We start from the raw sequence: 131625 nt of genomic DNA on the forward strand, positions 1-131625 counted from the left end.
ATATATGTACTAGGCTTGGTTCTGGTGTTGTATATATGTACTGAGCTTGGTTCTGGTGCTGTATATATGTAGTGAGCTTGGTTCTGTTGTATTTATTTACTGAGCTTGGTTATGGTGCTGTATTTATTTACTGAGCTTGGTTCTGGTGTTGTATATATGTACTAAACTTTGTTCTGGTGTTGTATATATGTACTGAGCTTGGTTCTGGTGCTATATATATGCATTGAGCTTGGTTCTGGTACTATATATATGTATGTATTGAGCTTGGCTCTGGTACTGTATATATGTCAAAGATTGATCCCGGTGTTGTAATTATATAGGATATATTAATAATAAAAAAATTGCAGAGCAGATCGAATTGTTTTAAATTCATTGTATATTTAATGGTAACCTGTCTGGCAGTTCTACCCTCTTGAACTGCCATCATGCAGTAATACATGACCTGACAATATTTCCAAACATTCCCTTGTATGTTTTTTTCAGGTGCAGCAAAATCTATCAAATCAACTTGGCGCGCACTATATGCTAATAACTCATTGAAGGTTCATGGGGCGTTTCTGCTATCCTAAAGAGTCACATAGTCCTGCCTCCAAACCCACATTTCCAGGCTTGATTGATATCCCCCTGGCTATTATACATCACTAGCGGCCTCCTCCAACTTTCTCGGATGCGCCGTTGCCTTGTACTACTTGGGCACGCACCGTGCAGCGAGGTGTACTCTGGCCTGCTTCATCTCTGCACCACGCATGCGAGGGGAGTACAAGGCAAGGGCGCATCCGCAAGAGTTGGAGGAGGCTGGAAGTGATGTAGAACAGCCAAGGGGATGTCAATCAAAATCTGCGGGGCGCCATTTCAATTTTCGCCACAGGCAGCAGAAAAGCTTGAATCGGCCCTGCCTCAGAGGTCTCACCAATCACAAGAACAATTGGTGGGGGTACAAGTGGTTAGACCCCTACCAATCTGCAAGTGACAGTATACCCTAGCTAATGCTGTGGTTTGCTTACAGGTGAGATAACCATTTTAATGTGTAGTATGTTGAGTACTTATATACCATATCATAGAAGTTACAACACTAAGATTAGTGCTTACTGTGCATTGCATTTCTTATGTCAACTCTTATTTAGAAAAGTCAGGCATAACTTGTAGTTCCTGGGCCCAAATGCAAAATCTGTAACAGGGCCCCCCCCCTTCCTTTTTTTATTAATAACACGTGGTGTCTTCTTATGGGGCAGTGGGGCCTTTGGGCGCCTTCAGGCTCCATAGCCTGGGTGTGACTGCTACCACTGCATCCGCTATAAAGTCACAGAGCCTGTAGAGTCAACAGATGATGATATGGACCCACTGTGCTCACAACGGATTTGACGTGGGGCTTAACTGGGGAGTGTATTCTAAGGCCCCATGCACACGAACGTGCTTTTGCGGCCGCAATTCCCCCGAAAATCCACGGGAGAATTGCGGCCCCATTCTTTTCTATGGGGCCATGCACACGACCATAGTTTTTACAGTCCGTGCATGGCCCGGGAACCCGCACCGCAGAAAGAACGGGCATGTCCTATTATGGACATCTTCTGCGGTCCGGGCTCATTAAAAACAATGACGGCATGTCGTACGATTTGCGGGCGGCCCGCGGCTGACAGTCCTGAAAATCACGGCCGTGCACACGGCTACGGTCGTGTGCATGAGGCCTAAGGGATACCATACGAAGCTGTGGACTTTGATACAAGTATACCCAGGTCACTACCGCCAAAAATAGTCTCCATTGGCAACGGAAGATGTCAACAGGCAAGGTACAATAATAGCAAGCAAGATGCGAGGTCTAGAATAGCGTAGGTCAGGGCAAATGGCAGATGTTCACTCATGGCTAGCAAGGCCAGAGGTCAGAGCAGGAGGCAGACGGTCCTCTTGGTAAATAGGCAAATGGTCAGGGAAAACAGCAGGCGAAGTCATGTTCAGCCAGTGTTGGTATAAAATAATCTAAATACAAGTCTCAGGAAAATACTAATAGCAAGCTAGAGTATGGAACCTAATTGCTCCGGCATGGAGCAATGTAGGTGGTACCTTTTATGCAAGGAAAGCCAGCAACAAGTGTATCAGGAGGTGAGCGTTGGCGGAGAAGGAGAAGAGCGGCGCCGACCAGGAGACCGGTAAGTATATGGCAGGAGTGGGAGGCAGAGGCGGCCAATATATAAAGCTACACCCCTGAACAAATGATTTAATCAAGATCCATCCCGGCTATTCAGTTCTCTGTGTAGCAGTGAACCCTATGAGAAAGAATAGAGCCATGTGAGTGAGTTCTAATGCTGATATCAAGCGGTGAAAATATAATAAGAAACATAATTATATTTAGTGCAAACAGAAAGTAGTGTTGCCCTTGGCAACTTATTAGGTCACTTTTGTTATCTAACATACACTAAAAATGTTTAGTTAGTTACTATGGAAACACCTTGTTTTAAAGTATTAGGGTATGTGCACACACACTAATTACGTCCGTAATTGACGGACGTATTTCGGCCGCAAGTACCGGACCGAACACAGTGCAGGGAGACGGGCTCCTAGCATCATACTTATGTACGATGCTAGGAGTCCCTGCCTCTCTGCAGGACAACTGTCCTGTACTGTAATCGTGTTTTCAGTACGGGACAGTAGTTCCACGGAGAGGCAGGGACTCCTAGCATCGTACATAAGTATGATCCTAGGAGCCCGGCTCCCTGCACTGAGTTCGGTCCACTACTTGCGGCCGAAATACGGACGTAATTAGTGTGTGTGCATATACCCTTACCAGTAGAAAACGGTACACATTAAATACAACATGTCATTCACCCGAATTAAAGCAGATTTCTTATAGAGATGTGCCTCAGGGTGCTCAATTAAAACATTAGATTTTTTCATATAAATATTACATGTTGCATGAAAATATTGCACATAGGTCTCTTGCCTGATAGTTCCTTTCCTTGAAATTAATGAAATTTGCTAGCTCCCGGCATGCAAGTGGTTTCTACTACAGTTTAGGACAGGTGGGCAAATTGTTATCAACTTTAGAAGCCAATTAGACCACTTTGAGAACCGGTTTTCCTCTCTCCGTGGCCAGGCAATGAGAACTTTCACAGACATCAATAAAAGATGAGACGAAGGGAGCCCAGCAGCAGATTTTAGGCACACTGGCTACCTGGCTCCTGGTGTAGAATTGAGCACTAATCTAAGGATGACATGACTATGGGGAATCTATATACAAAACAGGAGGGCCTGGGGGGAAGGGCAGAATCTGTGTATACTATTATGCAGGCTGGGTCACTATAGTTTTCAAAATGTCTGACTTTAATTGCACCTTCCTGTCTCCAGTTACAGTAGGAAGAGCAGCTCTGAAGCAAAAACTGATTCTCAAGTAGCAAACTGCAGACTAAGGCCCTGTTCACATGGCGTGTATTTGCCGTGATTTGAATACACATTACGCGGCGAAAAATGCATCAAAAACACATTATTTAAGCTTCACATTGACATCAATGGGAAAGTGCATTGTTTGTGCGCACAACACGTTTCTTTAAGGCGTGCGTGTTTAAAAAAAGCGCAGTGGTTTCAGACGTAATTCGGGCCGTTTACCCCTCGAATTACGCTTGAAAAAAATGGCACCATTATGCCTCCAAACATCTGCCCATTGCTTGTAATGGGATTTACGGTGTTCTGTTCCCACGAGGCTTAATTTTATGCGTCGCTGTCAAAATACGGCACGTAAAAAGACGCCCGAGAAAAAGAAGTGCAGGACACTTCTTGGGACTTTTTGGAGCTGTTTTTCATTGACTCCATTGAAAAACAGCTCCAATAACGGCCATAAAATACGCCGCGAAAAACGCGAGTTGTTACAAAAACGTCTGAAAATCAGGAGCTGTTTTCGCTTGAAAACAGCTCCGTATTTTCAGACGTATTATGCTAAGCGTGTGAACATACTCTTAGGGTTTTTCTTTCTTACGCGGCCATTTTTCAAAAAAAAAAATGGCTTGTCGGAGCAGAACGTCGTTTTTCCATTGAAATCATTGAGCAGATGTTTGGAGGCGTTCTGCTTCCAGTTTTTTGGCCATATTTCGGGTCATTCTGGCCCAAAAAACTGCCGAAAATAGGCCGTGTGAACATACCCTTAGCTCCATCAGTAAAGAAACAACTAGACACCAGCCCCTGGTCTGATTCCTGTTAAATGATTACATCTTAAAAATTAAGCCATTTCTTATGACAGATTAATTTACTTATTAAAATCCCTACTACATGCATAATCTATATTTGTAAACAGCAGGCATAAGCCATATGGGCTTGCCCTGAAGGATGTACAATTTCTGTGTAACCATGCAATACGCATAATAAGTTAATACAATTTTTATACTGAACCAGCCTGACAGAACAAAGGAAATAATTTTGGAAAACTGACTGCCCTCCTTTTAAACATCCAAGTCATAGATCTTACATTACTTGATTAGATGCAGCACGTCTTATAAGAATCTAGTCAATTAGGACATGTTATTCCCAAAAGATGTGAAATGTATCAATGAAAGGGAGTTCAAAAAGTAACGCTTGTCTATCTATTTTAGGAATTTCCATTTTACTTAAAACAAGTTTTAATCTACCAGTACATGTGCATTTATAACACTTACAGTTTATATGTTTTTTTTATGGCCTCAAGCAATTTGACAGTGGAACTCCTTTAGTATTGCAGACATATGGTGTTCTAACACTTTGAAGTGGAAATTGTAACAAGCCAACATGCTGGAAAGGATCCAGAGAAAAAAATATCACATTTACACAGCAAATGTACAAGTAAAATAGATATGAAGCATTTCTATACAGCGCGGGTAGTACGGCACATGTTCTGACTTGAAAGCTTGCACAGTTCACATCAATACATGGAATTACTGTAGTATTCAGTTCTAAATAATAAAAACAAACATTTCAACATTTTATTAAGTGCCCTGTGCACCATCAGATGGGGGTTCCTTGGGCCCACAAGGTGAAATTTATTCTGCAGGTATGTAGAACATGTAAAAAGTTTATAGATATTTTGCCTTGTTTCCACCGATGTGAACCACTCCTTAGTCAACCGGTTCGCCTGCTCTCCTGACTGTGTCTTCTTTTATCAGTATTAATCTTCTGTTGAGGGACGTGTGTTTGAGATTGTTCTTTAATAATCACAGATTATTTTTGCAGTTTCAACAAAATATATTAGAAGACAAGTGGCAAGACCAAACAGGAGTTCCCACCAAGTCAGGCTGTACCAAAGTGACTGCTACCATGTCACTATGGGTCTTTCAAAGGCTCCCCTATGCCACAGCCTTCCCCGTCAATATGCATCACTCACTTTGAGCTCCATGGGTCACCTAGGCTGCTACGCCACTACCTTTCACAGATCCACGACCTGCCTTTGCCGCGTTTTCCCTCGCTACTCTCAAAGCAGCAATAAAAAGAACTGTCCCCAGGTCCAGTCCAAGTCCTCACAGATTTGGGTACCGTCTCTTAAGCACCGCTAAATACAACCTATAGCAACAGTAATAGTATAAATTTAAACACAGGATGCTTGATATTTTCATAAATACAGTATAGCTCTTGATTATCCACTCTGGCATGCAGGAGGAGGAATAACTCAGTGAAACTTGAGGGTCAGGCTTTATAGTAGGCTGTTGGGCAGCCACAACGCTGTCTACTGTGCAGCCTAACTTAGGCAGGCACACTCACAGCCCACGTTACTGAAGCACTGTCTCACAATGTCCTTCAGTTTTACACAGGCCAGCTGCTCAACACCAAACGCAGCAGGTCCCTTTGGCACTACACGCGGTCACTGCCACATTAATCAAGGCCTCCTGTCTCTGCACTTTATTTATTTTTTGTGGCTAAGCCACACGGGCAACGATCTTTCTACTCTATACCTCCTGCTCGCATGTTGGTCTGGCTGCTAGGCAGCTCAAGGTTCAGCGGCAGACGGAGTCCAACCTGCAGGGGCTAAACTACACACCAGTAGCTCTTTTTCTCCCCAGGATCCTATTCCTAAGATGCTTCTCGGTAGTGATCTTGAATTAGGGAATGCTTGATTTCCCAGGCTTAACTCACATTCAGGCCAGATGCAGGCTTCCATGGCATCTAAGGAGGAGCATGGCACACACTGCCCGCTCCTCCCAACTCTCCTCCCTAAAAGTCCTTCCCTACATCTCCCTACTCTCCTCCCCTCCCTCAAATGCAATGACATTGTCCAGCACCACTCCATCTTTTACCAACCCTCCCTGCATGCCAGGGGGCTTCCCTCCTACCTCGGTGTGGAGCGCTGCTGCCATCTTCTAGACAGTGGAGCTATGGTAACAATGACACTACCCCTGGCTAATTTCCCAATTTGCTATAGGTATTATCTACACACAAAAATCTAGCAACATTGTAAATACTTTGCGTTATTTATTTTGCAGTGAACACAAGTTACACACTGTATTATAGTCCTCTGTTGTATTAAAGGTGTTGTACCAGAATCAAAAATGATCACCTATCCATAGGATAGGTGATAATTGCCTAATTGCTAAGCGCCCCACTGCTGGGAACACAACCGTACACTAGAATGGGGTCTCGATCCCCCCGTTCTTCCTCCCTGCTTGATTGTGGTGTCGAGCAGGACAAGCAGGATCCGCAGACACTGAACCCGTCAGGTCCGCGGGAATGACGGATTCAGTGTAAAACGAGCGATACAGCTGTTCTGTATCTCCAAAATTAAAATTATTTCTTAATAAAGATTAATTTCAAAATTACACTAAACACACTGACTAATCTATTAGTGGGTTTAAACTCATGACCTGACCGTCAGTCGAAATTTGCAGAACTAACTAGCACTTACGTGCTTTCTAAAAACTGCAAGATCTTATGGGGCGTTATTAGGGGAAAACCGATGGTATGTGGGGTAAAGAAAAAAAAAAACACATCCATACTGTAACCATTTTGAGTTCAGCTACAACTTGTGTGGCGTGTAGATAGTTGATTTACAGTTGCTGTTCCTGACATAAGGATTCCCCAGGAAGAAAATGAAATAAATCTTATCTAAGTAATTTCTGTATGTTATGCTGACTTTATTGTCTATATTGTTGAGTTATTGCATTTGTTTTATTGTTAACTTAATCAGAAGTGTGTGTGTGTGTGTGCATTATTTTGTTCCTCACAATCCAAAAATAATTTTATGTTGCTACACATAGTTCCCCAAAACAATATAATGCCCCATAGTGCCCCACACAGTATAATGCCCCCATAGTGCCCCCACGCAGTATAATGCCCCCATATCTGCCCTTACGCAGTATAATTTCCCATAGCTGCCCCAATACACTATAATGCCCCCATAGCTGCCCCCCACACAGTTTAATCCCCCATAGCTGCCCCCACAGAGTATAATTCCCCCACAGCCAGTATAATGCCCCTAAAGTACCTAATAAAAATAATAAAATAACCCCGTTCATCCCACGACAAGTGGAGGAAATCCCTTTGCTCCTTTGGTCTGTGCTCTGTGTGGCTCAGCGCAGACAGGTGTAATGACGTCACTGCATCGCACCTGTCTCTGGCTCACGGTCAGCATTACACAGTGAATATTGGAGTAGGGAGCTGACAGCTCCCTGCTCCAGCATTGGATTCAACTGTATCTATGTCCAGAGGGTGCAGATACAGCGGAAACAGAGACACGCCACCACTGGGGGACCGTCCCACCCCACCGCTGAGCCACACCACTTCAGTGTGCCCGGGGTCACTGCCCCCCCCTGTCCCCTACTATCTATACCTCTGGCTCCTACCAAGCAAAGCTAGGTTTGACAATGTTTGATATATAAAGCAGATAAATAATAAAGAAAATCATTATATTTGCACTGCAATCCTCCTTGCTGATGCTTTGGCCTAAGCAATGTGTTACTTCAACCTTAAAATGAATGCCCAATGTTTAACATGTCATTTTGGTACAGGACCCAACTAGAGGGAGGGCCATTTTGGACTTAATAATAACCAATAGACCTTTCCTAGGTGCCCCGCAAGGTGGGTTTGTGGGGCACCTAGGAAATAGTGACCATAATATAATTAACTTCCACTTGTCCTTCAATAGGATGTGTTGTCAAGGAGCCATTGAAACACTGAACTTCAGGAAGGCAAACTTTGATCAGCTTCGAGATGCCCTTAACCTTGGTTGACTGGGATAATGACCTCAGCAATAGGAGTACAGATATTACTCTGCTTTAAAAACATCTTAAATGTTTATTGTGAGAGGTACATACCTTATGGGAATAAAAGGCTTAGGAACAGGAGAAAACCAATGTGAATAAATAAAAATGTAAAGCGGGCAAAAAATGATAGAGACAACATTTAAACTACTAAAATAGAAAGGCAGTGAAGTAGAGCTAAAAAGCTACAGGAGAAAAATAAATATGTAAAAAACAGATAAAGACAGAAAAACTTGAAATAGACTGACTCGTAGCCAAAGAGAGTAAAACTACCCCTAAAATGTTCTTCAATTACATATATAATAAAAAGGCTAAAACTGAAACTGTTGGTACATTAAAAAGTAATGAGGGAGAAATTGGGGAGGGTTATGAGGAAAAAGCTGCTTTATTAGACATTTTTTTCTCCACTGTGTTCACAGAGGACAATGAAATGTCAGGTGAAATGAAGACGAATAAAGTAAATTTGTTATTTAATGTCCCCTGTCTTTCCCAGGAAGAAGTGCAAAGCCGCCCTAAAAAGATTAAAATAGACAAATTGCCAGGTCCTGATGTTCTAAGGGAATTAAGTACAGTGATTAACAGACCATTATTTTTGATATTTAAAGAAGCACTCCGGAAATTATTATTTTTCTTTTGCACATAGCATGCTAACTCACTGCAGTGTTCTTGCAGTGTCATTTGTTTCTTCCAAGCTCCGTTGCAGTTATAAATTTTGAACCCTTTCATTATGAGTAGCTGTGTCATGTGATCTCAGTCTGAACCCCAGAATGGACTATGCTCTCAAGAGGTCATTCTCCCCTGTGTAGACGACTGAACTGCAGGATTACATCATCACCAATCAAAGTCCTCTTGACAGCACTGAGACCCATCCCAGCTTCACTTTCCTTGTTCCTCTCTATGTCACCCCATGCATGCATTGCTGCTGAAAAGAGCAGGAGTGCAGTGATAAAATAAGTGAGTCCATACAATGATCAGCTGCAGAGTTATAAAACTCCCCTGACTCACACTGACTGTCTATACTATCTATGTGTGCTGTCTCCAGAGTCTAGTGTATTTCTATGAGATGCCGCTTTTCACTGCCTCCTTTGTAAAAACTGACAAGGGCAGGAGACATCACATAAATTACACTAAGACTCTGCAGTGTGCTAACAGAAGTTCTATGTCACTCATCTATCACTTACTGCACTTACACAGATAGGAGCAGAGTAAGTGCAGTGTGATGAGACTCTGCCGCCTCTGCCTTTCCAAAGTCAGAAGCATCATGGGAAATGTAGTCTGCATTAGGGAACCAAATCAGAGCTGAAGAAGGAAATAAGATGGCAGACAACCTATAAATGGCACATCAACTAAAACAGGTTTACGCAAGGCATACACAAAAGCCTCTACATTATTCTTTTCTTTAATAATAGCCTTTGCTGCGCTATATAGGCAAAAAAACTAAAATTGCAGAAGTCAGGTATGTAACTTGGTAAACTCACTGTTAACTTTACTGGAGGCAGCAAAATCCAAACAGAATCACAGTTCTGGTTGCAGCCACGTGTGCCAGATTCTCTAAAGAGGGAGTCGCCGGCATTAAGAAAGTGTCGTGCGGTCGCGGCTGCCGTTAAGTAGGACCAGCCGGCGGTCAGCGTCCATGGCACAACAGTACCCCCTTTACGCCCCCTCTTCTTAGGTCAAGAGTGTAAGAGGAACTTCTTGATGTGAGCTGCGGCTTTGATGTTCTCTTCTGGCTCCCAAGACCACTCCCCTGGACCAAACCCATTCCAGTCCACCAGATAAAAAGTCTTTCCTCATGCCGTTATTCAGTCCAGGATTTCCTTCACCTAGAAGATGTCAGAAGAACCGCTGTAAGCTGCAGAACCAGGAGATTTGCTGTAGCGGTTTAGAACCACAGGCTGTAAGAGGGACGCATGGAACGAGTTGGGAATTTTGAGAGTAGGTGGCAGCCTAAGCTTATAGGACACAGGGTTTATTTGCTGTAACACCTCAAAAGGGCCGAGGAACCTGAGAGCGAAGTTGTGGGAAGGGATCTTCAGACCAATGTTCCTTGAAGAAAGCCAGACCTTGACTCCAGGGAGAAACTGAGGAGGAACCCTTCTCTTCTTCTCTTCTTATCAGCAAATGCTTTTATGCGATCCACTGCCTGAATAATCGCCGACTTGGTTTGCTGCCAGATATGAAGAAAATTTCCGAATGAAAAATTGGCTACAGTCACTTGAGACATAGTTGATACTGGGAGAGGAACTCATGGTGGCTGACTGTATACAGTGGAAGCAGTATGGTTAGCTTGTATGGTTATTGTAAGAGAATTCTGCCCAAGGCAGAAGCTGTACCCAATTTTCATGTTGGACAGAGAGATAATGACAGAGATAATTCTCTAGTATCTGGTTGGTCCTTTCCACTTGACCATTAGACTGTGGGTGATTGCAGAACATAAGTCCAACTTCACATCAAAAATATTACACAGGGCTCTCCGGAATTTAGACATGAACTGTACACCTCGGTCAGAAACAATATGAAGAGATAGTCCATGTAGGCGAAAGATGTGTTGGATGAACAGATCCGCCAGACGATGAGCTAAGGGAAGGCCCATTAAAGGAATAAAGTGTGCCATTTTAGAGAAATGGTCCACTACTACCCAGATCATAGTACATCCAGCAGAAGGGGAAGGTCAGTCATAAAGTCCATAGCAATGCGTTACCAGGGAGCATCAGGCATCAGCAGAGGTTGGAGCAGACCAGCAAGTTTAGAATAAGAGGACATGTTTTGGACACAATTAGCACAGGAGGAAACAATGTCCAAGATATCTCTAGGTAGCGAGGGCCACCAATAATGATGAGCAATAAAGTATGGAGCCTTGCGGGCACCAGAATGCACAGCCAGTTTGAAATTATGCCCGCAGCGGACAAATATCTTTCCAGGAGTAATGTTCTTGATCTGCAGAAGATTTACAGCAATAATCCTAGAAGGATTAATAATATGTTGAGGTTTCTCTTCTGAGTCGTCAGTTTCAAATGACCGAGACAGGGCATCGACCTTTATGTTTTTGTCTGCAGGGCGGAGAAGAAATCGAAATCTGGTGAAAAATAGTGACCAACTAGCTTGATGAGGGTTCAGTTGCTGTGCAGACTGCAGATATATAAGATTATTGTGATAGGTTTAGATAATGATGGGGTGGGCAGACTCTTCTAGCAGGTGTCTCCATTCTTCCAAGGCCAACTTGACAGTAACCAATACTCGATCCCCAACGGAGTAGTTGCGCTCAGCAGGAGAGAAGAGTTTGGAAAAGAATTTGCAAAATACCTTACTCTTAGAATTATTTTGGAACAGCAGTGCTCCAGCACCAATGGAAGAGGAATTAACGTCCACGGAAAACTGTTGCGTAACATCAGGATGATGAAGAACAGATGTAGACATGAAGGCGCTCTTGAGGACGCTGATTCTGCCTCAGGGGTCCAGTCCTTAGTGTTCACTCCCTTTCTGGTAAGAGCTGAGATAGGAACGGTAAGGGACGAGAAATTTGGTATGAACTGACGGTAAAAATTTGCAAAGAAACCTCTGTATAGCTCAGAGACCCTGAGGTCATGGCCACTCCAACATGGATTTAATCTTTTCTGTATCCATTTGAAGACCAGGATCGGAGACAATATAGTCCAGGAATGGCAAGGACCTCTTTTCAAATACACACTTTTCCAGTTTCGCGTATAATTTATTACCCCTTAGCCGCAACAAGACTTGGCATACATGTTTCCGATGCGTTGTTAGATCGGGTGAGTAGATCAAGTTGTCATCCAGATACAGCACCACACAGACATACAGAATATCACAGAAGATGTCGTTCACTAATTCTTGGAATACTGCTGGGGCATTACACAGTCCAAAGTGCATAACAAGATACTCAAGTGACCGTCCCGGGTTTTAAATGCGGTTATCCATACGTCACCCTTGCATATACGATTTAGTTTATAGGTCCTGGTAGATCCAGCTTAGTAAAAACCTTGGCTCCACGAATCATGTTGAGGAGCTCTGAGATAAGCGGCAAGGGGTATTTGTTTTTTACCGTAACTTGATTTAACCCATGGTAATCAATGCACAGTCAGAGTGACCTTTTTCTCCACGAAGAAGAATCCAGCTCCAGCTGGTGAGGAAGGCTTCCTGATGAACCCTCTCACCAGGTTTTCATTGACATACTCCGACATGGCCTGGGTTTCAGACAAGGAAAGCAGGTAGACCCGTCCACGATGGAGTGAGGCTCCAGAGAGCAACTCTATAGGGCAGTCATATGGACAATGAGGAGGAAGAACCTCTGCCTCCTTCTTGCTGAAGACATCAGCGTAGCTGTCATACTATGGAGGCAATCCTGAAAGTGACTGAGACAAGTGAGGTGCAGACAGCAAGGTCCCCACTGGAGGACCTCTCCAAAATTCCAATCAAGGACTGGGGAATGCTGGTGGAGTCATGGAAATCATAGCAGGAGTGGGTTAATAGTTTTAGTTAAAACATAGAAGGCAATTAGCGCCGAATGAAGAACTCCTATCTGTAGTCTTAGTGGCTCAGTAATAGACAGAATAGGGTTCGGCAGGGGCTGTCCATCAACTAAAGCGACTGCCAGATGTTTCTCCCGAAGGACAGTGGCCAAATGAAGACGGTCTACCTGGTCCTGCTGGATAAAATTTGCAGCCGCTCCAGAATCCAAGTAAGCGGGCAGACTGTGCGATCCTTCACTGGTGACAATTGGCACAGGCATAGACAGTTTGGGAGGGAAATTAGTGGTTGAGGGAGACTCACCTAGGATTGTCTCCCCAATCAAGCCCAGGTGCTGGAGTTTCGTGGCTTTTGAGGGCCAGACATAATCCAGTTGATCATCTGCTTTGCCATTCCTGGAAGGACTTCAGGGTCCACCCAACTGCAAAGGCTTCTCCAGAGGTGCAGCAGGACAGGGCAGTAGCGGCCTTCAAAATATTGGTGTAACAGATAGTGGAACAGCAGAAGCAGCCAGAGGAGATGCAGTGGATGATCCAAACGGGTGATTGTCGAATTTAGTGCCTGTAGGAGCTGATCCAGGCAAGCCCGGATGCCACGCATGTCCGTTTGCATCAACTGGACCGCCGCCTTTGGTTGACCAGCGGGATCCAAGGACTGAGCATACTATCACGACTGGGGTTATATGGAGCCACTACGGGATACAGGAAACAGGATACAGGAACACTGGGAACAGGATACAACGAAGGGACCATTTGCTATGAATTTGGGTAGACACAACAGCGCTCAGGCAAGTAGAGAAAGGGCAGAGCTGTTAATATTAGACCAATTGAAACCCCTTTGGTCTCTGGACTACACTAAATTCTCTCATCACTAGGTAAACATCCCATTAAAAATTACTTATAAGCCATGTTATTTTTCCAAAAGCAATTTCACCACAATCTGCTTAACCCGGTTACACAAGTTTGGAAAGTTACTTCCATTAAAGAGGCTCTGTCACCAGTTTATAACTTGCCTATCTCCTACCTAATCTAATAGGCGCCTTGATGTACGTCCTTCACCGGAGCGGCAGAAGAGTAAACAGACATCGCCTCCAGCCGTGCCAGGACATTTATCCAAATCTTCAGCAGCTGGAGGCGATGTATGTTCTGTCTTCCATCACTCCAGTGAAGGATCCGCAGGATGAAGTAACGTCACAATGTGATCTCGCGAGATCACGCTGTGCTGTTGATCAAGCCGGGCTAGAATGAAGAGTAGATGTATGATGCTGATTGGTCAGCGTCATACACTTTTCTATAGAACGCCCACTTGGTGAAAAGAAAAAAACCTCCCAGTTGGGCATTTAGAAGAAATTAGCATAACTAGAAAAAATATCATAACTATGTCAATAAATAAATGTAAGGCCACACTGGATTTCAATCTTCAAAACTTTCAATAGCAAAATGCACACTTTCGATACCATCCACAACTCTTAGTTTGTCAACAGGCAAAAGGAGAAGGGGGGGAGAGCAAAGCAAAAGACAACACTGGACATGGGGGAGAATATTAACAGTAGCTTAACTACCTTGTAAAGAATGAGAAATGTGAACAAGCATACAGGTTTACTAGAAACAAGTCCTTATGTACATCAAAGCGCCTATTAGATTTGGTAGGAGATAGGCAAGTTATAAACTGGTGACAGAGCCTCTTTAATATGAATCTATGTAATCTCTATTTATATGACTCACAATTGGATATTTTAGAGGTGACTATTGCGGACTTATCAGTATATTCCTGGAAAGATAAGGGACTTGTATCTATAGGACTATTGTGGCAAAATAGTTCCTTTGTGAACATTTTGGTTTACAAAGAGACTTATTTAAATATATTCAAATCAGGCACCTACTGTTAAATTATCCTGCTCCCACTAATCCACTATGTCCCCCTAGACTAGATAAGTGGTTACTCTCCACACAGTTGAATACTAGAGGAATCTCTAAATCTGGATGAGGAACCTTTTTTCTGCCAAAAGCCATTTGGATATTTATAACATAATTCACGGCCCATACAAAATTATAAACTTAAAAATTAGCTTGCTACATTTGGTCAAACATTTAGTTAACTCACCCCTAATGTGATGGCTGGAACTGCTTCTCTTTGGTGAGACGTGTCTGAGTAGGTCACGGCTCGCGGCAAATTCATTTCGGTCCTAACTTTACATGAGGCCTCAGCTAAATTTTTTAATTTTAGGCTCAGGGGGAGGGTGGACGGAGCCAAGTAGTGTCATTCACTACTAATGAATGACGCGGCGGTCTGAGTAAGGTCGGTGCGTGCTGGCCTGGGAGTGGACCAGTCCAGTCACCTGACCTGAGTCACTTGACCTCACATCAATAGTAGTGAATGGCACTACTTGGCTCTGTCCGCTCTCCTCCTGCTCTTAAATGTAGTGACCTCACTCACATTTAGGAGGAGGAGGAGAGCAGACAGAGACAAGTAGTGAATGATGCGACGGCGTTCTGAGTGAGGTCGGTGCGTGCCGGAGGGCCAGAGCTGGTCATTTGGTGGGCCTTGAGAAATGCTGTAGTGGATGGAGCTGAAACGTTGCACTGAGGGTAATAAAGTACCCCTGATTTTTTTTACTTGAATCTACGAAGTGGTGCCTATTTTTTGCTTTCTATATACACGGGGCGTTGACCTGTTCCCCAGGGCTTGCACCCACATACTGCATTTGCTGCTGGATTTTGGATTGTCTGCAGTGGCGGATTAAGTAGACCATGGGCCCTGGGCTGTTACCCAAACTTGGGCCCCCCTTCCTCACCGCCGCCCTGCCGCGCCGTAACTATTTTTGACACTACTTTTTTGGGCAAGCATTAACAGTGTTACGATTTCCCTTGTCACAGGGCTGTGTCCCTACATACTGAGAGTATCAAACTGTGCAGGGACACAACCTCCTGACAAGGGGAATTGTCTATCAGTCCTGGACTGCAGAAAGACTTTTTGTGAAATACAAGGATTCCTATAATAAACATGTCAGGAGAGGTGACAGATTCTCTATAAATCTAGTGACTCACAGGTGACGACGTCTCAGATTCTAGTAGTTTTTTTCCTCTTTTCTTCTCCATCCGGTCCAGCGCTCATGACGACTTCTCCCGGCCATGGCTCATTTCTGCAGAATTTGCCACTCAGACGTCTCCTCACTTTTCCAACATTTCCACACCTATAAACGAAAATAAAGTTATCATGGTGCCACATACTGTACCCCTAAATATAATAGCACCAAACACTGCGTGCCTGAATATAATAATACCACACACACTGTAAAACACCACATACGCACAGCCCCCTGTACATAGTGCCACACACAGCCCCTGTAGATATTACACCCCCCCATAGATATCGCCATACACAGCCCCCTCTATATATCACACATCCTCCCCGTAGAGAGCGTTACACACAGCCCCATATAGATAGTGCCATACAGCCCCCTGTAGAGAGCGCCACACAGCCCTCCCCCTCTTGTAAATAGCACCAAAAAGCCCCCCTATAAAGAGCGCCACACACATACCACTGTGGATAGCACTACACAGCCCCCCCTTGTATATAGTGCCACACAGCGCTCCCCCTTGTATATAGTGCCACACAGCGCTCCCCCTTGTATATAGTGCCACACAGCGCTCCCCTTGTATATAGTGCCACACAGCGCTCCCCCTTGTATATAGTGGCACACAGCGCTCCCCCTTGTATATAGTGCTACACAGCGCTCCCCCTTGTATATAGTGCCACACAGCGCTCCCCCTTGTATATAGTGGCACACAGCGCTCCCCCTTGTATATAGTGGCACACAGCGCTCCCCCTTGTATATAGTGGCACAAGGTTATGTACACATTTAAAAACTTTATATCATAATTTTATATATATATATTACCCAATTACCCTAATATAGACATGTAATATATTAACATTTACGGTAAACAATGACGATTACAAATAAAAGGTCTATTTTAGGGTAAAACTATGTTATTACCAAAAAAAATAGCTGAAACATAAAAAAGCTTATTTTTTTACTATTATTTTCAAACTTTATGAATAAAAATTGTAAAATAGCAAAAAAGGTGTGTATAAAAACGATAAAAAACGAAACCTGCATTGTCTACGGAAAAAACGTCGCAAAAATCACGTCGTTTTTATTTATTTTTTATAAAAATGTGTGTTTGGTGCAACTTTGTAATTACGTTTTATTAAAAAATATTTTCACTTTTTGAGATACAGCTGCTTTGTATCCTGTATCCGTCAGGTCAGCAGGACTGACGGGATCAGTGACACGCAGGATCCACCTCAAATCTATCACATCTAAGATTATAATTTAGCGCAGGGCCCGTTTCACTGATCCCGTCAGTCCTGCTGACCTGACGGATACAGGATACAAAGCAGCTGTATCTCAAAAAGTGAAAATATTTTTTAATAAAACGTAATTACAAAGTTGCACCAAACACACATTTTTATAAAAAATAAATAAAAACGACGTGATTTTTGCGACGTTTTTTCCGTAGACAATGCAGGTTTCTTTTTTTTTATCGTTTTTATACACACCTTTTTTGCTATTTTAGAATTTTTATTCATAAAGTTTGACAATAATAGTAAAAAAATAAGCTTTTTTACGTTTCAGCTATTTTTTTTGGTAATAACATAGTTTTACCCTAAAATAGACCTTTTATTTGTAATCGTCATTGTTTACCGTAAATGTTAATATATTACATGTCTATATTAGGGTAATTGGGTCAGCGCTAGCGTTACAACAATGATTGGCGGGGGGGAACGGTTTTTATTGGGGGTGGGTATTTTATGTGTATTTATTATTTCATTTTTTTTTTGCACTTTACTTTCCTATTTTTTTATTACTGTGGTCTGTTCCTCAAAGGTCAAAAAAGACCTTTGGGGAACTTTATATATTTTTTTTCTTTCTTTTACACCATGTTTTTCCACTGTAACTGGAGCTGCACAGCAGCCCCAGTTACAGGGGAAATCAGCCCCCTCATAGTGACGATTGTCACTAATAGGGCTGTTCTGGGTCTAGTAAGACCCAGCAGCAGCCTGTCAGTAACGGCACCCGGTGATCATGTGACCAGTCACATGATCACCGGGAGGAATAGAGACAGCGCCGCTGCTGCTGTCTCTATTCCTATACACAGCGTTCATTGAACGCTGTGTAAAAAGACATCGGAGAAGGCAGAAGCAGCGAAAGCTGCTTCTGTATTCTCCTCAGGGTCCCCGGCAGTCACTGACAGCCGGAGACCCGACATTCAGCTGCCCGATCGCGCGGGCAGCAAGTTAAAACCCGAGCCGTAGAAAGTCTATGGCTCGGGTTTTAAGGACCCGTCCCTGACCGCTGGCCGTAAAAATACAGCCAGCGGTCGGGAACCAGTTGGGCAGGAGGATAAGCCTGCTGTACTGACCTCAGCGCCGGTGACCGACCGCCCGGCTCTTGTCTTGCAGATTCGGAGTAACAGAACAGCCGTCCGTCGCTGTTCTGTTACTCAATGGCGGCGGCCCGCACTTGTCAGGGAGGCGTGTCCTACCCCTTTACCCGGCCAATTCCCTGCTCCTCCCCTCCTCATCTTCGTTAGTTAGCAAGATGATGTGCGGTTCGGGCTGCCATGGGCCCCCTGGGAGCCTCGGGCCCCGGGCGGCCGCCCGAATCGCCCATGTGATAATCCGCCACTGATTGTCTGTATATATAGTAATTAATCAGAAAAATATGGACCTATTTAGATTTAAAAAATAAGAAAAAACTAAATGGTGTTTAAGGCCTCATGCACACGACCGTAAAAACACCCGTTATTGCGGGTCGTAATTACGACCCGCAATAACGGGCCCATAGACTTCTGTTGGCAACAGATACCTTCCCGTTTTCTCACGGGAAGGTGCCCGTGCCGTTAAAAAAATAGAGCATGTTCTATTTTTTTATTTTACGGGCCGTGCTGCTATACTTTATAATGGGAGCACGGCTCGGAAAAGCGGCCGGCTGCCCGTGGCCGGCCGTGCTCGTAATTACGAGTCGTAATTACGAGCACGGTCGTGTGCATGAGGCCTAAGGGTGGGCATTGACTGTGAGCTGGTTACTGTAACCATTTAACCCACTTAAAAAGGCAATCATTTTTGGAATCAAATTTTCCTAAAAATGTTTTAGATGGAAAGCCTTCTATATTGGTAGACTTGATTGCTGTGTTTCTATGTTTTATCCCAGAATTTATAATTATTCTGCTCTCAGAGTATAGTATACAATATTTTGGCTTACTGTGCTGTGGGGATGTCTAATGTTGCTCCTTTGTTGAAGTGGGTGGTCTGGGAGATAATACCATCCTCTATGTTACACAGATATCTTTGCCACCATATAAGAAGGCAAATGTAGAGAATTCATTTTTAGAATGGTTTTCCTATTATTCCTCGATGATCAATGTCTTACTGATTTTGTTGCCTACAGCACTATATATCTTGTGGAGGCATTGTATGCACTGCACACCATATGAGTCTTTCTTGACATATGACAGATGAAGTTGCCGTGTATGTGTCCAATGGAATGATATTCTCTCATGAAATAGCCGAACTTCATGGTATTCTATAGCTCTGATGAATGGTGAACTCTGAAATACTTTATCTCACTGAGTAATGCACCAGCCTTAGAGAAATACACAGCACAAGTTGATATTAGATAGGAGATAATATCACGCCTGAATAATGCCCTCATTTGTATGTAGTCTTACATCATATCTGACACATGGCATCATGCATGGTATTGCATATATACCAATGCATTTAATTCCATAAATATTTTAATTAGGTGTAAGCAGGGCATATATCTGGGACTGCGTGGAGTAGACTTTATATACAATATAAACCTATTTTTCGCTGCATTTCCACATACTGTATTCTAGTCATAGTTATTGATTTCTCTCTAAACATAGAACACCACCCATACTCACCACATAAACTTTATCTTTCTTATTGTATGTTATCGATATGATGTAATATAATGTGTATACTACAAATGTTGGGCATTTGGATGAAGTAGGTATTCAACATACTCTACTGTATAGGAAGGAACTAGTCCTAAAGCTCATCCCCCCTTTGTTTAGTATATACAACCAGTAGCGAACTGAGGGTTATCTGGGCCGCAATGCATTAATGTGGATAGGTGATAAATGTTTTCCGTGGGCCAACCCCTTTAAATATTAATGTGTCTGACTCTGGAGCTTCTGGTTAATTGCCCCTGGGCACAGTCAAATGGTCAGTCCACCCCTGTTTCTAACCCAAGTTACACAAGCTCTTTTGTCATTTGACATTTTGCGAAGGGACTTTCATTACTGGCATCTAGTTGGATGGTCTGCTCTCTGTAAGTAATAGGAAGGCTGCATAACCTGTAATGATATGCAGTACCATTCAATGGCATATGCTGTGTTGGGAACTGAAGATATTTGATGAAAAAGCTATGATAACAAACAGGATAGATAGATAGATAGATAGATAGATAGATAGATAGATAGATAGATAGATAGATAGATAGATAGATAGATAGATAGATAGATAGATAGATAGATAGATAGATAGATAGATAGATAGATAGATAGATAGATGTTTTTCCATCAGAGACATATCTTAAATGTCAGATAGATGCGGGTCCAACCTCTGGGACCCGCACCTATCTCTAGAACGGGGTCCCCTAGACACCATTCTAGCTTTTTGTGCTCATGCTGCATCCCAGCCACTTACTGTTTACATGGTCGGGAGTTACGGAAACAGCGTAGCTCCCATGCTACGCTGCTTCCGTAACTGCCATTCACTACTATGGGAGTTACGGCGTTTCACACAGTGTAGCTCAGCGAATTACAATGTTTCTGTAACTCCCGACCATGTAATCAGGAAGTGGCCGGGATGCTGCGTGAGCACAAAAAGCTAGAACGGGGCTTAGGGGACCCCATTCTAGAGATAGGCGCGGGTCCCAGAGGTGGGTCCCGCATCTATCTGACATATATGACATAGCATGTGGATATGTTATAAATGTCCCTCATGGGAAAACCCCTTTAAGGAGACACTCCTTTGACTAGTGCCATATCTCCTATACAGTTGTGTGGAGAAGCAGCGCGCACACTCAGCCCATACGCCATACATCTTTTCACCACAGTCTTCTTTGTGAGTAGGGACTATAGCCCCATCTTTAGCAATCGGTGGGGTTTACAGTGGTCAGACCCTCAACAATAAAACATTTATCTCAGAAAATGCCTTATTTGACCTGCTAAAAGATTGGCACAGACAGGTAGCTTGTTATATACTTGCTGAATTAAGTGATTGTGTTTTACTTTCTGAATATTTAAAAAAAATAAAGTGCCAAAAGATTTGATGAGAGCAAAGATATCAAGAGAAAGTTTATGACGTTGTCTTCATAGTTGATCACTGACTTGGAAAAATACATTTGAGTTATTCCAAGTGAAGCTGTGAATGTCAATTTGGGCTGATTAAGACATTAATACAATACTGTTAGCACAACAATTTATTGGGTTGTTTTATTAAATAGATCACCAAATCTCGGCCACAATGTACAACTTTGTTTAATATTTTAATGTCATAGTCAGCAGAAAAGATGCTGACAGCCGGAATTTAGAACAAAGCAAAACTACAATTGTCAGGAATTTGAAAGGTATAAATTAATTCAACAGTCTCGTTCTTCATTTGAAAACTTTACAGGAAATATTCGTGCGAGGAAGAGATGACAGAGGCATATTGAAATTCTAAAGTTAGCTTAATGAAGTTCTATTAGCATGTATTATCTTGTCATTCGCCAAGTGTCAAACCTTTGGGAAAAACAGTAAATAATAAGGGTAGTCTTGTATAATGCACCAGAAAGCCTTGGATCATTTTTAGACATCCCAAAGTTATTAGAGATATCACTGACACAAGAGTTTCTATAAGGAGCACACGTATATAGTATACAGTATCAGCTATTGGATGCTTATTTTACTGCTATTTACTTCAGATTCATGATCCCTTATGAGTCAAGGGCCAAAATGCATCAAGGGCCTATGTTCTCATTTTCCCCAACCCCAGGGCTGGTTATAGGGATGGCAAACAAAGCAATTGCAAAGACGGGCACCCCAGAAGCTAACTAGAACAATACAGTAGTATTTTGTTGTGTACGGTATTATTATGTAGTATTATATGGGAACTATATGGTAGTATTATGTGGGCCCTTTAAAGGGAGTATTATTTGTATACTGCATATTATTTAGGCACTATATGGCAGCATTATTTTGTCACTATATTGCATTATTGTGTGACCTGAAATTGAGTACTGAAAAAAACTGTCTAAAATTACAAGTGGGGGTCCCTAAGTTGCCCAGGGGATCCATTTTCTATGAAACCAGCCCTGCCAACCCTAAAGCTTTGACTAAAACATAGGTGCTCCTTAGCACTGGCAAGCACCATTTACGGTAACTTCTGTACGTGATTAAAACATGTTTTAAGGGCTACATATGTATTTAGCTTTTGTTTATGGTGACCCTCTCGCCCGCATACACTTTTGTAAAGCGTCTCTGTCAGACCCCTAATGCTGCCCTATCTGATGGCAGAATAGGATAGAATTGATTCGATTTCGTATTGTCATGTAAAATTTGTTTCAATTCTTCTAGGAAAAAGCCTGTGAGTCCTACCACACTCGCCCACACATTGTGATTGACAGCTTTTCCTGGATGAGTTTGTATACAGATAGAGCTGTCAATTACTCTGTGTGAGCGGAGAAAGCAGGACTCACATGCTTTCTCATTGTGTCCTGGCTGTATTTTAACAGCTTTTTACCTGCAAATACTGAATGAAATCCTACAAAAATAGATATATCTGAGCAGGGGCGTAGCTAGAGGGGGGCAGGCGGGGCATGTGCCCCGGGCGCAGTTCAGAGGGGGGTGCCAGCGCCCCCTCCTCCTGCACTATAATTGTACCTGTGTCGCAAGGACACAGGTACAATTAGAAGCAATGAATGACCGGGTACGTTCCGTGCCCGGCCATTCAGCGCCTTTCCCCGAATGAAGCGACTGGTACCTTTTGTACCAGTGACGCTTCCGTCGATGAAAGGCGCTGACTGACTGACAGGGAAAGTCATCCTGCCCAGCCAATCAGCGCCTTTCATGGACGCCGTGTTAAACCCCCAGGAGACCTGCGCAGAAGAGAGCAGGTCTCCATGGCTGCCGGACGGCGTGGGAGCGGGAATAAGGTGAGTTTGAATAGTTTAATTTTTTTATTTTTTTTATTGTAATAAAAGTGTGGCTGTATCTGCGGGGGGGACTTTGTCTACGGTGGGGGGGACTTTGTCTACGGTGGGGGGGACTTTGTCTACACGCGGAGGGCTTTATCTATGGGGGGGTGTCTATCTACAGGGGGTGGGCTATATACAGGGGGGCTATATCTACAGGGGGTGGGCTATATACAGGGGGACTATATCTACAGGGGGTGGGCTATATACAGGGGGACTATATCTACAGGGGGTGGGCTATCTACAGGGGGGCTATATACAGGGGGACTATATCTACAGGGGGGCTATATCTACAGGGGGGCTATATACTGGGGGGGGGCTATATACAGGGGTACTATATACAGGGCTGGGCTATATACAGGGGGACTATATACAGGGGGGCTATATCTACAGGGGGGGCTATCTATGGAGCACCATATACAGGGGTGGGCTATAGCTACAGGGGGGCTATATAGTATATAGCCCCCTGTAGATATAGCCCACCCCTGTATATGGTGCTCCATAGATAGCACCCCTGTAGATATAGCCCCCCTGTATATAGTCCCCCTGTATATAGTCCCCCTGTATATAGCCCAGCCCTGTATATAGCCCCCCTGTAGATAGCCCACCCCCTGTAGATATAGTCGCCCTGTATATAGCCAAGCCCTGTATATAGCCCAGCCCTGTATATAGCCCACCCCTGTAGATATGGTCCCCCTGTAGATATGGTCCCCCTGTAGATATAGCCCACCCCCTGTATATAGCCCACCCCCTGTAGATATAGTCCCCCTGTAGATATAACCCACTCCCTGTAGATATGGTCCCCCCTGTAGATATAGCCCACCCCTGTATATAGTCCCCCTGTAGATATAGCCCACCCCTGTATATAGTATCCCACAAATAGCTCCCCCTATAGTGCTCCACAGAAAGCCCACCCCTGTATATAGCCCCCTTGTAAATATAGTCCACCCCTGTATATAGTGCTCCACAGATAGCCCACCCTTGTATATAGTATATACAGGGGTGGGCTATCTGTGGAGCACTATATACAGGGGTGGACTATCTAGTGGAGCACTATATACAGGGGTGGACTATATGTACAAGGGGGGCCTATATACAGGGGTGGGCTATCTGTGAAACACTATATACAGGGGTGGACTATATGTGGAGCACTATATACAGGGGTGGGCTATATCTACAGGGGGCTACATACATGGTTGGGCTATCTTTGGAGCACTATATACAGGGTGGACTATATGTGGAGCACTATATACAGGGCTAGGCTATATCTATAGGGGGGCTATATACAGGGGTGGGCTATCTGTAGAGCACTATATACAGGGGTGGGCTATCTGTAGAGCACTATAGGGGGAGTTATTTGTGGGACACTATATACAGGGGTGGGCTATATGGGGGCACTATCTACAGGGGGCTCTATGGCAGGCACTATCTACAGGGGGCACAGTGTGTGTGTGTGGGACACGGTGTATGGTGCTATTATAATTAGAGGTGCAGTGTATGGCGCTATTATATTTAGGGGTGTAGTGTGTGGTATAATGATAACTTTATATTTATTTATAGATGCAGAAATATTGGAAAAGTGAGAAGCTGAAGACATGTGAGCGGAAAACTGCAGAAATGGTCTGTGACCGGGAGAAGTCATCATAGAGGTCTGGACCGGATGGAGAAAAAGAACTAGAATCTGAGACGTAACCGGTGAGTCACTCAATGTAAATGTTTATTCTGCCTCTAATCAGTAATGTAGTCACTGAACGATCTGCAGTGAGATGATGGGTGGTGTGATTATAATATGATTTATTTTTTGTGAAAATACATCTCCCAGCATATCCTTACCATTGTTCGTGCCATGCTGGGAGCTGTAGTTTTACGCCGTACATACCTATACGGCAGGGGTTGCACTAAATTGAGCTGTATTTGTTCTGGGGCTGTATATATGTACCGAGCTTGGTTCTGGTGTTGTGTATAGAACCATATTGCTTGTAAAATGTACAAATGTTTTTATGCTCGCGTTACATAAAAAGAAATGACACGTCGATTGGTAGAGAAAACAAACACGGCGAGGGGGAATGAGATGTCGGGAAAGAGGTTGGGGGGGCGCCATACTGAATCTTTGCCCCGGGAAGATAAGGAATACAGGAAAGTTGGGTTTCTGAGCAAAACAGAGTTTGCTGATGCTTTATGTTAAACAGGCTCTGTCACCAGATTATAACTGCCCTATCTCCTACATAATGTGATCGGCGCTGTAATGCAGATAACAGCAGTGGTTTTTATTTTGAAAAACGATAATTTTTGAGCAAGTTATGAGCAATTTTAGATTTAGTTTCTTAATGCCCAACTGGGCGTGTTTTTACTTTTGACCAAGTGGGTGTTGTAAAGAAGTGTATGAGGCTGACCAATCAGTGACATACACTTCTCATTGTTCCAGCCCAGCTTCTTTCACTGCAGAATGACACTGTGCTGTGGATCATGCTGGGCTGGAACAATGAGAAGTGTATGTCACTGATTGGTCAGCCTCATACACTTCTTTACAACACCCACTTGGTCAAAAGTAAAAACACGCCCAGTTGGACATTAAGGCCTCATGCACACGACCGTGTTTTTGCGTCCGCAATTCCCCCGCAAATCCACGGGAGAATTGCGGACCCATTCATTTCTATGGGCCCATACACACTATCCGTGTTTTCACGGGTCTCCGCATGTCCGCACATCCGTGCCGCAGAAACTCAGGACATGTCTTATTACAGGTCGCAAATTCGATGCGGACATGCCAATAGAAGTCAATGGGCCCGTGGAAATTGCGGATACACCTCCGTATGTCATCCGCAGTTTGCGGATTTGCGGAAGTGTTGCTAGGCGACGAGCGGGAATGAGTTCTGTCGTCATCCTGTTTTACCTAGGCTTTTTTTTTTTCATCCGCATTTTGCGGATTACATACGGATGAACTGCGGATTACATACGGATGAACTGCGGATGACATTTCACGGAACACGGTCCTGTAATTTGCGGACCAGAAAAACACTACGGTCGTGTGCATGAGGCCTAAGAAACTAAATCTAAAATTGCTCATAACTTGCTCAAAAATGATCGTTTTTCAAAATAAAAACCACTGCTGTTATCTACATTCCAGCGCCGATCAGATTATGTAGGAGATAGAGCACTTATAATGTGGTGACAGAGCCTCTTTAAGTCCGTTTTCCTGGCCTGGATTTTTATGGAATAGCAGGAGGGATTGGTAGAGGAACTTGCCATTCCCTCCCCACTCCTGGGTTTATCTTTGGCACAAATCAGTACAAGTGTGCTCACTGGGCAATATAGGGCTGCAGTGAATGTAGTCCAGTATTAGAGCCTGTGAATCAAGACAAGGATAGTGTGAAAAGCCTGCTCCAAGGAACACTGTACTCACGGTTTATCATAGTTGAGGAAACCTGCTGTTTAATTTATGCTCAGATAGGCAAGGTGTTTCTTTGTTTATATGCTGCAAGTCTTGTATGCTAGATAAGTACTGGTTTATTTTTGGACCACAATAAAGCCAAGTTTGAACTTTTAGCCCTTCACATCAGCCATATGGCTACATAAGTTCCAACTGCCAATGCCCCGTGCACTTGTCACGTATCTAAACTTTGGCCACGTGGAACGGGCTTTAATGTGTGCAGCACTGCACTTTCTGACTGCTTGCTCTCTCCCCAATGGAGTCCCTGGCCAGAGCATTACAAGTGCTCTGTCTTGGGAAAGACCCTGACGTCACTGTCTATATCTGGACAGTAACATTAGGGGCTTTGAGATGCCTGAATACAACCTCCCTGTAGATAGATAGCACCACACACCCCCTGTAGATAGTGGCACTCTCCCCCCTGTAGATAGCGCCAATGAAGCTCCCTCTAGGAGCAGAATCCCCGGGCAGAGTGTTGTCATACGTCATTGTCCATATATTCTCTTTTAAAGAAGTCTATATCAGAAATGGAAAATTTGACCTGGACACAGGTGCATCACTGAGCCTTGGTCATGAAAGGGTTAAACTTGAACGGTACCTATAATTTCATTGCCAACTGCAACCCCCCCATATGCACAGATCCCAACAATATATAAAAAATATATATATATTTAAAGATAACATAGCTATAAGACAATTTTCTGTGTATGATAATATGCCTCTAAATAATACAGTCATAAAGTTACCCATTAATACCACTATCCATTATACAAATGTTACCATAATGTTACTGAACAAATTTCAGTATACCAAGGACCATAATTACCAATAAAACCACAATACAAAAGTTAAATAATACCGCCACACCATGAACACATATTACCACCACATAGTGACTGAATAATACCACCATACTGTTACTAAATAAAAGCCGCTATACTTAGACCAATCTTACCACCATACAGTGACCATACCAGTTCTACACAGGTGCTCTAAAGGCCATATAAGTGAATACCGCACAGTTAAATCCAGTGACAGGTGACATCTTCTCTGATTTGAGTGGTTCACTTTCCCTTTTCTTTTTCATCCGGCCCAGACTGCCATGATGACTTCTTCCAGCCTTAACTTTGAAGCACAAACATTCTTTTCGCTTTTTCAGCATCCACCTCAACTTTTCACCACTCTCTACACAAACTCACCCTACATAGTGCCCTAGATGGTAATAATGCCCACCTAGGTGTTCCCCACAGTAATAGTACCCCTCTTTTGTGCTCCACACAATAATAGTGCCCCACAAACAGTAATAAGGCCCCATTAGGCTTTGCGCAGTATTAGTGCTCCTTTAGGTGCCTCACACAATAATAGTGCCCCCAAATAGTAATAGTGCCCCCACATAGTAATAGTGTGTCGCTTAGTGCCTGATAAAGTGCCTCCCAAAAAATAATACTGCCCCCTCTGTGCTCCCTACACAGTAAAACCTCCCTATGTGCCGCTACAGAGTAGTACTGCCCTCTTTTGTGCCCCCACACAGTCTTCATTTGTGCCCCCATATATTAGTTAGGTGCCCTCATTTACTAGTTGCCCTCTTTTGTTCCCCATATAGAAGTTGTCCTCTTCTGTGCCCCTATACTGTAGTAAGGTCTCCCTATATTTTAGTTAGGTGCCATCGTGTAATATTTAGGTCCCGGTATAGTAGTTAGATCCCCCCATATAGTAGGTAGGTCCCTTCATATAGTAGTAAGGTCCCCCCATATAGTAGTTAGGTGCCCCATGTGGAAATTAGGTCCCCCATTTAGTAGTTACTGTAGGTGATCTCATATACAGATGTAGCCGTCTTTATCTTGACTTTGAAGGCATTAAATACACAGTGGAATGATCCTTTATCTTTACTTTTTCAATGACTTTTCAATGGCTTTTGTTGTGTGCTATCACGCTGCAGCAAGTTTTCAGAAATGTGCCTTCCATATAATAGTTAGGTGCTCCCATATAGTGGTTAACTTCCCATCACCCATTAATAGAGTCCCCTTAGCTCCAATAAAAAAAATAAAATAAAAAAAACCCACCTTACCCCATGACAAACGGCTGGGTCATCTGCCTGCTGTTCAACATAGGCCACACAATACAGTGACGTCACCGTTTTGCATGCTCCAGGATATCAGGCTGACGTCCTTCCAATCTGTAGTAGGCCACAGGCCTAAAGCAACCTTTGACTTACAAGTGTAAGTGGTGGGGCAGGGAGCCAATGGCTTTCATCTCCACCATTTTCCTGCCCCTCCCGGCACCAGTAAGTGCAGGCTTGATGTGGAAGTGGTACCTAAGGACCCCCTAAGCTTTGGGGCCTGGTTGCAACTATTGTGACCCCTATTGCTGCTCCACTGCAAATAAAAGACACAGAAAATCAAAATCCACTGGCCACTGAGCTCTCACAATTGTGGTCACTTTTCAGCTTGTAATGTGTACACTGGAGGTCAGCAGTTATTACTTTATAATCGGAGGGCAGGATGACAGGTAACACCTCTATTTCACAACTCGAGGAAGATAACAAAAGAGCACAACATTAACAATAGGTGATGGGGTCAACTCAGCTCTTCCACCGTTCTGCTCGTCCCTGCACCTTTGTACATGAAACAGAGCATGCCCACAACACTATCCAACGTCACTCAGGTAAATGAGTGAATTTATTATGTTCTAATGCAAATCCCAGCAGCTACTTTTGAAGCAAGTCAGGCAAGATGGCTGCCCCATAATCATGTAAAAAAAATAATAGAAATATACAATCAGAAAATAAAAACACATTAGAAAAAAATATATAATGTATAATATGCAATTAGTAAAAATATAATATTGTAATTGCTTGAGAAAGGCCCCATTGAGCAGGGCTGAAACGTTGCATGTGGTAAATAAAAAGATCCTTTTTTCACTTAAACCTGGAGTGCCGACCTGTCTATTAGATTTTGCTGTGGATTTGGGACACTGGTCGTGTGTCTGAATAGGGACTTGTGCACCCTACACTGGAAGAACGGTGCTGCTTTTGCTTTGCTTTTTTTTATATTGTAATAGATTTCTTTTAAAGGGAGTCTGTCACCAGATTTTTCACTCCCAAGCTTCTTATACCGCTCGTACGTTATTGTCAAAAGTATAGCCCAAAGTACCTTTATAAAATGTCTTGGTTTTATTAAAATGCTAAAAACATTAATGCCTCTATATGCCATATGCTATTAGCCATAAAGAGCCCTCCGTAGCAGGAGGAGTTCGGCACTTTACCTAACACCACCCTGTTCACGTCTCTAGCAAGCTGATGCTTAAGGCATCGCTTAATCCAAATATTGCATCTGCACCGTGCAGTCCCGATCTGTCAGAGATATCAAAGAGGGGAGGGAACAGGGAGGTGTTAGGAGGAAAAGTGCAGGACTCTTCCTGTTATGGAGGTCTCTTTATGGTTAGTTAGCATACGCATGTGGAGGTATTAAAGTTTATTTTTAGTGTTTTGTTAGAATCAAGTCATCTTATAAAAGAATATGGTCAATGCTTTCACAATACCATACCAGCAGTGTAAGCAGTTTGGGATTGAAAGATCTGGTGACAGGCTCCCCCGTGTCTACTTCAAAATAAACCTCCAAATAAAACAAATGTAGAGATGAGCAAATTGATTTTACACAAACTTTACGATTTGTAGAATTTCCAAACTTTTGGGGTTCATGGCACACAAACCGTTGTAAAATGGCAGCTATCGGCAAGCACCGGACGTTATTTTACAGAGTTCAAAAAGCATGACATGACCTCAGGAGGGCTTCCCCATAATGGCAGCCTTCTCACTACTGTTATCACTCACTCTAGTTATTTTTTATTTATTTATTAACCCCTTAAGGACACTGCCAATTTTAGCCTTGAGGAATGAGCAATTTTTTTTACATTTCCCTCTTTGCATCCCGGCGCTCATAACTCTTTTATGTTTTGTACGACGTAGTTGTATGAGACTTTGTTTTTTGCGGGACGAGTTGTACTTTATGTAGGTACCATTTTTTGGTACAAATACATTATCGTTTAATTTTTAATTTTAATTTTTACACCATACACCGATCATCATAAATAATGTTATACATTTGTTATACAGGTTGTTATGGTAGTGGCGATACCAAATATGTCTATATTATTTCATGTTTTGGGACTTATATTTTAAAAAGTTTATTTATTATAAAAAATGTGTGTTTCTGTGTATTTTTTTAACTTTTTATTTATTTATTTATCATAAAAAAAATGTTTACATTCATTTAACTATTTTTTTTTAATCGCATAAAGGGATTTATCATTTTTATTTTTATTTTGTAACTGTAATGTACTGGCATAGATCTATATGCCAGTACATTTGCCTGTTACTGATCGTACACAGGCAGTTGTTAGGGCATACCTCAGTATGCCCTAACAACAGGAAATATGTTCAGACAGCCCCGCTCTCGATTGCGTGCACAGACGCGCACAGACGGCTGTCACACAGGACGAGTATTCTCGTCCTAATGCGCGAAGTGCTCGCCGCTCAGGACGAGCATACTCGTCCTGTGTCGGCAACCAGTTAAATTGTTTTTTTATTATTATTGCAATAGAAAACAACAAAGTAACAACATATTGTCGTCGGAAGCAACCCAGTGCATTTGAAAAGCATATACTGACATGCAAGTCAGGCAAGTAGATACATTCAAATAATACACTCTCTTTTCTATAAACAGAACGAGTACTTATACATGACCTGAAGATGGAGTATTCACAAAGCACACTCTAGTTATTTATGTTGCTGTCACTTTTACATTATGTGCTTGCTTGGTGTTAAAGAGCTTTAAGGCTATGTTCACACTGAGTATTTTGCCGAGTTTTTTGACGCGGAAACCGCGTCGCAAAACTCGGCAAAAACGGCCCGAAAACGCCTCCCATTGATTTCAATGGGAGGCGTCGGCGTCTTTTTCCCGCGAGCAGTAAAACTGCCTCGCGGGAAAAAGAAGCGACATGCCCTATCTTCAGGCGCTTCCGCCTCTGACCTCCCATTGACTTCAATGGGAGGCAGAGAAAGCGTATTTCGCGCTGTTTTATGCCCGCGGCGCTCCATGGCCGCGGGCGAAAAATGGCGCGAAAATCGGCGTGCAGGGAGAGGAATATCTGCCTCAAACTTCCAAACTGAATTTTGAGGCAGATATTCCTCCTGCAAAATACCCCGTGTGAACATAGCCTAAAGGGGATGAATTTAAACTGTATACAGTTCTAGAAGACATCAGAGTGTCGGAAGTGTTTTCAGGGAAATTGGGGAATTTTCTTTTCGTGACTTTTTTATTTGGACCGAATAAGATGGCCAATACGACCGAATCAGACCCAAAACGTAATTTTGGAAATTCGCTCATCTTTAAATAAATTAATATAGAAATAATGATAAAAGAAAATAAATATAATTTCCTTCTCCACTGTTTTTTTTTTTGTTTTTTTTGTTATGTTTTTTTCTTCAAAATCTGTGGTTAGGCACCATTCTTAATATATTTGGGCAATGCCTAGCAAATCACATTAAAATGTAGATTTTTTTTAACCATTTAACCAACCATAATTTAACTAACCATAATTACAATGACTTGTAAATAATTAATTTATTACTGAAAAGTCATTATTGTCTACACACTTACAGTATGATTGACGATACATCTCTGCCGAGAAGAGAACAGGATTTTGCGTAAATGCAAGATTTACTTACCTGTTGGATAATTAATTTGTATGATATTAAGCCTTTCTGATCTTTAGCCTCTCACAAAAATAAATTAATAAAATCAAAACCAGTGAGTATGTGATATGTACTAACTTGTTCTTCTTATTTAAAGCTTCGTCCTCCTGGTCAATTTGTCTTTGGATGCTCGTTTTTTTTCATTCAGATTTTGCAAGTTCTGGTTTTGCTAAGGAGGTTTTGCAATATTTAATGATTGTCTAACCTTTGGGTAGGTCATCAGTGTGCTATTTGTCCCACCTACAGAACCCTCAGCGAGCAGTATAATGAAGGGTCCATAGTGCTTGCTTTACTTGAATAGGGCTGAGATGCAGAACAGGGGAAAGCCATATGTACGGATGCGCTGCTGTGTCTGGAACATTATTCAAGAGGTGATTGCCTGAACGACATGGCAACAACATAAATCCCAACGATAGGACATCAAGGAATATTCCCCTTCAAGTTGTTATAATATTGAAAATGTGTTGCTATATGAGACATTACTAAACGGGCCGTTTTTCATGGCTATGACTGTCCGTGTTACATCAGTGTGGATTACGTGTGTGAAACAGCACGCACACGGATGTTAACCATGTGCTGTCCGTGATTTTCACACACCCATAGACTAGAATGGGCAAGTCTAATCTGCAAAAAAGGACCAGAATAAGACATGCGGTAAATTTCACGAGCTCTGTGAAAAAACATGCATGTGGGAATAGCCCCATTGAATTGCATTGGACATTGTGCTGTCATTTTTTTAAACGGACAGCACACGGATGTAAAATACATTTGTGTGAACAAGGCCTTAGTTTTATCTTTATATTTAAAAAATTCAAGAAACAACTAAAAGTAAAACACAAAATACAAAACCAAAAAAATCCACAAAAAATGAGTTATATATTAGTCTTATAGCTATTGTTAGACAAAAATTAACACACAGCTGTTCACTGTCGAAGCGGCGTACGCTTTATTGTGGACAGCGGAGATGAGGTGCTATTTTTGCATCTCATCTTCCTCAAGTGACCCCCTCATCTAGTAATGACACCACCCTGTAGGCGTTCTAGGGGTAGTACGTAAGCCCAACCCAGTTCAAGGGACCTTCACAAATAAATATGTATCCTGGGTGCCTGAATTTACTGCCACACCAGGCACCAATGTAGACACCACAGGTTCACAGAAAAAAAAAATTCTAGCTGTTTTTCTCTAATGAATATGATGGTAGCACAGACAAATATTTACGCCAGGCCCCAAAAATGGACCCCTACTGGCACAGCCAAATGCTCATTTTGAGATACTGTTAAAGTTTCTTCATTATAATAATAATGAAATGTGCCAATCCCCAGATGACTCCAGTTTTTACAGACTGTTTAAAATCAGGCCAGCGGTAAACCACTACAATTTAAAGAAATGCTTAGAAGTGTATAAATCCCTGACGCATTTTAAATGCAGGCTACACTTCTGCCAGTAACTACCCATCAAAATGTCTAGGAATGGAGTGAATCTGTACAAAGTGTGCGAAAGCACACCCGGATACACTTTCAGGTTCCGGATATATGAGGGAAAAGATTTGTAGACGAAACCCCAAGACTGTCCCCACATCCTGGGAATAAGTGGGAGGATAGTATGGGATTTTCTGTTCCTCATACTGGACCACAGATACCATTTATATTTGGACAACTTTTACAACATTGTTCCAATTTTGAAGTGCCTTGCTGCCAGAGCCACAGAAGCTTGTGGCACAATTAGGAGAAACCGAAAAAGTTCTCCCTATGTCCTTCATAGACCAGACTATGTGCCATGGTCAGAGTAGCGCTGTTAGCAGCGAGAATTTGCTCCTGATGAAATACAAGGACAAGCGTGATGTCTTTGCATTGACCACTCTTCACGTAGAAGAACCAGCACAGTCCAAGAAACCACAGAGCAGACCTCCAAGTCTATGTCTATCAAGGAGTAAAATCAGTTCATGGGAGAGGTGTATTTTTCGGATCACATACTGCAGCCCTACAGTGCCTTACGATAGTCGAGAGTCATGTACCTAACACAAGTGTCACCCTATAACTCTATTGTCCCCTATAAAAGTGCTGACCGTAGAAGAACTTTCCTAGACTTTCAGGAAAAAAATATAAAAGCACTTAATTTTGGAGACAGGTTATGTGTCATCAGAAAATTACATTATTGGTACTCTTAATGGAGACTGTAATAGTCTATGGACTCTTTTCTGATAAAGAACTCCTATTCAATAAAGCACGCACACCCCGCTGCACCGTCTATTGAGACAATACAAGAATGAAGTGTGTGTCTGAAATATGGCTGCACCCAGGAATTTCTTTATAAATAAGTAAAAAATAAAAAAATTGCTGCAAGATTAACAAAAGAACAAGCACATTATTTCTCTTCATACAGACTTACATCTTACATCTGATTAATGAAACTAAAATGAAATACTTGATACATCCCTTTAAGGAATTGTTGTGTGCATTTTATGTAAAGTACCTCCTAACAAATGACTTTTGCAGTGATGAGTGATCCCTATGAATTACTCCATAGTTTTCGAGTTACCCTAATTTTAGGGTAGTTCAAAAGCAGTATCTCTTTGCAAATGATGTGCAACAAAACAATCCATGTACACTGACTATAGCCAGTTCTATTAGACCTTGTTTACACAGTGCAGATTTAGTGCAGATTCTGCATGCATTTTTTAAGCCAAAGCCAGAATTGGATCCATGAGAGGAGACCTATAAGACCTTTTATATTTCTACTGTTTACGTTCTGTTCCTGGTTATGGCTTAAAAAATACAGTAAATATCTGCACTGTGTTAACATGGCATTACTAATTGGGCTTCATTATCAATTATCGTAAGAAACAACCTTTACCACATTCATTAATACTAGCAGACTGTGCAAGCGGTGCTTGAGCGTCTCTCCTCCGTGCAGTGAGCACCACATTTATCACCAGGACACACACGCTGCTGATGAATTTAGTGCAGGTTGGACCTCGCTTTGGTTTTTCACTAATAGTAAATGAGCGGCATTAGTAAATGAGACTTGTTATTACTGATTCAGACATGTCGAAAAAAGTGGCGCAAATTTAGTGATGTAAATAAATTGATAAATCTGCCCTTATGTATTTTATACATTGTGTGAGTAATTGGTATCTCCTTTACACTGTCTTTTTAGTTATTACTTGTATTTCCCATAAATTAACAATGCTGGAGAATGTTTTCTTAGAAATCTGTATTGTGCCGTTCCTCTATGGAAGCGTATAAATAAATTGACAACTGGTGTTACCATTTCCCTTGTCAATAGGATGTATCCATTCACAATTTGTTATTAGTATAACTGGTACCAGAGATTTATCACTGTGTTTGCCGGAAAGTGATGCTCTCCCTTATTCTTGTTGAAAAAGACATGGGCAAAACGTACCTCGAGAGTGCTGCCAAACTACAAGGTACCATGCCTTGAATAGCCTCTTATTGCACATTATTACGCTCACAGATCATGTTAGATATTGCTGTTATACCACTTGGTGTGCATGTTCTTTACTAATCATGCTGTTTTATTGGTTTTTAATATATGAAATGTTTAATAAAGATTAATAAATGTATTATAATATATTAACAATATCTTTTAGTGGTCAAAATTAACTGGAGTTCTTTGAAAATCTAGAAGAAGTACGTAGCCGCATTAGACCCTTAGACTTGTATGTATCCCTTCTGTACCTCCATATGCCTCAGATTTCCATATGAATAAGACAGAAGAAAACATGATGGCATGCTCCATCGGATAACGTATAACAGAGCTATTCCCCCTAGTAGTATTGCTTTGATTTTAATAAATGCTTAGTACTAATTGGTTAATATGGAATACAAGGCCAGGTTTCCAGTTAGAAGGTTTTGAGAAATGAGTCCTAATGTAAGTGAATGAAAGGTGTCAATGGCAGCTTCTCTATTTAGGGATGATGTTTCTAGACTAGTTTAACATAAGTTAGCCATAGATGTTACAATAAAAGTTATCAACCAAGCCATAAAAGATAATTACTAACAAATACTCCTAGATTTCTTAACTAAAATGTTCCAATTAATCAGAATTTGTCACATCCGTGTAGCTGGTTTAGCCATTGTTCTACAATTTTGTAGGACATTATTAATTAAACTTTAATTATAATAGAAGCATTTAATCAGATATCGTACAAGAAAATACACATGCATTATATTTTCAATGATAAAAATCATTTTTCCAATTATATTAATTGTTAAAAAGAAAAAATCTTGCAGCGTAAACGCCTTTAACAACCATTATCAAAATGGAGAACATTTTTATTATAAGATTCTGTAATAATTTTTCCAAAGGCATAGCAAAACTGTGTTTTGATGATTCTTTAAGGGGAGGCTGTTTAATAAAAAAATCTTCCCATTACTTTACATGTCTGTCGTATTAGCCTTTCTTTCTTCATAGCTGACCTAAAAATGAGTGTGTGATATAAAAAGAATGTATATTGCATATAGCTGTAGAAAGGAAAATAGAAATACTTCGTTTTGTGAAAAGATCTTGGTTTCTCCCTTAGGCCAAGTTCATACGGGGCGGACACACTGCGTAAAAGCACGCAGTGTATCCGCCCTGTGTGCCGCAGGGAATTCTGTGTGAAAAAACGCACCAAATTGTGGTGCAGTTTTTCGCCCGAAATGTCCGCTGCGGAAAACTGCAGCACTACGTTGATGACGTTTCATCCCACAGATCGCTGCAGCCTGTGACTGGCTGCAGTGGCAGTCACATGGGATGAAGCATCATCCCAGGAGGCCGCCCTCTGACATCATCCAGGCCGGCCTCCTGGGATGATGTTTCATCCCGTGTGACCACCGTTACAACCTGTGATTGGCTGCAGCGGTCACATGGGATGAAACGTCATCCCAGGAGGCCACGCTGGAGGGAGGAACACAGACTTCTGGGTAAGTATGTTTTGTTTCGTTTTTTTCTGAGTTGCGTTCTGTGCGGCAGGATCGCTGTGAACCCACCGCAAAAAAAACAGAACAACTGCTATTTGTTGTTCGTTTTACCATTGAACTCAATGGGGAAAACCCGCAACAAATAAGCAGAGTTTACACAAATACAATTGACATGCTGCGGAATAAATAAAAAAATCTGCTCACTATTTACGCAGCGTGTAGATGAGATTTGTCTTATCTCCTCCACTCTGCTGCTAATGTATTTGTTGAAGATTTTCCGCAACAATTTCCGTTGCAAAAAAACAGCAGTATTTACGCAACATGTGAACTGACACTTACAGCATCATCTAGATCAGGGACCATCAACCTGACATCCTTGAATAATAAAGCCTTTGGCTGTCAGAGCATGCTGGGAGTTGTAGTTTCTCAACAGCTGGAGTGCCGAAGGTTACTGACCCCTGATCTAGGTCATCAACCACAGTAAAATAAATTCCTGTATAGTTTTTTACCATCAAAACATTATTCCCTGCAGTCAGGGTTGCCAACTGTCCGCAGTTTTCTGTCCGCAGATTCTGCGGAATCTGAAACTAGGCAGGCCGGTCGTTGCCAAGTGAGGTCGGTGCCGGGAGTGGACCAATCCAGTCACCAGGTCAGGTGACTGGACTGGTCCAGTCCTGTGCCGTCACCGACCCCAGTCAAAAGTGATCCTCCACCGCTTGGATTCGCCGCATGACTACCTCCTCCTCCTGACGGGGAGTTGTGTCAGGCAAAGCGGAGAGTTGAAGGGGGGCGCTATCTAGAAGGGGGGTTGTGTGTGGCTATCTAGAAGGGTCTACTAGCTAGAAGGGGGGCTGTGTGTGGTTATCTGCAAGGGGGAGCTGTGTGTGGCTATCTACAAGGGGGGCTGTTAGTGGCTATCTACAAGGGGGCTGTGTGGCTATCTACAAGGGGGGACTGTGTGGCGCTATCTACATGGGGGGCTGTGTGTGGCTTTCTACAAAGGGGGACTGTGTGGCGCTATCTACATGGGGGGCTGTGTGTGGCTATCTACAACCAGGCGGTGTGGCTGTCTACAACGGAGAGCTGTGTGGTGCTATCTACAAGGGGAGCTGTGTGGCTATCTACAAGGGGGGCTGTGTGGTGCTACCTACAAGGGGGGCTGTGTGGCACTATCTACTAGGGGGGCTGTGTGGTGCTATCTACAAGGGGTAGCTGTGTGGCGCTATATACAAGGTGGGACTGTGTGGCTACCTACAAGGTGGAGCTGTGTGGTGCTACATACAAGGGGGGCTGTGTGGCTGTCTACAAGGGGGAGCTGTGTGTGGTGTTATCTACAGGCGGCACGGTTACTGATGGGGCACTTTTTTTGTGTCAGCACCGAGGGATTATTATTACCATCTGAGGCACTGTGGATTACGAGTTTGTTTAGAGGATGGGATATACATGAGAAGGATGCTGGAAAAGTGAGAAACCAACATGTCTGTGTGTCAAATTCTGCAGAGACGAGTCGTGGCTGGAAAGTTGTCACAGTGGTCTGGGCCGGATAGAGAAAAAAGGGAAAGTGAACGACTCTAATCAGAGAAAACATCACCTAAGTTAGCGGGGGAAAGCTATAAGCGGAGCTGTGATTGGTCAGTCACTCCTAGCACCCTGCACAGCAATGATTTTGTAATGTTTCCGTAAAAAAAAATTTGCCCGTGAATTTTAGCTCAGTTGTCCAGAAATTTCTGAAGTGGAGGTTGGCAACCCTGCCTGTAGTCCAGTGAGACTTATGTATCTCCAGATATTGTTCAATGTGTTTTTGTTATTGTCACAATGCCTGTCAGCTCAAAGTGGCAGCCCCTGTGTGGGGACAGACTATGTTACCTGTGACAGGCTGATGGAGCCAAAGGGAACGATGTTGGATATATGGTGTTGACACTACCCTGTCATTATTATTCTAGCTTTAAAAGGCTTTTTCTGAGTTATTCCAAAAAGTGTCAGAGGTAGGAAGGATGCATTATAAAAAAGAATCATTACTTACCTCGTAGATCCTCACTCCGGTCCTCCCTGCCGCTGTTTATTGACATAGCTGCAGCGATGACGTGCCCGTATACCCATGTGATCTCTGCAGCCAATCACTGGCCTCAGCGATCCTGTGCCGTATAACCACAGTGACCAGTGATTGGCTGCAGCCATGTCAATAAACAGTGGTGGAGAGGACCGGAGGGGCGGCCCTGGAACACTGGGAATCTGTAATGTAAGTAATAGCGCTTTTTTTAATGCATCCCTACTACCTCTGCCACTTTTTGGCATAACTCGGAAAACCTCTTCAAAAGGTAATTCATATAAAATAGTCCTTAAAGTGAATGTCCACCCTTGAATACCTATTTCATTTTTTTTTAAATCTAAATAGGTTCTAAATCCTGTGCCTATTATGTTCTTAATATTTCTGTATAGTGGTCAGAGCTCCTGTTCATACCCATTGGTGGCTGAAGGTAGTCAGAATGCTATGTGTGGGCATGAGATTTGGAAAAAAAAAAACAGAGCTCCAACTATAAAAATAGATTAAGAAATTCATCAGCACTGAATTTTGAACCTAAAAATGACATAATTAAAGATGGAAAAGATGGAAATGCACTTTAATATAATATGAAAAAAAAATGGCTCCGAAGAGAAGCTTCACTGCAATAAACTGAACACTATTCCATTCAGAGCAAGGGTAGCTTTGAGAGATGTATTAACATTATTGACAGTCACACTTCACATTATAAGAAAGTGTTTAAAACCTGAACATTTTTTAGCTTTTAAAAAACCGATTAAAACCGTGAAATGATTTCAGATGACAAAATGTCTGGGCACAAAATATCACATGTATTTAACTGTCCAATTACTGTGCTGACCTTTTTTTATTTCAATTTAATTTCAGTTCTTGGCTTTACCATCTCCCAGGAGATAAGCTTTGTATTAAAAATACTCTTTTTTGCATAATAATATAAACCACCAAAGTGAGTCCAGCACTCTTTAATACAACTGGTAGTTGAAAAATAGCATATACATATATTTACAAGTATTTTGTCTTCCATATATAGTGACGATGAATGTATTCCGCTGATTAGACCCTATAGGATGATATGACTTCAACACACATCCTTCCATTTGTTCAACGCACGCAAGCATACCGGTCCAGCAAAAATGTATATATCTACTGTGTACATTCACATATTAACAATGAAAGACAGAACTGTCACTAAATGGAAATCGCCAAAGGCTGAAACTCAAAATGACATTTCAGAAAGGATGTCCTCTTATTCGCTCCAGTCCTCAAGGAAGTCTTTCGCTTGACTGCAGATAGAGAAAATTGCTTTTTACACACAAGTGACTTTCATTCTCACCCACATTGAATCTGTTTTACCAAATGAAATTGCATCCTGTCCATTTACTCAACACACAGCTTCACTGTCATTTATTTTCATTGTCTTTGTGTACGTATATTTTGCGCCTTCATTACCTCTCCGAGTGCACTTTCATTTCAAGTGTTACAGATTAATTTTTAGATCTCCTTGTCCCGTTGCACTTTATCGATCGGGACCTGTCACAAATTGTGTTTCCAGAATTATCACACACAAACAGACGTCAGGTAGGTGAGCTGAGACAGTGTTCTTTACATAGTAATGACACCGTTTTTTAACTGTTGAGGTTCCAGTCTGCTCAGACGTGGCTTTGGTCCTCTGTCTTTTGTAGTACATGTCTATTCGCTAGATCCTTGTTCATTTTAGGTCATTGTTAATGATCATATCATCATGTACATCACAACAAGATGTCATTTTCCTCTTCTTTCCAAAAGTGGAAAAACTGTTTTTCTCCTCATGCTCTATATAGTGCCCTTGTTTGTTGGCCAATAGTGTGGGTGTCCCTGGAATATACACGTTATGTTGATAGTCCAGCGCTGGCACATTTTGCGGAAATGGTACACCATACTTAGGGCTCCATACGCCATTTGATGATGGAGGTGTCTTCTTTATATCTGGAAAACAAATAAAATATTTGAGGTTAGACAGCCTTAAAATGTCACGTTTTGGGAATGAGGTGACAATTCATGTGTCGTCCCTCTTTTAATGCTGAATTTTGCATATTACATTACACATTTATTATGTAACTATGGGACTGTATTGGATTTATACAAGGAGTTTTCTGGTTTGAGAAAATAACGTTTATTTAATATAGAATATAGAAGTTTGCAATTTTAGAATATATTTTGTGTATCAACTCCCTATAATTTTCTAAATCTTTGCCTACAGTCAGTGAATAGGAAGCTCGACTGGTTTCTTCCAGAGCATTAGAATCTGTCCTGGTCATGTAATAGGGCTCCTTGGTGAATTTACACGTTGCATAAGTGCTGCGGATTTTCAGTGCAAAATCCACATTGAAAGTCTGCAGCAATTTACAGTACAATACACATGTAACGAAAAAAATCAGCGTGGAATTCACGTCATGCTGCAAATTTTCTAATTCGCAGCATGTCATGCAGATTTTATTTGCTGTGAAATCTGTGGTGGAAAGTGTCTGCAGCATGTGGCCTTACAGGACAGTTATCAGAGCTCTCTATTGTAAATGGCGGTGTACCTGTGTCATCATCACATGACCAGGACTGATTTTTCTCCACTAGAATTAAACAACGAAGGCTCCTAATAACTGACTTCAAGCAGAGGTCTTGAATACCAAAAGGAATTAAAACTCAGATATATTTAAAAAAAATTGCATACATTTTAATTATACAATAAATAAGTTGTAGCTTCTAAAACCGGATTACCCTTTAAGTTATCTTAAACCCTTTGCTATAACTGGGCAATATTTTGAGAGAAATTGAAATACGTGATGGACAGAGTCAGATATGAAGTGATAAGAGAGAAGGTGACCTTTTTTGTACCTCTTCACATTTCTCTGCCTCTCATAAGATTACTAGACAAACCTCTATTTCCATAAGTTATCTCCCTAGTCACAGTCCAGGGATACAGGACAGTATCTGCCTGCCCAACGTAATTAATAATGCTGCAAACTAATTAAAATAAATAATATGCTAAGTAACATTAGTTTAAAATATATCTGTATAAGATTTAAATACTTTAATTTATACTATATGGACAAAAGTATTGGGACACACCTCTTAAACATTGAATTCTGGTGTTTCATTCAGTCCCATTGCTACAGGTGTATAAATTTAAGCTCCTGGACATGCAGTCGCCTTTACCAATATTTGTGAAATAATGGGTCGCTCTAAAGAGCTCACTGAATTAGAGTGTGGTACTGTAATAGGATGCCACCGTTTGAGCAAGTCAATTCGTGAAATTTTTTCCCTTCTAGATATTCCACGAACAGCTGTGAGTGTTGTTATTATTACAAATTTTAAGTGTTTAGGAATGACAGCAACTCTGCCAGGAAGTGGCAGACCACATAAAGTTACATAGCAGGGTCCCGGAGTTCTGAGGCCCGTAGTGCATAAAAGTTGTCAACGCTCTGCTGACTCAATAACTACAAAGCTCTAAACTTCCTCTGGCATCAACATCTGCACAAAAACTGTGCACCGGGACCTTCATGGCATGGGTTTCTATGTTCGAGCAACTGCATGAAAGCCTTACATCACCAAGCGCAATACCAAGTGTTGGCTGGGGTGGTGTAAAGATCGTGGCCACTGGACTATGGATCACTGGAAATATGTTCTGTGGAGTGATGTATCACGCTTCTCTATCTGGCAGTCTGATGGACGAGTCTGAGTTTGCCAAATGCCAGGAGAACGTTACCTGCCTGGCTGCATTGTGCCAACTGTAAAGTTTCGTGGAGGAGGGATAATGTTATAGGGTTGTTTTTCAGGGGTTGGCCCCTTAGTTCCAGTGAAGTGAAATCTTAGGACTTCTTCATACTAAGACATTATGGACAATTGTATGCTTCCAACTTTGTGTGAACAGTTTGGGGAAAGTAATTTTTTTGTTCCAGAATGACTGTGCCCAGTGCACAAAACAAGATCCATAAAGGCATGGATGGGTGAGTTTGGTGTGAGAGAACTGGCCCGCATAGAGCCTTGATAGCAACCCCATCTACTATCTTTAGGATGAACTAGAATAAAGATTGTGAGACAGGTCCTTCCATCCAACATCAGCCTCAGACCTCAAAATGCTCTTCTGGATGAATGGGCAAAAATTCCCACAGACCAAATTCTTGTACTTTACCACAAGAGTGGAAGCGGTTTTAGCTGCAAAGGGGGGACCAACTTCATTTTAATGTCTATGGCTTTATAGTGAAATGACATAAAATCTCCTGTGGGTGTAATGTGTAGATGTTCCAATACTTTTGTCCATATAGTATATACATATATATATATATATATATATATATATATATATATATATATATATATATATATATATATAAATACACATGGCCGGCCTGAGATACGTTCGACAGGGCGCCAGCCGCCACACTGCAAGAGGGGTGCCAGCAGGTGTGTGTATCCCCGCACCGTTGCAACTACCAGTGGGTCAGGTGCCACTCGCTAACTGCACCCAGGTCCGGCCTTAGGCCATCTCCTTTCTGCGCGGGCGCTTCTTCACTTAGTGTCTGTCGCTACCGCTGTGGCAGCCATAGCAGCTGTTTGCGGCGACACCAGTCAGGAGGGCGGTGGCGCCGCTAGCAGCTGCTGCAGCTGCTGTAGCGGTAGCGACGGCACTATAGCAGAGCAGGGAGGTATCTCCCTGCTCTGCTATCTACTAGCGCCACTGTAGCTCTCTGAAGGAGTGGAATCCCCATGTGGCCAGGGATTCCGCTCCTGGAGCGCTGCTTGATGTTTCTGTCCATATATGGACAGTGACATCAGGGGAAACTCCTGAAGTGGAATCCCCGGTCACAGTGTTGCAGATGCTATGACCGTGGATTCCACTCCAGTAGAAGCCAATGACATCATGGACACAGACGACAGGAGCTTCTCCTGGAGTGGAATCGTTGTTCACAGCTTCGGCAACGCTGTGGACGGGGATTCCGCTTCAGGAGTTTCCCCTGATGTCACTGTCCATATATGGACAAAGACATCAAGGAGCACTCCAGGAGCGGAATCCCCGGCCACACAGGGATTCCGCTCCTTCAGGGAGCTACAGTGGCGCTATCTATACTGGAAGGGGGTGTTTGCTATCTACTAGGGGGCTGTGGGCTGTGTGGCACTACCTACAAAAAAGGACATCTGTGCAGGAGCACACAAAATACCCAGCTTTCGCTGCTATCAAATAAATGTGTGGAAATAAACTAAGATATAACTTTTATTTAATCTAGGTAAAAGGATTAATCCTTTAGCTAAACTAAATAAAAGTTATATCTTAGTTTATTTCCACACATTTATTTGGTAGCTGGGAAAGCTGGGTATTTCATGTGCTCCTGCACAGTTGTCTTTTTTGGATGTCTATTTCCCGCCAGCTATCAGGGTCATTTCGTAGTCCTTGCACTACCTACAATGGGGCTGTGGGCAGTGTGGCACTACCGACCAGGGGGCTGTGGGTTGCGTGGCACTACCAACCAGGGGGCTGTGAGCTGTGTGGCACTACCAACCAGGAGGCTGTGGGCTGTGTGGCACTACCAACCAGGGGGCTGTGGGGCACTACCAACCAGGGGGCTGTGGGCTGTGGGTCACTACCAACCAGGGGGCTGTGTGGCACTCCCTACCAGGGGGCTGTGGGCTGTGTGGCACTCCCTACCAGGGGTCTGTGCAGCACTCCCTACCAGGGGTCTGTGCGGCACTCCATAGCAGGGGCTGTGCGGCACTCCCTAACAGAGGGCTGTGTGGCACTCCATACAGGGGGCTGTGTGGCGCACTCTACAGGGGGCTGTGTGGCGCTCTTAACAGGGTGCTGTGTGGCGCTATCTACAAGGGGGCTGTGTGGCGCTATCTACAAGGGGGCTGTGTGGCACTATCTACAAGGGGGATGTCTGGCGCTACCTACAAGGGGGCTGTCTGGCGCTACCTTCAAGGGGGTCTGTCTGGCACTACCTACAAGGGGGCTTTGTGGTGCTACCTACAAGGGGCTGAGTGGTGCTACCCACAAGGGGGCTGTGTGGCGCTACCCACAAGGGGCTGTGTGCTGCTACCTACAAGGGGCTGTGTGGCGCTATCTACAGGGGGAATCTGTGAGTGGTAGGCTAATGGTCATTTTACTGTGAGTGGGGGGCTGATGGTCATTTTACTGTGAGTGGGGGCCTGATGGTCTTCAAGTGGTTTCCACCTCTGACCTCCAATTGAAATTAATAGGAGGCAGAAAATACCTGCGGCGCTCGTTTTCAGCTTTTTTTGCCTGCGTCTTTTGCATTCGCTTCAACAGCTTAAGAAAAAACACAAAAAAAAGTCTCACAACGCTGTCAGTTGCTGAAGGAATTTTGAGGCAGATTTTTTTTGCCATGTATGAACATATCCTGGGAGTGGAGTGCTTGTTCTTAGCCGTTTTCTGTCTTTCTCGAAACAATTTTTGGTAGGGGGGCCCTGAGGAAATTTTATTTTTCCAGTGCTGCCTCGAGTCCGAAAAGGTTGGGAAACTCTGTACTAGGCTACAGGATCCCGTCATGGAGCAGCTCAGTTAGTCATGGGAACGGGGCCTAGGTGAGTAAAGTTTTTGTTTGGGGGCACTGTCTACAAGGGGGAGGTGGGGGACTGTATGGCACTGTCTACAAGGGGGAGGTGGGGGGGCTGTATGGCACGCTCTACAAAAAGGAGGTGGGGGATTATGGCACTGTCTACAGGGAGGCTATATGGCAAAATTTACAGGGGGCACTATACTGTGTGGGGGCCACTAAGCGGACATTAAACTGTGTAGGGGTACTACAGGTGGCATAATACTGTGGGCACAATTAGAGGACAAAATACTGTGTCCTTTATGGGGCTGTAATATATTATTAAATATTATTATTATTATTATTATTATTATTATTATTATTATTATACTGTATGGGGGCATTATAATTTTTTTATGGGGCATTTTTTCTTAATGATGGGGTGGGGCACCGAAAGATCATTTCGCACAGGGCGCCATTTATCCTAGGGCCGGCCATATATATATATATATATATATATATATATATATATATATATATATAAACATCTACTCATATTCTAAAGGGTTGTTCACTTTGAGCAATGGCACCTTATACTACAGATCTCAAAGTCAAATTGATCATATTGAGATCACACTGCTAGGAGCCCCCGCGATTCATTTATATCTGCTGGGAAGGCATAGACTAAATGAGCTTTTAATATTACAGGATGTCCATTAAATGAATGAACATTCGTTGACTTTAGTAAATACTCCAGAGCAGATTAGGCGATGCAATTAAGGGGGGAAGGGCGACCTTCTAAAGCAGACAACCTGTTTAATATACACAACCATAATTAAAAAATAATAATATTATGATGTTGTTGATATTATTGTTATTATTATTATTATTATTATTATTATTATTATAATTATTATTTGCTTGGGGTAAATTTGCATTGTTGTGACTAATCCGAGCTTTACAGTTATTGTCTTGCACTATATCACATGTATTTTCAAAATAAAAATAAATAAACTATAATAAAGTGTTCAAATCATATATTTTGTACAAGTATATCCGCGATTATTATCAACATAAAACATAGGATATTCGTAATGTACAATTTAGTGCAGAGCCCCATCTCTACAGTAACAGGCAATCTGTAAATGGAAAACTACAGCTGGAGTGATCATTTTCCCCAAGGCGAGAGCTGTGGGATTAGCACCATGGAGGGCTCCGTATTTTCTTTATAAAGAACAAGGCACATTCTGATTCTCTGTATGTAATTCTGAATTCTACAAATAGCTTTAAATGAGCAACTGGCAATTTACAGTCACAGGGTGGTAGGACAGGGAATACAGTTTGATCAGTCAATAATTGCAGAAGTCTCGGAACTGATGGGAACAAAACCTGAAAAGAACAGTTTACATTAGCTACTTTGTATATTGCAAATGCTATAAACGGTATAAATGAAAGTGTGACCAGCGCTAGACCAGCTTTTAGGTGATCAAACAGGGGCTCCCTTTTGCCTTATTCAGCTAAAGGAGTCTTGCAATGAATCCCACCTAAAGCTGTCGGTGGTGCAGACTGCTTTCTGTAACATTATAACACCAACTAATGCAATGGGGCCAAAATAAACACATATGGAGTAACCCTCCCTGTTCTGTGTGAAAACAAATAATAACTACCTACAAAAAATAAAAAACACACATGAACTTTTGCTAGCAACAAATAACAGTTCTTTATTAATGATCAATTTATATAAAAACATGTAATAAAAGATACACATTACCCAAGAAAAATGTATCCCATCATTGACCCGTGCAAATAGTGCAATAAGAGGCGGATAAGCCACGGTAATAAAAGTGAACAGTGGATAGTACCTTCTACATAAATATTTTAACATAAGTGGTCAGGAAAAACCAAGTAAGGTAAATGAGGTAGACAGACCTGAACAATGAAGAGATCCAACTCCAACACGTGTTTCGCATATAGCTTCTTCCAGTACCACTTATGTTAACATATGTATGTAGAAAGTGCTATTCACTATTCACTTTTATTACCGTGGCTTATCAGCCTCCTATTGCACTATTTGCACTTTATGTCATTATGGGGTTCTGAGGACGGGTCAATGAGGGGATTTTTCCTGGGTAATGTGTATATTTTATTACATGTTTTTATTTGAATTGATTATTAATAAAGAATTGTTATTTCATGTGTTCATGTGTCTTTTTTTTTTCTTTTCTCTGACATTAGCTCAGCATGTACAATAATGTTACCAGTTCTAGCACTGACCTTGGTGTCTTAACCTCAAGTAATACCTAAGTAGCGTATATAGAAGTGAGAAGATCCCAAAGCAAAGGTCAAACTAGGCACCCATTATGCCCCAAGGACAAAAGGGTATGGTGTTTGTTTCCTCCTCAACCCTCTTTCAATGACCCTTGGGCTGATTTTCCTACCACCCTGTTGGCTTACAAGGCAGATCCTTTGCAGAGGGGAGTCCTGCAAAAGTTTCACCCACATTAGGCATAATGTACATGACCGTTTCCGTTTTGTAGACTTCAAAACACTGATCTTAGTGGCTTCCATGTGCTGTGCATGTTTTTTTGCAGACACATGAAATACAATGAGTGGGACGTATCATCAAGATTGGGACATGTTCTATAATTTTTTGAACGGACACACAGATGTGCATGGTCCCATAGAAATAAATGGTTCAGTATGCAAAGAAAAAGCATAGGACTGATGAAAACAATGGCCCTTATGGAAAAGGGGATGAGACCAATAAGGAGTGTGCCCACGCTCACCAAGTGTCCTATAGCAGCGGCGCAGTCTGCCTCGATAGAATCAGATATCATTAAACCTAAAATAAATTTGCAGTTGCTTTATATTTTTTATATACATGTATATATATATATATATATATATATATATATATATATATATATATATATATATATATATATATTGTCTATTACTGATTTATAATGAGAACACTTTTAAATTTTAAGTTTTCAAATCTTCTCTAAATCAAGCTACTTATTATTCCTAGCTGAAAGGTTGTTTGTAAGTCACAGAAAGGGAATTGCAAATTTACATGTGTTAGTTAAGCAATTATGAGGCAATTATTACAAGATATGATTAGAAATACAGAAAGCCCAGTGATAATACAATCATTAATTATCCGCAGGAATGTAATAGGTAACATGTTTACTCTGAGGCTGATTTAATTTTCTAAAGGAAGCCGGTCTAAATTAAGAAAGGCTATCCAAATTAAAATTGTTTACTTTAGAAAAAGGAAGAAGGGAGGGAATATAATTACTAATTGCTAATATAGTACATGCAAGTCTAATTTCATGGACTTTCACTAGAACATGCGTAATAATATTGAATATGTGAGGGTCAGTTCTTGGGATTAAATAAAGAATATTTATGCAACTGCAAAATAAATGGTTCTGTGCCCAGTAGAAGCAGTCAGCTGTGAAATGTACTCTTTGTATATGCAGCGATCACAGGTTCAGCAGATAAGATCATCTATTTTTTAAAAGGTACAATTATACAGCTCTGAGCAAAAGAAGATGCAGGCAAGTGGAACGGCACAGAAAATTTGCAACATCGAAAAGGTATTACAACATTTATCACAGAAATAATTTAAAACAATATTTTACTTAAAGGGATTGTCCAGAGATATAATATATAGGCTCAAAATAAGTAAAAATGAAAAATGGAAAGAAATGAAACTTGGTCTATTTTGTGTGTGTTCCCTACATGCTAACCAATTTTCATAGTAACAGCACAGGACAATATACAAAGTGTGGTTACTTCTCCCAACATTTCCTCCAGGCTTCATATATTTCCAATTTACAGATCAGAGAACCTTGCCAATGCCAAATTTTACTTAAAGAGGACTTGTCAGCTTTCCTGACAAGTCCATTTTACTAAATACATGTTTTCCCCATTAAATAACAATTCTGTAGTATCTTTTCTTAGAATTGTGTGTAGTTCGGTTCCTCTGTTATTCCTCTTTAAAATGTATGAATAGAAAACTGTTTCCCATTGTCAAAGTGTCATGTCCCTAAACAATTTGACACTGTCCAATCAGTACCGACAGAGTGAGACTGTATAGGGACACATCCCTTTGACAGGGGAATGGTAACACCCCGGCGTCAATTTAATCATATAGTTCCAGGAGGAATTACAGAGGAACAACAAAATGTTGACTTCTAAAGAAAGAAGCTCCAGAATTGTTATTTCATAGGGAACGCAAGTATTTACTACAACAGACATGTTAGAGCTAGTTTAATGGAGAATAAGGCAGTACTCAGCATAAACTATCCTTTATTCACCTTATCTAGATGAATACAGGGCCATTTATACCAAGTGCTGCCTTTGTCTCCATTATGCTAGTATTAAGGGACTGTAAATCAGGTTCTTTAAAGACATATTTACCAATTCCCCAATGCATCATGGAAAAAACATAGAAGGATCTTGGTCTGTGAAGGCCCCAATGGCAAATAGATTGTGTAGGAAACTACATCAGAAAGAGCAAAGTACAGGAGGATGAAAATGATACTACCATGCAATATCACTATTCAATGCACACATCAATGCCACCACAATGTTTATAGAACAGAATTCTGTAGTACCTAAAATGCCATACAGTGTCATACTAATACTGCCATACACTGCTTAACAGTACCATACAATGCCCAGATAACTGTGCCCATGGGCCAGGTTTTTAAGCCAAGCATAATGGACTTGTAGTTGCTGTGAATCATTCCGAGAATGATGTTAGACACCACTAGGTGATGGAGGCCCCGGTGCTTTTGTCCTTTTTGCACTGCTGGGCAAGGCCTGTGTACTTAGAACTCTCTGCATGCAAACCTTATCTAAACAGACAGTGATAACCCAGAAATCTCTTTGACAGATGTGTCACAGAAAAAAAAATTATTTGGCGATACTCTGCCACGAGATATCTATGCTATTCGTGTCTATGTGTGGCCACCCAGTGGCTGTCATTAGAATTGCAGCCTAGGGTCAAGGGTTTTCAAGCATGTCGCGATATTGTATTAAATTTATTTAATGGGAAATTGGGATTATTAACCAAATTAAAGCAAAGGTGAGGGTGGACACATCTGTACAGTGCTCATTATATCATAGTTGCTAAAAAAAAATAAAATATTATATTTATCCCGTTTTCCGCAATCAGTAGTGGCTTTTCATTGACATATAAATCATTTGGAGATTGCACATCCTTTACATGGTTAACACAAATGTATACTGGACACAAACTATTTGATGAATTTTTAAGGATGGAAAACCTTTTTTGAAGACCCCTATTTACACGGACATGCACAGACTTATTTGCCTTTCTATTCTCATTGGAAACACTATTGTTGGACACTGTTTTATTGTTTGGTACCACCAGACTGTTTTTGCTCCTGTACAAATTGTATCACAAATTTTTTTTTTATATTTAAACTTAGTATGAATTCATGTAAAATGAGAAAAATAAATGTATCTGTAAGCCTTGCCATGTAGCCCAGAGGCTACTAATACCATCTTATAGACATCCAGACTGCTGTGCAGCAACCATTTGATTCTTTTATTTCAGTTCTGAGCAGGAGAAGACTCTGCAGGAGGTAAAAAAAAAAACTCAAACGCTAATGGAAGTACGTAAAAAATGTATATTTTAGGTTTATCAGCTATTTATTAGTCAGCCTTAAAAGGAAGATAAATTTAAATGGTTGAGCACGATTTTTACTGCCTCAGACTGTTCTCACATGCCATGCTGAGACGTATTAAACTGCGTTGTTCAGTCTTATGTAAATATAGTATGACCATCATAGAAAGAAAAGCTATGCAACTTTTTTAATATTCTATATTTGTAAATTTCTCACCATTTTCAAAACATTTGCTTCCCGGGAACATTCACAGGCTGAAAGGAAAATCCCATACATGCCTCATACTTCCAACAGTTGTTGGTGGGCTATAATGTATAGGCTGATAAATATTACCTTCATTGATACATTGTAGCAAACCCCCAGGACAGGAGAGATTTGCTTCTGGCTATTTCTGACACAATGATTAGACCTTGTATACACATATGACTGAACAGTTTGGGCGCAATCTGTAGACGCTACTACCTGTTACAGGGTAATAGGGGAGTGACATAGAGACAGAAAAATGACCCTTCAACCTGAGTATGGTTGACAACTATAGATATTGAATCCCCTTGCAATAGATGTCTGCACTTCCCACCCTACTTCCCCAACCACCGGATACCAGGGAATATAACCTACCCACTGGATACCAGGGAATATAACCTACCCACTGGATACCAGGGAATATAACCTACCCACTGGATACCATGGAATATAACCTACCCATTGGATACCAGGGAATATAACCTACCCACTGGATATCAGGGAATATAAACTAGCCTCCCACCGACTGAACACCAGGGAATATCACCTAACAACTAGCCACCAGTGAATATAATCTCAATCTACCCACTGGATACCAAGGAATATAAACTGCCCTCCCACCGACTGAGCACCAGGGAATATAACCAACCCCCTGGACACCCGCGAGTATAATCTACCCTTCCCTGTTTTATATGGAGGATGAACTAAACACTAGGGAATATAATCTACCCTCCCAACCACTAGACACCAGTGAATAAAATCTACCCTCCCACCTACTGAACACCAGTGAATAAAATCTACCCTCCCAACTACTGGACACGTGAATATAAACTATCCTACCACCCAATGAACACCAGTGAATATAACCTACCCTCTCACCCGCTGAACACCAGGGAATATAACCTACCCACTGGACACCCGTGAGTATAATCTACCCTTCCCTGTTTTATATGGAGGATGAACTAAACGCCAGGGAATATAACCTACCTTCCCAACTACTGGACATCATTGAATATAATCTGCCCTCCCAACTACTGGACACCAGTGAATATAATTTACCCTCCCAACTACTGGACACACGTGAATATAATCTCCCCTCCCACCTATTGAATACCAGTGAATATAAACTACCCTCCCACCCGATGAACACCAGTGAATATAAACCACCCTCCTACCCGCTGAAGACCAGGGACTTTAACCTACCCTCCCACCTACTGAACATCAGTTAATATAATCTACCCTTCCACCCACTGGACACCAGTGAATATAATCTACCCTCCCACCTACTGAACACCAGTGAATATAAACCACCCTCCTACCCGCTGAACACCAGGGACTTTAACCTACCTCTCTGTTGTGTTGTGCAAATACATCAAGGAAAAAGGCCACATTTTTTACAAAATCGGGTTTGGTTGAATAGCGTTCAAAAAATAATCTGATGTCCATTCTGAAGCTATGGGCACCACTAGACAACTGTAGAAAACCATAATCAGATAGCAGCCTGCTAGTTGTACACATCTGAATATTATGGGTAGAACTCCAGTAACTTTGCTGCGTTCTGTTTTTCTCTGTTATGTTACTGTTTTGTTATGTATTTTTTACAGTTACTGATCAGACAACATTCTAAAATGGCAGCATTAACCCTACACTAACAGAAACCCCCGAAGCGCTCTGCCATTGCACTGTTGTAGCAATGATGAGGCTAACCAACAAGAGCAGCCAAATGAAGTGTGAAGCATATCCCTTAAAGCAATACAGGGATCACTCAAAGTCACATTTCTATGTGACAAAATATAGGAAATTGGTAATGCTTACAAGGGGTACATTTAATTATAAATGCAACTTTGACAGAGATATGCACTTCAAGCAATATAAAAGAGCAATCTCATATTTCAAATGTCAACAATGGAGAATACATGTTGTTCAATTTGCAGCCATATATACATAAAGGCTATATATGTAATATGTGCCATTTCTATATAATAGTTTCATCTTCAAACATCCCATTAATGAATATGTCTACTCAAGTAATATCCATCACTAAATGGTGTTTTGCATTACGATAAAGTTTAAGGGGAGCCTTCCTTGGTAATGACACTCTTGGCTCTATCTTTAATCCCATAGCCAGCTATGAAAATAAGCTATTTGTCTGAAAACGAAAAAGGAATAGTGAGGGAAAATCCAACAATATCTACAAGAGATTCCATGTTCCTTCAGATACAATCACTGTTTAGCAGAGTAAAACTTCCGTACCCTGGATCCAGGCCACCTATGAGAGCGAGCAGGAGGTTGAGGAGCAGTCCACTATGTCTGAGGGAATACGAAAGGAAATAGAAAAAAACAAATAATCGCACCAAGAAGACAGACGTCAGGGTAGAGGATTTATTGGTGTCAATAAATTACACGTTTTCAGAGCTACTTTCCCATTACTCAGATAAATGAGATAACATCCCACTATGTGATCATAGAAGCTAAACGGCACCAAGTCCCAATTATGCAAAGTGATCGACAGGAAGCGATCACTTACTAGAGCCATGAAGCTGTAGATGAGTATGTCCTGAACATTACATCCAGAAAGTTCTTTTCTATACATAGCACCTATTCTATCACCTTAGTGCATCTGGTGTACTAATTTATTAAAATCTCAAACTCATCTAAGAGTAACCAAATGTTTTACAGCTAAATATAAGGCTATGTTCATGGGCGTAACTACCAATATAAAAGTTATAGATCTAGCCATCTTTATCTTGACTTAACGCATAAAATACACTGTGGCAATAAACTTTAACTTGACTTTTTCAATGACTTGTCAATGGCTTTTATCGTGTGATATCACGCTGCAGCAAGTTATCAGAGTCAAGTTAAAATGTGCAACATCTGTATAGCAGCTGCTATGGGGACCAACAACTATCCCTGTACAGAAGAGGTTCAGTTAGTAATGATTGTGAACTATGGAAGGAAGCAGAAGAAATTGAATGGGACTTAATTCTAAGTTTGGCAGTCAATGGCTACTTGTTTCACATCTGTTACTTGAGTTTATTATGCTACTGTGGCACCACTTGTTTGCATTATCCCTGTACTGTGACAGTATGAGTTTTGTTTTGTCCTGTGTTGTGATGCCACCATGCTTTATGACATTACATTTATTGTGTGCATTATTCCTGCACTATCTTATTATAGTGTGAATTATACCTCTATTGTGACGTTACTATGTGCAATTTCCTTGCACTGTGACATCCCTTGATGTGTACTATGACATCACTGTGTGCACGACTCTTGTGGTGTAACCTCATTGAGCTGATATTCCCTTTACCATGTGCATTATATCTATTCTGTGCCATCTTTCTACATTAATCCTGTGCATTAACCCAAGAAACAAAGTGGAGACCAAAAAAAGATGTCCTACACTCGCTGCTGAAAGCAATGGCATACATAAATGAGATGGTGCCCCATAGCAAATATCAAAATAGGCTCCCCAAAATAGGCCAACCAGACAGAAGAACCTGGTGTTTGTTTTCCATCTCCACGCCCTTTCCATGACCCTTAACCCATTATCCCTTTGTTTGCTAACAATAGAGTTAATTTGTAGAGGAAAAGGCTGCGCAGGCTCTTATCACCCAGAAAGGGAATGGGGCCAACCTGGGCTAGATCCTTAGGTTATTCACATCTTAGACATTTATGGCATATCTACAGGATATGCCATAAATGTCTGATAGGTGTGGCTCCCACCTCTAGGACCCGCACCTTTATCGAGAACGGAGGTCTGCTTGGCTGTTTCCGTAACTCCCGAAGAACAGAGTGGAGAGAGCCACACGCATGCGTGGCCACCTTTCCACTTATTTGCCATCTGTCATTGGCGTGGGGCAACCTAGTAAGTTGCCTCGATATAGGAGCTATCAGACATCAGACATTTATGGCATATCCTATGGATATGCCATAAATGTATGAGATTGGAATAACCCTTTAAGACATTCCCATAGCAGCAACATGGTTTTCCTCTATGGTGTGTGCACTCTTGACTCAGGTGATCATGGTGGAATGGTGCCCCATTTGACACTGGGCCCCATAATTACTTGTTGCATCCCTGACTATGTTAAAAATCTGCAATTACAGTACTTGCACAATACTTTGGAGTGGTTAGATCTGGGACTTTAGGCTCCATATCCTCTGCCGTTTTAATTTTGTTATATACTTAACTCAACAAATTACAATTTCTGTTTTACATCCAAGTCTTAGTCCAAGGGAAAACACATTAAATCAAAAGTTATGTGTTGCCTAGTCCTTTTAATGGGAAACTTTAGCACCTCAATTAATAATTTAGTTTACCGTGAAAGTCATTGTATTAAATTTACTTCTGATATTTTTGTGAAAATTCCTTCCTCATGACAGCACTGAACTGCTTTTCTAGCTAATAACTAATTCAGAAAATTGGTGTTTGTGGAAGGTGCGTTTATACCCCTTCAGGGTTTTATTGCTATTGGATCGTTGTAAGTGTGACAGAGTCATTTTGCAGTGAAATTAATGGAGTTAATGGCCATGGCAATACAAATGCGGGATGGGTCAGGGTGTCACAGCACAGCAAGTGCCTGATCAATATAATATGCAACTGGAAATTAGTTACAAAGGAAATCGGAACATCCAACTACACAACAAAATGCTGCTTTAATAACAAGAAAACTGTTTCCATACATTCAGCTATTGAATCAGCAGAAACTGCACATCAACCCGTCTTTCTCCTGAATTGTGATATATTCCTTGAAATCTAAAGTAAGGAAATGTCTTGATAAATAGCATCTTGCTTCTTGCATTTGTTTTGTTCAAGTTATAAAACACTGGGCAGAGCTGATATTCCCTGTATTCAGCAGCTGTCACATATCTTTGACGACTTAGAGAATACTGACTATAAATCTCATTTGCATTCAAGCAGCCAAAGGAAAAACAAATAGTTTGACAGCACGTATAGAAAATGAAAGTTGCGTTCACCGGTTCTTGTGCACGGTTATTACAACAAACCAAAGTTTGTTTTGGATAGCAGATTTCTTTTAAAGGGAATATGTTTTCCTTAAGAGGCTTATTTATCAAGTGCTGATGTGGTTATGGCAGAGCAATTTGCCTATTTAGGAAACAAGAACAGAGTCCATTTTCCACCAATGGCCTCTACCCTTCCTCCATATCAAAAGGAAAAATTGCAATAATATGCAAATGATATCTCCAGGCTGTGTTATGTCAATCCAAAAATGTCTATCCACCAATGATCATGGAAACCTGGTAATTCATTCAAGCAAATTATAACATTCTCAAACCTCTATAATAGCTCACAGTGGTGAGTTTTCCTGTCACATCAAAGGAGATAACATTGCTGGAGATCATAATTGATGGTGATGTAATCACTTGCCATGTTTGTATCAGTATCTTCTGCTTATTATTATACAAATAAACTAATGATATTAGGCTAGCCCTTACCTACAATATGACAGAAATCAAAGGAAATGTATATCATCATCAGAAAATTACATACCATTTAAGTCAGCTTATTTTTATTTTTTATATTGTGTCTATCCATTTAAAACTCCTGAACTATTTCCAGTTTTCACAATAGTTGGTGCAGCACACATAATAGGCTGACATTTCCTGTTTTCTGCATCTTACTTTTAAGCTTTGCTGTGTGACTGGGGAAGAGTTAGAAGAGTCATCTCATTATTAATAGAGGGAACGCTATTTAATGAAAGATGGCAACTGCATTGTACAGTACTTCCCTACTACTTCATGTACACTGGGGGAAGGACAGTGCTCCTTTACCTACTGGAGACTGTATTAGTCTATTGATAGTTTTCCCAGCCATAAACTCCCAATTATTGCAGCTGCCATAAAGCACAAGCACCTTGCTGCACTGTGTAAATAAAAGATAAATAGATACAACACTAAAAAACATGCTAAAATATTATTCCTCTCTTACACACATCTAATTAATGAAACTAAAACGAAATACATGAGACATTACCTTTAAAGTGTAACTAAACTTTTAAAAAACTTTTGACATATCATATTGACATGTCAGAAGTTTTAAACAGTGGGGGTCCGAGCGCTGAAACTAAGTGGCAGAAGCGCTCGGGTCAGCCCTGTGTCGCTTTGATTCTTATTGGGTTTCCTTGGATAGCAGAGCGAGCTGTGTATGGGCTTATAGACTTTCTACTCAGCCTGTATTAAGAGAGTTCTATACTTTCTCCTGCTTGTCATTTTGTCCAAGCAAATTTTGAGTCTCACTGAGATTCTCCGAATGCCATTTCAAATTCTGTAAATTGTTTATCAGTATCTCAGTAGCAACAGACTACTAACTTTTGAAGACTGCTCTTAGGGCTGCATTGACATGTAAGTTGTATGGCAAAAAGAGTGGTCTTACAGTTAAGAGGATTTCCACCCAATACAGAAAAATTGTTCCCGTCAAATCTGACGGAATCTGCAACATACACCGTGTTCCAAATTATTATGCACATTGGATTTAAGTGTCATAAACATTTAATTATTAGTTTTTCAATTAAACTCATGGATGGTATTGTGTCTTAGGGCACTTTGGATCATTGTAATCAATCTCAGACACCTGTGATAATTAGTTTGCCAGGGGTGCCCAATCAAAGGAAAACTACTTAAGAAGGACGTTCCACATTATTAAGCAGGCCACAGGTTTCAAGCAATACGGGAAAGAGAAAGGATCTCTCTGCTGCCGAAAAGCGTGAAATAGTGCAATACCTTGGACAAGGTATGAAAACATTGGATATTTCAAGAAAAATTAGGCGTGATCATCGTACTGTGAAAAGATTTGTGGCTGATTCAGAGCACAGACAGGTTCGTTCAGATAAAGGCATAATGAGGAAGGTTTCTGCCAGACAAATTAATAGGATTAGGAGAGCAGCTGCTAAAATGCCATTGCAAAGCAGCAAACAGGTATTTGAAGCCGCTGGTGCCTCTGCAGTCCCGTGAACCTCAAGGTGTAGGATCCTCCAGAGGTTTGCAAGTGTGCATAAAGTTATTATTCAGCCACCCCTAAACAATGCTCACAAGCAGAAACGGTTGCAGTGGGCTCAGAAATACATGAATACTAATTTTCAAACCGTGTTGTTTACTGATGAGTGCCGTGCAACCCTGGATGGTACAGATGGATGGAGTAGTGGATGGTTGGTGAATGGCCACCATGTCCCAACAAGGCAGAGATGTCAGCAAGGAGGTGGCGGAGTCATGTTTTGGGCTGGAATCATGGGGAGAGAGCTTGTAGGCCCCTTTAGGGTCCCAGACGGTGTGAAAATGACCTCTGAAAAGTACGTAGAGTTTATGACTGACCACTTTCTTTCGTGGTACAAAAAGAACTGTGCCTTCCGTAGCAAAATTATCTTCATGCATGAGAATGCACCATCTCATGCTGCAAAAAATACCTCTGAGTCATTGGCTGCTATGGGAATAAAAGGAGAGAAACTCATGGTGTGGCTCCCATGTTCCCCTGACCTCAACCCCATTTGAGAACCTTTGGAGCATCCTCAAGCAAAATATCTATGAGGGTGGGAGGCAGTTCACATCAAAACAGAAGCTCTGGGAGGCTATTCTGACATCCTGCAAAGATATTCAAGCAGAAACTGTACAAATACTCACAAATTCAATGGATGCAAGAATTGTGAAGGTGATATCAAAGAAGGGGTCCTATGTTAACATGTAACTTGGCCTGTTAAGTTTTTTTTGATTGAAAGAGCTTTTGATTTCTGTAAATATGACCTCCTGATGCTGCAAATTCAACAAATTACCATTTTAGTTCTCTTTACAACCTTTAAAATGTTTTGATCTCTGTTGTGCATAATAATGTGAAAAAGTGCATTTTGAGTTTTTTACTTCTAAAAAAAAATCTGTTATCATTAGGAGATTTGTTCAATAAAATTTGCATTATACTCCAATGGTTGATGGCTTGAAGATTATACTGACTGTCATTTGCATCGACTATTTAGGAAAATCAGCGAAAAATAACATTTGCATAATAATTTGGAACGCGGTGTAGACTCTGAAAGGAGCCTCCAACAAGAGTTAGACACATCCTGCAAAAGCACATGTGTAACTTAAAGAGGCTCTGTCACCATATTATAAGTGCCCTATCTCCTATATAAGGAGATGGGCGCTGTAATGTAGGCGACAGTAATGCTTTTTATTTTAAAAAACGATCTATTTTCACAACGTTAGGAGCGATTTTGCTTTATGTAAATGAGTTTCTTAATGCCCAAGTGGGCGTATTTTTACTTTTGACCAAGTGGCCGTTGTACAGAGGAGTGCATGACGCTGACCAATCGGCATCATGCACTCCTCTCCATTCATTTAGACAGCAGAATCGCGTTCTTACTAGAACAACATAGCAGCCACATACAGCCACATACACAGCGATTCTGCTTGATTAACATTAATCCAGTGTCCTGATAATGAATACACATGACCATCCAGCCTGGACGTCATGTGTATTCAGAATCCTGACACTTCTGAATCTTTTCTGTGAAATTCCAGCAACGGATACGAAATCTTGCGAGATTACGGAGGTAAACGAGATTTCGTATCCGTTGCTGGAATCTCACAGAAAAGATTCAGAAGTGTCAGGATTCTGAATACACATGACGTCCAGGCTGGATGGTCATGTGTATTCATTATCAGGACACTGGATTAATGTTAATCAAGCAGAATCGCTGTGTATGTGGCTGCAGATCTTGTTCTAGTAAGAACGCGATTCTGCTGTCTAAATGAATGGAGAGGAGTGCATGATGCCGATTGGTCAGCGTCATACACTCCTCTGTACAACGCCCACTTGGTCGAAAGTAAAAATACGCCCACTTGGGCATTAAGAAACTCATTTACATAAACCAAAATCGCTCCTAACGTTGTGAAAATAGATAGTTTTTTTAAATAAAAAGCATCACTGTCATCTACATTATAGCGCCGATATCCTTATGTAGGAGATAGGACACTTATAATGTGGTGACATAGTCTCTTTAACAGGTTATATCACATTGCAGCAACGTGGTAGTAACACCATGTTCTCCATGGAAGTTCAGATGTATCACTACAGAGCACATCCAAGAAAGACCAGATTGTTTTACTTGCAAGAGTGCTCAAAGTGTAGAAAATCTTCACAAATACAAGCTTAGGGTTTTGAGATGGGATGAAACCACTTAAAAGTGGCAATGTGTATATACAGACCAGTCACTGGGGAAACTAGTGAACGTAGTCTGTCGTGATCTGTTTTCACACCTTTTCGAGTTCCAAGGTCTTCAAGACTCTGCGAGCTGGAAAAAAAAATACATTCATGATCAGTTTATAATTGTTATATACATTTACTATCTCATGAAATCTCAAGAAATCTGACATAAGTATCCATATATTTATTTCTTTAGCAAGGCTGGGGTATTGACTGAATCACAGCAGTCAATAAATTGCTTGCCTTTGTTATCTGATGCATGCAGGGGTGTAGCTATAGGACATAGAGAGGTAGCAGTTATACCCGGGACCTGATGCCTGATGCCTGAAGCCCCTATGCCACATAAAAAGACACCACGATTATAAATGGCACATGGTAGGTGGGAGCTCTGTTACAGATTTTGCATTAGGGCCCAAGAGTTTCAAGCTACGACCCTCATGTCTAACTGTTCATGGAGTAGGAAAAATGACAAATACAAAAACGAATCCAAATATATAAAAAAGTACACGATAAATTAAAAAGAAACTACAATCTGTATTTACTGTACTTAAGTATATAGTAACGCTTAGCCATGTGTGATCATAACATTATATTATAGTGTCAGATTTTATTTCAAGTCTACCTTTACTTAAAGGGCTTGTCTGTTTTAGAAATACCCTATTAGTGCATTCCTAATTAATAGAGGAGGTCCTCCATTATTTGCTGAAGTTGGGAGAGCTACAAAAAGAATCTCACACTTCGGAGCACCTGGCACGTGCATGAGTTATACAGACAGCCTAATTAATTCCAATGGTTACCATGTAATGCTTAATTTCTCCTGTGGTGGCACTGTAGCAAAATAAAAACACTAACTGCCAGGGTTCCCTGCCGATTACAGATGGTCACAACTTAAATGTGTTTTGTTTATCTATCAATTGCTTTTGGCCTGATTCATGGAGGTAATTGTGACCAGCTATAGCGGGTTTGACAAGAAGAGAGCACCCCATCTACGCTCTCAGCACAATAGCTATTAAGAGGTTATAGCACTAGTGCTATTACAGCTGGAAAAATGCTGATGTCAGAAATGTTTAAGTGCCATTAAAGGGGTTGACTGAAATTAGAAAAAAAAAGAATCTACTTTTCTTTTTTTTTAAGAAAATGTGCATGGATTATGTCTAGTTTTGCAGCTCAAACCCAACCCCCCCCCCCCCCCCCCACCCCCCAAAAAAAACAGATACAGCTCATGGACAACAATGGCAGTGTTTCATCAAGCGAAAAAATCAGTCCTTTATTTTTTATCTTAGACAATCCCTTTAATCCCGTGAGTGTTTATCATGTTAGAGCTCCACATCTTTTAAGCTTCATATAGCAAAACTGTTCTTTGGACCACAACTAAGCATATGAAAGCTGTAGAAATATGTTGTCTTCATCCCAATGCACATAGCACTCGTTCACTTTACAATATATAATGTACAATATAATATTACCAACATTTACTGAAGCAACATAAATAATGTATTTGAGTAACAGCTGATACACTTACAGCATAAATAGTTTTAGAAATGTAACTAGGCCACTTACTACTGTGAGAATTCTACTGGGAAACCTAAGACTAGTTATGCCTTTTTCTAAATAGTTTTTTATTGTATTCCCTTATGAGACATTAAAGAGCATTTCTACCTAGCATATAAAAAAAATCCCCAGTAAATATAAGTCTTCCAGTCATTCCATCTGTCAACTTGTTCAGAATTCTATTCGATAATTATATCAGTTATATCGACAGTTATATCTATATCTGGGAAACAGTCTGACATGAAATATAACCGCCAATATAGACTCCAAAAAAGTTGTCACATAGTTTTCCCGGACATCTGAATAGTAAATATACATAGCTGTGCAATGACACATCCTATGCAGATTTGTCTTTCAGAAATTGAGAAAGCAGGGTGACAAGCCGTATAGGAGATGTATTGTCAGCCTTATAAATTATTTAAATGCTTTCCCAGAAACAGATATTCTAAAAAACAAAAAAATAGAAATAATAGAAATGAACAACTTAACTGACGGGAGTGAGTCATAGACATTAGACTCTAATCATTCCCGGGCAGGGCTCTCTCGTCTGCTGTATTTGTTACTGTTATGGAAGAGCTTTATCTAGTTACCTTGTTTTTTCAAGTTAAAAATTATTAAGATGCAACATTCTATGCTGATTAATCTCATACAATATTTTTATAGGGGTCAGAGCTCTGTTATGCTGATACAAAGCTCCAAATCAAAGGCATAGACTGAATTAGAATTAAAAAATAAATTATTTTAGCCACCAATAGGGGGAGCTTAGGAGCTTACTGCATACAGTTTTATTATTGAGTTCAATGTATAAAAATGTTTGTAGTAAGCTCCTCTAAGTGTTGACTGAATTGGTCAGAATTTTAGCTTTCATCACTATGTGGAGAATTTATTGAGACTGGTGTTTTATATGCCAGTCTTAGTAGGAAACAAGCAGTAGCACGGTGTGACAAATTTATTAAGAGGCACACATCCCTTAATAAATGTGACCCTTCATCGGTTGTCTGTGTGCGGCTGAGTTAAATTTACACCAGCAAGGAGCTGGAGTAGATTACAGCTATAATTTGTGCCAGATTCTGGTGTAAATTACAATAAATGCACCCGCCCCTCCTGCTGAGCTCCTCCCACCATTTAGAAAAGAAGCGGCTCAAAAATCAAAAATGTTTTGCGACTTTTGAGTCATTTGCATCTTTTCTACAGTGAAATTCCCTCCTATGTCTATATGCAGGGAGATTTGGAGCATATTATCCGTGGAGCTCCGATCCCTACTATGAAGATATAGTAAGAAATTAAGGACCTATTTTGATTTTAAAAAAAAAACCGCTATCTAAGGATGAACATTGGCTTTAAATAATGTTATAGTTTCATTTCTGAAGAAGTTTTTCCATTAATTACACAATCATTAAGAATGATGTCATTTTCTATGTAATCACCATTCATTATCTAAACTCCATCACACATATTACCCATTGTTTTATACTATATTGTAAGTAGCATTTGATGAGATTGAGGGGCGTACCTTTTAAGGCCTGGCTTCTGTGTCTTCTGAGGTGACCAGTCAGTGTTTGGAAGCTTTATCTATAAAACAATAAAAAGGGGAATAATGAAATCATACACGTTACCCGTTTGTTCTTGCCTGATAAATGTGCAATGTGTTTTTGCTTAGAAGAGTATTTTCCCAGCTCCAATCTCATTGTGACCCCCAACTGGCAAGATTTTTAGCATATCGCTGCATGAGACCAATTTGCATACACTCATCCTTAATTACATTTAAATGGAGATGATTTGCAGGTGACTTGGTTATAATGAAAATCTGATATGTTACAGGAAGGATTTGCATTGTGGATAACAAGAAACTAAAAATTTAAATTTTTTAAAGCAGTCATCACATTTTAAGTAACAGAAGTCATCATTTGTTTGCAAATATTTTATCCTCTACACTGGGATTTTCAAATTGGTTGACTGCTTAAAAGTCCAGGTTCACAACATCGCATAAATATTATGTTGGAAACCGGTCTACACATCTGGACTGAAATCCACAATGAAATCCGAATGTGTTTATACGGATTCCGATGCGGATTTTGGTGCAGCTACAGCCACGGATTTCACTTACTGCATTGCACTAAATGAAATCCGCGGTGAAAATTTGCAGCATTTACGCAACATATAGGGCATGCCGTAGACGTTAAAATCCACGGCATGTCTAGAATTTTTTTCAGCTATAAGTTAATGGGTTTTGTTGAAACCCCAAATAACTTACATCCCACTGTACTTTGTTGCAGAATTCGTTGCAGCACCTACGCAATGTGTAATTCTATTCCTTGAGTAAACCAATTGGCTATATCAATGATTGATCAAAACAAAAGGCTTTATGTAAAGGGAACCTGTAACTATACAGATCAAATCCTATGTACAATTTTACCCCATAAATAGTTTTCCAAATTTCCAATCAGAGGGCGAGGTATAATGGGGTTTTTACACTGGGCGATTATCGGGCAAACGAGCGTTCATATAACGCTCGTTGCTGATAATTGCCCTGTGTAAACAGGGCAGCGATCAGCAGGTGAACGAGCAAACGCCTGTTCATCTGCTGATCGTATTGTTTTAAAAAAAAAGTAAAATGTTATCGTTGTCAGCAGCACATCTCACTGTATAAACAGGGAGACGCGCTGCGACATGATAATAATGGATGGGGACGAGCGATCGGAGTAACGACCGCTCGTCCCCATCCAAAGCTCCTTGTGACAGGAGCAAACGAGCGCCGATCAACGATGTCTCGATGATCGGCGCTCGCTGCACTGGCGAAAATCGGCCGGTGTTATACGGCCTTTAGTCTTCATCCATTAAGGAGCGGGGCCACATGACATATTTCCCTGCTCCTCAGAGGTGGGGCTTGCTTGTATTTGCTACTGTTTCGCATTTTAGGGGACCGTTTAATGGGTGCACCATTTTTGCTTTAATTGCATTGTATAAAAGCTTGAGTCCTGGTGACAGGTTCACCGTTAGGAGAATCTTCATAGCAGATATAACTTTTGTCGCAGCTATTTTGGTGCTGAATATGCAAATTAGCCAACACCTTTATTTCTCTCACTAATTCTGCCTACAGAGTTAAAAAAAAATAATCATTGGGCAGGTAACGCAATGGCATCTGCAAAATCATGCTACAGTCCATGATTTCCAATCTTATGTTGTCAGACTGTTTAGGGGTTATAAACCATAAAGTAATAATATGCAATTAGGGTACATAAGCCCGTTGGCAGTCCATCAAGGTTAAAACATTCAGGTGATGTACCCTGTAATAGAAAGTTGGAAATCCTGCCATCTGTCTATCAAAATATAGCTTCTGGCATGCAAGTGTGTTGGGATGATAAGGAGCCTATAGAGACGAGGCAGCTCATTGGCTAAATGTAATTCAGCGTCAGATTGTGCTGGGATTTTCTGCTCTACGACAGAGAAAAAGCTGCTTAATTCAGTGTATGGAAACAGCGTTGTCCCCATGGCTGCAACAGAGAATTATTAATAAAAAGAACCTGGTAAATAAATAAGGCTGAATACTTGTCATGCAAATTACATGTAACGATGTTTACTTTTTTGGGGGGAGGGTAATATGCTTCTGCATTTGCAATATTTTAAAGGAGAAATCCACTTAAAATATATTTTCTCGCCGGACATCTCTGGCACACATCCTTTACTACTTCTTTAAGACTTTCATCAATCTATGCGATATTAAATCATCTCCACATAATCTAATTAACAATTTAGAACATCCATTTCAAAACTGTTAAATATATTAACAGATTATTTACTGTCATTCATATGGGGATCATATGCTTATATCCTCCATCCTTTTGACAGCTTCCCCATTGATTTGACATGTCAGACAATGGATTTAAGGAAGATTTTTTTCCCTGGAGAAGAATAAGATACATGGAGCAGAAAAGGCGAATGTCTTCATAACATGACATTATACCATGACTGCCGTATTTGGAGATGAGGTTTCTGAAGAACACGTTCTCTTTTGATTATACTATCATTGATTATATTCCCATTTCGCATGATTATAAGCATTCTGTGTTTCCCAATTACATTGGAAGTCTGCTCACTGTATCCACAATACTCTTGCTGTAATTGCATTTACTTTCTACTCTAAATGATGAGTCAAGGAAGTAACATGGTGTTCTAAATTGTCTTTTACGGCAAATAATGCATTTGTAAATGAATGCAAGTATTTCTTTCAGGGTGCTGAAAAAAATGGATGATTTTCCATGTTACTTGACAACCATTAATTCTGATTCATGGGGTTTTATATCTGCACAAAAAAATAAACAGGATAATGAAAGATACCCTTCCATAAATAATACAATGCTGCCATCTGGTGGACACATAACACATGCATTCAGTATTCTGCTTCAGTAGAACTTAAAAAAAGGTCAGTGAAATTGATATGGAGCTATATCATATTAAAATAAATGAATTATATCCACACAATCCAATTAACAAATTCAGCACTTCTACTTCAAAAATAACCCTGCTAATTATGTTAACAGTTAATTTGCTGTCACCCATATGGGAACCATATGCTTATAAAGTACAATATAAGCTTATCTGAACATCTGCCAAAATTCTATATCTAGACATCCACACTTTTATAGTCATATTTTTATGTAACCTGCTGATGTGTAATTCAGAACATAAATAAGGGCCTGTTCATATCAGCGTCAGGTTCCGTTTGGGGTTTCCGTTCATCTTTTCCGTCAGAGGAACAGATAAATGGAAAGCCGAACGGAAACCATAGCCACCGTTTGCACTACCATTGATTTCAAGGACTTCAGTTTGAGTTGGTTTCCGTTTGTTTCCGTTCTGTAAAGTTTCCATTCTTTTTCCATGGAAACAATAGCGTAGTCGACTTTATTGAACCGAAACAAATGGAAAGCAACTGAAACAGAAGCATTACCATGGAAATCAATGATAGTGCAAATGAAAGCTATAGTTTCCCCAAACTGAACCTGACGCTGATGTGAACAGGCCCTAAGTGATTGACTTATAGTATAATATTCAACAAGGTCTGTGCAATTAGCAAAACATTGCAACAATAACTTACAATGTCTGCAATCACAAGATCAAACCTCGCCATAGACCAGATAATTTATGTCAAATAATAATTTAAAAAAAGATAAATAATGTGCTACTTTTAGGCTCTGTTCACACTAGCGTCATGGCTTCCATTTATACCAGAGGCATGTTTCAAGGGATCCTGACAGACTCTATTGACCTGAATGGTGTCTGTCAGTGTTCTAGTATATTTCATGGCAACAATAGTCAACAGTAAATGGACTGTTGGAAACGGACAGCGCATGTATGTCCTTGCCTTCCGGCCAGTGTGGGCTTAAGAGGTTATATCCCCCCCTCCTCTTTACAATCAATAAGAGTAAAAAACTGGTTCTTGGGAAAAACCCCTTTAATTTTCCAACACCCTATTAGGGAATTCAGAGTTAATAAAGGATAGTCCATCTTTAAGTACCCCCCATGTATTAGCCAGAGCAGCTACAAGAAGCATCTCACACGCTAAAGAAACTGGCACATCCATGCATCACATAGATTGATTTTAATGGGAAATGTGTAATGCAACATTTCACCTGTGGTGGCACTGCAGGAGAATTAAACACTTGTTTCCAGGTCCCCACACAGAATACAGCTGATTACTGGTGGTCAGATCAGCGGCATAGACTGTGATCAGCTTATCGTTGTGGGACCCTTCTAGCAAAGAGGGATTGTCCAAAGAAGAAAATTATTTTAAGATTCCTTAATTCAATTTCTGGCAGCAACTGAATAACCTCGCACGCACACGACCGTAGCCATGTGCACGTCGTGATTTTCGGGTCAGCCGGCAGCGGAGTGTCATCCGCGAGCTGCCCGCAAATCGCGGGGCCGTGCACATGGCCGCGTCCATTATTTGCTATGAGCCTGGACCATGGAAACCACGGTCGTGTGCATGGCCCCATAGAAATGAATGGGGCCGCAATTCTCCTGTGGATTTTTGGGGGAATTGCGGCCGCAAAAGCACGTTCATGTGCATGGGGCCTTAGTTTGAGTGGCAGAGGAGGACACTTCTGTGAAGATCGAGACATTTTGCCATAGAAGTGCTGGTAACATAACAAGCAATTCTAAAACATACTTTATATATAGACAAGAGCCCACACTTTTGGTATTAAGTGTGGATAAGTAAGTACATGTTTTTATTTTTACTACAACAGTTGTGGTGGAATGGATGGGTGGTGTTGTCTCCTTGCAGGGAGGTTGAGCAGAATGAAAATGCAAGCATTAAACATTAGCCTGGGTGCCTGAACTTCCCCCACATAAGAGAACAATGGATAATAAGTGGCATTTGATAGTTAGAAGACCATGGTGCAGATTTTGTATTGGGTCCAGAAATTAAACCCTAATTAAAACAATTCTCATCACTGAGTCAATAGACAGGAAAGACCATAGAAATCCAATGGCCCTACAACGTGCACTACCAAAAGTGACCACAATGTAAATGTAGCAATAGCTGCATTCTCCAATAAACGACGGCGGTCAAAATGCAATTCAATGTAAAATCTTTCATGACTATAACTGCCCTATTTGTATTAACCTCTATTGGAATATGACTCAATAAAAAAGTTGCATGGTGGCTTAAGAGAAATATAGGGTAGGGCAGCACCGAGATATGGAAAATGGGGTGCAGAGTTGCAAATGAGGGATGGTCTCCTAAATCTTCCAATATAATTTTATGCAAAAGAAGTCCGACGGCGACAGCATCCTCTATATATGATCTTTTATTGATCTCGCATCAGTATACAGGCAAAGAAGCAATGTTTTGACCCTTAGGCCAGGGCTACACCTAGACTTTTTGTAGCGCTACTGATTGATTTTAACTATTGTGCTACTGCTGAGGTCTAAATGAGTACTTTGACTGGCATGCAATCTTGGACTGTATCTGTCACTTAATAGTTAAAATCATTTAGTAGCGCTACAAAACATCTCAATCTAGACCTGGCCTTACATGTGGCTGGGTTTTTCTCAAGCTCTCAAAGAACCAGTCACATGTATGGGTCGAAACATTGCTTTTTTGCCTGTATGCTGATGTGGGATCAACACAAGATCATATCTAGATAATTCTGTCGCCCTTGGACTTCTTTCGCACAATAACGCCACTCGAGTCAGAAGAACTACTGTGTAGCACAGGCCTAGAAGTTTGTGCTCTATATAAAGTATACTATAATAATATTAATACACATGTATAAATCTTTTTCTTTGTTCTGCTAGGCTTGGCTTGGCTAGGCTTGGCTTAGGCTTGCATTCTACATCAGCTCCTTAAGTGCCATTTGTATGGGATTTAGTGAAGACACGTAAATGCTCATTATAAATTACATAACATGACTGACTTTGAAGATCTCTTCCACTGTGAGAGACTAATATTACATGAGGGGTAGATGAATCTTTGCTGTGTTTCTCAACACTTCTGCAAGTAACATCAGTATGAATAATATATGGGTGTTGGCTGTCTATTACTTTCACGCCTGTCTTGGATCCTTTATATCTTGTCATTTTATAATTACATGGAAAACCCTTTTAACGACTATTGTCAGATCTATTCCTATCAGATATATGAACTCTGAGATGTTCTAAATGTATAATTACCTCCCTGTGATGGGTCCTACAGGCCAGGACTATATGGTATATACACAAACTATTAGGGGGGCTTAACCTAAAGTAAAAGAAAATACCTGAAAATAGAAGTTCTCTAAAACGCTTTTTAGTCATTTCTATGTTATCAACTATCACTAAAAGCAGACATTACAGGGTCCATAGAGATTCATCCAGCTTATCACAGATCCTGAATGGCAGTTATATTCCCCTCTGTTCATTCTCTGCATGTTTTAGGTTGGGTTTACACGTTGCCATGTCACGCTTTTGCTCTGGAATATTTTACATCACTTGTCTGATGTGCAGGGTTAATAAATGGGTCTGTAATACGGGCAGATAGCCTGATATGGGCCCATACTGTACCTCTGTGTGTTTCTATTTTTCTATGAAAGCACACTGTGGGTTTTTTCTCACTAATCCATATGGAATTCATGAGAAAAAATGGTGGCATGCTCCTTCGTATGCCATATTGCAGAAATATTGTCCGCTAGAAGCAATTCTTCCTACGAAAAAATCCATACAGTGACACGCAAAGTGCCTACGTGCACATAATTGCGCCACTTTTATACTGTTTGGTTAGCCATTTTGTAAAGCCATTTTGTTTTGTCCAGCCCTTTTAGTGTGGGGGTGGGGCTACTATCGTTGCGCTGTATGTACCACCTTTATGATGTGCATGCGTTGCATTGATCTGAATTGAATAGAAATGTTTCATGCGTCAGAGGACATGCAACATCCTTCAAATAGACGCCTATATTGTACAATTATTACTAAGCTCATAACCTCATTGTAAGGATTCTTTTCTTGAATTATTGCCATATCATTTCTGTTTTCAGTTATTAAAGTTTCTGTTTTTTACGACTTTTAAAGGAAATGAAAGGGAATGCACTTAACTTACAGATCTTTTTATAAATGTGACACAATATAAAAAAATGGCAAGTAGAAAACAATTGCCAATTTCTATAGAAACAAGATACATATTTTCTAGAAATGTGAGTGGTGTCGGAGTACTTTGGGCAGTTCTATAGTTATTATTTTATGTTTATGAATTAGGAAGATCAGGATGAACAGTGATGTGGGTTCTACCCAGTGGACTGTTGCAATGAATAGAAATAAGGGATGAAAGTGGAGATTTGTCATTGTCACGCATCCTACAGAAGAAACGCGTCACCAGCACTTCCAGTCCCAGCTGGAGAGGAAAATAGAGGCACTTCTACAGTGCAGGACATGTTGATTTCTGTATTTATATTTGAGGCTCGACTTCGAGCCTCTGTCGCATATTCTGTCAAAGTTAACAAAAAGAATAGCGTTGCATGCAGAGCTATTCTTACCATCAAACAACAGACACCCCGACGGACCCCATTGTACGTCAATAGAATCTGTTGGGGACTGTAATCTGTCGTCCGATCTGGCACTGTGTCGTAGCTTTTGTTATAAACGGAAACCAGGACGCAAAAGATGTGAACATAAACTTAACCTCAGAAATTACAGCATGGGGGGATGGGAAAGAACGCAATTAGAACCGAGAACTGCAGCTCTCATTTATTTCTTATCCGAACATTTGGTTCACACTAACGCACTATGGGGCTTAAGCTAATCAAACGTTTCTACATGAGCTCAATGAGATAAATATCAATTCATAGTAAGTTATTTTCTGGGGGCTAAATCATCAAAGTATGTAAAGTGTCTCAATAGCTGATGAGTCAGCCGCCTAATAAAACATAATCTGGACTGATATCATCTCATGAGAGAAAATAACTCGCTTTATTAACATTCGGAGATATTAGTTGAATAACTAAAGAGAAGTTTGATCCTCTTACAGCTGTGCTAGGGACAGGCTGCTTTAGAAACTGGTGATATGGGTTGTTAAAGAAAACTACCAGTCAAATAGGCAAAAAAAATGTCACCAGGAATAGAGCTGGTCCATGGCACTCAATACCAGTAGGTGCCCAAATGACTTCTAAAGCCTAACTGATTACTTTAGTCCACACCACAGCTTTTATTTGCACTAGTTATAAATATACATCTCAGTTTATTCACAATTCCGCCTCAATTTCTCTTTCTTTCTTTCTTTTTTTTTTCCAACAATAACCGACTACATAGATGTATTAATGGCAGAGATTTATCAAAAGTGGCGCAGTTGCCCTTTACAACCAATCAGATTCCAGCTCCCATTATTCTCTATGGAAAATGAAAGCAGCTACCTGATTGGGCATTTGCTTCACCTTTCCTTTGCACTAGTTTTGATAAATCTCCACCATTAATACACCTTTGTCCCTGGGCCTCATTGACCAAAACTGTCTAACAGAAAAATTGACCTTGTAGTCCATAGCAACCAATCATTGTGCATTTTTCCATCAGTAGCTTAAAGAGGTTGTCTCTGACAACCCCTGTACATTCGCCCAATCAGGGCGTCATAGGGGACTGTCCCCCACATGGAACCACCCTCTGTAAACCAGAACGGAGAGCTGAACTGTAATTAGCCATGCATATGGCTGCCATGTTATACTACATTTCCCCGGCACTAGTCGCAGCAAGAGAAATGCTTGGTGGGCCGCTTTTTCCTACAAAATAATCAGCTGTTTGCCAGAAGTGCAAGGCGCCAGATGCTGTTTATTAAAGGGGTCTATCTGGTAATAGATTCCCTTTAACAATTAAAACCTGAATTTTGTTTTTTTGCTATGGCACCAGGGTCAGTTTTAGTATTAGACAATTTTAATAAAAGTCTCTTCCACCCCATCCTGAGGCCATCACCTCCAAAATGCTTTATTTCCTGTAATTCCAACTTCTTGATGTTTATTGAATGGGTGTTTTCATCTTATCCCATAGATACACTATGTAGTTGATGCCTACTACTATTTCTGCTTCTATCCAATAGCAGAACGAGAGAAGATTTTTTTTTATTTCATTCTGTCCGAGGGCTTTAAATCAGGCCCATTGCCCTCCATTACAATTACATGCTGTAGAATACGACCTTTTGCTGTGCTGTCAACTGTGGAGAAGCACTGAAGGTATTAAAATCCAGGACTGTCCAAATGTCAGAATATATTAAACTTAAGCACACAAGTTCAACAGTATAATATCTATGATCATTCTGCACTTTATATTTATAGCAAAATTATATTAGGCATATTGGGAGATGCAGTTCCACAAATGTTGTTATTAATAATAATAATAATATTAATAATAATAATAATAAGGACATGGAGGATGAGAGACCATGCAATAAAAAAAACACCAAGAATGTATGACTTGCAATAATTAAGTTGCCTGTAGGGCGAGTAACCGGAAACAGTTGAACATGTTGAAAGAATATGGAAATCAAGTGAAATTACTTCTTTTTTTCTTCAGAGAAAACCTTTATTTTTAATACTTTTCTTTGACTTTTTTTAAACTAACCAAAATCAATAAACATCAATAAATGCAGGATAAAACATGAAGTCCAAAAGCAGCATAGAACCAAAGTTTCCTTATGATCATCAAGTATGCCAATCCAAGACTTATATAGCGTTCCAATGGTCGTAGAAAAAAAAGTCAAAAGAGATTGTGCTCTTAGTAATTCCTAGGATAATAAAAAGTTTCCAAAGATATTCTAGTGTAATCAGGGTCATACATAGAAATCTTGGGGCCCCATAGCAAATGTCAAAATGGGCCCCACTAACAGCTCCGCCAAATGTACTATGCCTTCATATAAGTTAAGGTCCACCTTTCAGTTTGTAGGTCCGAAATTCTGAGCTGATTTGTTTTGTAGTTTCTGACATGAAAAAGGAAATAACTCTGGCTGCCTGCAGTCACCAATAGGGGGAGCTAAGTACATATGGATTTATACAGATAGTGTTGAACTCAATGTGAGCTTTATAAATCTGTCTGCAGTGAGTTCCCCCTAGTGGAAGCTGCAGGTTGCCGCTATGACAGTGTCATTGGAAGCAGTTCTGTGTCAGGCCCCCTACCAGCTTGGGCCCCATAGCAGTCTTGTGCCCTGTCAATGTGGTAGGAACGCCACTGATCATAATTGTCCAGAAAACCCTAAAGAGAATGGAAGAGGGAGAGAAGAAAACATGAAAAAACAAGTTGAAGTAACATGTTTAAATTCTGGTTTATGTAGAGCAAAATGTATTTGAATACCATACAAGGGCCAGTGTTAAGGGGGAGAGGTAAATAAAAAATAAAGTGGAACACTGTTTTCAAAAATGATTTTGACTACAGTTGAATGAAGTGATTGAGGACAAGCTACCCTTGAATGTAAAGTGAGAATGGGGCCTTATTATACTAAATACTATGAGGTACCCTAAAGACTCCAGTATCTTATTGCAAGTTACACTATGTTTAAAGAGACTCTGTCACCACATTATAAGTGACCTGTCTCCTACATAAGGAGATCGGCGCTATAATGTAGGTGACGGCAATGCTTTTTATTAAAAAAACGATCTGTTTTCACCACTTTATTAGCGATTTTAGATTTATGCTAATGAGTTGCTTAATGCCCAAGTGGGCGTGTTTTTACTTTAGACCAAGTGAGCGTTGTACAGGGGAGTGTATGACGCTGACCAATCAGGGACCAACCAGCAACATACACTTCTCTCCATTTATTTAGTCAGTGCATAGGGATCCTTTTAGATCGCTATGTGCTGTCTTATACTAACACATTAACGATTCTGAAGTGTTTAGACAGTGAATAGACATTCCACGGGATGTCTATTCACAATCTCTGCACTTCGTTACTCTGTCTGTGGTACTTACAGCAGAGGAAGCGTAATCTCGCGAGATTGCGCTGTAGATGACAGGTTACAACGAGATCACGCTTCCTCTGCTGTAACTACCACAGAAACAGTAACGAAGTGCAGAGGATTGTGAATAGACATCCTGTGGAATGTCTATTCACTGTCTAAACACTTCAGTATCGTTAATGTGTTAGTATAAGACAGCACATAAGGATCTAACAGTATCCCTATGCGCTGAGGAAATGAATGGGGAGAAGTGTATGACGCTAATTGGTCACTGATTGGTCAGCGTCATACACTCCTCTGTACAACGCCCACTTGGTCTAAAGTAAAAACACGCCCACTTTGGCATTAAGCAACTCATTGGCATAAATCTAAAATCGCTAATAAAGTGGTGAAAACAGATCATTTTTTTAAATAAAAAGCACTGCTGTCACCTACATTATAGTGCCCATCTCCTTATGTAGGAGATAGGGCACTTATAATGTGGTGACAGAGTCTCTTTAAGCAAATGATCAAGTAAATAATAAGGATTTTAGAATTAGAGGGTCTTGCAAAACTTGCACAAAAATGTTTATAATTGTCTGAAACATAGTCAATACATTCAGATGTATAAAGGCACCTATGACGGGCACCTACAAGATCACATGCAACCTATCACTGTGGGTTTTTTCTTTTATATATTAAATTTCAATATGTTATGTTGAGAAATATAGGCCTTCCAGACAGAGTACATCTTCTACATAACGCTATGAAATACAATGTTATCCGCACTTAATCCTGAACATTGTCTCTTGCCAGTGAACTAAAATTGCTAGGGTTGGATCAGTGTCAATAGAGGTGCCTTGGCAAGACATGGCGTGGTGTTTACTATTCTCTTATTGGAATAAAGGGAAGAGAGAATAGCTCAGAACATATAAGACACTTGTAAATTATTACAGTTATATAGCTACAATATATTAAAATACTACAAACAGTGGTACAATGACAACAATGATACCTTTAAAGCTACTGTATAGTGCACAAATAATTATTATAGTTAAATAATATCACCATACAGTGCTCAAATAGTACTAACATACATAGTGTTCAATATAAATGTTACTGATTATTACCACTAAAGTGCCCAAAGAATACTCCCTTGTAGAGCTCAATGGGAAAAAAATCTAATTACAAAATAATACAACATACAGTACCCAAAAACAGTGCTGTACAGTGGACAAATAACAGTACCATCCCTATGGCGATGTTATTTTTGGAGATGTACAGCACTGTTATTCGTGTACTGTATTGTTGTGTTATTTGGGAATTGTTACATGGTACGATGGAGATAAAGACATATGCCCATCTCTTAGTTGAACTTGATGAACATATATCTTTTTTTCCAACTGTACTATGTAACTATATAGCAATTCCCAAAAATTACAACAATACCCAAATGATAGTGCTATACATCTCTCAAATAAAGGTGCCGTATGGTGTTCAAGCCACTGAGGTGCCAATTCTGGTGATACATGTATTAGCCCTGAGTGTGAGTCATCCTAAGGAACTAGTAAAGGTCCCACCATAGTGGTGGCCGCAGGAAAGTTGCCTATATTCTGGCAATTGTGTCGGTTAAGACAAAGGAGTCTGCCACAGAACTATAATAATACAAACAATCATTTTCTTTTCTATTGCAAAACAATCACATCTAATATTACAGACTACGGTCAACAGCACAGTTTGCTGTTGAGTGCCCCGAAACACAAGAATGTGCCCTCAATAAATGAAAACATTGTGCCAAATGTTTATCATCATCATATCATACTTTTGGTTTGCAATTTGCAGCTGGTGCGAAGATAAGAAGAATCTGTATTCATAGCTTTTTATTTTCTTTTCGTTACCGCCAGCGTCTTATGTTTTGCAAAGTCCAGAGGCTTTGTATTAACATCTGAACTCCATCAAAAAAATTGTAATAGACCAGAGCTCTGTCCCCCATACAGATAGGTTACTTCTCACAAATCTTCCTGCAGCTCTGCTGGATTCTACCAGCATCATAAATTAGTATGTACTAAAGCCGCTCTAAATGGGCTTCACATTGTGTGAAGGATCTAAGTCAGTTAATGAAGCAAGTTAATGAAGCTCATAAAGGTAGTTCCCTGATAGATGGGGAGGAACAACCTTGACCTTTATTTTGATGGCTCACGCAACACTACATGGTTAAAAAGAGAACCTTGAGATGACACAGCTACATCGTTTTTCGTAGAACTTGCAATCAATACAGAGTTACACTTTAGGGAGCATGACATGTCTTCCAGAGAGATATCGAAAGCAAGTGAGTTATCTGAGCAAAGAGGATTCTGGGAGAAAAAAATCCATAATGCCCAGTTTCAATTGCCACATTGACCTATGAAGTGGACTTCAGTATGATGAGAGGCATGATTGATACCGGGATACCTCAGTAAGTAACCCTGTTTTAATGGACTGACTTGTTCATACCTCATTGTACAGTGATCTATCAGGGTGAGGTTCTTGGCTATTTAACTAAGATTTATAAGAACGTGTAAAGATCTTTATCAGCACGGTTCTGCTCGAAGTCATTCATAAGTATTTGCTATTCAGGGACCAGAAATCGATAGCACCCAATTATAAACCAGTGTGATACAAAATAAATAAATGCAAAAATTCAATGGTCCTTTTATGTGTTCTGCAGCTTTAATCACTAACACAGTCTCCCTTTTATTAGATCATCTGTACGGTGCCCTATAATAGCTGGACTGGTGAGAGTAAGTGCCTCTGCAAAGCGCCAGTCAGGGGAACAGAACATACAGTCCATGACCTGGACTCATTGGAAGTAGTAGTCTGTACTCAGCACCTGTTTCTAAACAGTCAGGCCCTCACGAGAGTTGATGTGTCCTCTCTTAGCTCTGATCTTGAGTGTTTGTGAAAGGTCTTACAGAGGGAGGGACATGTAGCAAGTTCATTTTAGCCCCCTGAGAGGTATTTTGAGAGGCTGTTTTGTGGATGAAATTGCGCTCTCTAACACCTTTGTTACGGCATTTGTAATATCCATATATTTATATTCTATAGCAGACAATAATTGGTATACATGGCTCTCAGAGGTAAGCTGAGGCTATTTAGAAAGTTGAGTTTGTTTTCATCTGAGCACTTGTGTTTGGGACTGTACAGCGGTCTCTGTTGTTGTGGTGCTGGGTTGCGGCCCAGAGCCAAGGGTGCTTGTCCTGGCAGCAGAGGTGCTGTTGGGCTTCTGAGTTACTCCCAGAGTAGGTGCTGTACTGTGTAACCTCTGCACCTGCAGAGGTTACGCGTAGGGACCCACTTTAAAGAGGTCCAGAAGTAGTGGCAAGATTGGGTATACACTTTTATCAAAATGTGTACTAAGAATTTCAATGGTATCAGCAATAGATCACTGTAATATACTGGATATGTGGATTATGTATTTTTTTGTGTAATAACTGGTATACATATGTTCTATGTATTTAACCAAAAGTTATCATTTATATTAATAAATGTATATAAAAGTATTGTTTTATAAAGTAATTAATTTAAAAGGGTTGTCTGCTTTGGATAATTCAGTTTTTCTTAGAAGGGTCTCGTGATGATAAACTGTTCCCTAACGATCAGCTGTAATCTGTGGTGAAAGCTGTCAGCAAGTGTTCCCTGCAGCGCCATCACAGGGCGAATGAGGCATAATACAGTGACCATTGAAATCAATGAGCTGTCTATGTAATGCAAGACGTCCCTGGTCCTCCACAATACTTGGTCTCACATACCTGAAGTTCTGAAAAAATCTCCACAAACATGATCTCATATATAAACAGTTGAGTCAAAATATTATGACCACCTCCTACTTTTGACGTCGACGGCGCGAAGCCCATGAAGGAAGGGATGTGTCTTGGGCTGGCTTGGTGGGTATATAAGATGTGTGATAGGCTGTCTGAACACATATCACTCGTCGTTGCCATGGGTAAATGGGGCGATTTATCAGAATTGCAAAAAGGGTTGATTATTGGCTTTTGGGCCAAGGGTGGAAGTATTTCACAAACAGCGCAGTTTGTGAACTATTTGCGTGCTGTTGTGGTGAAAGTGTATCATGAGTGAAAAAATGGCACCATTGTGAATAACCGATGTGGAAACTGCGAAACACCTCATGCCGTTCATGTGAGAGGTGAATGTCGGGTACGAAGGTGCGCAATGGCCGAACGACATGCTACAGTGGAGCAGGGCTACCAGACGTGTGTCTAAAACAACTGCGTATGGGGCTCCAAAGCAGATGGATGGTCACTACTCCTATGCCAACAAAGGTGCATCCGAAAAAAGGCTTCAATTTTTACGGCAGTATCGGAAAGGGACTACAAATGATTGGAAAAGGGTTGGTTTCTCCGATGAGTCATGTTTTCTGCTTCATCGAACGGATGGACGTTGGCATGTCAGGCGAGAAACATCAGAGAACAAACACCCTGCAACCATTGCTGGAAGAACACAAGCTGGTGGTGGCAGCGTTATGGTCTGGGGAATTTTTTCATGGTATTCTCTGGACCCACTCATCCATGTGGAACGCACTCTGTACCAATTTGGGTATGAATCCATCGTTGCAGATCACGTCCACCCATACATGCTGTTTGTCTTCCTTGGGGAGATGGAATCTTCCAGCAAGACAATGCGACATGTTACACGGCAAGAAATGTCAGACAGTGGTTGGAAGAGCACGTCCAAGACTTCCAAGCACTTCCCTGGCCCCCTAATTTGCCAGACTTGAACCCAATTGAGCATCTGTGGAACCACCTTGATCATCTTGTTTGCTCTATGGATCCTCCCCCACGCACCCTCCAGCAAATCTGGGATGCACTGCAGTCAGCTCAACTCCAGATACCTCAGACAACCTAGCAGCACCTTATTGAGTCACCCCTAGCCCGTCTAGCTGCTGTCCGTGCTGCACTTGGTGGTTACTCTGGATATTAGCTAGTGGTCATAATAATGTGTCTCGACTGGGTATAAATATATATATATATATATATATATATATATATATATATATATATATATATATATATACAGTGAAGGAAATAAGTATTTGATCCCTTGCTGATTTTGTAAGTTTGCCCACTGAAGATATGAACAGTCTAGAATTTTTAGGCTAGGTTAATTTTACCAGTGAGCGATAGATTATATAAAAAAAAAAAAAAGAAAATCACATTGTCAAAATGATATATATTTATTTGCATTGTGCACAGAGAAATACGTATTTGATCCCTTTGGCAAACAAGACTTAATACTTGGTGGCAAAACCCTTGTTGGCAAGCACAGCAGTCAGACGTTTTGTGTAGTTGATGATGAGGTTTGCACACATGTTAGATGGAATTTTGGCCCACTCCTCTTTGCAGATCATCTGTAAATCATTAAGATTTCGAGGCTGTCGCTTGGCAACTCGGATCTTAAGCTCCCTCCATAAGTTTTCGATGGGATTAAGGTCTGGAGACTGGCTAGGCCACTCCATGACCTTAATGTGCTTCTTTTTGAGCCACTCCTTTGTTGCCTTGGCTGTATGTTTCGGGTCATTGTCGTGCTGGTAGACCCAGCCACGAGCCATTTTTAGTGTCCTGGTGGAGGGAAGGAGGTTGTCACTCAGGATTTGACGGTACATGGCTCCATCCATTCTCCCATTGATGCGGTGAAGTAGTCCTGTGCCCTTAGCAGAGAAACACCCCCAAAACATAATGTTTCCACCTCCATGCTTGACAGTGGGGACGGTGTTCTTTGGGTCATAGGCAGCATTTCTCTTCCTCCAAACACGGCGAGTAGAGTTAATGCCAAAGAGCTAAATTTTAGTCTCATCTGACCACAGCACCTTCTCCCAATCACTCTCAGAATCATTCAGATGTTCATTTGCAAACTTCAGACGGGCCTGTACATGTGCCTTCTTGAGCAGGGGGACCTTGCGGGCACGGCAGGATTTTAATCCATTACGGCGTAATGTGTTACCAATGGTTTTCTTGGTGACTGTGGTCCCAGCTGCCTTGAGATCATTAACAAGTTCCCCCTGTGTAGTTTTCGGCTGAGCTCTCACCTTCCTCAGGATCAGGGATACCCCACGAGGTGAGATTTTGCATGGAGCCCCAGATCGATGTCGATTGACAGTCATTTTGTATGTCTTCCATTTTCTTACTATTGCACCAACAGTTGTCTCCTTCTCACCCAGCGTCTTACTTATGGTTTTGTAGCCCATTCCAGCCTTGTGCAGGTCTATGATCTTGTCCCTGACATCCTTAGAAAGCTCTTTGGTCTTGCCCATGTTGTAGAGGTTAGAGTCAGACTGATTAATTGAGTCTGTGGACAGGAGTCTTTTATACAGGTGACCATGTAAGACAGCTGTCTTTAATGCAGGCACCAAGTTGATTTGGAGCGTGTAACTGGTCTGGAGGAGGCTGAACTCTTAATGGTTGGTAGGGGATCAAATACTTATTTCTCTGTGCACAATGCAAATAAATATATATAATTTTGACTAAGTGATTTTCTTTTTTTTTTTTATATATATAATCTATCTCTCACTAGTAAAATTAACCTAGCCTAAAAATTCTAGACTGTTCATGTCTTTGACAGTGGGCAAACTTACAAAATCAGCAAGGGATCAAATACTTATTTCCTTCACTGTATATATATATATATATATATATATATATATATATATATATATATATATATATATATATGAAGGATACCGGCAGTATTTTTTATTTTTTTTTGCACTAACTTACTACTAACTAAGTTTCTTGTACCTTTAAGAATAATGTTCATAAAACAACTAGAAAACATGGAAATTTTTGTTCCTCTACAATAAAAATGATGGTGAATTAGAATTTGCAGTCAATATGTCACCTGATGCCCCCTGACAGTTTATCTCTGTGCAAGAGGATATACTTATGTCATGGGTCATTTGGCTGCAGTAACTAGAAATGATTAGCCGTACTGGAAGGATATTTGTCTGCAATGTGAGTCATACTTCTTAATGGAGAATAACACAACTGGGACATTAAATCTATCCAGCACAACCATTTTCTGCATAACAGAACAAGCACAACATTGAAAATGCCAGCACTGATCTTCTGCCGTGTGGCATTTCATATCCCCATAGAGATCCGTTGCTCTTACAGATGCCATATAAAGCCTCAAGGACACGCAAGGTTTACCGGTAGTTAAGACAAATTACAATGATATTATGGTAATAATCTTTTTTCCTCATTTGTTTTCCCACTACTCGATTTTCTGCACCCTGGGGTGATGTGAAACCCCAGCTGAGAGAAGCATTACTTTCAAGAAACAGATAGTTACCAATACAGAGGAGCAAATAAGATAGAGAGCGATTGTAAAGGAATGACAGCTGAAGAGGCAGATACTAAAACAAGCACAAAGCAAGAAGCAGCCTGAGATAGGAAGATAGAAAAAACAAAGGGCGAGAAAGAATAGTGCCGCACAGAAGCACCAATAAAAGAAGAGTCTGTGTATATCTAAAAAGAACAGAACATTAGAAGCACCGGGGTTTTATACATCAGCGCAGGGCGGAAGAGCCTCAAGAGGAGGGGGTCATCCAACAGTCTAGTTCTATTATTACACAAATGACTTCTTCACAGCTGAGATTACCTCCAACCTGTGATATTCGGAATGGGATTGTCCAGTTTTAGGTACTTTGCATACAGTAGTAGGGCAATTTCCTAATATATTTTAGCAATATAACAGAAGGCCAAGGCACTATCAGATTCCCTATTGTTGCCCCAAGATGCCGTCATCAAGCAAGAAACTAGGGGTCACAACTGCAATTCAGAAGTCCTACTCATGGAAGCATCGGAGCATTTGCCACAAATTTTTCAGATGTATGCCGACCCTAATCTTACCCTTATCCTGGCCACACCTTCAAAACCAATGCTCGCTAGTGACGCAAAGACTGCTCACTTCCTAGGGCCACATAAAACCTACTTAGTGGTGCTACCTCGCAGATATTCCCCACTTCTGTTTCGATTAAGAATTGTAGGTCGAATAGTAGTGCCACCATAGTAATAATGCCGATACAGTATTGCCCATCCCTTGCACCTGTCCCACAGGATTACCCATCATATTTTGCCAGACACACAGCAGTATCCGAAAAATAGTTTTAAAGGGTTTGTGTCATTAAGACAACCTCCGTCCATATGCCCTAATTGGGCTTATGGACATCATAGAGGGGCTCTGTGTAAGAACAGTTCCCACTCTGGCGGACTAGAGCCATCCATGTATTACATTCATCGTAACGGCCGCCATGTAATACTACCGTCCTGTTTTTTAGGTTTTGCGGCCATTTTTGGGGGGATAGGGGGTGGGACTTTTCGAGAGGGGTTGTCTCTTCTCTTCCCTTCTGAGACAACCTTTAAAGTCACAAGCAATGTACACAGACACTATCTACATAATACAACTATATACTAAATAGTTATAGGTAGGTATCTATATATAATAAATAGATAACAGGGTAGCATAAGGTATACGATATTGGGAATAAAGTTTCGCTCTTTTTATTTTCAGTCTCTAACATATTTTAATAAAAAATACTGCTCATAAATCATGCACACGACCGTATTTTTTCCCACCCGTAAATACTGGCGTAAATACGGGTTCGGTGTCACACGTATTCCACCCGTTTTGCACCAGTATTTACGAACCCGTGCCCGTAAATATGGGTCCGGTGTCACACGTATTCCACCCGTATTTACGAGCACGTTTTTGGCGGCAAAATAGCACTGCACTAATCGGCAGCCCCTTCTCTCTATCAGTGCAGGATAGAGAGAAGGGACAGCCTTTTCTGTAATAAAAGTTAAAGAAATTCATACTTACCCGGCCGTTGTCTTGGTGACGCGTCCCTCTCTTCACATCCAGCCCGACATCCCTGGATGACGCGGCAGTCCATGTGACCGCTGCAGCCTGTGATTGACCTGTGATTGGCTGCAGCGGTCACATGGCCTGAAACGTCATCCAGGACGTCGGCCCGGATGTCGAGAGGGACGCGTCACCAAGGCAACGGGCGGGAGACCGGACTGGAGGAAGCAGGAAGTTGTCGGTAAGTATGAACGTCTTTTATTTTTATTTTTTACAGGTTTATACTGATCGGTAGTCACTGTCCAGGGTGCTGAAAGAGTTACTGCCGATCAGTTAACTCTTTCAGCTCCCTGGACAGTGACTATTTACTGACGTCGCTTAGCAACGCTGCCGTAATGACGGGTGCACACATGTAGCCACCCGTCATTACGAGAGCTCCATAGACTTCTATGGACTGTCCGTGCCGTTATTACGGCCTGAAATAGGACATGTTCTATCTTTTTCAACGGCACGGGCACCTTCCCGTGAGAAAACGGGAAGGCACCCGTCGCCAATAGAAGTCTATGAGCCCGTTATTACGGGTCGTAATTACGACCCGTAATAACGGGAGTTTTTACGGTCGTGTGCATGAGGCCTTAACCTGATATAACTGATGAATAGATGCCTTTGTTAAGAATTAAAGACAATGGAAATGTGTCTCGGGGTTTAAGACATTTTAAAATGTAATTCACAGACCCTGAGACACTACTAAAATGTGGATTCCCAGAATTGTTGATGGGTTGCTATGAATAGCATGCTGAAAATGGGTTGCCTCATTATATGGGAGCTGCTGGCTCATCAGGACAACTGGCAAAAGCTGATTTTGTGGGGGGCAGTAGTAGCCAGCCAGGCATTTTTTATTGCTAGGGAAATTTAGTATAAAATGGAGGCCATTTAGATTAATGGCCGTCTATGTAATTCATGGGCAACAAAAGTCCACTAGGGCAATAGCTTCTGCTTGTTAGTGGCTGCTCTGGCTCACAGAGGGGGGTCCCGAGCTGCCCAATAAGGCACATGGACCCCCATTAGAAAAGTCATCTGAAAACACTCTGCTGAGCTGGTCAGTCAAACATTGGCTGATTGTAAGAACTATATCTTGCAGGAGCAAATGAGACAATGAGATATTTTTTTTAACCCCCTAACAGCCATCCAACAACTTTTGATATCAGAAAGCCAGGGTCTTTATTCTGGAGTGGCTTCTTTATAAGTCTGACCAGAAGCATGTCTGCCCTTGTGAAGTCACAGGTTGGGCACCCAGCTGTCAGTTACAAACCAAACCGTCAAAAGAATCGTCATTATTATAGCTTCTATCCAATGTTTTAACCCTTTTAGGACAACTGGGAAATGTCCGGATTTAAAGTGTGTTTGACTCATGACAAGTACTTTAACCCCTTTAGGACGCAGCCTGTTTTGGCCTGGTGCACACATCCAATTTTTTTCAAATCTGATATGTGTTACTTTATGAGGTAATAAGTTTGAAATGTTTTTACCATATTGTACTTTAAGTTAGTGAAAAAATTTGGTCGATAAATTAAATATTTATTTGTGAAAAATACCAAAATTTAGAGAAATTTTGCAAAAATTAGCATTTTTCGAAATTTAAATGTATGTGCTTGTAAAACAGATAGAAATACCACATAATATAGTTACTAGTTTACATTTCACATATGTCTACTTTATGTTTGCACCATTTTTTGAACGTCCTTTTATTTTTCTAGGTCTTAGAACTTTAGCAGCAATTTATCACATTTTCAAGAAAATTTCAAAAGGCTATTTTTTCAGAAACCAGTTCAGTTCTGAAGTGGCTTTGAGGGCCTTATATATAAGAAAGTCCCCATAAATCACCTAAAAACTGCACCCCTCAAAGTATTCAAAACAGCATTCAGAAAGTTTCTTAACCCTTTAGGCGTTTCACAGGAAATAAATGAAAGTAAAGGTGAAATTGACAAATTTCATATTTGCTCCGAAATTTATTTGTAATAAATAAAAATTAGTAACACAGAAGGTTTTACCAGAGAAACACAACTCAATATTTATTGCCCAGATTCTGCAGTTTTTAGAAATATCCCACATGTGGCCCTAGTGTGATACTGGACTGAAGCACCGGCCTCAGAAGCAAAGGAGCATCTAGTGGATTTTGGGGCCTCCTTTTTATTAGAATATATTTTAGGCAACACATCCGGTTTGAAGAGGTCTTGTGCTGCCAAAACAGTGGAAACCCCCGAAAAGTGACCCCATTTCAGAAACTACACCCCTCAAGGAATTTTTCTAGGGTTATAGTTAAAATTTTGACCCCACAGGTTTTTTGATACATTTATTGGAATTACCGTATTTTTCGGAATATAAGATGCTGTTTTTAGCAAGAATAAATCTTGCTAGAAAGTCCCTGCGTCTTATAGTCGGCAGTCAAGGGACCCGGCAGCACCGGGCCCCCTGACCGCTCTTTACTTAACCCCTTCCCGACCCGTGATGTGCCGGCACATCATGGAGCGGGAGGGGGGGATGATGTATGGAGTGGGCACATACGCTGAGCCCGCTCCATACACTGCAGATGTCAGCTGTGTTTTACAACTGACTCGCTGCCCTAATGGCCAGGAACAGTGATAGCGTTATTCCTGGCCGTTTAACTAGTTAAATGCCGCGGTCAATAGCGACCGCGGCATTTATAGTGATTTTCCCATCAAGGACATTTATGACATATCCACAGGATATGTCATAAATGTCAGATAGATGCAGGGTCCCACCTCTGGGACTCGCATCTATCTCTAGAACGGGGCCCCCTAAACGCTGTTCTATGTTACCCGCCTCCGTTGTCTTCCGGCCACTTCCTGGTTACGTGGTCGAGTTACGGAAATAGCGTAACTCGCTTAGCTACGCAGTTTCCGTAACTCCCATAGAACTGAATGGTAGTTACGTAAACAGCGTAGCATGCTACGCTGCTTCTGTAACTGCCATTCTCTACTATGGGAGTTACGGAAACTGCGTAGCTAAGCGAGTTATGCTATTTCCGTAACTCATCCGTGTATTGTATCCAGTGGATCAAGTCCCCTAGGACTGATAAACTAATAAAATGTGTAAAAAAAAATTAAAAGTTAAATTAAAAAAAACTTTCCCCATTTCTCCCCAAGCACAATGTAAAAATAAAAAAATTATAAAAAAATTGGTATTGCTGCGTCCGTAAAAGTCTGAAACTATTACAATATAGTATTATTTGACTGACACAGTGAACGGCGTAAAAAAATAAATAAATTAAAACGCCAGAATCGTTGTCTTTTGGTCACCATAGCGCTAAAAATAATTAAATAAAAAGTGATAAAAAAAATCGTATGTACCAAACAAATGGTGCTAATAAAAACTACAGCTCGTCCCGCAAAAAATAACCCCTCAAACGAATCTGGTGAAACTGAACAAATTTTTTTTTTTTTAACCAATAGTTTTTTCTTTGTAAAAGAAGTAAAATATGCCATTTTTTCACATTTTCTGTTGTCTAAAACCTGGGTGCGTCTTATTGTCAGGTGCGTCTCATAGTCCGAAAAATACGGTAGTCTGTGAAAATGAAAATCTACATTTTTTTCTGAAAATCATAGAAATGTAACATTTTTAGAAGGAATAATAGAGAAAAAGCATCCCAACCAGTAGCGTAACTACCGCCGTAGCAGCCGTAGCGGCTGCTACGGGGCCCGCGGCATGAGGGGATCCGTGTCGCCCGCCGTGTCGCTGCCGCTATGGCTTCGCTACAGCGCAAAGCCACTTAACACTACGGCAGAGCAGGGAGGTATCTCCCCGCTCTGCCATTAAAGGGGTTGTTCCTACATAAGACATGTATCCCCTATCCACAGGATAGGGGATACATGTGTGATCGCTGGCAGCGATAGGGGCAACGAGGGACCGAAAGTCCCCTGAAGTTCTCCATCACAAACCTCGGACTTCCGGGGTCTGTGTCGGCAGCTCTGTAGAAATGAATGGAGCGCCGGTCGCGCTTGTGCGCATGCGTGACCAGCGCTCCTTTCATTTTTATTGAGCTGCGCAGAACGCCGGAAGTCAGAGGTTAGTCATGGAGAACTTCGGGGGACTTTCGGTCCCCCGTTCTCCTTATCGCTGCCAGCGATCACACATGTATCCCCTATCCTGTGGATAGGGGATACATGTCTTTTGTAGGACATACTATAGGTCAGATTTTTTGGGGGGGTTGGGACTGTATGGCGTTACCTACAGGGGGGGTTGTATGACGTTACCTACAGGGGGGGCTGTATAGCGTTACCTACAGGGGGGCTGTATGGCGTTATCTACAGGGGGGCTGTATGGCGTTATCTACAGGGGGAGCTGTTTGGCGTTACCTACAGGGGGGCTGTATGGTGCTGTATGGCGCTATCTACAGGGGGGCTGTATGGCGTTATCTACAGGGGGGTCTGTATGGCGTTATCTACAGGGGGCTGTATGGTGTTATCTACAGGGGGGCTGTATGGCGTTCTCTACAGGGGGGCTGTATGGCGTTCTCTACAGTGGGGGCTGTATGCCGTTCTCTACAGTGGGGGCTGTATGGCGTTATCTACAGGGGGCTGTATGGCGTTATCTACAGGGGGGCTGTATGGCGTTATCTACAGGGGGCTGTATGGCGTTATCTACAGGGGGGCTGTATGGCGTTCTCTACAGGGGGCTGTATGGCGCTCTCTACAGTTGGGCTGTATGACGTTATCTACAGGGGGGCTGTATAGCATTCTCTACAGGGGGGCTGTATGGCGTTCTCTACAGGGGGCTGTATGGCGTTCTCTACAGGGGGGCTGTATGGCGTTCTCTACAGTGGGGGCTGTATGGCGTGCTCTACAGGGGGATGTATGGCGCTATCTACAGGGGGGGCTGTATGGCGCTCTCTACAGTGGGGGCTGTATGGCGTTATCTACAAGGTGGGGTTGTGTGACACTCAGACGAGGGGGGGCCCTAGTCAAAAGTTTGCTATGGGACCCAGTCTTTCCTAGTTACGCCCTGCAGCCTCCATCTGGTCCTCATAGGCTTCCATACATGGCAGACCCTGAGGCCATTGTCTAGCCTCCGGTTGCCATGACAACCATCGGTAACCCCCACAATCGCATCATGGGGACTGCTGATGTGCTACAAACCCCTTAAATGCGGCGATCACAATTGATCGCTGCATTTAAGGGGTTAATTGCCAAAATTAGCGACAAAGGACCGCTGGCCGGCAACAGTGGAGTGTCAGCTGTCAGAGACAGCTGACCTCCTGGTTCCCGGTGCAGATTGTCAACGACAGTGTGCACTGGGAATGACTCAGTAACCTGATGTCCTCGTGTGGGAAGTAACCTCCTGCGACGACGTACAGTTACTGAGTGGTGAAGAAGATTTAAATATATTATAATTCCTAGTTCACACAGAGTTTTTTGCAGGCATAAAAAATATGAAGATTTTGACCCGAACTGTGCTATTTTGCCGTGGTTTTCACAGCGTTTATCGCCCGCGGCCATAGCAGCTAATGCAAGGACCATGGGCAAAAAACTCAGGGAAAAATACTCGGAAATAAACGGTGCAGGTTTTTTCTGACTCTCATTGTTTTTAATGGGAGGTCAGAGACCGAACCACGACAAGAAAGGACGTGCCACTTTTTTTTTCCCCGCTAGCGGCTAAAAGCCGCACAGGAAAAGAAAGGCCTCTGCCTCCTATTGAAATCAGTGTGGGGCGGTTTCCGTGTCAAAATCAGCACCACAAAACTCAGTGTGAACAGGGCCTAAGGGTTCAACATCACATGACCCACTTCATTTCTGCATTTAATCTCTTCACCAGTGCACTCATGTTACAATTTACCACTGCTAACAAAACAGTAGTGAAAACTTGACTGGTTTACTAAGAAAATGCCTTAATGGTAAGGCTCTCCATTGCTCTCCAAATTATTATTATTTTTTTTTGCCACAATGCATTTGAAATTAAAAAATAAATGAAGCAAATTAGCAATATATCATTTTGTGTCTGGAGCTCCTATACAGGTGTATGTGCCTCCGTGGTAAGAGACTACAAAACTAATCCTGCAGTCATACACCCTTCCATCTGTCCACTACAAGTTTCTACTAATTTCTGACCTACATTCAGCAAGTTACCAAAACGTAAAGGACAGATCGATGAGAGTATGACTGCAGGATCAGATTACACAGGGTTTATTTGTTATCTGTTACCATGGAGACACATTACTGCGTCTAATCCGCCAAAACGTTGCACTGCGCATACGCCAAAATTTATGGTGCAAAGAAAAAGGGGGAAGGGCCTGTTCACATCACCGCTCGGTTTCCGTTCTGGGGTTCCGTCTGAGGTTTCCGTCGGGTGAACACCGAAACGGAAAGTGAAAGTGAAACCACAGCTTCCGTTTCAGTCACCATTGATATCAATGGTGAAGGAAACATCGCTAATGGGTTCCATTCGTCACCATTACGGCAGGTTTCCGGTTTTCTGACGGAATCAATAGCGCAGTCGACTCCGCTATTGATTCCGTCGTTAAAACGGAAACCTGCCGGAATGGTGACGAACGGAAACCATTAGCGATGGTGAAGGTTGAAGGCTGAAGTGGAGGTTGGCAACCTTGCTCACTGCTCCTCTTCTCCCTTTGGGTGTCCTCAGGTTCCCTCAGCATGCCGCGTGGCTCATAAAAGGTCCTGACTCTGAACACCAGCGTCTTATATGCAACACAGTACTCAGCATCAACAGTGCTGCATCGCATACAATGTCCTCGAGCCGCAACATGCTGATGGAGACTGAGGAGAGGCAGAGGAACGAAGCAGTGAGGTAAGCATTCTTTTTTCTTTCAAAAGTTCAATGGGGGGGCAAAGTATGGGGCCTAGCACGAGCCTCTACCTTGCTACGCTAGGAGCTGGCGTCGATTTCCACTTTCATTTATGCTCATTTTAATTAATAAATTATAATAAACTTTTTACAAAAGTGACGAGGGCAGCATAATAGGGCCAACAGTCGCTGTTTGCATTGCAAATTGCGACTTCTAGGCCCTTTTGCGATATTTTTACACCAGAAAACTGGTGTATGCAGATTGATAAATTCCCCCCATAGTTTATTAAGTTTATTCCACTTACGGAGATATCAAACGTTTTTTTTTTCTATTCAGTTGTGGCGGCCATCTATTCAAAGTGACAACATTAAGTGCAGCCATATTAGTTGTCGCCAAAGAATTAACTATAAATTGTAATTTTGTTAATATGTTCGATCAATTACAAAATGACATTTCTATCACCAGTTTTGCCTTATGCAAATATAATTGACACATAATTCAGGTCCCTTTAGTGGTTATTAAAAGGGTTGTCCAGTCCCTAAAAATCAATATCTGATCTGTCGGGTTCCGACTCTCCTGACCCCCGCCAATCAGCTGTATTGACGGGGCTGCAGAACTCTTACGAGAGCTGCTTCCCCTTCATTCCTGTCACTGTGCTTACTGGGAATCGCCAATACATTTGTAGCATCAGTACATTGGAGTGAATGGGGGAAGACTGTAATACTGGGAACCACTGCTACAAGCGTGTCAACGTTTCACAGTACGAGCAGGTAAGGAATGAAGGGGAAGCAGTGCTGGTACGAGCGCTGCGGCCCTTTCATAATGGCTGATCTGCTGATTGATGATCTATCCTGAGTATTGGCCATAAATTTTTAGGGACTGGTCAAGCCCTTTAACTTCTTAATAATGTAGCTGACTTTGGCCTTTAAGAACAGCAACATTGTTGTTATTGTTTTCATCAATGTAGCCGTTTTATGAGCCGTTCAGACCAAGCAGTAAGCAGATGCGACAAATTTATCACAGTTGCGCACCCTGTATGATAAATTTGGCGCACCTTGCTAAACATGTTAGTCACTTTGCTCTTCCTTATGCCACCTCTGGCTTAGTTTTCTGACAGTAAACGGTGGCACATTTCAAGACACGCCCCCTTTTTCACTAAACAACGACCCATTTTGGCAACACTGTCTAGGGAGGCATGAATATCTGTTATTTTTGGTGTATTTGTTTCATAAATAGTATTAAAACTTGATGCGACACTGTGCGCCAGAAATGCACCACATTTAGACAAAATCTGCCCCAATGTTTCCACTGCATATTTTTCTTCTCATCATTCACCATGTTGCATGCCATGCAAAGGTTATTATGGCTATAGGGATACCAAATATATCTATATAGTTTGCGATATATATATATGCACTCCCCATCATTGAAATTGTAATGCCAAGCATGGAAAAGTTTTGAATTGTGGAAATTAGAGGATCGATAGACAAGTTAATGATATGCAAATGATAAAAAATGGAAAAAAATATTCCAAACATCTTGATTTATTCAGTATCGAGGATGAGCGCCATGCGCAGAAGTACGTGCACTTGTACGCCTTGGCATGCTATCCATAAGGTTATTAATAGTTGTCTTAGGAATGTTATGCCACACTGAATGCACTTGGGCACGCAAGTCATTGGCTTCTGGCAGCTCCATTTGCAATTGCCGACCAATGACGTGATGCGAAGTCTGGAGACACTGCAGGCCGTGGTAGCACGTTTAGGCTAAGAAGGCTGCTTACATTAGAATGAGCAAAATGCGGCCTGGCGTTGTCCTGTTGAAAAATGTCTTCTAGGACACAATTTGGTGCGGTGTTTTGGCAGCAGTACCTGCAGGTTCTAAGTTGGATACGCTGCTTATTTGCCGTACTATAAGGGTATGTTCACACGCCCTATTTACGGACGTAATTCAGGCGTTTTACGCCTGGAATTACGGCTGAAAAAACGGCTCTAAACCGTCTGCAAACATCTGCCCCTTGAATTCAATGGGTCTTACGGTGTTCTGTGCAGACGGGCTTTTTTTTTACGCGCCACTGTTAAAAGACGGCCGCCTCAAAGAAGTGCATGTCACTTCTTGGGACGTAATTGGAGCCGTTTTTCATTGACTTCATAGAAAAACAGCTCCAATAACGTCCGTAATGGACGCCGCAAAAAACGCGTGCACTTGTCAAAACATCTGAAATTCAGGAGCTGTTTTCGCCTGAAAACAGCTCCGTAATTTCAGACGTATTTGGCGTTTGCATGTGAACATACCCTTACCCTCCTTTGTGAACATACCCTTAGGCCAGGTTCCCATGTGGCGTGAATGCTGTGGAATTTCCGCAAATAAATTCTGTGCGAAAATTCCGCAGCATTTATATTAGTAGCGAAGTGAATGAGATTTAGAAAATCTCATGCCCACGCAGCAGAAAGAAAACGCAGCAAAATCATTCATAAATTGACCTGCAGTGCGGATTTGAAATCCGCAGCGTGTCTTGCGTTTTCGTTGCTTTTCTGATGCTTTTCTGTCTCTTTTCTGTTAAATTCAATGGGGGTGTAAAACCCACAACAACTGGCCAAGTGTTGCGTCTTTTGAAACTCTGAAAAAGAAAGCTTATACTTGTCATAATGATGCTTTCTTCTGTTCTTCTTCTGGGCCGACCTCCTGGGATGACATTTAATCCCACTGCTACAGCCAATCACAGGCTGCAGTGGTCACATGGGCTCCAGCATTATCCTACGAGGCCAGACTGCACGTCAGCGGAGGGACACGTCGCCATGACTACGGCCAGGGTAAGTATGAAGAGTTTTCTTTTTCTGCATGAAATTTTCGAACGGAATGTGATGTGGGTTCTAGGTCGCATACACTGCATAGTTTTACTCGCCGTATCCGAACCGTGGGAACCCGGTCTTACTGTGCTTGGAAAATCTGTTGCTGATTACAAGAAGCTCTCCTTGCACTCACACTGCTGCTGCCCAAACTAGATTGTCCTATATTGTCCTTTTGCTAATCAGTAGCTAGTGAAGCTTTATTTATATAAGACCAGAATACTCCTTTAGGCCAAATTCACATACAGTATTGATGCACTTTTTATGGGAGTTTTTGGCTCAGTTTTTTCAAGCCAAACTCAGAAGTGGACACAAACGAAAGGAGATGCATCAGTCTTTTCTTTATACCTTTTCTTCTTTTTGGATCCACTTCTGGCTTTGGCTAAAAAAAACTGCAACAAAAACTGCATCAAAACTGTGTGTGATCCTGGCCTTAGACCTCCCTGACACACGCTTTTTGTGTGGCGCTTTTCAGCACCTGTGTTTTTTTTTAGGTGGCGTTTTTCACATTGCAAATCCTGTGAATCAAAGAGTATGTGGTGCAAAGATTCCTCTTTGCAACACAAGCTTTTTTTAAATAGTAAAAAAAAAAACTATGGAGGTCTATGCAACAAAAACACCTCTAACGGCATGACCAGACGTGGCGTATTACTTCCGCCACTGTCCACATCAATGCCGCACATAATCTGTGTTGCAGATTCTGTTGCGGCTTTGCCTAAAATAGCCATTAAATTGATGCGGACTAGCCATTGCGTATTGAGGTAAAAGTACTTCCCTTCTCTCTATCAGTGCAGGATAAAGAGAAGGGGCAGCCCTTTCCCTAGTAAAAGTAAAAGAAATTCATACTAATCCGGCCGTTGTCTTGGTGACGTGTCCCTCTTCTGACATCGAGCCCGACCTCCCTGGATGACGCGGCAGTCCATGTGACCGCTGCAGCCTGTGATTGGCCTGTGATTGGCTGCAGCCGTCATTTGGACTGAAACGTCATCCCGGGAGGCCGGACTGGAGGAAGAAGCAGTGAGTTCTCGGTAAGTAGGAACTTCTATTTTTTTACAGGTTGATGTATATTGTGATCGGAAGTCACTGTCCAGGGTGCTGAAACAGTTACTGCCGATCGTTTAACTCTTTCAGCACCCTGGACAGTGACTATTTACTGACGTCGCCTAGCAATGCTCCCGTAATTACGGGCGCACACACGTAGTCACCCGTAATTACAGGAGCCCCATTGACTTCTATGGGCCTGCCCGTGCCCAAATAACGGCCCGTGATTACGGGCGTTTTTATGTTAGTGTGCATGTGGCCTCAGTCTGGCTGTAGACCTAGAAATACATAGGTCTAGCCAGAATGAAGAAATGTCATGTTCGTAAAACAAATACGCTACGCAACACACATAACATCTGCGGACTTCATTGTGGAATTTTGACTCTCCATTGAAGTTAATGGAGAAATTCCGCAATGAGTCCGCAAAAAGTCCGCTACACGTCCGCAACAACCAGTGTATGCTGCGGACACCAAATTCCGCACCGCAGCCTATGGTCCACAGCGGAGTTTTCCGCAACGTCTAAACGAACCTCACTAAAAAGCTGTGGAAAGCAATGGAGAAACGTGTACGCTGCGGATTTCCGCAGCGGACTGTCCGCAGCGGAATTCCAGAGCAATTCCGCCACGTCTGGTCATGCCCTAAATGGTAGGAAAAACACCAAAGCCAGGCTTGCTGTTTTTTGGGAAAAATGCCACTTAGCCAAATACAAAAATTAAATTTAACAAAAAGCCACGTTTATAGGGCGTATTGTATTTCCACATTGACTTCAAGCTAACGCATGACCACAGTGGTTTTTGCTGCTAACAACGCGCAAAAACGTCAGGAAAAACGGCACTAAACGTAGTGTTTTTCAAAATCCATTCTTAGTTGTGAGTCTCCAGGTATATCAAATCGGTGGAGGAATTATACCAGTAAAAACTTCTAACTTAAAGTAAAGCTTTATTCATAGCTGAGCCAGACCGCGCCATTATTGTCACACTGTGGTTTTATACACGTACGCCTGATCACACTGCATCAAATTCTTCCTGCGTTTTTATAGCCCTGTAAATGGACTTTACTACAGAAGACTTATGACTTATTTTATGGTATTCAGTCTATGTTTATTTTTTTTCACTTGCAGTTTCCCAATCTAATTTTCCGGGATTAATACCTAATTAATCTAGATTTTTGTTCGACTGTCTTTAATTTTGTCACAGCATTTCATAATTGGCGTTTAATTCTCTTTTTTCCCTATGTGGCCTTATGACAATTTTTTGTCCTAGTAAAATCATTTTTATTTATAAAACAGAACATTATGATTGTCATTCCTTACAGCGAGAGCAGATTTACATCTCAGACAACAGAACATGAGAAAACATCAACAAAATAATCTAGTAATATATGGCTGCCAACATAGCGCTGGCAATCTATTACTAATAGTTCCTGCAATGCATCAAGATTCAAGGCGCTGAGTGTAAAACATAGTAATTAATTTTTGAGGCATGGTAATTATGTTTCGGGTTATCAGAACGGTTCAGGCTGTTGTTTGTTTATAAACCATATTGATGTGCGGAATATTCGGCACTGTAAACTATGCACGTGGGACTATAACGCGGTATAATATAGGTGAGCAGGAGACCACTTCTTTTCAGGAATTTTCTAATTAAACGTTCCTTTCCGCCACTCACTTCTAACATAAAACTCATCCTGCCCGCTCCCCCTGTTGTATTGTATCCTCCTTTGAATACATTATCTTTCATTCTTTTGTCATTGTTTTTGTAGTGTTTAATTATTTTTATACGGGGACTGTTATATTTTGATGAGTGTTTGCACTAAGGAACACGTTGTCTTCTGTATTTACGATGTATATTTCTGCTGTTAATATTGATCATACAGATGAATGTCTTCTCGTCAGGATTAGTGACGGCAGCCTATTGTACATAATAGATTATAGAGGCCTCTAATGTTGGCCCTGCTTCATTTAGGCCAGGATCACACACACTGTTTGGCCATGTTCACACAGGGCGGATATGCTGCGTAAACCCGCAGGGAAGTCTGCCAGAAAAAAACGCACCAAATTGTGGTGACGTTTTTGCAGCGGAATCTCCGCTGTAGAAACACTGCTAGAAAAGTTAATAGTTACCCCATTCTCTGTTGTCATAGCAACACATCACTCGGCTCTCAGTACAGTCTGGCCTCCTGGGACAACGCTGCAGTCCATGTGACAGCTAAAGCCTTTGATTGGCTGCAGCAATCACATGGGATGAAACATCATCCCAGGAGGCCGGACTGCACTCAAAATAGAGGATTGCGTCACTATGACAATGGCCGGAGGGGTAAGTATTAACCTTTTTATTATTTTTAAACAAAAAAAACTTTGTTGCAGCGGAATAACAGTTTTTCCAATGCAAAAATCGCAGCATTTGTCTATTTGTTGCAGGTTTTACCTCTTCATTGAATTCAATCGGAAACCCACAACATAAGAGAAGCGATTCCGTAGCATAAATTGATATGATGCGGATTTAAAAAACGTGCCACAGGTCAATTTATGAACTGTTTCTTAGCTGATTTTTTCCAGTGTGTATATGCGATTTATTCAAATCTCATACACTCTGCAGCGGAAAATCTGCAGTGTTTACACTGTGTGTGCCACTACCCTTAGGGCAGGGTCAAACTGGCCCACCCGAAAACCAGAGGATCCTCCGGTGTCCCCAGGCTCTAACACAATAATGGGCCATAAAGGTCCAGCAGAAGACAACCCCATCTGGATGTGACATCAGTATATGATCATTGGGAGTCCGACACCTGGACCCCTCACTGATCAGCTGCTCCGGCTGCCTCGGGCACCAGATGTCCATGCCGGAAGCAGATGGCTCCGGTCCAGAATAGCGGCTGAGCTGCAATACTGCAGGTCTGCTCCCATTCAAGTGAATAGGAGCAGAGCTGCAGTTCTGCTGCACACCCGCTATGCAGTGTACGGAGCCAACTGCTTCCTGCTCCGAACTCTGCATACCCTGCATAACATCTGGCGCCCGGGGCGGGTGATTGGCGTGGGGTCCGGGTGTTGGACCCCCAACGATCATATCTGGTGGATAGATCATCAGTTGTCCATGTGTGGACAACCCCTTTATGTAGTGAATGCCCCATGAGCCCTGAACTCTGAACCAGTGATATGGTTTAAAGGCATATATTAGGAAGATCAGGCACCCCAAAAATTGCTTATAAAAGAGAATATGGCACCTCATATAAACTACATACAATGACACACAAAGTGCCTACAAGTCGTAATATAAACCCATAGGGGCTCTGTGTACTGCCGTACAGTGTCTGTGCTGCATATTATTACATTAACCCTAGCTCGAAAGTAACGCAAATGTGGCCATGGACACGCCAAAGCCAGTATTAATGCAATCATTTGTGCAAACCTACATAAATCAGGCACATAAATATGTGCATGTACTTCTAAATGACCCCATCAAGACTGCTGAGAAGAGTCTTCATATCTCCAAGGCATTATATGAGCAATTAATTGTATCAGGAAAAAAGATGTCGTGATTATATGCACATCAGATCTTTTATTTTTTTTTCTACAATGCCAAATCCTGATAACAGAAATTGTTCTAAAATCATAATGTTGCATTTAAAGCAGAAAAACATTCAGAAAACGAAGTGATTGCAATCAAAGTAGAATCTAGACAAACAAGTTATATAAATAATAGTGTCTGGATGAAATTGCATTATCTCCGTCTTAACCTAAAAGTGATGGAAAGAAATTAAACGTAATCAACAGCTGGAGTAACAAAGGTTGATCAGCCACGTGCCATTCCTTCTGTCTGCTCAATAGACCCTCGTATAGCAGAGCTGTCAACCTTGCTGCGCATCAGTCTGGTGGGTAACACTATGACATTGAAACCATTACAATAGGTCATGTAAAATAACAGGAAAACAGGTTCAGTGTTTAAGGCTTTAATATCGGACTTCATCTAGAATGAATAACATTTACTACAATAAATTACCCTCCACACGGAAATGTATTTATCTACTGGAATGAGGGTATTCATTAGCCAGGATAATTAGAGTAATTGCTTAGTGGATTAAAAGCGCTTTCTCGCAATTGACTTATATCAAATTGATGGGGGTCTGGCAGCTGGGACCCCAACCAATCTCAAGAACAAACAGGTGCTGGTCTGTGTTTTCAATAGAGAAGTGGTCGCTTTCTGGTTTAATTCAATACTGAGCGTGCTCAGCAACCCCTCCAGCGTGAATGGAGACTGGAACCTCTTTATTCTTCACATTAGCGTAGCCCCAGCTGCCGGACCTCCACTAACTTGACTACAGTTACTCTTCTGACCAGTGTGTGGGAACCCCCTCAAGGTTCAATGCACACGTTGCGTATTTTGCTGCGGAAAATATGCAGCAAAACCGTAGGAAGGCGTTTTCATGCTGTTGGTTTTGCTGCGTATCTCCCCAGAACTAGGGAGAAAGAATTTGCCAGCAAAATCGCGGGATAAATTAACATGCCGCGGTTTCGAAAATGCGCACCGCGTGTCAATTTATGTCCTGAAAAATACCGCAGCGTGGACATGTGATTCCCTGTAATCTCATTGCCTATGCTGGTACTGTATTATGCTGCCGTTTTGCTACACGCAAGCAAAACCGCACGGAATACGCAACGTGTGCATTCAGTCTAAGTCCGCCTTCACACAGAATTTTTGGGCAATTTAAATTGCATCAAAAAACGCTTCTAAAAATGATGTTAAAAAAAATACTTTTGCTAGCGGCATTTTTCATTTAGTGTCTATTTGTAAATGCTCTTTAGGGTATGTTCACACGCTTAACCAAAAACGTCTGAAAATAAGCCGTGTGAACATACCCTTACTATGACACTTTTGATGTCCTGCATAACATCTAGGGGAAAAGTCTAGGGGAAATAAGCCTGAAAAAACGCCATATCGAGAGCATGCTGCATTTAGAAAAAAACGCCACTGACAAGAAAATTGCTGCAAAACGCCACAAACCACAATGCAGTTGTATATAGTGCATTTTATATTCTACCATAGACTTTAAAGGCTATGTACACCTTCAAAAAAGTTTTTTGTTTTTTTAAGTATCAGTGTGATTGGTGAAACTTTCGATTTACTTTATATTAAAAATAATTTTTACTTTTTGAGACTCAGCTGCTTTGTATTCTGTATACAGAGCAGCTGTATCGTGTGCTAAGACCTGTATCCGTCAGGTCAGCGGGACTGACGGTTTCAGTGACAGACATGCAGGATCGAGCTGTTATCAATCATATCTATGTTCATAACTTAGATGTGATAGATAACAGGTGGATCCTGCGTGATCCGCTGACACTGAACCCGTCAGTGCCGCTGAACTGACGGTTTTAGGTCTTAGCACATGATACAGCTATTCTGTATACAAGGTACAAAACAGCTGCATCTCAAAAAGTAAAACAAATTTTTAATAAAATGTATTTAGAAAGTTGCACCAAACACACTGATTATTATTTTTTTATTAAAAAAAAAACTTTTTAAAAGGTGTACATAGCATTTAAAGTAACATCTGGCCTGACTAAGAAATGCATTAAAAAATGCAGTTAAAAATCCCACGAAAAATTCGCAAAAAATGCTGTGTTTGAATCCATTTTGATTTCTATCCTTTTATCTTTAAATTTTTTAGGGGCTATTCTATCTAGGCCTTATTCAGATTGTCACGTTCGGTCTGTAAAATACGGACCGTGTATTTCCCAGACTGACCACAGTTTAGGGAGCCGGGTCCTATAAACATAGTTATCTATGATGCTAGAAGCCCTTGCCTCCCCGCAGAATTACTGTCCCGTACTGTAATCATAGGAAAATTAAAGGGTTTGTCTCAATGAGAAATTCCTGTTTCCATAAACCTTATTAGGGAATGTGGACATGTGTTTGTCTGGGTTTCCTCCCCACACTGCAAAAAACCTACAGAAAGGGAACTCAGATTGTAAGCTCCCTGTCTAGCGGACCTGACCATTAATGTATTACATGGATGAACATTGCTGGACTGGCTTAATTTCAAAAAGGGATTGGCTACAACCCCTTTAAGAAATGGTACAGATCTCAGAATGTATTACATATGAACACTAATGACAGTGTATTCTACAGTATTGATCACCATGAAAGAGTGCCCCTGGTGGCCATATGGTACTGGAAAAGTTTCTCTAGGACTAACCAATCAAAAGCAGCAAAACAAAAACAACACTTAGGCCGGGTTCCCACGTAGTGTAAGCACTGTGGAATTTCCGCAACGGAATTCTGTGTGGAAATTTCGCAGCATTTACAGTAGCAGCAAAGTGGATGAGATTTAGAAAATCTCATGCCCACGCTGCAGAAAAAAACCGCAGCGTAAACGTTAATAAATTGACCTACGGTGCGGAATTTAATTCAGCTGCATGTCAATTTATGCTGCGTTTTCATTGATTTTCCGCTGCGGGTTTTCACCATTGAATTCAATGGGGATTCCTAACCCGCAACAGAAAGCCAAGCATTGTGACTTTTGCGGCGTGTTCGCAGCGATTACGCCGCAAAAAACCCGAACTACGGAAAAAAATCATACTTACCCAGAACGCCCTCTTTTCTCCTGCAGTCCGGCCTCCTGGGATGACGTTGCATCACATGTGACCGCTGCAGCCAATCACAGGTTGCAGCGTCACATGGCCTGCAACGTCATCCAGGGAGGCGGGAGCGGACGTCAGAGGAGGGAAGGGGTAAGTATGAACGGTTCTCTTCCACATTGGATATTCCGTTAAAAAAACTGCACCACAGTGATTTTTACTCAGCGTATACAACCCGACGGAACTCGGCCTTAAGCTCTATTTTGGCAAAGCACAGAAAGTAAACTTCTCCCAGTTGGACAGGCTGTGCCCCTGGCTAGTAGTTCTGTTTGTACACTACAATGTGAGGGAATGCAATCCATTTTGAGATAAAAAATGACTCCCATAAGCAGGGCCGATTCTAGCTTTTCTGCTTACATGAGGCGAAAATGAAAAACTCCTCCACCATAAAAATTCTAAGTAGGAAATCCTATTAGCCAACTGCTATTTGATCCCTCAGACTTGTAAATCTAAACTAAAATTTAACCCTGTTGAGGCCCCTTGTACAGGACTTCGTCCGTAATTACGGACCATAATTACGGTCCGTAATTACAGACGCATTTATTTACATGACTGACAGACACCTTCCCTTATATTTACGGGAAGGAGTCCGTGCCGTAGAAAGACGCCGCAAAAGATAGGACATGTCCTATTTTTTGCTATTTACGGACTGTGCTCCCATACTTTATATGGAAGTATGGCCCGCAAATGCGGGTGGCTGTCTGTGGCCGATTACGGGCATGGTCGTGTGGATGGGGCCATGAGAGTTAATACATTTTTATACCAGCAGGAAATGATATAAAATAGAAAATCAAACAATACTCACCTGTTAACTCCCCCGCTGCTTCAGCATCAATGGTCCCCCCCCACTCCTGCAGCGATTAGGTCACGTGACCACTGCAGCCAATCAGAGACCTCAGCGGTCACATGCTATACATGAAAGTATCATTGCTGATTCCAGCGATTGGCTGCAGCTGTCATCTAAACAATAAACGAGACATCATCGCTGCAGGAGCGGCGGGTATAACCGGAGCATTGACGCTGGAGCAGCAGCAAAATTTAAAAGGTGAGTAATCTGCCTTTGTTTTATAATATTTACTGCAGGCTGACTCCTGCAGAATCAATGCAGGCAGGAGTAGCGGGACATGTCCTGCTGAGATAAAGCTCCATCTTCAATACGGTAGCCCCACCCAATCATACAGCTAAGCTCCACCCCTTTTTGGTGCTTCTACTCACTACTGAGGGCAGAAAAGCCCCCATCCCTCCCTTACGACCTTCATGTCCCTGTGCAGCTGCTCTGCACTATTTACTCAATCCTCCTTTTCCCTGATGTATTCCCTGCCGCTGATTTAAAATTAAGTCCGGCAGCTCCATTGATTGACTCCAGCAGCAGCAGCTAACATTACTGGCACGTCAAGTGCAAGTCCAGTGTAAGTAGTGTTAGCTGCTGTTGGAGTCACGATCTTAATTTTCAGAGTTAGCGGCAGGGAATGTATCAGGGAAGAGAAGGATTGCATAAATAGTGCAGAGCAGCTGAAAACCATGTGCCTCTGCTGCACTTAGAAGCGGGCGTGTCCTGCCCACGCTAAAACACTGCACGTTGCCGCCTGAGGTGAGGTGCTCATCTCGCCTCATGGCAGAAACGGCCCTGCCCATAAGGGGAGTAGACCCAGATTGCTAAGAAACTGCACCACAAGCAGTGCTCTCTGTAAGCTCTGAGCTCTCGAAAGAAAAGAGTTTAAAGAGGCTCTGTCACCAGTTTAATACTGCTCTATCTCCTACCTAATCTAACAGGCGCTTTGATGTAGATAACTATTGTATTTTTGTTTATTTTTTGAAAAACTTAAATTTTTGACCAAGTTATGAACATTTTAAGATTTATGCAAATTTGTTCTTAATGCCCAACGGAGCGTTTTTTTTACTTTTTTTTTTACAATGCCCACTTGGCGAAAAGTAAAAAAAACACCCAGTTGGGCATTAAGAACAAATTTGCATAAATCTTAAAATGTTCATAACTTGGTCAAAAATAAAAGTTAAAAAAAACAGTAGATATCTACATTAAAGTGCCTATTAGATTAAGTAGGAGATAGGGCCATTATAAACTGGTGACAGAGCCTCTTTAAAAAACACATTCTTCAAAGTGCCCAACAGCAGCTATTTTGTAGGTTTTGGAATTTTTAACTCATCGAGAGCAAACAGCTTAGAGGAAACCGTAACCACAAGTCACTCGCTGCTCAAAACTCCCAATATACAGCTGTCCATAGAGTAGATTATCATGGTATAACTTTTGAAGGATGTTTCCTTAACACATTTGAGCACCTATGTTCCCTTCACAAAGAATAAATGAATGACCGCTTATAATAGCTTTGCCTTTGGAAAACAATAGTGTTCGATTACACCGCACATTGCATGGTAAGATCCTGCAAGTTTATCAAGTCCAGTCTATTCCACTGATCAAGAGGAAAGAGGAATAAAACCCCAGTGAGGTAGAAACCAGTGAAGCTTTCACAATGGATTCTCCTCAATAGATGACTATAAGAAGAGAGATGAAAGATAAAAACTGAGCCCCCATAAGATATGGACATCAATCACATTCAACAATGAAGTTACAGCTCACATTAATGATCTCTTCAAAAAAAAACATCTACTGTATCTAAATCCAGGGATTGTTCCTACTACTATTGTCAGGGAATATAGCATTATAACCATCACTTGGAAGAAGACGTGTGGGGAAAGAACACGCAGCTTTCCCTGAAAAAGTAACATCAGAAATTATAATTGGCTAGCAAATACATAATTGGTTTGGTATACCGATAGTAGAATGGCTTTGTAATAGGCCCAAATCTCAATCTGTTAATGCACATATAAAGCAGAAATGGAACATGAAAAATATGTAAATTATACATGTTTGTTTTCAAATTTAAAAGGGAACCTCCATCTTTGGAACCAATTCTACCCCCTTAAGGACACAGCCTGTTTTCCCCTAATGGACCAGGCCAATTTTTGCAAATCTTACATGTGTCACTTTATGCGATAATAACTTTGGAATGCTTTTATTTTTTTAAGCGATTCTGATATTTTTTTTTCTTGTGACCTATTGTACTTTAAGTTAGTGGTAAAATTTGGTCGATACATTCAGTGTTTATTTGTGAAAAATACCAAAATGTAGAGAAAATTTGCAAAATTTAGCATTTTTCTAAATTTAAATGTATCTACTTGTAAAACAGATAGTAATACCACCCAAAATAGTTACTAGTTCACGTTTCCCATATGTCTACTTTATGTTGGCATAGTTTTTTGAACTTTATTTTATTTTTCCAGGATGGTACAAGGCTTAGAACTTTAGCAGCAATTTCTCACATTTTTAAGAAAATTTCAAAAGCCTATTTTTTCAGGGACCAATTCAGTTCTGAAGTGGATTTGAGGGCCTTATACATCAGAACCCCCTATAAACCACCCCATTTTAAAAACTGCACCTCTCAAAGCATTTGGAACAGCATTTCAAAAGTTTCTTAACCCTTCTGGTGTTTCACAGGAATTAAAGCAATGTGGAGGTGAAATTGACAAATTTTTTATTTTTTTTGCAGAAAATCTGTTTAAATTAATTTTTTTCTTTTAAAACTGAAGGTTTTACCAGAGAAATACAACACCATATTTATTGCCCAGATTCTGCAGTTTTTAGAAATATCCCACATGTGGCTCTAGTGTGCTACTGGACTGAAACACCGGCCTCAGAAGCAAAAGGAGCACCTAGTAGATTTTGGGGCCTCCATTTTACTAGAATATATTTTAGGCACCATGTCAGGTTTGAAGAGGTTTTGCGGTGCCAAAACAGTGGAAACCCCCCCCCCCCCCCCAAAAAATACACCATTTAGAAAACTACACCCCTCAAGGAATTTATCAAGGGGTATAGGGAGCATTTTAACATCACAGGTTTTTTGCTGAATTTAGTAGAATTAGGATGTAAAAATTAAAATCTAAATTTTTTTCGAATAAAATGTCGAAATCTTTATTATTTACAAGGCATAATGGAGAAAAATCACCCCAACATTAGAAAAACGATTTCTCTCGATTATGGCAATACCCCATACGTGGTAATAAACTGCTATTTGGACACACAGCAGGGGTCAGAAGGGAAGGAGCACCATTTGGCTTTTGGAGCTCAAATTTAGCAGGAATGGTTTGCGGAGGCCATATCACATTTGCAAAGCCCCTGCGGGACCAAAACAGTTGAAACCCCCCAAAAGTGACCCCATTTGGGAAACTACACCTCTGAAGGAATTTATCAAGGGGTATAGTGAGCATTTTGACCCCACAGGTTTTTTGCCGAATTTAGTGGAATTAGGTAGTGAAAATTAAAATCGATGTTTTTTCTAATAAAATTTAGTTTTAGCTCCGATTTTTCCATTTTCACAATAGATAAAAGAGAACAAAGCACCACAACAGTTGTAATGTGAACTCTTCTGAGCACGGCAATACCGCGTATGTGGTGATAAACTGCTGTTTTAATTGATGACAGAGCTTAGAAGGGAAGGAGCACCATTTGGCTTTTGGAGCTCAAATTTTGCAGGAATAGTTTGTGGCGCCATGTCACATTTGCAAAACCCTTGAGGGACCAAATCAGTGGAAACCATCCAAAAGTGACCCCATTTGGGAAACTACACCCCTGAAGGAATTTATCGAGGGGTATAGAGGGCATTTTGACCCCACAGGTCTGAATTTAGTGGAATTATGCGTTGAAATTGAAAATTTATTATTTTCTGATAAAACGTAGAAATGTTCAATTTTTACAAGGAAAAAGGAGAAAAACACCCCAACATTTGAAAAGTAATTACTCCCGATTTCAGTAATACCCCACATGTGGTAATAAACTGCTGTTTGAACACACAGCAGGGCTCAGAAGAGAAGAAGCACCATTTGGCTTTTGGAGCTCAAGTTTTGCTTGAACGGTTTTCGGGTGCCATGTCGCATTTGGAATGCCCCTGAGGGACCAAAACAGTGGAAAACCCCCGAAAGTGACCCATTTGGGAAACTAAAGCCCTCAAGGAATTTATCGAGGGGTATAGTGAGCATTTAGACCCCACAGGTTTTTTGTGGAATTAGGCCGTGAAAATGAAGATCAACATTTTTTCCACTAAATTGTTGAAATTTTTCATTACAACAAGGGCAAAAGGAGAAAAAGCAGCCTAACATTTGTAAAGCAATCTCTCCTGAGCACGGTAATATCCCACATGTGGTCATAAACTGCTGTTTGGACACAGGGCAGGGTTTAGAAAAGGAGGAGCGCTACTTCGCATTCACATTTTGCTGGAATAGTTTTTGGGCGCCATGTCGCATTTGCAAACCCCCTGCCGGACCAAAACAGTGGAAACCCCCTAAAAGTGACCCCATTTTGGAAACTACACCCCTGAAGGAATTTATCAAGGGGTATAGTGAGCATTTTGACCCCACAGGCTTTTTGCTGAATTTAGTGGAATTATGCTGTGAAATTGAAAAGCACCCCAACATTTGAAAAGCAATTTCTCTTGATTATGGCAATACCCCATATGGGAGTCATAAACTGCATGTAGATTTTGCTGGATTGTTTTTTGGGCGCCATGTTGCATTTGCAAAACCCTGAGGTACCAGAGTACAGTGGAAGCCCCAAGAAGTGACCCCAATTTAGAAACTACACCCCTCAAAGCATTATCATTTGGCTGGACATATGACAGGGCTCAGCAGTGAAGAGCAACATGCGCATTTGAGGCCTATTTTGGTGATTTTCAGAGCATTGGCCCACAACTGCAGGACTCTGAGGTCAAATAGTAAAACAAACCCCCAAGTAGTGACCCCTATTTTGGAAACTACACCCATTAAGGCATTTTAAGGGGTGTAATGAGCATTTTGACCCCACAGGTGTTTTTTCATTAGAAATGAATGCGCAGAGTTAATGGTGCAAAAATTGCAATTTTCCACTGATATGCCATTTTAGTGCACAATATGTTGTGCCCAGTTTGGGCACGGTGTAGGGGTCAGAAGAGAGGGAGCGCAATTTGGCTTTCGGAGCGCAGATTTTGCTTGGTAGTAGTATTGTTTGGGGTTTTGTATTGCAAAGCTTTTTAATAAAATATGTTTGTATGTTTTATTTGTTGTCTGGACAGAAAGATAAATACAGAATTCTGCTGGACTTTAACCAGAGAGCAGTGCATTGTGGGAGCTCAGATGACAGTTACACAGTTAGGACTATGCTGTAAAGGGACATGTATTGGAAGCAGATATGAGTATGAATAGAGAAAACAACATCAAATAACTTGAAATAAAAACAAACAGTAAAGGAAAGTATTTGCAAATTGACTTAACTTCTTTGTGAAGTATTTTTGGCATATGTGCTGGGAGAGCTTCCAGTGCAATCACCCAAAATATCCATAGGGACCCATTTAGTTGGCATATGCCATAAGAGTGTCCTTTTGGCATACCACGGGCCGGTATGTGTAGGCAAAAAAAATATTCTCTGTACAGAATACCGAAGTAGACTGTATCGCACTCGCATGGTAGATTTTTTTTTTACTATGGTTTCCCATTGGTGGCGTATACCACTATCTGCCTATACAGTGTCATACATCACAGACTTCTGTAGGCGTTATAAATCTGTATTTTTTTTTTTCACTGTATAGAATAGAATATTAGGGTATGTGCACACGATGAGAGGCTTTTACGTCTGAAATGACAGACTGTTTTCAGGAGAAAACAGCTGCCTCGTTTCAGCTGTAAAAGCTCCTCGTCGTATTATGCGAGGCATCTGTGACGCTCGTAAATCTTGAGCTGCTCTTCATTGAGTTCAATGAAGAACGGCTCAAATTACGTTGCAAAGAAGTGCCCTGCACTTCTTTGCCGAGGCAGTCAATTTATGCGTCGTCGTTTGACCGCTGTCAAACGACGACGCGTAAATTACAGGTCGTCTGCACAGTACGTCGGCAAACCCATTCAAATGAATGGGCAGATGTTTGCCGACGTATTGTAGCCCTATTTTAGGCGTAAATCGAGGCATAATATGCCTCGTTTACGCCTGAAAATAGGTCGTGTGAACCCAGCCTTAGAATGTATTGTGTTGTGACTGTATATGGTGTTTTTTTTACAATGGGGTCCAAAACGAAGGGGGCTGTCTCTGGTGAGACAACCCCTTTAAAAAGTATCTTTTAGGGTCAATGCACACGATGCGTATTAGGGTATGTTCACACGCTTAACAAAATACGTCTGAAAATACGGAGTTGTTTTCAAGGGAAAACAGCTCCTGATTTTCAGCCGTTTTTTAATCACCAAGGATTTTTTACAGCCGTTTTTGGAGCTGTTTTTCCATTGGTTAATGAAACCGTCTCCAAAAACGGCTCAAGAAGTGACATGCACTTTTTATGCGCCGTTATTTGAAAATGAGGCTTAAACAGAACGCCGTAATTCCCATTGAAATCAATGGGCAGATGTTTGTTGGTGTTCTACTTCCGATTTTTCGGGCCATTTACATACCCTAACGTGCGGTTTTGCTGTGCGTATTTGCGTGCGGCAATACTGCAGCGTAATATAGTACCAGCATAAAAGATGAGATTCCAATGAATCTCATATCCACGCTGCGGTACTTTTCAAGACGTAAATTGACTCGCGGTGCAAATTTTTTAAACCGTGGCATGTCAATTTATCCCGCAATTCTGTTTGCAAATTCTTTCCCTGTTGTTCTACAGAAATATGCAGCAAAACCCGAAGCATGAAAAAAAACGCTGTAATTTCCAATCGAATTTCTTGCGGTTTCCTGAGGTTTTGCTGCGTATTTTCCGCAGCAAAATACGCAACGTGTGCATGTAGCCATCACGTAATTTTTTGTCTTTTTATTTCCCTACAATGTATTTTTTAATGCCATTTTTAGGTTCCACATTCTGTGCTGATTAGATTAATTTCTTACTATATCTAACAGTGACTGGAACTCATTTTTCTGATACAGAGCAATAAAGCCTCTGCAAAGACTGAAATAAATTATAAAATTCTGGCTGCCTGCTACCACCACTAGGGGGAGTTTAGGAGCTTACTGCATTGTGTTTTATTATTGGTTTCTATGTTATACAGTATGCAGTAAACTCCTACACTACATCTGGTGGTGGCTGCAAGCAGCTAGAATTATAAATTGTAATTCTATTTCTACAGACATCTCTAATATCCCACTACATCCCAATGTGTAATCTCTACCTACTTCTCTGCTCCTTTCTGCCTGTTACATCATCTTCTCCAAGATTTCTTCCGCGCATCCCCCCATACCCACTGGATGTCACTACCCTAACACATTAACTATCTCCTACCATCCAGTCTTTCAGAAGCAACCTAAAACTCCCTCTTCAGAAAGGCTTACAACTTGCAAAAACCCTGTCTCCTCTACACCTCCTCTAAATGAGCAGCTGTTACCCTTACCTACTGTTCTTCACTTTCCCGTGTAGATTGGGCAGGACCCTCTTTCTTTCTGTACCAGTCAGCTGTCCAGTAAGCTTATGTTTATAGTACTGGTTTTATCACTTATTCATGTTATCTATTTACACCCCTCTGTAATTGATATGTACAATGTCCTATAAGTTAATGGGTCTTTAAACTAAATAATAAAATAATATACAAGGGATTTGGAGCTCTGAGTGACAAAAATGGAGCTCCGACTACTAGAAAGATATATTAAAAACATAATCAGCAAAGAGGAAAATCATATTCCCCAGTAGCATTTCCCAATTATATTGAATTCTGGCCAGTTATTGAAACATTTTTATTGCTAAATGTGCTGAAACTTTTTCTTCTACTGCCCAAAGTTCCTTATTTTCATTAAAACAGAAAATGAGTAAAACTAAGAAAGTATAGAGAACAGTAACAAACTGGCTTTTTCCCATCAAATTGCTTGTGTCTTTGGAATTGGCCACATGGGAAAAATGTGTCTGCCAGCTAAACTGTGACCATATTAAATGGAACATTTGAACTCAAGTTTGCAGCTTGTCTGCCCTTCTAACGGTGGAGTTGAAAGGCAGCAAAATTCACATCAGTAGGACTCTTACTGATTGAAACTCAAGACATTTCTCAAATCTCCAAGGAAAGAAAACTTTGTGCATTTACGACTAGAAAAATTGCCAAAAATAGCGACGGCATGGAACAAAAAATAAACATAGCTGAGGAGATGAGTATAATAATAGTAATATAAATGCTAATGATTTCACTGATTAACTAATTAGGGGAAGTTCATTAGTACACATTATTTGTATTCCAATGGTATTGAATGTAATGCATATGACAGATCAGCTATGAGAATCCCTCCATTAATCCTCTTTTGTGTCAACGGGAAAAGACAATATTATAGCCGATTATCCTCAATTCGCACACGAGTTTTAAAATGGACACGGATACAGATAATATTTGTATTTTCTGTGACAATTCATACTTGACGTCGATTTAAATAGGTCATGTCTAATAGATCTATGTAGGTCATGGCATTTACTATTCTGCCAACCTGCCCACTTCAATAAATCTATATGCAGTTTGACAAGACGTCTACTAGGAGACAGTGATATCAATGATGAGCCTGATTGTTCTGAGAGCGGATCACTAGAGGGGATTAGTTAAATGGCAGCAATAAATATCTAAGATGTGTGTGTATCGTTGGGTGACTCATACGCCTCAGCAAGGACCTCCATGCAGAAAACATCTACCTGATTCAGTATCATAAGAGATATGAAAAAGGAGACCTCGCTGTAGGCAACATGTGATGCGTTAATATCAATCCAAGCCTCAAGAAGAAGGAGAACCTGCTTAGAATAAAGGTGTTTGCACTGAGCATTTTACCAAGTAAGATCAAGGAAGGCAAATAGAAGCAATTTCATTGCATTCCGTTATTACTATCTCTAGGTTGGAATTGCTATGTAAAACACCGAAACATTTCTAAAAATATTCCAAAAATCTGAAGCACGATAAACATATAAAGAGGTTTCTAAAGTTTTAACCATTCCAGATCAGCAACAGGGATCAAAAATTAAAGGGGTTATGCAGGGATCGTGTACTCCCAGCAGTATGTGAGTACACGCGATAATATACATTCTGGTCCCCCATCGCGCTGATTCTTAGATTTTTCATAGTTTTTTTATAGCGTTGCCGGGGGACCGGAAGTTTAGTTGCACAGCCTTCTTTGATGACGATAGGACTCATCACGTGACCAACCCCGCTGTACTCCATGTACTCACTGTACTACTGCTCCTGATTGTACATGTAGTACAGCGGGGTCAGTCACATGACGTAGAGTCGTATCGTCATCAAAGAAGGCTGTGCAACTAGACTTCCGGTCCCCCCGCCAGCGCTATAAACATCTATGAAAAATTCAGAATCAGCGCGACGGGGGACCGGAATGTGTATTAGCGAGTGTACTCACATTCTGCAGTGAGTATACACTGCTAATAAATTTTAGTCCCCGCATAACCCCTTTAATTAATCACCTAAACTATGCTAACCTGTAACAGACAGCTTCAATTCTAAATTGTAAAGACAAAGAATAACAATAGCGGTAAAAACTACATTTACATGTTATCAGATACTACATCCATGTGCATACGACTTTAGGCAAACCCATAGATATCGGGTAGTATATTGTATAGTATAACTTTTTAATTTTTTTTTAAATTTATTTTTAATTATGGGTTGTTAGCAGGTAGAGGTATCTAAAGATATAACAGGAAAGCAGAACAATTCAAATCCTATGTGCCTTCCCTACCAGCCCGGTCAGCAGACTACAGACTATTCAATGACATTTAAAGGCTATACAGTCTATAGACTACAGCAGAGGGTCCCAATCTTTTGTAGGTTGTGAGCCATTGAGGTGGTATTCAGCTGCAATGAGTATTAAAAGTGAAAAAGTCTATTAAAGATATGACCAAGTTATATGACTCTTACCCAAGTGTTAACTGCCAATTATATGGTTTTGACCCTAGTGCCAAGTTCTAGTAATGCCATGAACCCCCTGGTACTGTATGTGCACAACATTACCTGCAGCTGCCGATAGACGGTTAGCCAGATGGAGGGGCTCCAGGACTACTGTACATGTGGCTCCTGAGCCACTACTTGGACTACAGTAATAAACCGCAGTCTACAGTTTACTGGAAGATGCTTAAGCAACAATGATGGATCTGAGATTTTTCAGCTACTCTGTCTTATTTCTAGGTCGCTACTACTCTTCATAGGAGAAAGTGGCTTAGCAATTGCTAGTTATGCATTACCCTTATATTTTATGTAAAGTTCCCCAAATCTGACATGATAATTCAGTATAAAATCATTTTAAAACACAAGCCATAAGAACAGACATATGACAAATGACGCAGAAACCCACTCTTTTAGCTGGACATACACATAAGATATCTGTTGGACGAAAACTTGTTTGGACGAGAACTGTACCCCCCCCGCCCCTCTCGACCTCCCCATATGCTGGGGATAAGGAAACAAGTCACTGCAAGACACTTCTGACAACGGCTCTTCTGGGACATCAAAGGATCGGGCATGTTGAAATCCAGCATGACCGATTCTTGTCTCCCCCAACATCTGCCAAACAGAGCCACAGTCAGTAGGCCCCTATACACATCAGATTGTTGGTGGATCCCGAGATTAATTGGGTAATCCAATTTCATACAATTATGCCAAACCCACAGGATATTACATAAATGTCCCCCTTCTAGAACAAGGCCCTCTGACCCCCATCTTACCTTCTCCACTGTCCCTGGGCTCTCCACACTGAGTTACAAGCTGGCTGTGGGTGCAAAAACAACCTAAGGCTATGTTCACACGGAGTATTTTGGGGGAGGAATATCTGCCTCAAAATTCCGTTTGGAACTTTGAGGCAGATATTCCTCTCCCTGCACGCCGATTTTCGCAGCAATTATCGCGCCGTTTTTCGCCCGCGGCCATTGAGCGCCGCGGGCATAAAACAGCGAGAAATACGCTTTCTCCTGCCTCCCATTGAAGTCAATGGGAGGTCAGAGGCGGAAGCGCCCGAAGATAGGGCATGTCGCTTCTTTTTCCCGCGAGGCAGTTTTACTGCTCGCGGGAAAAAGACGCCGACGCCTCCCATTGAAATCAATGGGAGGCGTTCTCGGGCCGTTTTTGCCGAGTTTTCCGACGCGGTTTCCGCGTCAAAAAACTCGGCAAAATACCCCGTGTGAACATAGCCTAAGGGTTTGTTCACGCAAAGTTTTTTGCCGCGGAAACCGTGGCAAAAAGTGGCCGAATTCATTTCAATGGGAGGCGGAGGTCGTTTTTCTTCCCGCGAGCGGTAAAAAACGCTCACGGGAAAAAGTAGCAGCATGCCTATTCTTCGGGGGTTTCCGTCTCTGACTTCCCATTAACATCAATGGGAGGCAGAGAAAGCGTTTTTTGCAGCGCTTTATGCCCGCGGCACTCAATAGCCGTAGACGAAAAACGCAGCATAAAACGTGGCAAACAACGTGCAGATTTTTCTGCCTGAAAAAAACTCAGTGGGAGAAGGTAAGACGGGGGTCAGCGGGTATCGTTCTAGAGCTAGGTGCCCCATATCTATCGGACATTTATGGCAAATCCTGTGGATATTCAATAAACGTCCGAGATGGGAAAAACACCTTTAATCTATTGTGTTTGGGTACCATTCGTCTCATATTATGAAGCCCTAGTCTAAGCAGAGGTGCGGAGCTGTCCAAGGTGCTACTTTATATGTCACCTTTCCACATATGTTGACAGAACTCCAGAAACCAATACTGTATTTTCAAGGGTTTATAATACATTCTAAAACTCTGTAAAAATGCATTCATATTACAATCTGTAAAAATCCCCTATAAATAAAACATCCTCTTAAATATTTGTATTTTTATAATCAGCTAGTCATATATTGCAAATTAATGCTATAGACGAGCTGGCTATGAAAGTGAGACATCTGCCCATCCTTGGGACCCCCACAGTGCTTGGTGGGGTTCCAGTCATTTAGTCGCTTTTCAATTTTACAGCATGTTGCGAAATCTCTTTTGGAATTCTTCTGATCACTAAATGCACCCCAGATATCCCGGTGCATTGAACAATCGGTGGATCCGCCACAAATAATGTGCCATCTCTGGGAAGTTTATAGCCAGGAGAGAACCTAAGCGATAAGTAAGTATCAATACTGGGGCTACGTGGGCTGTGGATTTAGTTACCGGCAACATGTTGTAAAGGGATTATATAGGGTTCAAGTAATAGAGCACATATAGCCCTTATCAGAAATGCTTTCAGCTGTACATAGGGAGGATAGCCTCATTCTTTATATGTTCTGGTACAGGTGGCTTTCTGGACAGGATATGTCATAGCTCTGTATCTCATCCATAGAGACCCCCTATAGGGACAGAGCCTGAAATCAGCTCCTAGGGACTGAATTAAACACTACATATACTCTGTTATTTGAGCCCTATTAATATATAACTTTTTAACCCCTTCAAATGAGGAATGTCAGAGAAAGGCAGCTAGAAAAAAAAAAGGGTTAAAAGTCAATTTAATGTTACTGCTTATTCATTTTGAGATGGTTAATAATGTTGCATGGAACACACAGAACCCATTAACAGCTAGGCAATATTAGAGAAGTATTTACCCACTCCTCACCTGAGTTCAAGCCTTTTCTAGCACTGACAGCTAATTATTTTTTATCTAAGCAACATAGTCACAAAAGGTACAGTATAATAATATATTAAAATTATATATAATTAATTGTCAACTATTACACATGGTGTGTAAACGCAGTCTAATTAGGCCATTTTTTTAACGTAGGTTTAACCCTTTCATGTGTTCAGTGTTTTATTATATTTGTGAACCAGTAATAACAAGGCCAACATTTCTCAAGTAGATGAAGGAACTTTTGCAGAAAGGGGGGGGTGAAACTAATTTGTGTGAATAAACTATTTTATCTTTCCTTCTTGAGCTTGTTAATACTAACATTGCCTGTGTTTTTATATCGGTATCTAGGAGTTTCCTTATGAAATATTGCCATCTGGTGGTTGTCTTAGCAAACTACAATGTACTTAGATCTTGCCTTCCTTTGTGCTTATATTCAGCATGAAATTAACAGATAGCAAGTGGATCAGAGAAAATAAGATCATAGCAGGAGATTATGGGCTGCGATTCTAGAATGACAACACCTGGCACCAGTAGTGGCAACCAAGATCAGTCATGAGACTGACACAGCCCAGTGATGACTGCTGCCCAGGATCCATATGTTTGCTCCATTCAGATATTATATGTTATTTTCCGGTTGGATTCATTGTTGTCACAACTGTCAACGACTTGGTTTAAAGATCTATTGTAGTGCTAATAGGAGCCCCAGGGAGAAGCGAGAATCTCTCCTGAGCCACAGGTTGAGTGCCATTGGACTCCTATGTGACAGATAAGAGGAGACAGCACATCCTTCTCTTGGTCAGGAATTGTGATTAGAGATGAGCGAATCTTTAAAAATTATTTTTTTTCCATTGATTCTCCATCAGCCTGTGAAACGCAGACTTGGAGAATTCTCCCATCTTACAAGTATTTAAAAAAAAAAAAAAAGCTTTGTTATTCTCCAAGACCTGGCCAATTAATTCTACCATCCTCAATTATGAAATATTATATTATACTATGAATCGGGATATACATAGATGAGTGTTCTTGACCATCAAATTCATATAGAGAAAGGTCGATTTTATATATATATATATATATATATATATATATATATATATATATATATATATATATGTAGATCTATATAGATAGATAGATAGATAGATAGATAGATAGATAGATAGATAGATAGATAGATAGATAGATAGATAGATAGATAGATAGATAGATAGATAGATAGATAGATAGATGGATGGATAGATAGATATCCATATTTTTGGGGGATTTCATATATATCTATAGATAGATAGATAGATAGATAGATAGATAGATAGATAGATAGATAGATAGATAGATAGATAGATAGATAGATAGATAGATAGATAGATAGATAGATAGATAGATATCCATATTTTTGGGGGATTTCATATATATCTATAGATATATATAGATATCTATTAATATGTATAGCGCTCTGTCTTGAAGCGATGATGTGTGCGGTGTTCTTGTCACAGTAACCTTGGAGCACAATAGCCCCGCTAAGCTTTTTATTTCCTAATACATATTACAATGCATTTATTCCCAGCAGCACAAGCAGCAGCCACTGGTGCTTTGTTAATCTTGAGAGTGTCTGTATAAGAAAGACATATGTACCCCCAGCCCCGGTGCTCTGCATAGTAATGGTGCCCCCGTCTCCCCCAGCATAGCAGATAATACACTATTGGGAGGATCTCTAGACTCGGCGATCAGTGATTCACAGCTCTCAGACACTGATTTCATGTGTCACACGTAAAGCAATGACAACACAGCCATCGAACAGATCCATTTGGTCCATCCTGAAGGACGCCCTTGGAGTTAGAACAGAATAATTGTAAGACATAAATTACACACTCAGGATGGATCTGGGGACACAGAGAAGATGTTCTATAAATGCCCTTGGAAGCAGATGAGGAATACATGAGCAGGGGCTGCATGCACTGACATAGTCATACTGCTCCTAATAAAGCCCGCACAACGCTGGAGCTCTGTAATGAAATCATTATTTCCAGCAGTTCCATTAAGTAAAAAAAAAAAAACATCCACTGAAGATTTTCCTTCCACACAGGTGATTAATTCACCAGCATGATAGATATGGGGAGCTAAGGGGCTCTTCATTGCTGGTCATGTCTAGCCTACCAGTAACCCTTTGCTCACTGCATATAAGAGGCACCCTTAAAGGGACAGTAAACCTAAAGTCTGCCAAAATCTTAACAACAGAGCTCCTAATATCGTTCACAAATATGTATGGAATTATTTCCGATCTGGGGATATTTCAGATAGAGTAGGGATCATGTTTTTGTACTTTCTGTCAGTAATCCCATTGAACAACACTACACACTGCCTTTCCACACAACACTAGGTTGCATTCACCTGCACAGCAAATACAGAGAAGATTTTAGGTTGACTGTCTCTTTAAGATACAAGGCACGCCTGCTGATCTGAGCTCAAGCCTGCTAGAAGATACAGAGGATTGTGAACCTGCACCATAGAGAAAGCGCAGCATATTTCCAATTTAACCCGTCATTTACCTCATTGACTGCATTGTTTACAGCTGGGGGGTGCTGTCCACCTTTTCCCGGGACTGTTTTTTCTGGGATTTTCTCATTGTTTTGTGTGGTTGTTGAATTATAAGGTTTAAGGAACATGAAGTCACTCTTGGCTGACTCTGGGGTCAGACACACTTTGTAACAGTAGTTTTGGGGACCACTCCCTGAAGACTCCATACAGTTGGTTTGAACTTTATTCCCAGATGAGATCTGCAGGTTGATATTTGAGTTCTTAAATACATCTCCTGAAGAAGAAGACCTCATGCAGCAGCAACAGGTAGGGATGGAGGAGCACTTGTAATCCCGCAGGGACAGTCTGTCTTTGTGACATTTAATGACTGTGAGGACAATTATAGCCACTAGGAATGTAAAGGACACAGAGCCAAGGGACACTATTAAATAGAGAGTTAGAGAGGAGGTGGTGGAGGGGTCTGAATTTAAAGGCAGATCATTCAATTCTGATGGGGTCTCAGGGATGTTGTCCACCACAGTCAACACTATAGAGACAGTGGTGGACAGTGATGGTTGGCCATTGTCTCTGACTTGGATCAAGAGTCTGTGTCTTGTAGCATCCTTGTCCCCCAGAGCTCTTATAGTCCTCAGCTCCCCTGTATATAAGGCAATGCTGAATAAGGTAGAATCAGTGGCTTGGAGTATCTGATAGGAAAGGCGAGAGTTCTGGCCAGAGTCGGCATCCATGGCTGAGATCTTGCCCACCAAGTAGCCAGGATCTGCATATCTTGGCAGGACCTCTGTAGCCACAGTGCCATTCTTGGGTAAAGGTGACACAATCACAGGGACATTGTCATTCTGGTCCAGAATGAAGACATTGACTGTAACATTGCTACTTAATGGAGGGAAGCCCGCATCCTGAGCCTGTACTCTGATCTGGAAGTTACGGATCTGCTCATAGTCAAAGGAGCGCAGGGCATAGATGTTGCCACTGTCCGAGTTGATGGACACATAGGTGGACACTGGCATGCCCTGGATCTGACCCTCCATGATCGAGTAGGAGAGGTAGGAGTTCTGGTTGGAATCGGGGTCCAGGGCAATGACTGAGCAGATAGAAGCCCCCGGTGGGTTATTCTCGATCACATACACAGTGTAGGAAGGCTGCACGAACGTGGGGATGTTGTCATTGATGTCCGTCACTTGGACGGTGATGATTTTCTTGGTCATTAGTGATGGAGAACCAAAGTCCCTGGCACTGATGGTGATGTTGTACTCGGGCACAGCCTCCCGGTCCAGGACCTCGGTGGTCACCAGGGTGTAGTAGTTCTTGTAGGATGAGTGCAGTTGGAAGGGGACGTTTTTGGGGATATCACAGTTGACGTCCCCGTTGTCTCCAGAGTCCCGATCCATGACGCTGATGACAGCTATGACTGTCCCTGGAGGGGCATCCTCCATGACTGGTGTGGACACCGAGGTGAGGATGACTTCTGGGGCATTGTCATTGACATCCAGCAGATTCAGCAGTACCCGGCAGTGCACCGCCACAGCGGAGGGACCCCGGTCCTTGGCTTGTATATACAGCTCATACAGATTGGACTTTTCATAGTCCAAAATCCCTTTAACCCTCACATTACCGCTGCGGGGCTCCACCATGAAAAGATCCCTTACCTTCTGCGGTGCATGTCCACTAAAAGTGTATTCTATTTCCCCATTGGTGCCCTCGTCTAAATCCGTGGCATTTAGCTTGATGACCAGGGTCCCCCTTGGCACATTTTCCTGTAAACTGACCCGGTAAAACGTCTGGTCAAAGGTGGGCACATTATCATTGGCATCCAGAACACTTATTATAATCACAGCGGTACCGGATCGCTCAGGGATCCCCCCGTCCAGGGCTGTGAGGAGGACGCGATGAGTCTTCTGCTGCTCCCGGTCTAAGGGTCTCTCCAAAACCAGCTCTGCAAATTTGCTTCCGTCGCTCCTGCTCTGCACCTCCAAGGAGAAGAACCCGTTAGGACTGAGCTTATAGGTGCGCAGGGAGTTGGTGCCCACATCGGGGTCCTGGGCACTCTCCAGCGGGAAGCGGGCACCAGGAGCTGCAGACTCGGTCACCTCCAGCACATAATCGTGCCATGGAAAGCTGGGTGCGTTATCATTGATATCCATAATCTCCACCTCTACCCTATAGAGCTCCAGGGGGTTCTCCATCACCACCTGCAAGTGCAGCGAACACACCGGCTGGAACTCACAAACTTCTTCCCTGTCTATCTTCTCATTCACAAACAAAATCCCATTCTCCAGGTTCACCTCCAGGTGCTGCTTGTTGCTTCCAGACACGATCCTGAAGCGCCGAGATGACAGCTTGGAGATATCTAAGCCCAGGTCCTCTGCGATGTTCCCAACAAAAGCCCCATGGTCCAGCTCCTCTGGGACTGTGTATCGGATCTGGCTGGAAGCAGGGACCAGGCAACAAGTGAGTAGTAAAGGCAGGAGAACGTGTGCAGACCATGGTCCTCTCCTCATATCCCACCACCACCACCACCACATCTCCACTGCTGCTGAGGATCTTCTCTGAGCACCGGTCAGACCTAATGCAACTCAACAAATCCTCAGGCAAAAAAAAAAAATCCTCCTCCAGCTCTATCCTCTGTCACTGGGGAACCTGGCTCCAGCCAAGATCTCCTAATCCAATCTGATAGCAGAAAATCGGAGGCTCTTTGCTAAATGTGAGGATCTTGCTACATAGACTTGTGTTTCTTCAATATACTTTCAACAATCCCCCCTCCCTCCCCAGCTCCCCAGTCAGTCACCCCTCCCTAACTATTTTCATTTTAGAAGAGGGTTGAGGGAAGGGAGGGATCCAAATTCCCATTTACAGCTTCTGTATTGGTGGACAGAGACATAGTGAACTGAGAGCTGCAGTTTACAGCTGTTGTGCTTAACCCCTTGCACACCGAGGGATCGTTGACTTAAGATGTGAATTGCATTAGCAATCTTTATCCCTGGCAGAGCTCTGGTACAGTGCTGTGCTGTCTAATGATCCTAAAAAGTAGTGTCATAAATACATAGAAGCAAACCTAATGCCATCACCACTATGTCTAGCAAGACTATACAGGAATGGATGTGTGACAATGACAATGAGCACATTAGTAGTCACCTCATCACAGCTACAGAAGAAAGAACATTTCCAAGTTCATTGTTACCCTGTGACAGCCACACCAGCCAAGAAGGTTTTATCACACCTATAGGAAATGAATAAATGAGATTGTGTGTTTACTTCTATGGAATATGTAGGTGCTCAATAAATAAAATTATTATGGTAATTGTATCTGAGCCTAGACTTTACTTGTTTCAACCCTTTGTGTCCTGGATCACAGCACCCTGCCTTGTAGTAAAGCAGACCTGGCTATTGACGTAATGTATTTTTCCTAAAACTAATGCTGTATAGTCATTTTTGGCCGCTGAAGAAATGAAGTGTCCTATAAATGTAGCGATTCATCATAACAATACAAATAACTTTGTACACTGTGTAAACTAAAAATCCATAAACGTTGTGTATCTCTGTAATTTATTGTTCAGAACTTGTAAGCGAGTCAAATAAATCAGGTTATAATCAATAATCAATAAAAAAAAATGTACAGCACGTCCAATACATTTTCCTAATGATTCAAAGATTAAGTTGATCACATTCAATCCAGAGAAGCAACAGTTATTAGAACAAGGGCTTATTATTGATTTATTGTATATAATCTAGGGGGCATATGGACTTCACAGACCCACTGTTATTAGCGAGAGTGGCATACATTCTAGAGGTCACAGTGCCACCATGTATTTCATGGTCACCCCTTCATAACAGCTAATTGATGGGGTAACAGCAGTGATGAATATCTGATCACTAGGGGGCAGCATTTAGAAGTAGGTTTTAGGAGCGGATACTAATATATTAGGGTATTGGGTAAACAGCAATTCCCTATTATAATTATTATTTTTATCATTAATATTGGAAGAGAATTGCTCTGATAACAGTCTGAGTCAGTTTCTGTCAAGAAAGACATAGATTAATTGAATTCCCCATTGCTACTGGTTAAACCATATAAGTATATATAGGAAAAAATTTATTTATGCATTAGCCTAATATATTAATGTAGGTTTTACAAACCTATAATCAATGTGTTAGCGCTATGAACATGCAAAGGTAATAAACTGACATGTTTAGCATTAATGCTCATGTTTTAAGTCATAAACTGACTGGGTTTATTGGATGCATACATAGCCATCCTGCATGTTTAGTCCATCAGTCAGGAGATTTGCTATAGAAAGTGTCAGGAAGTGACAATGATGACATAACCTGAGTATCAAGATTAACCGGGGAGCCACTGATAATGTAATATCAATTCTGAACATGTTTCCAAGGTATATAGAATGTGTGATTTATGGGCAAATGAAGAATTCCATATGCCCCAATAGCCACAACGGAGAATTGCTACAATGAGATTATTTTACATTGAAGTACCTGATGCATTCTTGCATTACATGAAAGACCCATTGACAACAATGGGCGTTGTGTAAGGCTTTACTTCCAGCAATGAGCTACCCCATTATCAGCTCTTCAATGAAGAAGAGGGGCTGAAATTGAACTTTAAACTGACACTCCGGGAATATACACAGCATTGATATAACACAGGGGTGGGGAACCTTTTTTCTGCCAAGAGCCATTTGGATATTTATAACATCATTCACGGGCCATACAAAACAATCAACTTAAAAATGAGCCTGCTATATTTGGTCAAACATTTAATTAACTCACCCCTAGTGTGATGTCTGGAACTGCTTCTCTTTGGTGAAGCGCGTGATGTTAGCCGGTATTGATGATTCCTTCCTGTCCTAGGATAATATCCGTATTTATCTGACATTGTAGCGCTTATTACAAGCGCTGCTGTTTTAGACAAATTCACGAGATGTGTTACACGTCGCAGCCAATACCAGACTGCTACGTCACTTTTGGGGTGGGGTCGATATCGCGTCCCGTCTCCTAGGGAACGCGACTGCACAGCAGGCGCAGATACAAGCGCTGCTCCGATGAAGATTCGCATTCCCAGTTTCTATTTCTTGAGAGAGGGAGCCTCATTGCATATCTGTTACGGTGGGTGATAGTCATGCTTTGCGAACCCATCGCGGGCCACACTGACACGGTAATGCTTCTGTGCATGTGTGTATCATGGAGGGGGAGCGACTCACCGATTCCCAAACAATACACACCTGCTGACGTCATGGGGGAGTGTTAAGGGAGGGGGAGGAGTCACTGGGCTTTTAAAGGATAGGGAATTCCTCTTAGGCCCCATGCACACGAACGTAAAAACGCCCGTAATTACGGCACGTTTTTACGGGCCCATGGACTTCTATTGGCCATGGGTACCTCCCCGTATGCTTACGGGAAGGTACCCGTGCCGTTGAAAAATATAGAACATGTCCTATTTCAGGCCGTAATTACGGCACGGGCAGACCCATAGAAGTCTATGGGGCTCCCGTAATTACGGGTGACTTTGTGTGTGCACCCATAATTACGGGAGCGTTGCTAGGCGACGTCAGTGGATAGTCACTGTCCAGGGTGCTGAAAGAATTAAACGATCGGGAGTAACTGTTTCAGCACCCTGGACAGTGACTTCCGATCACAATATAGATCAACCTGTAAAAAAAAAGAAGTTCATACTTACCCAGAACTCCCTGCTTCTTCCTCCAGTCCGGCCTCCCGGGATGACGTTTCAGCCCATGTGACCGCTGCAGCCAATCACAGGCCAATCACAGGCTGCAGCGGTCACATGGACTGCCGCGTCATCCAGGGAGGTCGGACTGGATGTCAAGAGAGAGACGCATCACCAAGGCAACGGCCTGGTAAGTATGAATTTCTTTTACTTTTACCTCGGAAAGGGCTGCCCCTTCTCTCTATCCTGCACTGATAGAGAGAAGGGGCTGCCGATTAGTGCAGTGCAATTTTGCAGCGAAAACGTGCCCGTAAATACGGGTGGAATACTGGTGACACCGGACCCGTATTTGTGGGCATGGGTCCGTAAATACTGGTGCAATACGGGTCAAATACGTGTGACCAAGGACCCGTATTTACGCCAGTATTTACGGGAGGGAAAAAATACGTTCGTGTGCATGAGGCCTTAGTCTTTGTCAGAAACATGCGCCAACTTTGAAACCCTAACAACATAGGCGATCTCTTGCCACGGCAAGCATGCTCTCACTGAAGAGCACTACTTTGAACAGACAGCCATAACTATTTGTTCCAGCACCCTCGGAATTTGGATATAGCTGGTTCTGGCCCATCTCCCCTGAGGAATCATTTGGCCGTGGGGAAACGTATTGGGAGGATTTTTTCTATCCTGAGACAGGTTCCCCGATCCCCTTACATCAACTCAATAATGGATGACATCTAGCATCTGAACGGGTAGGGGGGTATTAACCCCTAGTCTTTGTGTACTTTAATAGCATCTGTACAAGAGAAATACAAGGGAAATATCAAATTATGAATTGCTGTCTAATCTGACTAATCAATCAAAAAAAGATTCTGGATATATGCCATAAACAATGCAAGAATCCACTATGTATGACCATTTGACATATGTATTTACCATATGTGTATGTTAAGATCGTTCCAAATTTTTTTTATATGAAAATACAGTAAAAGATATATTTTATATATAAACTCTGGATCTACCTTTTTCTTTATATATATATATATATACAGTGGAGGAAATAAGTATTTGATCCCTTGCTGATTTTGTAAGTTTGCTCACTGTCAAAGTCATGAACAGTCTAGAATTTTTAGGCTAGGTTAATTTTACCAGTGAGAGATAGATTATATATAAAAAAAACACAGAAAATCACATTGTCAAAATGATATATATTTATTTGCATTGTGCACAGAGAAATAAGTATTTGATCCCCTACCAACCATTAAGAGTTCAGCCTCCTCCAGACCAGTTACACGCTCCAAATCAACTTGGTGCCTCCATTAAAGACACCTGTATAAAAGACTCCTGTCATCAGACTCAATTAATCAGTCTGACTCTAACCTCTACAACATGGGCAAGACCAAAGAGCTTTCTAAGGATGTCAGGGACAAGATCATAGACCTACACAAGGCTGGAATGGGCTACAAAACCATAAGTAAGACGCTGGGTGAGAAGGAGACAACTGTTGGTGCAATAGTAAGAAAATGGAAGACATACAAAATGACTGTCAATCGACATCGATCTGGGGCTCCATGCAAAATCTCACCTCGTGGGGTATCCTTGATCCTGAGGAAGGTGAGAGCTCAGCCGAAAACTACATGGGGGGAACTTGTTAATGATCTCAAGGCAGCTGGGACCACAGTCACCAAGAAAACCATTGGTAACACATTACGCCGTAATGGATTAAAATCCTGCAGTGCCCGCAAGGTCCCCCTGCTCAAGAAGGCACATGTACAGGCCCGTCTGAAGTTTGCAAATGAACATCTGGATGATTCTGAGAGTGATTGGGAGAAGGTGCTGTGGTCAGATGACACTAAAATTGAGCTCTTTGGCATTAACTCAACTCGCCGTTTTTGGAGGAAGAGAAATGCTGCCTATGACCCAAAGAACACCGTCCCCACTGTCAAGCATGGAGGTGGAAACATTATGTTTTGGGGGTGTTTCTCTGCTAAGGGCACAGGACTACTTCACCGCATCAATGGGAGAATGGATGGAGCCATGTACCGTCAAATCCTGAGTGACAACCTCCTTCCCTCCACCAGGACATTAAAAATGGCTCGTGGCTGGGTCTTCCAGCACGACAATGACCCGCAACATACAGCGCAGGGAAACAAAGGAGTGGCTCAAAAAGAAGCACATCACTTAATTATTTACAGATGATCTGCAAAGAGGAGTGGGCCAAAATTCCATCTAACATGTGTGCAAACCTCATCATCAACTACTAAAAATGTCTGACTGCTGTGCTTGCCAACAAGGGGTTTGCCACCAAGTATTAAGTCTTGTTTGCCAAAGGGATCAAATACTTATTTCTCTGTGCACAATGCAAATAAATATATATAATTTTGACAATGTTATTTTTTTTTATTTTTTTTATATAATCTATCTTTCACTGGTAAAATTAACCTAGCCTAAAAATTCTAGACTGTTCATGTCTTTGACAGTGGGCAAACTTACAAAATCAGCAAGGGATCAAATACTTATTTCCTTCACTGTATATATACTACGGAGGATTGCAAAATTTAAGTCTGGGTGCTAGGCTCTAAGCCATACCATCAGAATCCATTAATTGATGTTGCTACTGCGTCAGTCAGTCTGGAGCGCAGTCGACTCTTTGCAATGATACATTTTGAAAAGTAGTGTTCTCAGCAGTAAGTTGTTCCGACTTACTTAAAGGGGTTTTCCCATCAGGGATATTTATGACATATCCGCTGGATATGTCATAAATGTCAGATAGCTGCAGGTCCCAACTCTGGGACCCGCACCTATCTCTAGAACGGAGCCCCCAAACTACCTATCTATGTTCCGGCTGATTTTGGACCATGAAGAAGAAAACAGAGTAGGTCACTGAGCTGCACTGTTTCCATAACTCCCATAGTAGTGAATGGCAGTTACGGAAGCCACGTAGCATGGAAGTTACGCTGTTTCCATAACTACTATTCAGTTCCATGGGACTTATGGAAACAGCGTAGCTCAACAAGCTATGGTGTTTTCTTCTTCATGGCCGGAAATCACACGAGTCAGACACAACACAAAGACATAGAACAGGGATTAGGGGCCCCATTCTAGAGATAGATCTGGGACCTGCGTCTATCTGACATTTATGACATATCCTGTGGATATATCATAAATGTCATTGATGAAAAAAAAAACTTTATGTCACCTGACCTCACTTGGAGTGAGTAGGGCGGGCGGATAAAGTCACGGAGGAAAGGACACAGCGGCAGCGGCGGTCAGAGTGAGGTAGCAGGCCGGCCTGGATGACGTCAAAGTGCCGGCCTCCTGGGATGAAGCTGCATCCCATGTGACCTCCACTGCAGCCAATCACAGGTTGCAGCTGTCCCCTGGGATAAAAAGGCATTCAATGAGTCCAGCCTGCTAATTTTCCACAGAGGACATTCCGGACGAAAAACTGCACCACAGTTTGGTGCGCTTTTTGGCCAGGAATTCCCTGCGGCGCACAGGGCGGATACGCTGCGTGGTTTTACGTAGCATATCTGCCCCATGTGAACACAGTCTAGTACAGAGAATGGCCTGACTTCAATGGAAAGGTGATATTGACTCAAATAACGGTGCAGTATACAAGAGAGCACACCGAAGCAGAAAAGTACACCAGTCCCACTATTCTCAGCTAAGAGTCTATTTGGGTAATCTGGAGCCTTACGCACAGTAAACTGCGCTTTTTCTGTTGCTTCCAAGATTCAGAAACAGCGTAGCTCACCATGCTACGCTGTTTCCATAGCTTGCCATTCACTTTTATGGGAGTTACGGAAACAGCATAGCTTAGCAAACAAAGCTGTTTTTGTAGTTACAGATCACCTTGATACTGATTCCCTGCCCACATGCTGTCGCCAGCTGCTGCTACCTCACCAGGCGAGGATGGGGTTGGGGGACTCCCGTTTTCGCGATAGGTGCGGCTCTCAGAAATGGGCAACACATCTATCTGACATTTATGGCATATCCGATGGATATGCCTTAAATGTCTAAAATGAGAATACCCCTTTTTGCACTGTGTCAAAAGTTGTCACTAACCTGGCTGAATATATAGGATTCCTTTTTGCCAGTTTAGGGTTAGCGCAGGTATTCCCAACCACGCCCCCCTGTCTTCACCAGGGACCACCGCAAGAATATTGTTTGGACTTAGCTGCCAAAGACCTGCAGGCCACAGCTCTCCAGCTGCCCCTTTAACGTGGCTCGTTGGAGACAGACAGATGAATGTATGAGGATGAAGTGCCAAATCGAGCTCTAAGAAAATAATCAAACACGGCCTAGATGATCGACACAGGCAGCGGTTTAGAAACAAAGTCACAAGCCATGGTTAGGTCCATGATTAGAGGTACAAGATCAATAGTGCTGGAGTCAGGTCAGACCTGTTGGTGCTCAGAAAGAGGCTTTTATAGAGAGTTGAATTGAATCATGAGAGACCAGAGGGGAGGCCTTCTAATTTCAAGGTAGTTCCTCACGTTGACCAATAAGGGAAGCTCTGGCATGCTCCACCCCACCACACTGACCACGAGTGGTAGCTCTGGCAATTAGTACCACACTTTAACCACTATGGGGAGTTCCGGCATGTAGTACCACACACCGACCACTGGAGGAAGAGTAGGAGAGCCTGCCCAGGAGTCCGGGACAGTTGAATAAGGTAAGTAGGTGCTTGATGCCGTTTTGCTAAAAATAGTTCAGGCTTGAGTGGTGTTGTAATTTGAGTGGGAGATATTTAACGTAGTTTAAATGGCACAAACAATATGATTATTGTTTTTGACCTTGTACATCCTTTTATAGCATTAACCTACTGTACCCACCTTTCAATGGCCATGTTCAGCAACAAAACACACCAAGTCACAAAACACATCACTCATCTCAACGCAATTCCAGAAACATGATAAAGTCTCTTGGCCTTTTTACGCCGCCCTCGCCACTTTTGTGAAAAGGGGCATGACTTAGCAAAAGGAGAGGGGCCACAGCGGCTTGACATTATTATAATTTACGCCAGAAAACGAGTGTAAATTAATGCGGAAATCTACGGCAGCTCCTAGCTGGATTTCACTTAGTGCCAGGCCCTGTAACTTTCCCCCCGATCAGGCTCCCCCAATCAACCCCCACAGCGGACAATTAAAATAAAATAAAAAAAATGAAATGTAATAAATAAAAAATTAATGTCCACTTCACCGCTCCTCTTCTCCTCTCCGAGTCCCCTCAGCATGACACGGCTCATACAATGCACGGACACCGGGCAGCATCAAGGCGTTGTATGAGACGCAGCACCAGTAGCGGCTGCTACGGGGCCTGCAGCATGAGGGGGCCCACTTCGCCCACTGGCACGTGCCCCCCCTCCCATGGCCAGAGGCTCCGCTAGCAGCCGCTATGGCTGCTACAGCGCGACGCCACTGAAGGGGTTGTTCCTACAAAAGACATGCATCCCCTATCTACAGGATAGGGGATACATGTGTGATCGCTGGCAGCGATAAGGAGAACGGGGGACCGAAAGTCCCCCGAAGTTCTCCATGACAAACCTCGGACTTCCGGGATCTGTCTGCAGTTCCATAGAAATGACTTGTGCTTGTGCGCATGCGTGACCAGCGCGCCTTTCATTTTTATTGAACTGCGCAGACGCCGGAAGTCCGAGGTTTGTCATGGAGAACTTCGGGGGACTTTCGGTCCCCAGTTCTCCTTATCGATGCCAGCGATCACACATGTATCCCCTATCCTGTGGATAGGAGATACATGTCTTTTGTAGGACAAACTTTAGGCCGTTTTTTGTTGGGGGCTGCATAACTTTACCTACAGGGGGGGTTTAGGGCTGTCTGGCATTATATACAGGGGGGGCTGTCTGGCGTTATCTACAGGGGGGCTGTATGGCGTTATCTACAGGGGGGCTGTCTGGCGTTATCTACAGGGGGGCTGTCTGGCGTTATCTACAGGGGGTGTATAGCGTTATCTACAGGGGGGGCTGTCTGGCGTTATCTACAGGGGGCTGTCTGGCGTTATCTACAGGGGGTGTATAGCGTTATCTACAGGGGGGGCTGTCTGGCGTTATCTACAGGGGGGCTATCTGGCGTTATCTACAGGGGGGCTTTCTGGCGTTATCTACAGGGGGAGTATGCCATTATCTACAAAGGAGGGCTGTATGGCGTTATCTACAGGGGGAGGACTGTATGGCATTATCTACAGGGGGGCTGTATGGCGTTATCTACAGGGGGGCTGTCTGGCATTATCTACAGGGGGCTGTATGGCGTTATCTACAGGGGGAGGGCTGTATGGCGTTATCTACAGGGGGAGGACTGTATAGCATTATCTACAGGGGGAGGGCTGTATAGCGTTATCTACAGGGGAGGGCTGTATGACGTTATCTACATGGGGAGGGCTGTATGACGTTATCTACAGGGGGCTGTATGATGTTATCTACAGGGGGCTGTATGGTGCTATCTATAGGGGGCGCTGTGTGACGGAATCTATAGGGAGGCACTATCTACAAGTGGGGGTTGAGTGATACCCAGGGGAGGGGGGGCCCCAGTCAAAAGTTTGCTATGGGGCCCAGTCTTTCCTAGTTACGCCCCTGCGCAGCACTGATGGCATTGATTGCTGCGTCGCATCTAACGCCGAGAGGACATGGAGGGGAGGAGCGCTGACTACGTATTTATTTTTTTATGGCTAATAGGCAGAAGGGATAGTGTACGGCTGTGGTCTTTATGCCACAATTGTGTCGCACAGATGGTGGAGAGATACAATACATTTATTAGAGGGCCCTCGCATCTTACCCCAACTTTCTTTTTATAAGAACCCCATACACACGTCCATAGTTTTTATTTTATTAGATAAAATACTGACACATTCATTTCTATCGGGCACCTTCCTGTATATATATAGGCGTGTGTCTGGGCCGTAGCAATGAGCCGCAAGAAAAAGAACATGTCCTATTTTTCGCATTAACGGACCGTGCTCCTATACTTTTTACTTTGAGCATGGTCCGCATATGCGGATGACGCTCCGCAGCCCGTCCGTGCAGTATTTACTGACCATAAATACTGCACGGATGTGTGCATGATGCCTTAGACTATGAAACGCCAGTCTTAATAAATTCCTCCCAATGAGTTATATGTAATCCAATGGCCTATATAGCCCCCGGTTATCAAATCAGCACTTGTGGTGTGTGATGGAACAGGGGACTTGAAATATGAATGGAGGCTAGCAAATTTATAAAAAAATATATCACAATGTTCTCAGGTTTACCTAGAACTGTAGTGAACCTAATTAATTTTCCTATCTCATAGAGTTATTATAATATATAAAGAAGACAAATTTATATATACATCTAATACATCAATATATAAACATCTTTATATTTGTTATATATACATTTTTTATATATATATATATATATATAAATATATATGGTGGTATGATGCCACTGCTATTCATAACTGAGTAGATTCCATAATAGGCCGCTGTACAGATAGATGGACTCTGATTAGGATAGTGAGCCCCTAGAACAGCAACACTCTATGTAAACAGCATAATGTAATAGTACAATAGCATTGGTTTATACATTAAGTGTAGATGGAAGTAAATTGCCTTGTGATGCTCTAGAACTTTATTCTGTTAACCAAGATAAACCCAATGCCCCCTGCAACAGCTGAGCCCCATGTCAGGGATATCTGTCCACAGATGTTCGCTTCATCAGCGCAGTAGATTAAAGGGTCCAAACACTCACCAAGAGCCAAATCCTGCACATAAATAGTCTGACATCAGTATCCATGCATAGACTTAACCTTTAGCAGATGGTTAAGCTTCTGCAGAATTGATTACATTTTGATGCACACCGTTTTCCTTGTTAATACTGATTTTTTAATTATATCCCAGGATTACAATCCAGGCAGCCGGATAAACGTTAATTCCATAGCAATACTGATAAAGCTGAGAGCTCCCTTTATATTTTTCGCTACTCCCCCCCCCCCCCATCAGTACTTACATTCAGCATGTGTAACTATATAAGCATCACGGTTTATTGGTTGACTGTGTCACCAATCCCTGCTATTTGGGCTAAAACAATAAACCAGGGAAACAAACCACCCGTGGAAGAATTTCCATAATCCCCAGCTTCAGTAGTGAAACTTTGATGTTTGATTTGGCAAGGTCTATGTAAAGGTTAATGTTTTCAATCAAGGTTAATACTCCAAGCCTTGATTTCCTGAGGGGTCTGTAATACATCCAGTACAAAGGAATGGATTCTCCAGTTACACTCACACCTGTTTTAGTGCATTGTAAAAAGCCACAAGGGAACAATTATAGGCAACTGAATAGTCCACATCGTAGTCGTTGTTTGCCTGCCTGCTGCTGATCATCTATAGTTTCTATCACCAGTGTATTTATAAAGCTGGCAATTAACATAATGGGGCCGATTTACTATTGTTGTTGCGCCAGAATTCTGACCTAAGTTGCTCCTTTTTTTGGAGGAAATCAATTTAGACAAATTTTAATATTGAGTTGTGCCAGAAAGAAAGCAAATGTTTGCGCCTTACTAGACACTTTTCAAAAATGTCTAGAAATGCGGGCATGGTTTAGCGATAAGGGGCATGGCTTAAACTGAACCGATATGCTAAAAATTGTGGCATAAAAACCTGGCGTAAACAAAGCAAACCATGTCTAACAAGAAACGTCAAATTTATCATACAGTGTGCCCCACTTTGATAAATTTGGCAAATTTTCTGACTGCCGATTCATGCTGTCTAAATATTAGAAAGCATTAGTAAATTTGTTCCAATATGTCCAATCCAACCAATCTGGTCCAACCCAGCTCCAAGTGATGACACATCACGTGACCGCTCCTCCATTCTGGCGATCAGAGTTTTATTGCTCATGGAAACG

General features: G+C 41.6%; 1 protein-coding gene across 3 annotated transcripts; it reads right to left on the reverse strand.

Moving 5' to 3' along the window:
- Positions 1-40056: 40056 nt before the first annotated feature.
- On the reverse strand, positions 40057-119797 carry LOC142748894 (protocadherin-10-like). Of its 3 annotated transcripts, none has more exons than XM_075856269.1 (4): positions 117059-119797; positions 63822-63880; positions 60811-60845; positions 40057-41075 (listed from the first exon to the last, which is right to left on the reverse strand). In XM_075856269.1, exons 1-4 carry the CDS (start codon positions 119570-119572, stop codon positions 40819-40821), a joined length of 2865 nt encoding a protein of 954 aa, XP_075712384.1. In that variant the 5' UTR covers positions 119573-119797; the 3' UTR covers positions 40057-40818. The 3 variants fall into 3 exon arrangements, with proteins under 3 accessions (XP_075712384.1, XP_075712383.1, XP_075712385.1); XM_075856268.1 differs by having other exon boundaries at positions 60760-60845; XM_075856270.1 differs by lacking the exons at positions 40057-41075; positions 60811-60845; positions 63822-63880 and adding an exon at positions 73418-74014.
- Positions 119798-131625: the final 11828 nt, after the last annotated feature.

The sequence above is a fragment of the Rhinoderma darwinii genome, chromosome 3, assembly GCF_050947455.1.
Source record: "Rhinoderma darwinii isolate aRhiDar2 chromosome 3, aRhiDar2.hap1, whole genome shotgun sequence".
Taxonomy (NCBI): Eukaryota; Metazoa; Chordata; class Amphibia; order Anura; family Rhinodermatidae; genus Rhinoderma; species Rhinoderma darwinii.

What these genes read in the sequence shown, in the direction of transcription:
- LOC142748894 (XM_075856268.1), bottom strand. Translation starts at nt 119,572, where the DNA reads ATGTGGTGGTGGTGGTGGTGGGATATGAGGAGAGGACCATGGTCTGCA. An exon ending in TAAACAATGCAGTCAATGAG is followed by an intron (nt 63,881 to 117,058) that starts GTAAATGACGGG and finishes ATTGTTTTATAG; the next exon opens with ATAAAGCTTCCAAACACTGA. An exon ending in ACTAGTTTCCCCAGTGACTG is followed by an intron (nt 41,076 to 60,759) that starts GTCTGTATATAC and finishes TTTGTTTTCCAG; the next exon opens with ATATAAAGAAGACACCTCCA.